At 41.7% G+C, this 136563-nt stretch overlaps 9 protein-coding genes and 1 long non-coding RNA gene across 19 annotated transcripts; 5 read left to right on the top strand and 5 right to left on the bottom strand.

Moving 5' to 3' along the window:
- Positions 1–21470: 21470 nt before the first annotated feature.
- On the bottom strand, positions 21471–26639 carry sod1 (superoxide dismutase 1, soluble). The gene is made up of 5 exons (XM_069721133.1): positions 26516–26639; positions 25305–25401; positions 25074–25143; positions 22155–22272; positions 21471–21886 (listed from the first exon to the last, which is right to left on the bottom strand). The coding sequence occupies exons 1-5, from the start codon at positions 26585–26587 to the stop codon at positions 21779–21781; spliced, it is 465 nt and encodes a 154-aa protein (XP_069577234.1). The 5' UTR covers positions 26588–26639; the 3' UTR covers positions 21471–21778.
- A 714-nt stretch (positions 26640–27353) lies between these two features.
- scaf4a (SR-related CTD-associated factor 4a) lies at positions 27354–39627 on the bottom strand. The gene is made up of 19 exons (XM_069721014.1): positions 39462–39627; positions 37091–37174; positions 36941–36985; positions 36682–36843; positions 36421–36553; positions 35970–36106; positions 35652–35837; positions 35385–35470; positions 35176–35260; positions 34682–34858; positions 34356–34429; positions 34018–34208; positions 33680–33780; positions 33262–33375; positions 32989–33145; positions 32685–32812; positions 32273–32426; positions 31663–31818; positions 27354–31370 (listed from the first exon to the last, which is right to left on the bottom strand). The coding sequence occupies exons 1-19, from the start codon at positions 39489–39491 to the stop codon at positions 30178–30180; spliced, it is 3393 nt and encodes a 1130-aa protein (XP_069577115.1). The 5' UTR covers positions 39492–39627; the 3' UTR covers positions 27354–30177.
- A 2837-nt stretch (positions 39628–42464) lies between these two features.
- hunk (hormonally up-regulated Neu-associated kinase) lies at positions 42465–52943 on the top strand. Its single transcript, XM_069721004.1, has 9 exons — positions 42465–43101; positions 45898–46190; positions 47007–47062; positions 47325–47460; positions 47575–47702; positions 48853–48979; positions 49146–49314; positions 49516–49678; positions 50604–52943. Exons 1-9 carry the CDS (start codon positions 42862–42864, stop codon positions 51350–51352), a joined length of 2061 nt encoding a protein of 686 aa, XP_069577105.1. The 5' UTR covers positions 42465–42861; the 3' UTR covers positions 51353–52943.
- Positions 52944–56184: 3241 nt separating this feature from the next.
- LOC138634229 (uncharacterized) lies at positions 56185–61576 on the top strand. Its single transcript, XR_011311956.1, has 3 exons — positions 56185–56332; positions 56468–56694; positions 61180–61576. It is a non-coding gene; the product is annotated as an uncharacterized lncRNA (long non-coding RNA).
- On the bottom strand, positions 57502–63086 carry mis18a (MIS18 kinetochore protein A). Its single transcript, XM_069720984.1, has 5 exons — positions 62806–63086; positions 62555–62621; positions 62120–62242; positions 61233–61335; positions 57502–58316 (listed from the first exon to the last, which is right to left on the bottom strand). The coding sequence occupies exons 1-5, from the start codon at positions 63047–63049 to the stop codon at positions 58230–58232; spliced, it is 624 nt and encodes a 207-aa protein (XP_069577085.1). The 5' UTR covers positions 63050–63086; the 3' UTR covers positions 57502–58229.
- A 679-nt stretch (positions 63087–63765) lies between these two features.
- haus1 (HAUS augmin-like complex, subunit 1) lies at positions 63766–66898 on the top strand. The gene is made up of 9 exons (XM_069722573.1): positions 63766–63946; positions 64040–64214; positions 64636–64771; positions 64913–65047; positions 65202–65325; positions 66166–66231; positions 66343–66414; positions 66641–66688; positions 66781–66898. The coding sequence occupies exons 1-9, from the start codon at positions 63926–63928 to the stop codon at positions 66823–66825; spliced, it is 822 nt and encodes a 273-aa protein (XP_069578674.1). The 5' UTR covers positions 63766–63925; the 3' UTR covers positions 66826–66898.
- A 1657-nt stretch (positions 66899–68555) lies between these two features.
- Positions 68556–73555, top strand: eva1c (eva-1 homolog C (C. elegans)). Of its 2 annotated transcripts, none has more exons than XM_069721108.1 (8): positions 68556–69063; positions 69903–70102; positions 70386–70509; positions 70700–70852; positions 71798–71941; positions 72596–72673; positions 72777–72869; positions 72950–73555. In XM_069721108.1, the coding sequence occupies exons 1-8, from the start codon at positions 68949–68951 to the stop codon at positions 73324–73326; spliced, it is 1284 nt and encodes a 427-aa protein (XP_069577209.1). In that variant the 5' UTR covers positions 68556–68948; the 3' UTR covers positions 73327–73555. The 2 variants fall into 2 exon arrangements, with proteins under 2 accessions (XP_069577209.1, XP_069577201.1); XM_069721100.1 differs by having other exon boundaries at positions 72765–72869.
- Positions 73556–74824: 1269 nt separating this feature from the next.
- On the bottom strand, positions 74825–77710 carry cfap298 (cilia and flagella associated protein 298). The gene is made up of 8 exons (XM_069721121.1): positions 77590–77710; positions 77125–77298; positions 76678–76845; positions 76367–76434; positions 76110–76268; positions 75717–75848; positions 75460–75555; positions 74825–75372 (listed from the first exon to the last, which is right to left on the bottom strand). The coding sequence occupies exons 2-8, from the start codon at positions 77261–77263 to the stop codon at positions 75262–75264; spliced, it is 873 nt and encodes a 290-aa protein (XP_069577222.1). The 5' UTR covers positions 77264–77298; positions 77590–77710; the 3' UTR covers positions 74825–75261.
- Positions 77711–78434: 724 nt separating this feature from the next.
- Positions 78435–105704, bottom strand: synj1 (synaptojanin 1). Of its 9 annotated transcripts, XM_069720969.1 has the most exons (33): positions 105634–105704; positions 104551–104708; positions 104222–104308; positions 103525–103792; positions 103075–103300; positions 101854–101937; positions 99078–99139; positions 97355–97451; positions 95773–95948; positions 95421–95502; positions 95163–95315; positions 93453–93618; positions 93021–93044; positions 92369–92560; positions 91966–92050; positions 91330–91470; positions 91049–91241; positions 90805–90963; positions 90563–90719; positions 90283–90409; positions 89914–90126; positions 89745–89823; positions 89335–89500; positions 88993–89175; positions 88303–88431; positions 88085–88123; positions 87534–87581; positions 86656–86697; positions 85833–85885; positions 85557–85746; positions 84514–84872; positions 84163–84186; positions 82927–83017 (listed from the first exon to the last, which is right to left on the bottom strand). In XM_069720969.1, exons 2-32 carry the CDS (start codon positions 104672–104674, stop codon positions 84166–84168), a joined length of 4125 nt encoding a protein of 1374 aa, XP_069577070.1. In that variant the 5' UTR covers positions 104675–104708; positions 105634–105704; the 3' UTR covers positions 82927–83017; positions 84163–84165. The 9 variants fall into 9 exon arrangements, with proteins under 9 accessions (XP_069576996.1, XP_069577016.1, XP_069577005.1 ...); XM_069720895.1 differs by lacking the exon at positions 84163–84186 and having other exon boundaries at positions 78435–83017; positions 105634–105703; XM_069720915.1 differs by lacking the exon at positions 84163–84186 and having other exon boundaries at positions 78435–83017; positions 84514–84857; positions 105634–105703.
- A 347-nt stretch (positions 105705–106051) lies between these two features.
- On the top strand, positions 106052–112177 carry LOC138634187 (lysosomal proton-coupled steroid conjugate and bile acid symporter SLC46A3). Its single transcript, XM_069720880.1, has 6 exons — positions 106052–106160; positions 106664–106876; positions 108242–109124; positions 109966–110049; positions 110288–110444; positions 111479–112177. The coding sequence occupies exons 2-6, from the start codon at positions 106685–106687 to the stop codon at positions 111594–111596; spliced, it is 1434 nt and encodes a 477-aa protein (XP_069576981.1). The 5' UTR covers positions 106052–106160; positions 106664–106684; the 3' UTR covers positions 111597–112177.
- The last annotated feature ends 24386 nt before the right edge of the window (positions 112178–136563 follow it).

Raw genomic sequence — 136563 nt, 5'->3', positions numbered from 1 at the left:
ACAAAGACACACAGATACAGTAGGCAAGCACGGGCATGCACAAACACATAAGAATACAGGATAGGGAGGCTGTGGCTCAGACGGTAGAGTGGGTTACGCACTAACTGGAAGGTTGATGGTTTGATCCCCAGCTCCTCCTGTCCACATGCCTAAGTGTCCTTGAGCAAGACACTGAACCCTAAGTTGCTCCCGATGGTGTACCATCAGTGTGTGAATGTACTCCTGATGGCGGCACGTTGCATGGTAACTCAGTCTCATTAGTATGGGTGAATGGAAAAAAACATGCCAAAGCGCTTTGAGACTGTAAGGTGATAAAGCGCGACACAACTACAGACCATTTACCATTTTACCAATACATGTGCAGACCCAAACACATTTGCTTGCAAGGAAATGTGGACGAACACAATAAAATGAAATGATAATAAGCCAAACCAACACACTGTGAAAAGTAAGCACGCAGGAAATGTTGTCTTAAATAAGTTTTAAGTATACAGTGAACCCTCGCTATAACGCGGTTCACCTTTCACGGTCTCGCTGCTTCACGGATTTGCATCGTGCATTGTGTTCTGCATTCTGATTGGCTAAACAGTCTCTCCGCTTCTTCTCTACCTGTTTGTCAATAACGTTGCGGTTTAATATGTACACGTACGTAAAACAGCTTGCCAAATTTAAGTTTGCAGACAACAACTACCGATAACTATGTTCTTCTCTCGAAAAACCACACCTGCACCGCGGGCTTTAGAAGAAAAAAACGCTACAGAGCGGAGTCAGGATGCAGCGGCTCAGTCAGAAGAGCAGTGAAATACTGTACACGTGAGTCACTATTTGTCCTACTGTACTTTGTATTTTTTTTTCATAATCATTTTTCATTTTCTCCCATTCTAATCCAATGACTCGGGTCGCAGTGGGGCGGTGCCGATCTCAGCAATTTGAAGCCTTCAGTTCGTATTGATGATTAAAATTATTATTTTACAGTACAGTAGTTATTTGTAAAAACAAAACATTTATACAGTACTTTTATTTGTTAAACAAATGCTTGGGCCTGTAAAAAGGTTTTGTTCTTTGGTTTCAATGTATTATGGAGTATTTCATTGTATAATAATTGTAAAAAAAAATAAAGGTTACTACTTCACGGATTTCGCCTATCACGGTTTCTATTTGGAACGTAACCCCCGCGAAAAACGAGGGTTCACTGTACTCCACAACAGAGATGGGATTTGAGGAGAAAGGTGAAAAAGGTGCACAGAGGAGCACAAGAGGAATCTCTCTCTCTCTTGGAAACCTTCCATGAGAGCTGCTGTTGCTCATTCTATGTTACTGCTTCGCTCTCATTTTTTTCTTCCGATCATCCTTCCTTTACTGTTTCATAACCCACCAGGGATTTTGTAACAAAACTTCAATCCTCGAGTTGTGTTTTTCATGCCATTTTTTGAGCATCAAAGAAATCCCCACCTGTAGGCTTGAAACATGGCTCTGAAAAGTTTCTGGCCTGCTTCTTCACAGACAGCAGTTGTAGTCAGCTTGGATTCACAACAATTGCATTGTATTCCCACAGTAACCCAGTTTGTGAAAAGAAAAACATCAAGACGTCTACAGTAAAAGCCGCTCGCTCACTCACTCATTCCATTACTCCACTGTTCATTCATATGCTCAGTATATTCCAAACACTCACAATTTGCCAAAATATGCCACAGTATGACAACATTCACAGCTTCATATTGTTAGCGGCATGTTTAATTATTTGCTTTGTGATCAATACAAGCAAACACAGGTGCATGTGATAAAGGTAAATACAAACCTTTGTGTTGGATGTGTTTGGACTTGTTTTTGTGCCAAAACTGGGACACATGTATTGTTAAACAATATATCCACGTGTTATCTTTGATAGGAATTAAATGGTTGGAGAGTAAAGTATGTCAGTATTTTCTTTTAACTTACAGGCTGGACATTTCTTTTCTAAAATTTACTGTAGTTAATAATTCAATTTGTTAAGTTCACACAGAAATTGTTAAGGTCAAAAAGACAGGAAGTGCAGAGAAATTCTCTCTTGGGCTTCACTCAGCCAAAAACGGCCTCTGCTCTCCAGGGAGCTTTATCATCCACGAAAGGAAGAAATATTCTTTCGGCTTTTTTTCTTACAAGAAACTTGTTCATGTGTCAGTTGAGGAGCACAACACGATTCAGTGGTTGAGTCTCCATCTCAAAATAGCACAGTGTATCAGTAAATCTATAAATATGAAGTCATAATTAGGTGAATTACATTCTAATAACAAACAATTTTCTCTCTGAAGATAACTTGTTTCTTTCTCAGGATCATCAAATTATTCACTGAAATGTTTGGTTGGAGGACATAGGAGCTTTTGAGAAAAACTGGGATGATTACATAATCCATTGATGACCCCTGTTGTGCAGCTACTGAAATAGCCGGTGTTTGGATATTTGACATTTATAGAGGCAAATAAGACGGGACAGAGGGGAAGGAAGGTAACAGATCTACCTTACAAAAAGACCTGCCACAGCCTCCACAGCGGTGAGAGGGGAGACGGTCACGAGCACAAAGTCGCTGTACGTGCACACTGGTGCACGGACAACACGCGCACATTCGCAGCTTTTATACCCCCGGGCGCACGATGACATTTCGGCACCGATCTTTTGTGTGAAGGTTGTGTGCACGTACGTGCACATATGCTCTCTGTCTGACTGTCTCCTAACACCTGTCTACTCATCAGACCTCATTCCCTTCCCCTCTCTTCCCCTCTCTCTCTCCCCGTTTGTTGTTTTCTGTGTTATCTAACCATATAGCTAGAGACGGTTTTGTTGTGCAGCGAGCTGGCTGAAACAGGAAATAACCAATCCAGGAAGATGAAGAGCAACCAGTTCCCACACTCCTACCCAAACATGGAATTATTGGGCTGTAATGCAATTATCCAAGGAGTGGGGAGAAATCAGTTAGCGGTTTAATGATAACTTAGAGCAATGGATGCGATGGCATGTTTGAACAAGTCGAATACAGAGGAGGTAGTAATAACAGCTGCAGGTGGAGGATGTTATGTAAGCAGAGAGGAGGGCCAGAGAAACATCAGGATGTTGGTTCTCTGTGTTTGCTTGTTTTGCTCTGCCTGCACTCATCACTTGGCGTGCGGCTTTTTGTAATATGAAACACATTGTTTGTTGTCAGCTGTGCAGCTGGCAGTTATGACTGCAAATTAAAATCAAAGCCCGTTCACCTGTTGTGTTTTCTGTTGAATAAGCATACTATTTGGTGGCAGAGCTGTAGCTGTTTTTTGTTTTTTTTTCTCCCTCCTGTCTCCCTGCACACCTGAGCTGGCCTTTCAGCACAATAGACTCCACTTTTCAGTCCTTATCAGACGTTATCCCCCTGCGTATGTGTGGGTGGGGGTGGCAATATCAGTTAAAAGCCGGCGGGATGAGATTAGTTTCCTATTTCATGCTTCTTGCCATCTCTGTTGCTAAACATATATTGAAATGCATAAGCATACTGTATTGGAAAAAGGGACAACACACAGGCAAGATGCCCATTTTCCTCCACCCAACCAACACCAACCATGCCACATTTGATAAAATCATTATCACCAGCCATGCGAGTAGAGCTAATGAATAATGTATACAGCGCTGGGCCACAGTCCTACTGGCCTGCTACTTTTCTTTTTTTAGGGCACATTAGCTACCGGTTGCTCTTTTTACTGCTTAGGGTCATATCTGATAATACTAGTGCAGCACTATTACAAATTCCATCAGCATGGAATGCCACTATATATGGACACGCACAGTAGTATGTGCATAAAGCATGTGTTGAACACGTACAGACACATGGACAGAGTCTGATGTGACTGACAGGCCTTCAAAGTGGAGAAGAGGTGAGCATCAGCTGTTAGACTGCCTCCCTTTATGATCAGAACAAAGAAGCCAGGACATGCATCATGCGTGATGCCATGATGGACAGCTTGGGTTTGGAGAGATAGGTTGAATGTTAATAATTTCAATCATCATGTGTTACAGATCATACATGGATCTGCCTTTCATGACATCTCACCCTACCCAACATTAAGCCTGGGTATTGTTAAAAAAAAAAAAATGTTGATACTAGCAGGCAGTTCCTCAACAACACTTTATAAACCCATTTTAAGGAAAATGGTAAGAAAATGACATCACACATTACAGCACAAATCATGCACGTAAGATGGGGAGGGTGTAACGCAGGTTGTTTTTGGTGGCATAATGTGCAGATCTTACCTAAACACTTCACATGTTTTGCCAGGTTTTACCAATGTTCTCTCAACACGTCACATTCTATCAGTAGACGCTTGCTACCCAAATGTGAGAAGCCTCTGGTTACTGCAGATCACGTAACTTACACAGGTATGTGGTCAAAAAAGGCGTTCCAATGTAAGATTAACTTATCTGTGTTGAAACAGAAAGATATTTTCTACATGGGCAGGCTGCCAAACAAGAGCCAACGTATTCAAAGCGCTTTGGCTTACTGACTCCTGCATACACGTTGCAAAAGTTATGCGTTTAAAAGGAAAATGTGTTCGTGTGGATGTCGGCGATCGAAATATGCTACCAAATGGCAAGACTTTTTTTTTAATACTATGTAAATACCCCTGAAGCAATTCAAAGCACTACCAAGTCTTACCCATCATATAACCACATATACATATACATACAGGCAGTGCTTTGGTGCTCATCCACCACACTTGGTGTTCAATTTGAGGTCCTGGATTTGTCTTAAGTAACTTGACAAATATCTTTGTCTCAGACGCTATTAAATGTTCATTAATTTGCTAGTTGTGCCAAAAAGCACGACAAAGCTCAACAGTGTTAGATGTGATGTGCACAAACATGCCAGTGAACATGAATTCTGGTTCACTGTTACCAGCGTCCTAATGGACCCTACTGTATAAGTACATGGACAGAAAAAGAGCAAGTATACAGCCAAGTTGATGTTAACATTCACTAATGGGGTGCAAGGTCATACAGTGCAACATCAGCCCGAAGCTATGAATATGATGAATATTCATGTCAGAGAGGTTAGCTCATTACTACCTGCAGTGTGGTTGATAAACAGGAAAACTGTATATTGTTTCATTATTGTTTCTAAACCATCGCTGCACTGATGTGGTTGTTTAGTATGCATGACGTTCAGACCTGCGCATGTGGTCTGAGTAAAAAACTATTGGAGTTGGCTGTTTAAATCATAAATGCATCTGATTCTCTGCTAATGACCACAGTTTAACTATTGTCACAGAGCAGTTAAATCTGACCATTTGAGAGAAACTGACTCACTCTTGTATTGGAAAGGCACAAACAACACACAACTAAATTATTCAAAGCATAAAAAAATGTGCTTTTTTTTTTTTTTTTTTTAAATCAGCACCAGAGCTGTTAAGAAGACTTAATTCTAATAATTCAAGAAAAGAGTAGCACTAGCATAAAGTCTGCTCACCCCCCAGTTTTACACCAGGGCTTTGTCAATTTCCACCACACAAGAAAATGGCCTAAATAAAAATGTTTTACTTATTAATACCACACACGTGTTATCAGGTATTCTGGTTGATCAGACCTCTGCTCAGGTTGAATGAAGACAGTTGTACAGACCGGAGGAGAGATATCAATTTTAAAATAAAATTAGCATGAAAATAATAGTAAAAAAAAAACTACATTTGATCCATGAAATGCTTTCTTGTCAAGATTGAGCTTGTTAAATGAGAAGATTGATTACATTCTACTTCTGAAGTTATCAGCCTATTAAATGGCCATTATCAGCATCAGGACCATACGGATGGGCCCTCCTCCACCTCCTAGTCTGCTCAGGAGATCGTTATCAACAAGATGTATGAGAGAGTACCAGTGACAGGTGTACTGAATCTTCGTTGTCACTGGAAAAATAAAAAATAAAAGATTACATTGGGAAGCGGTCGCAGTTTGGTAAGGTTTAGAAAAAAGATTAGTTTTGGGTTCAAAAAAGTACATTAGTTACGTGCAGCTAAAGTGGCTTTGTCCAATAGGAACAAAATCTTCCTATTAGAATCTCAAACAATTAACAAGTTGTATCTTCTTTGTTTCATCCAAAAACCAAATGTGTAAAAATGACAAATTGTCCATTTGTGGGTGGTTACATAACTGAATTTTTCGTGTCTGTGAGCTGCTGCCAGGAAATTAGTTTCCAACAATTTAAGTTTGGACTGAGCAAGACTAGCTGTTTCCCAATATGCATTCTTTGTGTGGATGTTGGCAGTAGAATACAAATACAGCATGAGAGGTATTAATCATTTAATCTAAATCTAAGCAAGGACGTAAACATGTTATATGGATATGTTCAAATAATTTGAACCTTTTCATTCAGATCAAATCAGCGCATGTGTCAATATCTACCCCTACTTTTGTACTATTTTAAAGTCTAGAACCAGTTTCACAATCAATCTAAGACACACATGCAGATATGAACATGGAAGCATCAATGGTCTGTCTGTGTGTGATGTGAATGTAGTGTATGTAGATCCCCCATTCTTATAGTAAATGACAGCCTTGTGTTACAGTCAGCTCGCATAGCGACTTCAATCCATACTAATAAAGCACACACTGAAACACATTGGCAACAACGTTCAGCCGTTAATCAGATAACACACTGAAATAAGTCCCTCAAACACAACACAAACACAGGAAATCCTTCACCTGGTGACACGATCAAATTAATACTACACCAAACTAACTTCCAGTATATGTCTTTTTCCAGCTGACATAAACAGAAGGATGAATAAAACAAGAAGGAGCACCACAGTCAGCACTGTTACTTTGGGATCAGATTGGTTTAAGACATTATACTGTCCAATGTGGGTTGAGATTAGTTAATAAACAATGCACATGTATTGGTGTATTTACAAAGGCGAGAAGTAATACTTAAGGTACCTTGTAAGACTCAGCAGAGATGTAGATTTATCTTTCAAGGCTTTGCTCTAAACCCTTCAACAGCCAACAAACCAAGGATTCTGACTAATTACAGCTGAGAAGTAAATTGTATTCACTTGATAATCCGTTAAAATGTCTGTCGTTCTGGGAAGAAAATAATTACATGGAGCAAACGTGGAGAAAAAAAAAAAATAAAACGTTTTAGGCAGGATAGTCAACACTTAAAAAAATGGCTAAAACCAGGTAAAAATTGTCAAGTAATATCCACACACACTTCTCTTGACAGAAATAGAGGATGTAGGCTGAGAAAGAGGCGTCACTTGGCACTTCTCATGTTTGGCAGGCCTAATGAGCGTCACTGAAAACCAAATATAATCAGCAAGCATCAGATATAAAGAGCCTGTCCTCCATACATGACGGTACCCCCCGGATCAGTGGAGTAAATGCACGGTATCATACTCGATAATCATAATCCCCTTCAATGTAAACAGGGAACAGAGATAATTAGGGTGCTGCATTCAAAGATGATTATCTAGGATAGGAGCACATGGGAGGGGAGGGAGCACTGTATATGAAGCTTTTGTTTTCACGCTGCTCTCTCTCAGCAAAGTGTGTGTGTGTGTGTGTGTGTGTGTGTGTGTGTAGCGGAAGAGTGAGAGACACGAGGCTGTAGCAGTGCTCACACGGCTGCACACACACACACACCACGTAACCTCCTGACCTTGTCACAAAACTCATGAACGCAAACTGCGCAGCCCATTTCATTATTCACACAGGCACCAACACACATCTTTCTCCCCTTTTGTCATTCACGCACACTCCAGACACATTAGCTCGAGCTCTTATGGGGCTGCAGCCTCCAACATCAGAAGACTTCACTGCTTATCCGAGACCGTTGGACAAGGATGTGAACGGATTCTGACGTGGCGTCCTGGAAACAAAAAGCTCCGATTCACACGTAACATTGGCCAGCAACAAACACACTGCTGCATGTGTTGGAGCAAGGAAGCATGTCACAGCACTGCCGTGTTAATGATTGTCATAAGTAGGTATAATTCTGGGATGCAAAACTACAAATACAAAGAGCTAGAAGTTAACTATTTTCCCTTTATTTCAGTGATGATTTTAGATAAATTAACAGCTACCCATAAAGTTTCATGGCATGCTTAACACTAAACAGTAAGCATGGCTTAGCATGAGCATTATGAGCTATTGTGAGCATGTTAGCAAGCTGACAATATAGAATCTAGCTCGAAGCACTGTTCTGCCCAACTACAGTCACTAAGATGGGCTCTCAGTACTGGTATTATAAGGGTTTAAAATTTGCTCTCCTTCAGCCTCTTACTTCCACCACTTCCTACACACAAAACACACACACACACACACACACACGCCCTTCACTGCTCATTTAAAAAATCTTCATATATGGGTTGTTTCCAGGTCAAGCAGCAGAGACAGAATTAGACCTTTTCTAGTTCGCCATTGGTGCTTGTCTCATTACATCTGTAGCACGCAGCCATCTCAAATCCACATCATCCACCTCGATTCAGCAGCTCTCATGTTGCCATTATTGGACACGGTAGTGTTAAAGCCACAAATCATCAGAAGGAATATAAAAAAGTCAAGTCTCCACATGGGGGATAATAATAATATGACATTTTCATACTGGGTGACATCTATTGTGATAAACAACATACGCCATGCATAAACACACATTATTTAATAGTTAATTAAATTATTTTCTTTAAGGAGCATGTTATTTATCATTTTAGATGATAAGCACCACCACAAAGCTGTCAGTTTCTTCCCAAAATGACAAATAACAGCAGCATGAGGTATTGAACTTGTCAGTCTGAGCTGTAACATCACAGCTTTTAACACAACCGCGACAGCATCTACTGAGTTTCAGCCACTTCAGCTGAAAGTTGACAGCTCCAGTAGAAAAAAATAGTGAGGGAGGGGTTAAGAGGTTGAGTGTGGGAAAAGGACGGGAGGAGAGGGAGGAAGGGATTAAAGGATGTGAAGGTATAGTGTTCCTCTGAAAGATGACAGGCTGATGGCTACTCCCACAGGACTGACTGGAGGAGTAATCCCACCAAATGGAAGAGTTTAACAGTAACCACCCACTGAGAGAGACGCATGGAGACAGAGACGAGATGCACGCACACACAAACATACAAGTGCACAAAAAATACGTATGTAACAGTTTCTAACTCAGACAGCTAAGTCGATGGAGGGCATTGTGACAATAGAGGAGAAAAGAATCACATAGGCTACACACATGCACGCACCAACAAGCTATTGCGAAACATTATTAATTAAAAAGATGTAAGTATGCCGACACGTCACATATTTATACGTACACATACGCATTCTTGTGGTAATATTAAATAGTAGAAAAGTAAAATATATCATTATATTGGTCATCCTGCAAAATAAAATAAAAAAATTAAAAAAAGTGTACTTCACTAAAATACAAAAGTGAAAATGTGCACATGCACATATAAAATGGGAAAACCCTTGCGACTGCAGGGGTGGAAGATATTGTGCAGTAGGGTATCAGGTGAGGACACCTGACACCCAGCTGCACCCTCCAATTCTGAAGCTTTCCGTGTGCATCAGCAAAAACAAAAACTGTTGTGGTGTGCTATGAAAAAAAAGACAAAAAAGCAGAGCTGAGTGTTTCGCTGCTGTTTGTCGGGTCTGTGGCAGATTTGGACCGGTGTGACCCTGCTAACACATCAGTGCTTTGGTAGGTTTATGCTGTGTTCGCTGGCAAGCTCAAATGATTAGAAGCACCAGCAGCCAGAGAGAGGCAGACAACAGGAGGCAGAGAAGGATGGGATTTAGTGAGGCTGAAAGATGCTGCCAAGCTAGTGAACGGTTTAAGCTCAGTGAGAAGACAACTCAGCCTTCATATGGCCACTTGACATTAGAAATAAACAGACAAGAGATATTACTGCTCGATTTGATCCTGAATAAGCACTAATTTTGTCATGTTTTTATGTAGGATTACTGACTGTGAAAATTTAAAAATTACCACGCAATCATTGTCTAAATCTTTTTAGCAAAACAGTATATTGTTTTACTTGTGATTTCTTAGATTAAATAATTTGATTGTTGTCTCGACCACATGTTTAAATTCTTAATTGATTGTTTATTTAAACACCACTGTCATTATCATTATTGGTCTTTCTGAGGATCAGTATTGACAATTGTTTTTGTAATTACTATGGCATTTGAACAGTCGATCTGATACTGTACTATTGGATTAGTGCATTGATTTACAATTAGTGGATTTAAATGGAAAACACTGGTAATATGTCTCAATTACACACCATCATATATAGAGAAGATTACTCTACACACACACACACACAGTATCCATTGTTCCCAGTCATGTGATAAGGGTGGACCTTTAGGTGTGTGAGGTGAAGCATGAGAGTCTATTCTCCATCTCATTAGACACAAACAGTTTGTTCCTCTTGATGTGCTGCTGTCGAGTGGAGATGAACACATTCAGGTCTGTTTCCTGAACGAGTGACAAACTGCCCTCATGATTCCTTTCCTGCTGTTTTCGGCTAATTAATTGAGCAAAATATTCGAACTACAGCTAAAACAAGAAAATGGCTTCAGGGTTGCAGTTAATAAGCAGCTATGGAGCCTGCTGAAGGCTATCCGAGCATAATAGAAGCATCAAGCAACCACTCTATGCACAGGTTTAAGTTTAACCCGAGCTTAATATTGTTCTTATTTTACTCTAAGTCAGTCGTTCTTTGACCAAACTATTTTCACGTTGGAGGGATCTGGGGAAAGCTAAACAATCTTCCAATACAGGTTGAAAATAGCAGATTGACACTTCAGTTTTTACTGTTGGCAAGTGAACAACTGTGAAATCAATATTGAACAAAAACACCCAATAATAGTGATTACAAATCAAAATAAAATGATTTCCCCAAACACAAGGTAAGCCAAAGGTGTTGTAAAACTGGATGCCTCCAGTAACTAAGAAACCTTTTTAATAACATTAAGACTAACTGTCATGTTGTGTCGGGAGGAAACAATTCATCACTGGTGAAAGAGCAACATTAAATTCCCATCGGAAGTACAGGACTGTAACTAATCTAGTAAACACACAGTCCACAAGAGTAAAGGTGAACACAGTAAAAATGTGTGACTGATAGCCCTAACTAACTCAACCATCAGGTTGCGCAAACAAAACATCAGAATGCGACTGAGCAAAAGAGCATTTTTCCAGTAGGAGCTGATAGCACTGTAGGGGTTACTGCCAGCAACACAGTATTCACCTGAAACCATCTGCTGGTTGCAGAATAATCACTCTCACTCTAACCTCCTGTCTGTAATTGCAGGTATTGTTGCCTCATCTCCGTCGGCAACATGAGTTCAATTAAAACAGGTTCATTGCTGTCCAGGACTAACAGGACTGGGGGCACCGCAAGTAATTAACGCGATAACTTTAAATACCAGCAGAAGCACATTTTCACCCCCACCTGCACACACACTCAGACACATGTAAGAGCAAATATGAGTAACGGTCACCAACATCTGCAGGAGGAAGCTTAGCAGGAAACATAGCCTGCACATTAAAGATAATCATACAAATACAGTATTATGGTTTACACTCACTGGCGCCAGCAGAAAATATTTAATGGGGGAGGGAAGGAGGTGTGTGTGTGTGTGTGTGTGTGTGTGTGTGTGTGTGTGTGTGTGTGTGTGTGTGTGTGTGTGTGTGTGTGTGTGTGTGTGTGTGTGTGTGTGTGTGTGTGTGTGTGTGTGCGTGTGTTAGAGGGAGACTGGGTGATTTTGTGGTGGCACACAATAAAGACTATACAGCATAGTCAAGTTTTAGGGTACGCAACTTAATACAAAGGTAAACACATCATATTACAGCGTATAATAAATTGCATTGCCTACTGTGTAATTCCTCATGATCTGATATTCACATGAGATCAGGCAAGGCATCATTAATCAACCTTTAAATTGCAGTTTTGATGCATCATTACCAATTAATCAAGAGCGCAGGCTTGTTTAAAAATGAATGTTAATTATTAGCTAATCAAACATGTATTTATGTCCAGCACATTTCCAGCATCTATAAGTATCTTCCATTTTTTTTAATCAAACTGAAATTTATTTCAGATTTCAAGATTCTAGCTAGCCAAACATTCTACATGTGGCTATAATTAAAGGAGTGTCTGTATTCTATTGAATAAAGTATTGATGCTAAAATATCTGGTCTATTGTGGGGTGGGCCAAAATTGTATCCTTCATTGGGCCACCTGTGTTAAACCAGTTAAACTGGTGCAACAAGAACATATTTAAACTGCTTGTGGTGATGTTGTTTCCAAAGTGGTATGCCGTTGGCTAATTTACATTAGATGTCCTTGGATAACGCTTAGTATACAGCGGAGGTCAAGTGCACTTCCTAATAAACAATTTGGAAGTATTAGCCACCATCGAGAGTTGGAATGAGTGTAATGAATCAATAAGTAAATGACAGAAAAGGAATCGTTAAAAAGAAAAAGTGGCAAGAATTTGCTGCGTCTCTCAACTCTCAAATGTGACGATTGGCTGATTGTTTTGTTTTTCATTATCGTAAACCAAAATACCTTTGCATTTTCAACTGTTGCTCATTTGAAACCAATACTTTGAATATGTCAGTTTATGGTCTGGGTCACTGTGAGAGGTTTTATCAGCCAGACAAGAACATAGTCTGCAAACGCGGCCCTTGTCATCTTCTTACAGTTCAGAATCCCTGAACATACTTTACTTTCCAAAAACGTTTCACAAGTAGATGAATAATTAAGCAAAACATGGGGTGAAGTGTATAATTTCGGGCTGGGTATTTCAAAAGAATGCAAAATATGCGCATATTAGCACAGTAATTTCCTCCTTCATCTCAAAGAGCGTGGGGGTCAGAGCCGAGACTCGCTCCATTATCTGCAATGGACTGAAAGGAGAACGAAAGAGCAGAAGAAAAAGCCTGTGAGGGAAGCAGTTCTCGTCTGGCTGCGGACAATGAAGAGTTCCAGTGAACCTCTCTCCCGTTTTCTTTCCCTCCTTCCTTCCAGTCTTCCTTCTTGCCCTGACTAAACAAGGAGTGTGCAGCGTTCTGCTGGGAACTGCGGAACACTTCACACCTGCGCAGCACATCTCACACACACCTATGAGAGTCTTAAATGGAGACCTCACACACACGCACACACTGTAAGCATTCAAGAAAATAATTGGAGAGGCATGAAATCTGTGCAGTGTGCTTATACAGAAAGGTCACCTTGGAGACAGCAAACATGCTTACTGTAATGTGAGTAAGCACTGATCTATCATTCTGATCAGACCGCTGAACAGAATGAAGAGTTTCTCTGGGGTGTGAAACACATTTTCCTTCCTTCCTGATTTTAGCTGACACTGTTTGGGAAACTGGCTTTTTCTCTTTCTCTTGTCCAGCACTTCCTGTTCCTGTAAATCCATACTAAATATTTGCTTCGATGACAGTTGAACAGGGAATGAATTTACATAATGGAATCCAGAGTCTGTCTGCAGGGTAAAATCTGCATGAATGGGCACATGGGAAAGAATGAGATAGGCGATAAGAGGGAGGGCACAATATAAAACTCATTCAGTTCAATTTATATATGTAAAATATGTAGATGAACACCAATCTCTCTCTATTATTTCTCTCATGACCACTTTCATACAGATGTCATGCTAACTAATCATGAGCCTCAGCTGTACGAGGGTGGATCCAAAAATGAAGAGACCGATCTTGTTGTATACACACAGAGTGCAGCACCATGACATGCAGAGAGCAGGAGCAAGCTACAACCTTCATAAGGATGTTTTCCAACTTACGTCGCCTGATCGAAAACAGCATCTGAGTTACGCACGTTTTTGTGACCACTGCGGAACGGAAAATTGTGTCAAATTTTTGGGGAATAGGACAAAGTCACCACAAACCAAATCTGGCGAGTTGGGATGGGGGGGGGAGAAACAATTGTGTTGCTGAGGACAAGAAGCTTGTGTGTCTTCAACATGCAGTGAGCAGGTGTGTTGTCATGATGGAGAACCAAAGTGCCATCGTGCCACTGTTCAGCTGGTTTTCATTGAATGTTTTCCCACAGACGCCTCAGGTTGTCACAGTAAAACTCTGAGTTGACAGTCTGACCCTGGAGGACAAATTCACAGTGGGGACAAATTCACAAGGGTCTCCATTTGCGGATTTCCCGAGTTTGACACTAAATTTGATGTGCAATATCTAGCTATCTATCTATCTAAAGTTAGCATTTAGCTCAAACAAACAGCCTGAAAGAGACACTAACCAGACTCTTAATCTGGTTTCAGATAAGCGACTCTTCAGTTGTATTTCACTATGGCCCAAAACTGTCTACATTTTCCATTTCCAAAGAAAAGTAGCAAATCAGAGGAGCACAAAACAACAACTATTTTGGATTTTATTTTTTTCCTCGATTTGCTGTTATCAAAAATATTGTGTAAAATCTCTGTAAAAATGGCCCTAAAAACAAAAAGGACATTTGGCTCATGATTTATTTTTTCAACGCGGACCATTCATTAGTTAGATACAGAAGCATCTGTGGAATGCTACACAAGGTCAGTGTCTGGAAGATACTCAGCTGCCAAATATCCAATCACTTTGACCTCCCTGTCTTCCAAATCTACCAACAGTGTTGAAGTTCCTATGTTGCAATACGTTAAATAGGCCTTTGAATTCCTCTGGAGTAATTTCCACTTAACCTGTGCAAAGTGTGGCCCAATCCTACACCTGGCTGAAGCTATTGGTCTGAAAGGCTTTCATACAGATAAAACAGAAAAAAAAAAAAGTGTACATTAGTCCTTTCCACTACCTGCCCAAACCATGCCTATTAAGAGATCGAGTCAGGAAAAGAAGCATGAGAGAATAAAATGAATGTGAGAAAAGGCAAAAAATTGCTGTCAAATTGAAAAGTGTTCAGGGGCTCCACTCTCATGATCCCATGACAAACAGCTGAGGGGTCAGAGGTTAGGTCACAGGGGCCTTGTAATTAGCCTGTCTACCAAACAACCATGTCTCATAGGACGGGCACCATTTATGGCATCTCACCCCTGATCTCTGGCTCCTGGTCTCTAAAATATCCCTACAATGTCAGTGGTAGGCAGTGTACCGGAAGGTGAACTTTCACCCCAGAGAATAGAGGAAGGTCGCAGGGGAGTGACTACCAATATCTCAATAGGAGCATTCAGGCTAGAACGTGGGTTTCTAAATTCATTTCATAACATGCATCTGTGTGCATGTTGTGTCTCGAGAGGGTAATTTGTACCCTAAATCAAACAAACCTATGTTGATATTATCTTCCTGGCTTGGCCCACTTTGCTTAATGGCACCAATTTAATTTCAAACCCTGAACGAAGAGACATTTTGCATCAATAATGTTTGGAAACCACAAATCTAAATCAGCTTTTCATTTTCTCAATTGGCTGAAATATTTCACCTCAGAGACATCACATGCACAGTTTGAGGATAGGTGGGAATATAACACCAATTACCCAAAACCTTATGACCGCTCACAAATGAAGCAAACATCTTGGTGCCAGATATGACAGGACACCTTCAGAGTGTCTTCTGGTATCGTCCATGACTCCCAGAAGAAGCTGTTGATATGTGACATGCAAAGGAGCAACAACATATTCAGCAGAAGTGGTGATAATGTTTAGGCACAACAGTGAAGTACATACAGCATGCAGCTGTTAAAACAAGTAAAGTTGGAGTGCATGGCCATACATCTACTACTGCAGCCCTGGGGGGGGGGAACAGTAAGAAGTCTCCTCCAGAAATGTGACCACACTGGTTCTTGTCAGCAGTGCTTTAGAGCGCAAAGCTGAAAGCTAAAAGAAAGAAGAAGAAAAAATGGGATCGCTCAGAAACACAGACAAACACACACACATGCCAGTAAAGTGCACTTTCTTCTGCTTATGTAACTTGGGTAAAAAAGAAGAACCTGCAGCTCTGAGTCATCTATCTGTGAACACTGGAGGGACAGCCTTAACCACCACCCTAGTGTGACTGTATCAATGTGGGTGTGGGGTATCAGTTATTCTCCCACTCTTAATATGATGCACACCCACCCACATGCATTCACAGCAACTAAATAGGCAACAAAAGAACTGAATCCAGTAAGACCGGTATTTTTTTGGGAAGAACATTGTGCCTTACAAAACCCTGAAGCAGTGGCTACTGAAGGAAGAATACACTTTGAGCATTGCCTTTCACCTGTAAGCTTGCTGTAGACATGCAGGGACAGTCATGCTCCGAGCTACAAGTAAGTATAGTAAGTATAGTTTGTCTGTTTTGCATTCTTGGATTTCACTGCCATTAAAGACCTACAGTATGCTGTAAAGGCAGACGTTACCACTTGGGTTGCATGTTTGATGTTAACGTGAGTGCTCTGTTGGAAGTCCTATGAAACATCACTTAGATATGTTTAATAGAAAATTTTAAACTTGCACGTTTAAATTAAAAGTCTAATCCAATCAAATCCATCATACAGACAGATCAGCCACAACATTAAAAGCCCTTTTATTATATTGGGTCTGTCCCCCTCGTCCCGCCAAAACAGATCTGATCCTTGGAGCCCTAGACTCCATAAGACCTCTGAAGGTGTCCTGTGGTATCAGACACCAAGACTAACCAATAGATCTTTGAAGTCCTATAAAGTGCCTCCATGTATTGGACTTGTTTTTCAAGCACGTCCCACAGATGTTCCATTGGACTGAGACCTGGAGAAGTCGAGTCAACACTTAAAACTCTTTGCAATCATTCATTGACAATTTTTCCAGTGTGGCAAGTTGCATTTTTCTGCTGAAGGAGGCCACTGCCATCAGGGAGTACCTTTACCATGAAGGGGTGTGCTAGTCTGCAGCAATTTTTAAGTAGGTGGTACATTTCAAAGTAGCATCCACATAAATCCCACGCAGGACCTAAGCTTTCCCTGTAGACATTGCCCAGAGCACCACCCTGCCTCCTTCAGCTTTCCTAATTTACATTGTGCATCCTGCTGCCATCTCTTCGCCAGATAACCGACATAAACTAACCCGTCCATCCCCGTGAGGTTAAAGAAAACGTGATGCATCAGACCAGGCAGCTTTCTACCATTGCCACATGGTCAAGTCATGCCACTCAAGTGCCTTTTGTAGGCGTTTTGGACAGTGAACAGGAGCCAACATGGGCACTCTGACCAGTCTGGAGCATCGCATCCTGATACGTACTGTGTGCTCTGACACCTTTCTATCATAGCCAGCATTAGGGGTTTTTCGTCAGAAATGAGGGATCAGACCACACGGGCCAGCAGAATATTATCCCCTTCACCTATCACGGTTTTGTGGGTGATCAGTGTACATCATATCCGAGACAGAAAATAGGGATATGCTGATGATTATTACTAAAAGGCCAATATCACACTGAAATATGACTTCCAATATGATCTTCAATCAACAGCTGTCCAAACAGTTCCCATTGTCTTTCTTATTTTAGTCTGTCCATTTTCTATTATCCTCTCTGCTTTTACACTCAGCTTTGTTGAACTCTCCTGCTGTCATGGCCCCTCTACCTCACTGTCAGCTGCATTGGTAGTCTCTATTATTCATCACCTACACTCCCAGGCTATTTATACCAGCTTTTACAGGCAGTCTGTCTTTCTGCTCCGCTGGCTGCATCTGTCTACACTAATACAGCTATTTCAACTTGCAATTTTGGGCTGTCTTTGAGTTCTTGGCCCGAAACAGCATCGCTACAGGTACCCAAGCACAGTACAAAAAACATACACATAAGGTGCATTATGTGGCCAACACATTGTGCTATCTCTGAGAAGATAGTGCATGTGCTCTACTGTAAAAGGATTCACTTTCCTTTTTTAAAAACGATGTCAAAGGCTCATTGCAAGGTTTAAACCAATGTTTTTCCACCACTAATAACATTGATGAGAAGATTAAAACCACAGCTGATTCTGAAAACATCTGATTTAAAATTTTAAATTGTATTAGTAATATAAAATGTACCAGGAATTTTCAATCCTTTTATTCATCATTGTCTTCAAAGCTGTAATTTACAAGCAGTACACAGTATACGACTGAGTAGAAAGCAGAGAAACTGAAATGTTGTTGCCACACATCAAGAGATTTCCACATGCCTTGTACATACATGATTATTTGGCTGCACATACTCAAGAGCTAAACTTTTTTTTTTGTATGAATTTCAACTACATCCACTCTGCAGCTTGCGTCTGGATTGCTCACTGGGGTATTAACTCTACTGAAGGGCCTCCAATCTCTCATTTCCCCGGGAGAAGAGCACAGTCGTGTCACTTCACATGGGAGCATCTTACATTCCCATGAAAAGGAAAAGGCTTTTAGTGTGTGCAATTTAAGCAGCCATGCACTGGCTACCTGTGGGATGAGATGTGTATATTGTTCGTGTGTGGCCATATTTGTTACTGTGTGTGCGAGTTGTCCAGCGGGGCGCAGCTGTTCAGTTTAGTGGATGGATGGATGAAAAACACATCAGGACTAACATTTCAACTCAAAATATCCAATAACAAGCTGTTATTGATATTTATACAGGTTAAATTAAGTGTCTTTGCCAGTGCTGCACACAACAGCACTATGTGTCCTATGATGAAGGGGAACCAACGGTAAACCCATTAACTTGTGGACATTCCCAGCCACTGGTATGCACGCCCACACTTCTACAATGTAAAGATATACAAATCCCCATGAGAGTGTTTTTTAATCTTGATGAGGAGGACAAAATGTGATCTGATCCATCCGTGATGGAGTATCAGACCAGTGCGTGTAACAGTTTGAGTTTATAAGAGTAGGAATGCCCTCTAGAGGAAGATAGGATGTGATGCACGTTGCAGCTAGAAGAGAACCAGAAGATTAAAGTGAGGTATGCCCTGTCTGTACATACAGCGCTTATAGATTCAGTACCATCTTAAAATGACTTTTTAAAGTTACTTTTTGTAATAATTGTTAGTCTTCTAATTATATTGTGCTCTGGTGGAACATCTAATATTAACATCAGGTCAAAATGTCCTGTTTCCCCAGGTATCAAACCAGTTTTGGGGGACTTTGAGATCTTAACAGAAAAAAAACATTTTAAACAATTATTTTTCTTACCTGTAACCTTGCATGTCTGTCTGGGGGACTGCAGAGAATATCTTGTTCAAAAGACCACTGGTGACCACATATCATCCCAGATACCTGCAATATTTTATAACGGTGTGAACATTTTTTTTACATCAAACTAAACCCTAACCCCAAATTGTAGCCCTTAATTGTGTGGCACATTCAGGAATTCTCAAAATACATGATATCACAGCTTTGTTATATTTCTTTCTTTGGTCCAATTGGGAACTCCAGATTCTCTCCAATGTCTCTGCCACTGTATTTTACATTTACGCAATTCCTTCCAAGTGCTTACTGTGCGATTCTGTGCTAGGTTATGTTTACAATAATACAACATATATGTAATGCCATATCATATTAATTATATATAGGTCGTATTATCAACTATTAATCCTAAGGGGTAGACGAAAGGCTGTGTTTGTGAATGAAGGTGTAGACGAAAGGCTGTGTTTGTGAATGAAGGTGTAGACAAAAGGCTGTGAATGAAGGTGTAGACGAAAGGCTGTGTTTGTGAATGAAGGTGTAGACAAAAGGCTGTGAATGAAGGTGTAGACAAAAGGCTGTGTTTGTGAATGAGAGTGAAAGTACTGGGCCAAACCAAAAGGTCACAGGAGGGGGTCTGCAACCTGTGGGGTCGCATACTGTGGTTCTTTGAGGCATTAACATGAACAGACGGCTGTCTGGAGGACTCCAGGGTGTGAAGGAAGACAATCACCACCTCCACCAACCAACAAAGGATACATCAATACACGTGACTTTTTGGTGTCTGGACTATAAGAAGACCGGGTGAGGGAAAGTCAGGAGGTCAGACTTCGTGAACTGACACATACTCTGTTGCGGTCAGGGAAACATAGTCTGGACCCAGAGCTCTGTAACACTGATTATTCTGCGGCTGTTAAATAAATATCTTGAAGCCTGACATCTTCTCCTATTGCCTCATTAAATAACACGCAGGACTGGGGGCTTACACATATTGGCTTTGTACTAGCAGGAGCCCGAGTCCAACATTACCAACAGACCAAGTCACATTACTAATAGCTTATTACCCTTTTATACAGTCTATGCTTATTACACCTGAAAAAAAGTAACTGGATTATTTTACTAAGCACGGGAAGTAACTTACTTTCTGTTACTCAAAAGTCCACATGCGGGACCATTGACCAGCGAGCCAACACCATGGAGCTCTTCACTCCCCATGAAGAGCAACCAAAGAAGCATGTTGACCGCGCAGGTCACAACTTCTGAACTCTACACACGTGATAATCAGAACAAGCCAACGTCTAAAGAATTAACTTAACATAAATAGGTCAAATAACAATTTGTCCTCCTGTTTTGGTTTGATGTCGCCACTTGCAACCATGTCCCGGACAGGTGACCGTTCTCCCAAATATTGACAGGTGCGTTGTTGTAAGCCCTGGCTGCATTAGTCGATTTGCATCCGAGCAAATAAAGAAATGTAATACTGCTAGATCTCTGCAGCCCCTCATCAGGTAGCGTTTAGTTCACCGGATGCGGGTTCCCTACCTGGCTGGGGTCGGTCGGCTCCCTTACAGCTGTTCAGAAGTTAAAGCTGGAGAGTTCTGAGGCATCTTCAGGGGCAGGAAAGGACAATGGGTAGTTTTTCCCGATACAACATTTTATTCATTGTTGGCAACTTCTGCCTTAAATTTGCTTTTGTAGTCAAATGCTGAATTCTGCTCCCTGTGGGCCTTTAACAGCTTTTTAAAGCTTAAAAAGATTAAAGATTAAAAAAAAATGTCCCCTCGGGGATTAATAAAGTAACTACCTAACCTAACTTAACCTAAATTAAACAATGTGAGCAGTTGAGAGGGGGGAGCTCTGTGGTGACATTGCTGCCAGTCAAGAGAGCTTAAGTGTTTTAAAGGAGAAAACAGATAATCCCAAAATACAACATGGAACCAAACCATTGGTATTGGATGTGGACACAGGGTCAGATGATGTAGGACCCACTTGTACTGTAGTGATGACGGTTAACAACGTTGGAAGTAATCAAATTAATGAAAGCAACTAAGACAAAGTGAATCCGGGACTTTTGCTGCCCCTCAGTCATTCTCCACTTTGTAGTCGAGCCGTAGTTGGATTACAATGTGGGCAACATTGGACTACAAAGTACACCACAAAATTTGACCTGTGTAAATAGGTGTCACCATTTGTAGAAAAAGACGGGTACGCTCAATGTCATCAAGTCATACCGTTAAGCAGCCATAACAAGCACTTCTAACATGGTATGCAGCTACCAAGTTATTAGTTACTCCTGTTTAACAAAATGTCCACTGCAAGAAAAGTCTGTTTTTGTTTGTCCACCAAACACACACAAAATGTTATGATAACACGATTCAGATTCAGTATTTTATTTTTTAACTTTGTAAATGGTATACATCTGTTCATTACTTGTGCGTTCGTTGCCAATTTTTTGAGACCTAATCTAATCGACAGACATATAAACCCAAAAATACAATTGTCATCAAGAAAGGACAGAGCAAAGCACAGCTCATTACTCTCCTGACGAGTTGACGCAAAGCGTCACAGGATTGAAAAGGATAAACTGTCACATCAAGTAGCTTTATTGGTCATATTAAGTGCTGTGGGGGAAAAGCTGTTTTCAGCGCTTCGTGTTCTAGCAGACAGTTTACTGAGCAATGCCAATGACTCCACAGGCCAGACGTCCACCGGCATTACCGGTCTTCAGGCTCTCTTCATTTCCTCCTTTTCCCAGGTCATCAGCCTTCTCATGGATCTAATATATAGGACAAATAAAAGGGTTATCATCCACAGCAGTTTCCAGTTAGTCACTCACACACACACACACACACACACACACACACACACACACACACACACACACACACACACACACACACACACACACACACACACACACACACACACACACACACCACCTAGGGCCTTCGTCTTAAAGTCAAGATAACTTGAGGGCTAAAACCGGACCTGCCAGGTTTTACAAAGTACTTTTAAAAAAAAAAAAAAAAAAAAACATGACTTACCACCATTGTTCTGCCAATGATGGAGAAGGGCCCTGTGAGGGTGAGCATCTTGTCAGTGATGTCAATCTTGGCAACATTATCTGCTCCTGCAGTCACATTCCCCAGATCTCCAATGTGTCTGTTAACATTTAAAAAAACGACAACAAAAAACATTCTTGCGTTTAACCCAGCTTTACAGCGAACAAAAATACTTGGGATTTGTTCCTCCAATGTTATGTTACGCACAGGGGGCACTACTGATACTGCAACATCAACCAATATAAACGATCTCACCTTTGACTGAAGTATTAGACCAGAAAATTAACTACAAACATTTTGATATTAAAAGTTTGTAATGAATAGACAACTCTCCCACTTGAGACCTGATCATATCCTCCGTGTCACGTCCACTAAAATTGAATCTGAACTTTGTCTGTGATTTATAAACAGTCACAATAAGCATAATAAAAAATAAAATAAAATTTAAAAATTTAAAAAAAAAAAATCAGTCATACTACCTACAAACAGCGTATGGTTGATATTCTTTGTGCAGTCATATATTTTCCAGTGACAGTATTTATTAAGGTCAGTCTTACCTCAAGCAGACAAGAATTTACCTCCAGTAAAAGAGTAAAAAGTAGTGCACCACATACAGTGGGTACGGAAAGTATTCAGACCCCTTTACATTTTTCACTCTGTTTCATTGCAGCCATTTGCTAAAATCAAAAAAGTTCATTTTATTTCTCATTAATGTACACTCAGCACCCCATCTTGACAGAAAAAAACAGAAATGTAGAAATTTGTGTAAATTTATTAAAAAAAAAAACTGAAATATCACATGGTCATAAGTATTCAGACCCTTTGCTGTGACACTCATATTTAACTCACATGCTGTCCATTTCTTCTGATCCTCCTTGAGATGGTTCTACTCCTTCATTGGAGTCCAGCTGTGTTTAATTAAACTGATTGGACTTGATTAGGAAAGGCACACACCTGTCTATATAAGACCTTACAGCTCACAGCGCATGTCAGAGCAAATGAGAATCATGAGGTCGAAGGAACTGCCCAAGGAGCTCAGAGACAGAATTGTGGCAAGGCACAGATCTGGCCAAGGTTACAAAATAATTTCTGCAGCACTCAAGGTTCCTAAGAGCACAGTGGCCTCCATAATCCTTAAATGGAAGAAGTTTGGGACGACCAGAACTCTTCCTAGACCTGGCCGTCCAGCCAAATTGAGCAATCGTGGGAGAAGAGCCTTGGTGAGAGAGGTAAAGAAGAACCCAAAGATCACTGTGGCTGAGCTCCAGAGATGCAGTAGGGAGATGGGAGAAAGTTCCACAAAGTCAACTATCACTGCAGCCCTCCACCGGTTGGGGCTTTATGGCAGAGTGGCCCGACGGAAGCCTCTCCTCAGTGCAAGACATATGAAAGCCCGCATAGAGTTGGCCAAAAAACACATGAAGGACTCCCAGACTATGAGAAATAAGATTCTCTGGTCTGATGAGACCAAGATTGAACTTTTTGGCGTTAATTCTAAGCGGTATGTGTGGAGAAAACCAGGCACTGCTCATCACCTGCCCAATACAATCCCAACAGTGAAACATGGTGGTGGCAGCATCATGCTATGGGGTGTTTTTCAGCTGCAGGGACAGGACGACTGGTTGCAATTGAAGGAAAGATGAATGCGGCCAAGTACAGAGATATCCTGGAAGAAAACCTCTTCCAGAGTGCTCTGGACCTCAGACTGGGCCGAAGGTTCACCTTCCAACAAGACAATGACCCTAAGCACACAGCTAAAATAACAAAGGAGTGGCTTCAGAACAACTCTGTGACCATTCTTGACTGGCCCAGCCAGAGCCCTGACCTAAACCCAATTGAGCATCTCTGGAGAGACCTGAAAATGGCTGTCCACCAACGTTCACCATCCAACCAGACGGAACTGGAGAGGATCTGCAAGGAAGAATGGCAGAGGATCCCCAAATCCAGGTGTGAAAAGCTTGTTGCATCATTCCCAAGAAGACTCATGGCTGTACTAGCTCAAAAGGCTGCTTCTACTCAATACTGAGCAAAGGGTCTGAATACTTATGACCATGTGATATTTCAGTTTTTCTTTATTAATAAATTTGCACAAATTTCTACATTTGTTTTTTTCTGTCAAGATGGGGTGCTGAGTGTACATTAATGAGAAATAAAATGAACTTTTTTGATTTTAGCAAATGGCTGCAATGAAACAAAGAGTGAAAAATGTAAAGGGGTCTGAATACTTTCCGTACCCACTGTACATGCACTCAAAGAAACCAAATCAAAGCGAAGGTCAAACCATCTGTTTCTTAAAAACAAATGTCAGCCAACATATCAAACAGACTGTATGCAAAACTGAGCAAACAAACTCCAAGTTGTTGCTAAACCAGAGTAAATATGACTTCTCTATTCAAACAAACCACTGTTTCTGCAGCCATTTGCAGTAACTGCTATAATGGGCATTGCCACGAACAAGGATTTGTTGAACAATATAATAGTTTCATTTAAGCCGATTTACTTTCTGCAAGTATGCAGCGGTTACCTTAGGTCCACGTGATGTAATGTCGTCATAAAAAGGGTTTATGCTTGGACTCTGTACAGATATTTGAGTACCTCCAATTTGTTGTACATAGTGGCTGCACAGACAAGTCCTAATGGAAGCTGAACTTGAAGAGCAGCTGTGAAGAAGTCTTTTGTTTTCCACATCTCTACAATTCATCTTTAAAAAAATAAATTTTGGGGAGATTTTCTGGGAGACCGCCCAGAGTTCAGGAACACATCATCCTGAAGACACTGATCTACTGTGTTGAATGTGTCCTCCAAGCTGACTCCATAAATTAATAAGCAGAACAACTACACATCTGCCGGGGAGTATATTCACATCCTTTGACTACTACTCTGCCTCCAGATTGGACTCACCGTTCTTCATCAGTAGGACCGGCGTGTTTCTTGTCGTGCGGATTGAAGTGAGGACCTGCACTGATGCATCCTGGAAAAGAAAAAATATATGTATATACATCTTTAAAAGTAAAATATTTGAGAGTAGGTCAGCTAACACAGGCAAAGCAGTAACGGTCTGCTGAAACCTGATGGATTCACACACACACACACACACACACACACACACACAAAGTATTGACAGATGCTCACCATTTGTGTTATCTCCAAAAGCATGGACATGGAAACCATGCCCACCAGGCACCAGGCCCTTGATTTCTCCCGTCAACTTCACAGGGTCTGATTCACCCTGGCAGATCGGGACAACACAATTTATCAGGAGAACACGGAGACAAAGAAAGAGCTGTCGAAGCCAGGTGGCCAGAAGGACTGGAAGCTACAAGAAACCTTCACATCCAATTGCATGCACCATGTGAGACAGACCACTATTTAGAAATGTAAATCCTAGAGCTGTAACCCACATACAAATTTATTTATTTTTAAAAAGGACAATGAAAAGGAGTTTTTGCAACTATACATAAATCTAAAAAAGGGAATAAACATTCTCAAATAACCATAAAAACCAAAATGACTTTACTAACAGACATTACATTTTTTTTGTACAAGATATGCAACAGAACCGTACGAATATGTATTTCCCACAATAATGGTCAGAGCTTCATGATTTATTTGGTCGTGTGGTAGGAACCTCAACTAGTCAAGTCAAACCCCTTTGGCCGTCTTTGGATGGACTCGCCCTTGTTGACACACGGTTGCCCTCATCAACAAGGCCAAATACGAAACGGAGGGCGGGCGGTGACTCAGCATAAACGTAACACAGAGGACTTAGCGATTGCTCAAGTTTTTAACCACCGCCATTAAAAGCGGACCGATTCGTTGGTTCAGCAAAACATCAGACTGACCATTGTGACGTCGAACTTAATGCAACAGGCGCATCCTTTCAGCACCGTGACGCGTTACCGAGTCTCGGGCCGCGGATGTTCAAATGGTGACGATTTTATGACAAGCCGCTGACTCCGGTCGTTATATCACCCGGACTAATGAACTCCGCGGGTCAAACCTTTTACTTTGAATACGACGTGTTGCAGTTCGTTACTGCACGTTCAGCTTCACGTGAATGCAGTGAATAAAGTGCGCACGCCGTCAAGACGGCCACGCGCGAATTTTCGCGGGTTTTGCCGAGCTGTTTATGTTTATGTTTCTGTTTATGTCTGAAAGCCCTCGTCATTCATCAACATCTACCTCGCCGGCTCGCTTACGTCACTCTCTGAAAACCGACCGAGAAGTTAGCTAGCTTAGCATTTCGAGCGCTGCGGCTCCCAAGACGATGCGGATGGAGTATCGGTCTTTAAAAACGACTCACTAAATGGTTCTCTCTCAGAAAACGAAGCAGCGCGTCTTACCCCCTGCTCGAAATAAACCGTCCCGCTGGTCTCCCCGGCTCCTTTCAACACGCACACAGCTTTCAGCACCATCTTCGCAGCAGTTTCTCGCAGGACGCTCAAGTTATCGTCGCGTGCTCCAGCGAGCGTCAACCAAGCGTCTCTACGTCATGTGGGCGTGCCTAGTTCAAAGACAGCCAATCAGAGTCCAACGCAATCCAGAAACAGATTTTGATTGGTCACTGGCCATTACGTTGCGCAGCAGCCTGCCAAAGCAGGTGCAAGTCTTCAACCACATTGTCAAATAATGTCCAAAAATATTTCCAACTGCAAAATACTGATTTGTAAAACGGAATTGCAATATAGTTTAAAAAATATTACAAAATGTAATGCTGCCACTTTTTATGCCATCACGATCTATCGATATGTATCTGTTTGCGTAACCATTTCTGTAATGTCGAGCTTCATTGCCTGAAGAAATAGGTAATGCCCCATGTGCAAAGGTGAAGGAAAATGTTTTTTTTTTAAATCATGTCAGAAGCACAACCCATGATTTACCCCATATTCACACATTTTGCAAATTAGTTAACAAGCTGAGGGGCAGAGCTAAAAATAGGTCTTAACTTATTTTACTATAAATCCAGTCAGCAGGCACAAAGAGCAGGACTAAACGATATGCTGATCAGGTCAGGCTAAATACAAAGCTCATTTAAGGTTGTATTGGATGCAAAACCAGCTATCCCATTAGCTTCCTGTTGTTGAGGTCAAAACTTACACACTAAAACAATCTTCCTTGTTTCACCCACCTTTAGTTATGCGTGGGTTTTATCACGGAATATAATTTGAACAAGAAAAAGACTTTGGTACAAAAATAGTTTATTAAAAACAATTTCCTATGGCTGAAATATTGAAGATTTATTATCCATGTCTTGTGTATTTTTTAACAAACAAACATCTTTCCAATTTTCAAACCACTAGGAGTTAAAAACGTTAAAGCAAAGGGCCTCTGTCATTCCTTCCAAGTCAATTTGTTTCTCTCAAAAAACAAATCACAGATTATTAACATCAATTACCATGACACCTTTAGAATTGTCAGTGATACAAGCATATTTACAGCAGTGTCCTAAGCAATACTCTTCATCACTTTAGTTTTACTCTCGCTGGCCCAGAGGGAAATTATTCTTGGCATGAGTTGCACTCAGTGAATCTGGGCTTCAGAGTTTAACAAATACAACGTGTCTTCAGTGAAACAGATGCCAAGATTGATAGGATTAAAAAAAAAAGAAAAGAAAAAGGGACATCAGCTACAGAGTTACATTTGTATTCGTATGTGGCCAAAACAAATTTATATCCGAGTTCGACTGACGTACAAAATTAATGGAAAACGCCAAACATATTTGTCATTTGTCTGATCCAAGAGATTTCCCCAACTTCCTTCCATACACAGGGAAAAGACCACCACGAACAGAAAGCTAATCAAATATGCTTACAAACTTGATGTTTGCACTTGTGTTTGATTTTCCTGTTAAATCTACTAAAACTTCTACTTTATTTCATTGGGAAAAAAAAAACCCATCATACACATTTAGGCAAGGGTGTGAAAATTCAGACCGCAAAAACAATCCTTAAGCATCCTCAAATTTCCATTGAAATTTTACTTTAGTATGACATTTATGACGAAAGGTGTTAGTTTAAAAAAAAAAAAAAAAAAAAAACTGACAGCCGATATATTGAAACAGAATCCAAGATAAAAAATAAACTTTATCACAGAAACATATTTTGCTTTTTGAACAGCTGTTTCTCATTAGGGTAGAAGTATCTCTTAAACAGATCATTATTTTATTTTGTTTTTTACATTTAGATCACTCCATCAAAACCCAATTACATAACATCAAATTTCTTCCTCGATATTCCAAGTTTGATGGACTCAAGACAACTTTTTCACCTTTTTGCTTTTCATTCTGAACTGTTTGCATGTTTTTTGTAATCTGAAATGTTTCTTGACCCATAAGTCAATGTCAAAGTTATGATCTTGAAGATTTTCGTTTACACAAAAATCCGTTGAGTCACTATCAATGGCTGAGTGTGTTAACACAATGGTGAGTGAGCCTGCAGCCCACTGATGAAAGCCCTTGCATTTGCAGTATTACGAGCTGACTAAGCTGGGTGTCTGTGCTGACATTCTCGGGAAAACAAATCACGAGTCTTGCAGAGCTGGTGATGTAGTGGTTGTTCAGTCAGAGAGGGTGGGCGGAGCTATCGCAACAGCTCTCAAATAACTGATGTCACACAGGTGACACTGTTTGGATCTCTAAGAAGTGAAGTCCAGAAACACAGCTACGAGTTCTTGGTTTGACCCTAAACAATGGTTTGTGTTAGCTGATATTTCTGTAACCAAACAATATCAGTTGATGCACACAAGAATTTAAAGATTTTGATCACCACTTTGCGACATGATCATAGAATGTGAAGCATTCCTGATTTTGTAAAAATATTAGAATTAGTTACTTTTGTGTGTTCAATTGCTGTCATCAGTAGAACATTAGTTAGATTCAGAGATTTTGTAAGAATAAACGCAGATTGTGAGGACTCCTATGTTGTTTTAGAAGTCACAGCACGAGTGGAAAATGTTCTTTTTTTGAAACTTAAATAAAACCATGTATTAGGAGTGCATTTTTTAGGGACACTGAGTATTGGACTGTAAAGGTGGACGTCTTCAGTTATAGCACCGAGTATGGAGACAATGCTCGTCTTTGTTCTGCCTGATGTGGTTTAAAGGGTGAAAAGTGAGGACGTAATCAAAAGGAGAGCTCAACAATCTGTGTGAGCAAAGTACCAGGCCGGATTTTTTTTTTTGGTATAATTTACCAATATCCACGAATTCCCCCATTTATACTAGTTTTAAATGGGTTTTTTTTTTGTTTTTTATCACAAGACCTTTTTTATTCAAATGCCTGCAAGGAACTTGATTTGATTTTAAGGCCACCACAGTCCTTTTCAAAACTGTGCCCTCAGAGTTGTGACATTTCAATGAGGAGTCGATACAAAACACAAGATGATTAAGAAAAAATAACAGCACCTCCATTCCTACAGAGTTACTTGAGACAATATTCAGTGTTTGACATGACATTTTGGCAAATTTAAAAACACTTTTCTAAAAGAATAAATTTACATCAATGAGAAGTTCCTGCTATCCCATACATGAGGGTGAAGTAAAAATAAGTCTGTGTCATAGAAATGATTTTTCTTCTGTCTCCAAACCAACTAGAGCCAAAACAAATAAACTGGACAGAGCTAAGTTAACATGCAAACACTCTGTTCATTCTTACAACTTCCAGGAAGCAAAACAAATTTCAGTTAACAGCCAATTTTTAACTACAGCCATTTTTTTCAAACTTATTGTCATGTATTTTGAGACACAGACTTAAGACCAAATTGTATCATAACCTATGAAGCCTGAAAACATCCATTTTCATGTGTTTGACAACATGTGTGGGAGTCCTGTTTGTTTTCAAGACATGCGCTGCGGCCCAGAAACGGTCAATTAGTGACTGACAAACTGTGACTAGTAAGGATTTCTCTGCCAAGAGCTGAAACTGACTATCATGGTGGAAACAGACTCTTTTCTTTCTTTTTTTTAAATCTTTCAGTGGTTCGCAGCAGTGTCTGGCTGAAGGCCCAGTCTATGATGCTGCTTCCTGCTTTGCTTCTGTGGGCTCACTTTGAGCTGAAGGTAAGGGCTCAGAGGACACCAGATCTCCTGCAGCACTAGTTACCTCTGGGGGCGGAGCTAAAAGTTCCGATTCTGCCTTCTCTTGAGAAGCATCCACACCCAGCTCTTTACTGATTTCCTTAGCAACCACAGGAGTCACACGAGGTGGCTCTGTGCTGTTAGAGGTCCGAAATCTGTCCATGCTTTCCAGTTCAGCCAATCGATCATCCCTGTCCCACCGTGTGGTCCTCTCCCGCCGTTCTCGCCTCGGCCTGTCCACTTTTCCTTCAGCTCCCCTGCCTCTTTCTCGACTCCCTCCTTCTCCCCTTCCTCTCTCGCCTCCTTCCCCCCTCCCTCGCTCCCTGTCCCCGTCGTCACCCCTCCCTCGATCCCGGTCGCTATCGAGGCTGCTTCGCCTCTCCCTCCAGTCCCGTCTATCTCTGTCTCTGTCCCGATCGCGGTCTCGGTCGCGATCTCTGTCTCTCTCCCATCCAACCCCGCGGTGATCGCCTCCATCTTCCTGCCAGCCTCCGAGCCTGTCCCTACCATCCATTTTATCGCCGGCCCCTACCCTCCCTCCATCGCCAAATGGACGCCTTCCACCTCCAAAACCTCGGTCCCTCTCTCTATCCCTGTCTCGATCCCAGTCTCTGTCCCTCTCTAGCTCTCTGTCCCTGAAGCCAGGCCTGTCTCCCCTGAATGGTCTGCCTTCCATTTCTTCTGGCCCCTCCAGCCCACGAGGAACCCCTGGTCTTATGAAAGGAGGAGGAGGAGGAGGAGGACCTTGAGGAGGGGGACCTTGAGGGAGAGGACCATGCCCATGAGGGAAAGGAGCCCTCATATTGGGTGGTGGGGGCATCCCAAAACCTCCTTTAGGGGGCTCATGGTGTAGCATTTGTGGGTGTGGCCCCCTGGGTATCATCTGTGGGGGCAAAGGGGGCATGCTGGGGTGAGGTGGCCTTGGCCCATGAGGTGGAGGGAAGCGCTGCAGGTGTGGTAGCGGGGGAACCGGAGGGCGCTGGAGTGGGATTATACCAGGACGTGCCCCCAGCAGACCACCAGAGGGGGGCTGGATGTTTCCAGGATGCCCACCTGGAAGAGCGCCTGGAGGACCACCTGGAAGGGCAAGTGGAGGCCCACGTGGAGGTACACCTACCTGGTTACCTGATGGAGAAACGATACAAAATACATCTTTAATTTTACCTCAATTTTTATAACAAAAAAAAACCCCATCAACATAAAATCATCATTTAAATTTCTACTACCAACTGCAGTCACTGTTCAGTACTCTACTATATCTATTTAACATTTTACCCAGAACCTCTAAAGATTTATTGGTGGCCTTGGTGGCTCTAGTTTTAATAGCCAAACTCCACTAACTGTTTTTACAGTGGGTTGGCAGAATGAGAAACAAATCCCTGACTGGTGAAAAGTCAGTAGAGTAAAACAGACTGACCCATAACTCCCATCTGGTTGTTAAAAATGTTGGGACCCTCAAGGACCTCGTCACTTTTCCTGTTGCCCAGACCTGCTGGGTCCAGAGGGGGGTCCTCAACTCCACCTTTGGAAGGAGGTGGGGGACCAAGTGGCATAGCACCTGGAGGAGGAAAACCTGGGAGAGGAGGGGGTGAAATGTGTTAGCGGTGTTTCACAACAATTTGTTAAAAAAAAAAAAACATGTAGGTCCTTTTGTGTTTGTTGGGTTCAGATTGTATGGCCTCAAGCTATCAGCGGTGCTATCGACAAGACCAATACAAACCTTGGGTTGAAAAGAGTCAGCTGATCAGAAGAGACGCTCATTGATGTCAATTCACCTCAATTCACGGACACAAAAAGCCTGTTGTTGGTAGAGTGCCGGCATAATCACCCAATGAACGAAAAAAATCACGCACCTACAAAACCTACAATCATCCCCAGTGTATAATTTGGACCAAATGATCTGAACTGCAGGTGTGAAATCCATCAAAATATCTGTGTGTAATACTGAGAAAAACATAAATCAACATGAGATACCGTGTAAGAGAGAGACTGAATGAAAGCCAGGTGACAGCTCTAGGAATTGCTACCTGGAGGCATCTGCATGGGATTGAAGCCAGGTCTGATGAAAGGAGGAGGGGGGACACCTGGAGGGAAGGAAGGCGGAGGCATGCCTATGGGGCCGGGAAAGACGGGCGGCTGGAGAGAACCAACACCAACCAATGGCTGCGGCATTGGAGGAACCTGAGGAGATTCATACAAATGTATTGTAGATGTTATAAGAGAACTTTTTTTTTTTTTTCAATATCTCTATCAATCAGGTGGCATGCCAGCTTGTCATGATTTGCATTAAAAGACAGTATTCAGTCAGGCACTTATTCATTCAAACAAGTTTCAGAATTTCATTTATCTACATTTTCTTTCATAACGGTAATAAATCAACACGTATCTCATTTTAAGAGATTAAAATACAGGTAACATCTGTGCTGAGCTGTGGTTTACCAGTGCAGGAGGAGCAGCTGCAGGTACTACAGGTAAGACTTGTGTCTCCTCAAGCTGCTGTTGCTCCGAACGGCCGTTGTGGGTGAGTTCATCTGAGTGATCAAGAGTCTTCCTCATTCCACTCCACTCTGGAAAGGACAATAAAAGCTTATTTCAAGATAATAAAGTGGAGGCAGGGTATCTAAATTCAGCATTTGGTTTGTGAGACTGGTTATAAAGAGTGCAAAAAAAAAAAAGTGCAAGAAAATCTTGCTCTGTGTGTGACTGACTGGACGTCACACAAGTATATTTTTGTATTTGTTACCTGGTGATAAGGTGTCGACATCCAATACTCCTCCTTCTTTCAGCTCCTCCAACTGGTCCTCTCTGATTTTAGACCAAGGTACATAGGTGACACCTAGCTCCACATCCCAGTACTGTTTAAACTCAGCCTTTATGCCCTTGTTCAAAGCCCAAGCAATCTGGCAAGAAAAAAAAAAAATCTCTTCATTTAATCAGAACATTATTAGTTTTGCCTTTTGTTTGATAGCATTTTGTTTAGTGCATTACTGAGCAGCAATCGGAGTTGCTCCCTCACCTTGATGGCTTTCTGGTTGACTTTGGACGATCCCCTACTGAGCTTCTGTAGAGCCCTGAAGGCATCTTGCCGATGTATCATAACTATATACGCGCAGCCACGTGGAGGGATCATCTGAACAAGAGAGGAGGACAAACAGACAAGTGAGGAAATAATAAATAAAAGGGTTGTAATTTCTATTCAATCAATTCTGCAGTTAATGAGTGATTTGAAAAAGTTTGGTCTCAAAAGTTAATATTTATAATCAGTATTTTACTAACAAACAACATACCAAAAAACAAAGCCTGTGAACTTGCCTATGCAATAATATACATGTAAAATAGTGACTGAAAGACACAGAAAATCTTTGGATGACAAATTTGTTACAGGATGAGGTCACAGTTGGATCAATGGAGCTGATCAATGCGAGTTCACTTACATTGATGGAGTCTATCTGCCCAAACTCCTCCAGTAAACAGGCGACATCCTGCTGTTGTGTTCTCTTGTCCAACTGGCCCACCCACAGAGTTGTACTGCAAACTAAAACAAAATAACACGACCAAGAACTTAGAAATTAAAAAAATATTTCAACATATACATCAAATTTAAAGGGTGGAAAACTATTTGAAAAACTATGTGATGTCATTGAAAGACAATAATCTTATGAAACTACTGGGGGAAAAAAAAAAAAACATATTGTGTACACCTGACCGATCATTTCAATCTTTCAAGTCTATATACTTAAATAAAAGTAACCATAAATAGATTTTGACTCACTGCTTAGTGTCTCGCTCTTGGGTGGCGGGAGGCCTTTCTGCCGCCGCTCCCTCTCTTTCTCTCTCTCCCTGCGCTCCTGCGAGCGAGAGCGAGGAGAGTGGTGACGCCGGTCTCTGGAGCGGGAGCGCGATCGCCTGTGCCTGGATCGTCGTGTACGGGAATTCGACCGTGACCTCCTCCGCTTTGGAGATCTAAGGGGGGGGGGGGGATGAAGAAATACGCATTGCAACGCAGATGAAAGTTATCAGAAACGGCACCCTTAGCAGATGACCTGCGTACAGCAAAATAAATGGAAAAGAAGAAATTATAGTGCGGCGAAGGAAGCTCGAGATGCCTACCTGGAGCCTGAGTGTGACCTTCGACCGTGTCTTCCATCCCTCGTAGATGACTGGTCCATATCCATTGGCAAATCCTGATAGGACATGAACAAGACATATTATGATATGTTGCAAGCTATTACACCAACAGCATGACATCTTTGATTATAACGAGCCATTTTATGTGATCATAAATCAGAGATGTTTGGCATCAGAATTCCATTTTTATTACAAAAATAAAATAACACGTGTTTTTTATATTTACTTTACTCGATTTTCTCTAAAAACTTGCATGTTTCTACTAGTTGTTTGTTTTTTTATTCCCTTTCTATTACTGTAAAGTCTACCTGTTGTTGCTGGACTGCATTGTGGGGAGGGAACACCCCTGGGAAGCCTGGAGGCACAGCAGAACCAGGGAGGGGGTGGCCTGACAGGACATGGCCCATAGGCGGCATCGAGACTGGGAAGCTTTGTCCGGGCGGTAGACCGCAGACCTGGAGCTGACCATTAGGAGGGAGAGGAACCTGAGAACGACACCTGTAATTAATATGTTGCACGTACAAAAGGACTCAGAAACAGACATATCTATTTACCTTTGACAGAAAGAAAAAATACTGCACGACATACCGTATGCAATATGTATTATGTGACCTGATCATAGCAACACAAGCTACAATGCCTGTGAAGGGAAATTCAATTTGACAGCATTTTAAACAAATTTTACAGAAGTTTTTATTATATTAATAAATAAAATAATTTAAAAAAAAAACAAGATCAGAGTCCAATAGCGGCACTTGTAAGGAAAGATGAGTTCTTCTACAACTAAAAGTTGAGTTCTTACCTGTTGTAAGAGGTCTTGCGACATGTTAATCATCTGCGGTTTAAAGTGCTCCATGTGCTGTGGGAAGGCTGAAGGCTGCTGCATACTGTGACGATAAAAATACACTGTCAGCATCACAGCTTTGATTTCATTTCTAAAAATCAATCACAGCTTCCCACTTCTTGGCATCCCAGACATTCTGGACTGTATGTAATAAATCAGGGGCTTACAAGGAGGGCTGCGAGAAGGCTTCATCCTTCTTCATTTCTTCTCCAACTTCTGGCTCATCATCATAGTCAAAACGGTCCAACAATTTCTGAGAAAGAAAAATAATGAATTGAAGAACACACAAATAAGGACTTTTTTTTTTTTTAACATGGCAGAGCATGTTACAGTCTGTTCACTGTCATATGCTCCAAGCACTGAGCTATAAAATGTCTAAACAGTGCCTGATGTCTGCCATATTCCAAAGAGTTCATACAAAAATGCACCGTCACCTTGTCAAAGGCTGCTTTCTGCTGAGGGGTTTGGGTCAGCTGGGAGGGCGGGGGAGGCTGTGGGATCACCATGCCCAGTCCGGTGGGGATGTTTTGGACCTGTGTTTGAATAGCATGGAGAGGAGGCTGGGTGTTGGTCTCAGGCTTCACTGGCTGCTGCTGAAAGTTCTGGAGCATCTGCTGAAGCTAAACGCCAGCGACGGAGAGGGTGAGAGAAGAGTTTGTGGTGAAGGTCTGAGAGACGTGCAAGCACTGACCACAATACAGGAAAGTGAATGAGGTCAAAGCTAATGCCAGTCTGCTTTAGGGCAAACCCACCTGCTGACCCTGCGAGGACTGGAAGAGCTGCGCCACAGCTGCAAAGGCATCCGAGTTGTGCAGCTGAGACGCAGATGTCATGGTGGAGTTTGCCGTTACTACAGTAACCGGCTCTTTGGCTGGAGGTGGAGTTGAACCTGGGTGAAAAGACACGGCATGAACACGTGTGCGCACCTTTCAAATGTCAGCATCATCCACTAATGCATCAGCAATATTACATTGTTTCATGAAATATACATTAAAAACACATACAAATCGCTCTATAAATAACGCTCACCGGTGAATGCCAACAACTTGTTTAAAAACTAGGATTATTCACTTTGTTAGGATAAAAAAAAAAATTAAAAAAAAGTTGAGCTGAGGAGGTTAAATGACACAATATCTTAACAAAATTTAGTATGTATTGAAAAAAACAATATCATGGCTGTGCAGTATTCTCCCTTTAACTTACCTGGCTCGTCTGTGCCTGCGTAGGGTGCAGCACCACTGCTAGAGCCAGCTGCCATGTCCAAGAGAGGCTGAATAACCTCAATCTTGAACACCCCGTTCTTCTGCCACAGGTTCAACACTCGCACGATCTTACTCTACAAAGGAAAATAAGGAAACAAGGATTCAGGTGAGAACATTCATCATTAGAAATGGGAAAATCAGGAACAATATTTGAGATAATGTGCATCCCAAATACATTTTCACCAGTTCTTTGTGCGCTTACCCTGTCCTCCACTGGGCAAAGGCAGAGGTTCTCAAAAGTTCCTGTGATGTTTTTGGTGAACCTTGGACCAAACACGTCCTTGTCTGATCCAAACTGGTGTCTGGACTGCCTAACAATGGAATCCACTACATACAAGCCGGCTACCTTATACTCAGGCTTACACTGGAGGAGGAAGAAGAAGAAGAAAACAGATTTGGGTTTATTCACGTTTGTTGAGGACAAACTGGTTCACGATTGAATTCAGACAGGTTCAGCTCACCTTTTTGATAAACTTTTCCACAATCTGGACCACATGTTTGTAGAGCTGAGGAAGGAGAGAACCAAGTGAGCATGTTAGCATCTAGATAATGGCTCAAAATATACAGAAATGAATATACTCTGAATGAAGAAAGGCCAAACTTATTCTTACTTTCATAGCTTTGATGGCTGATTTGGTGATGGAGATCATCTTTGCCCGGGATATTGGGGGCTTGGAGTCCATCAAAGAGAATAACTAAACAGGACAGATAAAGATGGGCGAGATAGAGAGTCATGACACGGGAGGAAAAAAGTAAACCGGGCACTGCCAGAGGCCTTTCAGAGTTGATCTTCGTATTTTGCTTTTGCTCTCACAACCCTCATGTCGTCTCGTGGCAACAAGTGGTGGAACAAAAGTTGATGTTATGAACTGTAACTGCAGGAGAGGCTGTAGCTCAGTCGGTAGAGTGGGTTGCACACTAATGCCTAAGTGTCCTTGAGCAAGACGCTGAACCCCAAGTTGCTCCCAATGGTGTACCATCGGTGTGTTGTAAGTCGCTTTGGATAAAAGCGTCAGCTAAATGAAATGTAATGTAAGCAGTGAATATCGTGGTTTTTACAAGCAAATCCAAATTTAACCAATAATTGATGGTGATGAGTTTTTGTTTTATTAGCCTTTCATCAACCAATCTTTTACCGATTGCTTCTTCTGATGATCTGACTGTGATTGGTTATTTGTACTGACATCGTTTTTGCCCGTCTTGCCTGGGATTGAAAGCGCTGGTATGGCAGTGAAGTGTGCCGTCACCATTTTCATTTTACAGCCATAATCCCTGTAGATGTGCACAAACCTTATGTCTCTGGGGAGATGCTATCGGTGTTGGAAATTTAAGGGGCAACTTTTGCACACATTGACTTAAAAAATGTGAGTATTTACAAAAGTTTGGGGGCACTTTTTAAAAACAGTGGCCTAAATAGTGCATAAAAAGATGCGCTTTAAAAAAAAAAAAAATGTATGTGAAATGAGCCCAGATTAAAATACATACAGTAATTACCAAGTTGTGCCAACAGGGGTAAATAAGACAAAGTAAAGTGTGCAATCATCATGATGTGTGTAGACTACATCAGTATGTGTGAGAGAAAGCAAGAGACAATTCGAACCAGTTACACTTCTACTTTGCTCTCAATAGACTTCTTATATGGATTATGCATTAAGTTAAGAGAAATTGAAAACCGTATCACTGCGGGTGTAGGATTACAATAATGTAACAAGAGTTACATACACATGCGGTGTAATGTTTATGCCAGTGCGCTTCAAACGGATCTCGCAATGAAATGAAATGAATAAAACGATGGCTTAATAAAAGGTTTTCTCTGGTTTCCAGAGGGTGTAGGTGCTGTCCCAGTGGCGGGGTGTGGTCGGCGGTTATCTATCAATGTAGTTTTGGATCATTTTTATTGCACTGTATATTTCAAAAACGTGGCCGCCTGCGATAAAAGAAGTAATCACCAAACAAACAAACAAACAAAAAAAAGTTTAAAGTGAGGCTGTAGCGGATGTTATAAAAAGGTAGGGGGGAAATCCTGATTGAATGTAGGATCGGGATACTGGCCAAAACCTGTAAATACAAAACATTTTTAACAATCGTGGGAGGGGGAGGGGGAGGGGGGAGGAGGGATTTCTTTCCCCCTCAAAGACAAGTTTTTAAATTCACGTTTTGCCTTTTGTCCCTTTCTATTTCCTACGCTTCAGTCTGAATAAGTCGAGGTGACACACAGCACTCACTCACACAAGTAGACGAGATGCAGCCTCGTTGGGAGCAGCTGAGGCAAATAACATGCTGAGAGAAAGTCATCCTCCGACAGCACGCTTGGTCTTCTCGTGTTTACTATCAGCACGGTGTATATAAGTGGACTAGTGGCGTCTACGTGATTTGCAGCAACAACAACAACAACAACAAAATACTTTCTCTACTTGTATCGGTCAGAAACAAGTATTAAATGTACCAGATGTGTTTTCGGGGGCATCATAAACAGGTCACAGCCTCACAGACCTTTGCAGGAAACTTGCCCCCCCACCCCCACCCCATACCCCCCCACCACCCCTTTGACGTCTTCTCAACAAGCGCTGGTTGTGCATTATTACGAAGCAAAACATTTAGTTTGTAGGCTCGTAGTGCGACGGTAACAGCGGGACATGGGGAGGGGGGGTTGTGTTGTGTGTTTTGCTCATGGGGTTGCCAGTAGCATGGGAGCTAACACCAGTGTCAGCAACCATTAACCCACGAGCTAACGTAACGGCGGGTGTGGGAACCGCTGTTAGCCTGCTGGACGGCAGGAAAATCCCGCCTTTTCTTGACTGTAACATTAGTTTGGCTGCAGGTCAAGCACGTAAAAAAAAAAAAAAAACCAACTCGGTTCTCCTTTAAGCCCCTGTAGGATGTCCAGCTAGCACGCCGAGCAGGCCCGCGGGTCCGACCTGCTCAGCGCAGCAGCACCGTGACCAGCACCGCCGGTCTCAGCGAGCCCTGAAGGGGACTTACCTCGTGGTTAAAGGCGTTGACGGCATCCATGATTGCCAGACGCTCCGAGCTTTTCCCCTAAAATCCCGGTTCTCCACTTGCGGCGGTGTTTATTCGCGGAGAGGTCGGTACAACATGTCCGCTCCCGGTAGCTAACGCCAGCTCGCTTCGCATTGGTAGCTTTCGGGTCGGCGGGCAAAGCATGATGGGATTCGGTGATGTCATTCTGGGTCGTGTCCACTGGGTGGCGCTGCGGAGCGGGAATTGTCGTCAGTACGTGGACAGGGCACGCACGGTGCCCAAAGAGTGCCGTTTTAGATACGCACGCTATAAATCACCTACCAAAGTTTGTTTTGATTATTCTCTGCATGTTGCACTCACCCAGTCGTCTTTAAGTGCAGTGTACACACAGTAGAGCACAAATGGAAAAGGGGAAACCACGGGTTACACCGGGGTAAGAGGGTGAAACAGGGTAAGACGCCGAGAAACCCCCGTGTAATTCCCCGGCCGACCACGAGATAGAGCCAATTTTCACGTACACCAGCATCTAACGCAATCAAATAATACTTATTTAACTGTAACAGATAGAATAAAATCAATCTAATAGGCAAAACTGCCTGATTTATATTAGTCTGCTAGTGCTTTTAATACTTTTCGCTTGTGTAGGCTAAGCGTCCCTGGTGATGTGACAAACTAACCTATGCACACGTGGGGCTGTGTGTGTGTGTGTGTGTGTGTGTGTGTGTGTGTGTGTGTGTGTGTGTGTGTGTGAGAGAGAGAGGGGTAGGGGAAGGGGGCATTTAAAATATTGATAATAAACTGAAATCAATTGAAAATAAGTTATGTAAATGTCATGTAACATAAGAACAACGTCAAAAATAGAAAAGAACGTTTTTATAAAAGGGGATTTTTTTTTTATTTTTTTTTTTCCCCAGATCATATGGAGAAATGTCTGTCATAATTTGATAACCCTCTGAATGTGTTGCATCAAGCACATTTTTGCTTGCATTTTATATTAATATTCAAATGACATGTTTTAAAAGTAAATAGACATTGTTCCAATAAGACAAGCATCTTTCCCCTTTTTACCTGTTTTTTACTGAACTTTTTTTTTACCAACCAGCACATGCCAGAGTGCTTCGTTGCATCAGATTAAACCATGAAACTAAGTAAAAGGTTGGAATTTTGCTTGCCGTTTTATTAATATGGCAAAGTTACAATTTCTCTTGCATCAGAATCAGAATCACTTTATTGGCCATGTATGTTGACACATACAAGGAATTTCACTCTGGTTATAGCTTCACTCTCAGCGTCCAAAAAAAACAAACAAAAAACAGACAGACAGACATAAATAGACATATAAAACATAAATAGGCATATTTACAGCATAGGAATTAATGAATATATAAACTAATTTACATTTCTGTGTTGAACAATGTTCCTTCCTTCAAACTTCCTTCAAACTATTCCAAGTCACAAAGTTAAAGGCTATTAGTGAAATATTATAGAACTATGAAAGTTATTATATATTTTGTGTGATGCTTCCCTAGTTTAATGATTAAAGGATATTTGCAACATTTCCAGTATAAAATCCCCCTCGAACAGATCACCTGTAAGAATGGGGTCAGGTATTTTATTTAATAGTTTAATGTTAAACCAAAAGGACTTTAAGTCATAATATTACTGACAACGGGTGGCCCTGCAATCATATGGTTGGCAGTTCTCCTGTCCGCATGCTGAAGTGTCCTTGGGCAAGACACTGAACTCCAAGTTGCCCCCGATGGCAGGCAACTTGCATGGCAGCTCTGCCACCGTTGGTATGTGAATATGAGTGGGTGAATATGAGGTAAACTGTCAAATTCAGACCATTTACCATACTATTTACTAAAGTCCAATGGACATCAATAGATGTTTTCATAGGAAGACACCACATTGTTGTAGTACAAAAATACTCCAATAGATGGAGTACTTGCCCTTTTGGTTTCGTGTCTTGGTGTCTGGTTCAGTGTCTGGAAAGCATGGTCCAATAGTCAAGCTGTATGTGTACGTATTCATCACAGTCCTTCTAGGAGTGAACAAAACAGCACAAATACAGTCACGCCACAGACTACAGCCTCATAGAACACAGTAGGGATGTGACACTTCTCTCCCACAGACTCTAGAAAACAACATGCTTTATATTTGTTAAAGGGCTGTTTAATGCTTATATTGTCAGGTGTTTGTTATTTTGTTCAGTCCTTGCGGGCTACATGTGTAAAGTAAAATATATAATAGTCATATACGGTCTGATTAATTTGAGGTGAAGACAAATAGCCTCCAGGAGGAGAAGTATGTCTCAAACTGTTGCCCCTCCCTGCAGGTGTCCTCTTTTGACTGATGAGCACCCTGTTAATTAGGCCAGTGAACACCTCAGCGAGCGACAAAGAAAATGATTCTTTGTCTGCCGCTGGTGTTTTGGAAGTACAACTTTCTATCGTTGGCAGAACTCCATGTTCAACAACAACCAATCTAAAAACGTGATTGTGTGTCCGTCTGACATGAAATTCCTCAGACAAGTCTGAAATGTGATGATTTATTGACACAAAAATTGCATATGAGCATGCCAATGTAATTAATTAGCCTGGTGCACAGCACAATGGTCTGCGCATTTTACGCACGACTCTACATAAATAAATAAAGTAGACAGCCACATCAATCATGTTAGATGAATTTAAAAACAATCTGAATATTTGTTTCGCTCTCTCTCTTCCGGCTACAAATGTATTCTTTGTTCATACCAATGTACTATCTGTGTACACCACGAAACACACACAGCGAAACGGCGAGGTGGTGGTACCGGTTCGAGTTGTCCCCCTTGTTCTCACATGTGCTCCGCCCGCCTGCGTTGATTGGATTAGAAATAACCCCCACTTCCACCACTGTATTTGTTTTGTTTTTTCAACCTCACATTAAGGAACGCCCACCAAGAGGACCGGGAAAGTCACTTCAAACTGGAAAACACGCTGCCTCCACACAGAGGCGTTCTTGTTTGGAGAAGAGACGCTGCGCGTACAGCCTACCTCTGGCTTAGCCACTGTTTTTTTAAACCCTCACAATTAGCCTATTAAGACAGGTTGCGTCACTTAGGTTTTTAACTTTCCATCACTAAGTCTGTTTTTCTGTGTCATTTTAATCTAAGCTGATACGTTAATCAAGACGCGTCTCAGAAATTGCTGAGTGAGCTCACTGGATGCTTTGGGTGAACAGGTGGAGCGAGCTCCGGTTCCCTTAATTTGTTATTAAGGGCGAGACGCAAACAGAACGGAGTTTACGCACTTTGCCGGACGTTAAGCACTTAATACCTGCCTTTAAGGTGGGTGAGAGTCGAGCTGCGTTTCTTTTCCTCCCTTGTTAAAAGGAGACTCTTGGCAAGGGAGCTGCGATGCCAGTTGCGGACAACGACATGGTAGTGGACAACAGCCACGCGTTATATGAGGGTAAAACCCCAAATAGTGCTGGGAATGAGAACATCTTCCCGGTGTCCCTATGCAGTCCTGCAGCGGACATCCTCAAGAGCTTTTACCACACCAAGCGGGTCGGGAACTATCTGATCGGGAGGAAGCTGGGAGAGGGATCGTTCGCCAAAGTTAGAGAGGGTCTCCATGCGTTGACTGGGGAAAAGGTAAGCGGACTGCAACGTGGAAATCCAACAGTGTTTAGTAAAGTTGTGTATGTTTTGTGATCCTATTACATGCCATTAGATTTAATGCAGTTAATTTAATCATCCTGATTTATTGCGGTTGTAAATTTTAAACAAGAAAAAGACAAAAATACACTTTTTGGAAAATGTGCTGACTTTGCTCTGACTGTATGTTTAGCATTAAGAAGTCTGACTGCGGTCAAAGTCTGATGTGGTTTTAAATGTAACGTCACTGGAGTGTCAGCTGTCACTTGGCTCATGCCTTTGTGGCAGTGCATTCCTTCCTGCTGCGTGCCAACTAAGAAAAACACCCTCTGGCATTAACCCTTCATTCATATTTTTATAGCGTGCCAGTCCGAGTCTCACTGATTGATCAGTTCTTCCTCAGATAAAGTGGTCAGCCCTGTTTGCAACGGGAACCGATCATGTTATTGAGCTCATGCGGCACCACGAACAGTTGAACTCAGCCCCAGTTTATAAAAATCGGGGCTGCTCTAAAAACGATATTCACTTATTGTGTGTGTGAGAGCGTCAGGGAACTGTGTCCCTGTTCAACGCCTTGGATAGCTGTGCGCCCCTCTGAGCCTCTGCTTTGTCTGCCTCTGCTGCTGGTGGTGATCTCACCGCTGTGGGTGCGCAGCACTGTGATAGGGACGGAGAGGGAAATTGTCAGGCCTATGACAGAGCAGAGCTGCTACTTTCATATGAAATCATGGCGTTGATAAATGGACCCCAGTCTCATTACGATTCCGCCAGCGCAGGGCTTTGATATTGGGCAACCATTGGCCACTGGTTGCCTTTGTCTCTACAGGCTGTTTTGAGAAGCTGCCAGGACATTTGCATATTCGAAAAACAAGCACCTCCTTTTTCCTGCGTGTTCCTGCCTGTAAAGCATGCCTCTCTGTTTGTGCTCATGTGCGGCACTAATGTGCAAATGTTGCTTAGAACTGAAAAATATGTCCGGTTAGATCATTTTGACCCCCTCTTTTATGTTGCTGCGACGGAAAAAAAAAACGCTCCTCTCCTTTCTCGCCTCCTTCCTTCACTGTCTTTGTTGAGGATGATGCAAACACTGGCAATCACATATCTCTCCCACACACACACACTCTCCCTCTCTCATTCATTTGAATACAGGCGTCCAACAAGGGCTCTGAGGGAGTGGAGGGCAGTGAGTTTATTCAAGCACAGGGTTAGTCAGGGGGTAAGGAAATACAGTAGGGCTCTCTGATCCCTTTTTATAAGCATCACTAGAAAGTCAGGATGGAGGCAGGACGCAAAGTGTGTATTTAAAGGCAGGGGGTGTGAAAGGGAGGTGAGAGATGGTGTTGTCGTGGTCAGGGGCTAGGGGAGGTCATGTGCATGTGTTTTTGATGTCTGTAACCCACTTTCCCCTCCATATTCCCCCACCCCAGACCCCCCTTTTCTGTCTGAGGGGCGCCTGATAAACAACTGAATCTCCCCCAGAAGCCCCCTGGCAGGGCGCAGCCCCCCCCCCTCGTCCATACCCCACCCCTCCTTATATAGACTAGCCTACTGTAAATACAGTGCCCCATCCCCCCATACATACCCTGCACCCCATCTCCTGTCCACGGGGGCTGGTGTAAACACAGGCCATCCATTACTGTGACAGCGCACGCACATGCATGCACAAAAGGCTACAGCCAGGTTTAATTAGCAGCAGTAAAAAGGCTCTCAGAGGTGAATTAATTATCAGAGTTGAAAGGACGAAAGTAAAAATGAAAGACAAGCTGAAGGGCAGAAGAAAGACAAGACACAGACACTCTACCACTTCGGCCCTCACCATTTCATTAATGGATATGGTGATTAGTTTCACTGGTCATGCCTTTCCATGTCTGTGGGCTCTCCTTGAGATGATTTGCTGTGTATGGTAGCCATGCTCTTGAACTCAGTCTAGACAGAATACAAGGAGACAAAACGACAAATAGATGGATATGTTATTGAATGTAATTACCGACAAAGCAAAGCAAAGTCTCGGTCATATAATTAAAGGACATGTCTGCGGCTTTTATAAGGAGATTCTGCAGGATTTTACTCCAGCAACACCACAAGAAGTAGACAAAATATGGTGGGATGAGCAATTAAAGACAAAATAAATTAACATCTGCCTGGAAATCTGTTTGAGAACATTAGCAGCCGTAATTTATCCTGCCTCAGTTTTGGTTCTGCATTCGTCACTTCTCGTGTGTGTTTAGCTGTGACTAAACTCTGAAGCAAATGGTGGGATAGTGACTCCATTTGGCTTTGGCGCCTTCTCAACATATAGGGTAACACTTGCTTTTCCACTATGATGGTTCAGTAACCCTTCTAGCTTACTGACACACACACACACACACACACACACACACACACACACACACACACACACACACACACACACACACACACACACACACACACACACACACACACACACACACACACACACACACACACACACACACACACACACACACACACACACACAACTCCCCCTCTTGCAGTCTCAGGGCCCTATACCGCCTGGGTTGTCCCACACTGCGAGCAGCTGTGAGGGTGAGGTCAGTGTCGAGTTATATACCCAGCAATGGAGATTGAGTAGCTCATCACCTGTTACACTCCAACTCCTTAAAATCCCTCGTCCGAGACACACCAATGCCCCATGTGTATTACTCACAATATCGTGCAGTGCAAGGTTTAGGAGTCAAACTTTAAGTCAGCGCTTTAACTAAAATAACCTCACCTCATCTTTCCCCTCTCTTGTCCTCTGTATTTCCCCAGGTGGCGGTGAAGGTGATTGACAAGCGGAAGGCCAAAAAGGACTCGTACGTCACCAAGAACCTGCGGCGGGAGGGCCACATCCAGCAGATGATCCGCCACCCCAACATCACGCAGCTGCTGGACATCCTGGAGACAGAGAACAGCTACTACCTGGTGATGGAGCTGTGTCCCGGCGGGAACCTCATGAACTGCATCTATGACAAGAAACGCCTGGATGAGCGAGAGACTCAGAAATACATCCGGCAGCTGGTGCTGGCCGTCGAGCACCTGCACAGGGCGGGTGTGGTGCACAGGTAAAAAAAAAAAAAAAAAAAAAGTATCTTAAAATAATTTGTGTAAATTATTGTGGATATATTGACATCTAACACTCAGAGACCTTTGTGCTGTTTGTGGGTTAAAGATGACTCAGAGTCAGAAATGATTCTCTTTCTCAAAGTGTGGGTTAAGTCTGTCTTGTGCACATTATTATTAATGTGTCTGCTTGATAACTGCAGTGTGATCATTTCAGAGGTTTTCTGGAGAGCAGCTACGGAAAAAAAACTGCTGTCTTTTCTTTGTACTGTGGAGTAATTCAAATATTAGACATTCAAGTGCATTTCTCTTACACATATTGTTACATATAATGATTCAGTTTAGGGAAAAACAACTTTTTTTTTCTTTAAAAGAAAAAGAAGAAGAAAAAATTCCCCTTGGGGATTAATAAAGTAACTATCTATCTAGCATATGTATTGCATCTTTAAATTAAATTTCAGATGTATGTTTCACAAGGCTCTTCCTGGGAATATTTTAGTCGTTGTCACCCCGAGCCTGGGAACTAAATTTCAATCATGGTCAGATGGCCTACGTAGATAAGTGTGTAACAGGATTTCTGAGACTGAGGAGGGATCAGGAGGCACACAATAGACCGTGGAAATCAATCAGCATGACCCACATTAGGAGGGTTATGTGTGTAAGTGTCGGGGTCTGTGTTTTGGGAGGGGGGGCGTGGGTTCCCATCGACCTCTTCTTTGCATTGTAATGATGACAACGACTTACTGTAGATACGTTATCTAATGCAAACTGTGACTGTGCAGGCACTGACATCTCCTTTGTCTCTCTTGGTCTTTCAGGGATCTGAAGATAGAAAACCTCCTATTGGATGAGCAGGACAACATAAAACTCATAGGTAACCCAACAGCCTCTTCAGTACCTCCCTTATTGTTCAATGCAATGTTGATTCTTTTTAAACAGAGAAAAAGAGGAATTCTATAAATTAATTCTTAAATACAAAAATCCTCATAGCAAATGACAAGAAAAATGTTCAAGCAGTCAATAATATTATAGATAATAATAACTAATGCCAGCCATGACTCCATGATGAGGCAACTCGCTGAAAAGACAGAAATAATCAGAGAAACAAAACTTACCCCACTTCCTCTCTCCCTCAGATTTTGGCCTCAGCAACTGTGCTGGCATCTTGGGATACTCCGACCCCTTCAGCACCCAGTGTGGAAGTCCAGCCTACGCTGCCCCAGAGCTGCTTTCCAGGAAGAAGTATGGGCCAAAGGTGGATGTCTGGTCCATGTGAGTCTACTTTCCTTTATGTTGCAATTTAATCAATTGTTGTCATAAATGAACAAATAGAAGCATATGAGTATATTTCGAGCCAAAACTAAATTGTACACTTTGGTCTCCCAGTGGTGTGAACATGTATGCGATGCTTACGGGGACTCTCCCGTTTACCGTGGAGCCTTTCAGCCTTCGAGCCCTGCACCAGAAGATGGTGGACAAAGAAATGAACCCTCTACCTCCCTCACTCTCAACAGGTAAATAATAATAATACACCTGTTGTGTGCAGATAAATTATAAATGACAAGGTATGCCCTTTTTATGAATATAATATGACTTCTTCAACTGACAGTCACAAAAAAAAAGGTTTTTAAAATCATTATTTAATAAACAAGATCTCTGACAGTCTGGTTTCAGAATATTGAAATTGTTTTTAAATTCCTGCTCAACAAAAAAATAGCCAAAATTTTTTTTTATAAAAAAAAAAGAAATCTTTTAAAAATAAATGCTGCCTTCAGACATCATATTCACATAAAAGTAATCAAACCACTGAGAGATTAAACAATTAGTGAGTGCAGCGATGCATGCCCATGGCCACATATAAGACAGTGCAAAAGGAAAAAAAAAATATTATTCATTCATTTGGGTCCCTATATATCAGAATCATGATAAAAGGTAGTTCATCATAAGTGTGTGTTTCGGGCTAGGTGATCTGGACAAAATCAGATATTACAATATTTTTGAATTAATACCTCCATATCGATATTTTGACAACATTGTGGGGTTTGATTATTGATGCTTTCCCAAAATATTTACACGACAAAATTTTATATAAATACTCCCAGTAATGTGAACATAATGAAGAGTTTGGTAAATTCAGACTATTACACCGCTTAACTGTAATGCATCCTTTAAAACCAGGAAAAGAGAATATTTATGCAATATTAAGATATGTAAAATCTAAGATGATATCCAGAGTCATGTCAAGATATAGATACAATATCCATATCCTCGCCAGCCTTAGTTGGGGGGATGTTCAGTCGGACAGGTAGCACGAGTCTAATTCGCTGGACGTTGTGGTGTTAATTCTGCCGTCACACCTTCACAGCGAAATCCACCAATGGTGTCGTTTCGCAATGACGATGCGTTGCGCTAATATGCAAAGTAAGAGGTGGCTTAACCTATTTTTGAAAGGACCCATCAATCAAGCTAAGACTGTCACCACATCATAAGATAATAACAGTTGAGGAAGGTTAGGAATGAGCATGAACAGGAATAGAACCAACCCGTGTGGTGTTTGGGTATAAGCCAACTTATAATAACATGTTTGAGTATTGTGAATCTTTCCACTGTTGGCAGTGCCAGTGACAGCATCTGATTATTTATTCGGCGTCTCTCTTGTCTTAGCTGCCATTTGCCTTCTGAAGAAGCTTCTCGAGCCAGATCCCAACAAGCGTCCAAATATCCATCAGGTGATGGCTGACTCCTGGCTACAGCTGGCCAATAAGAACACAGGGGCACCGTACCTCAACAGGTAGACTCAACCATATTTGAAATTCGTATTATTTTGCAACATGAGGTCATTTACAACAGCCTCTCATTGGCCATACCGTTGGCACACATAAATCATTTCCATGTTAAATCTTAAGCAAAAACAAAACATTAACTTCCTTGCTCTCTTTTCCCTTTTTTGTGTTCAGGATCCACATTGAAGAAATTAACCACACGGTGCTGCTGCATATGACGGAGAAGATGGGCTACAAGCATAGTGAGGTGCTGAGCGCCGTCCTCACCAATCGCGCCTGCCACACTTTGGCTGTCTATTTTCTTCTGAACAAGAAAATGAAGAGACTGTCCAAAGAGTACAGGGTAAGGAGATCCCAGCTAATACCTCTCCAATGTCAGCCAGCAAAGGACAAAATTTGAACTCATACACACAACATATTTTTCCTGAAAGATTCTGTGCACACTGTAGAAATGGTTACAACACTGGAGGAATTACACAGTAAAAAGTTCCACATCAGGTAAGACCTTTTTTTTTTTTTAATGTCGTTTGCTATGTCTGCTTAGGAGATGCAGTTCCAAGAGAAAAAGAAAGGAGAAAAGCAGAAAAATGAATACTTCCAGACCCAGTGGAGGAAGCATGTTGATAAGCTCACCATCCCCCCTAAACAGACGCCCGTCTACCTGGCTGTGAGCAAGGGGCCCAGCAAGGAGAAGAAACAAAGAACAGGTGAGCATTCATACAGTTCAATTAAATACAAATGTATAGTTTATACAGTTGATTTGTTTTACAAAGTATCACTTCATATGTTGTATTTTATTTACCTTTATTCATACAGGGTAGGTTGACCGAGCATGCATGTTTCATACATACATAGTTACCCAGGCATTCATTCATTCATCCATCCTTCCATCCATCATCCCTCCATCCATCGATCCATCCCTCCAATGTTTGTCTGTCCATCCCTCCTACCACCCACCCACCCATCCATCTGAGAGGAAACATCCCAGACAACTTGTCAATGAATTGTGGGGCAAAGACACAAATGTTTATTTTTAATTTACCTGTTGAAAGTGAGACCATGAGAAATCATAGTACAGAAGTAAGTATATAATTTAAACTGAACTGAATCTAGCAATACATCAGCAGCAGCAGTTAAATTAAGCGCTTTCAAACTCTGCCTATACAGTATGTGCTTTCAGCAAAAGAGTGACAGGTGGTCTGAGTTAGCCAGTTCACACTCATTGAAGAGCTTACAAGTGACTGACAAGTACCAGCGGCAAAGCCGAGACCTAAGCTCCTTTCTCTCTTCTCATATACCTGGAAGTGATATTGAGAAAGCCGATAGGCTGTTCTAGATCCAGCATGTCAGGAAGGGCTGGTTTGCATTTGGCTAAAATTAGGACAGAATATTCTTGTGCCTTTGCACCTGCTTGTTACTTCTTGTCAGATGACTATGTGGCCTTGACATGACGTACAGTATAGAATCTAGACACGCAAGCCAGAACTATGAGAATCGTCAGGTCTCAACCTTTCATTCAGTTATGTCCGCAGCAAGTTGAGCAAAAGTTTAATTTGTACATTTTTGATTCAAATTTGACAAACTAACTGCAATATTTCCAAGATGTTAAAATGCTTCTTATTTCCTCCTCAGGTCTTTTGCGTGCCATAACTGGTGGACATCGTAATTCGCCTCTGGCGCCACCCGGCACTGTTGCTTCCTCTTCCATGGAGTATCTAGAGATCCATCCTCTCTTCCCCAACACCCCACAGCAACGGAGGCGCTTGGCCACCCTCCCGCAAGTCAACACGAGCCCAGAACACAACATTCCTGCTCCACCGGCACCGTCACCTATCGGCATGCATTCCTTTGGCTCGCTCTCCAAAGCCGAACAAATTGAGGACACGCCCTCTTCGCCCTGGTACAAACTTACCAATGGGACTCTGTCACCACCCCGACACGTCTCTGCCTTCCAACCCGACTCATCTTACTTAAAAAAGGCCACAATCCCCAGCCCTCCGGTCCTTATTGTCAACCCGCAGCCCAAGAAGAGCGTCTCGTCGGAGTGGTGCGGCTCTTCAGACACCAGTGGCAGCCCCCCCAGCACTGTGGGAAGCCCCCCAGGGAGCTCAGCTTTCAGCCCTCCGAAGTCCGCCTTCAGTCCCCTTAACCCTACATCTGCATTCAGTCCTCCTTCCAACAGCAGTAGCAGCGATCCCGAGAGCCCAACGCACCGCAGCAAGTTCCCCTCTATGGGAATCGGACAGATCCTAAAGAAGAAAGTCCAGCTGCAGCCGTTTACGTTCCGGCCAGAACAAGTTGTTGAGGAAGTTGTGTCTCCACCTCCGTACCCCATGCAGACGCTCCTCTGTGCTTCAGGTGCCCTAAAGACCCTCTGCTGAGGGATACATGACGACAGTAAATGAAAGACGACAGTGAACTCAAGGCCCCTCTCAACATTATGTTTGAGTTGGAGAGGTCTTCCAGAGCGGCCTTTTGAACTGTGAACTCTTCCTTTATTGCAACTGAGCCACTGACAGACTAAATAATACAAAATTTTAAAAAAAAAGGTGACAATATAAAGTATTTTAGCTTTTGTTGCCACTCTTATTACATAATAGGAGATGGTGACGCTGAGAAGATGAGATTTGAAACAGATCCCTGAGCAATGACTAAACCTGGCTGTGTCCTAGATACAGAGTGGATATTGGACATCATGTCATATGGGCCTTGCTAACAAAATGTACGTACACACACACACACACACACACACATGCGTACACACACTGTTAACACTGTATTATAGATCAAGTTAGAGATACTCTCGTGTGTAATATCGCTGTAACTGGTTATTAATTGAGCAGCAGACTGATTCACACCAGCTAACAGACCCCAACTCTTACCCTGACCCTGATTACATGTGTAAATGTTTTGTCTTTGTGAAAACTCTGTACGATAGTCACTGACTTCCAGCCAGCTGGCACTGTATCTAAAATGCTGACTGGAGAAAAAAAATCTCACTGCACTATCGTTGAAAAACCAAAACCTATAGTAACAACGGTGTTTACCATCTCTTACCTCACTGCATTAGTCATACGTTATGTACAGCAGCTGTCAGTTGTGACATGCTTGTGTGGATTATGCCACAGCGTTGCAGTGTCTGAGCATTGCCATTTAGAATCAACACACTGAAACAGACGTAGGTACCAAGAGTAGAATCATACTCTCACTTTTTTATAGTGTTCTCGTAAAACGGTCACTCAGCTCTACTAATGACTCACAGTTACAACTTTTTATATACAAGTGTTATATCACCTCAAAGACCCACAGGGAAACTCAAACGGGAAGTCTTAGTCATAACTTTCTCACAGCAGGATATGCCTGTTCAGTCATTTTTGAAAAAGAAAGAAAAGATTAAAAAAAATAAAAAAATAGAGCATCAAAAGCCTTATGAACCTGATCAACCTTGCCAAAGGCTGAGGGCCTGAAAGTGGGAAGAATCAGCTACTAGAAACACGTAACATCCACGATAAGAATTCTCTTCCTTTTGTCTTAATGCTGTAGTTTGTGCAATAGTCTTAAGTGTTAACTGCAATGATGAGTATTTGCCAAGAGCTCTCAGAGTGATGTGAAAATCGTTCTTGTAAATAACAGTACATCTCCTGTGTTCCTGCCGCTCAGTACGAACGGACCTCTGAAATGTTTAATGAACTGATGTTTTCACAATTTATAAAAAGGCTTCCGCAGGCACACGAGGCTTCTCACTGTTAAAATACCGTAGAATCTCTTCCTATCTAAACGACAAGTTGCATGAGTCAAAGTGTACTGTCAACATTTGAAATTATGTCTTTGTAAATTGTTTTTTTCCTGGTTGATACTGAGATTGATACAGACTTGGGGGGAGGTCTTTTGTAAGATTTTGTAATGGATGGTTTTGTTTGGGTGTCAAGAGATTTCTATGCTGTATAAAGTATTTTAAATATTTATACTGAATTCTTTATATGTCTGTGTAGTCTTTAAATGCACCTGCCTGGCTTTATTCTTGCATGTCATGAGCTCTGTACACAGTACCCTGCACAATTTATGAACTGAAAACAAAATTAATATACTTGAATTACTATAATTAAGTCAGTAATTCCACTATAATCCAACATTCCTGTTAATTTATGTCTAATTTACACAGCCTGAGGTCTATAATTTATTCCTAAAGCTCTCCGCTCCTGGAAGTTTGAAAAAGGATTTGTCTCTCCGCTATGGAACGATCTTTACAACCTCAATGTGTCACATGTCTCACACACCATATACATTTCCCACGGGACACCTGTGGTGGGTAAAAAAAGAAAAAAAAACACTCCCTTGCAACAGCTGAAGGATACTTAGGACCGATACACACACATACCACGACCCTTCCCTCTTCACTAGCACACACTGTAGACACTAATCCACTCAGCTGTGGCTCCCCCCGTCCCACAGTAAACCTCTTTGGGTGACACTGCCGTGTCGAGACAAAGCAGAGGGATCACCAGAGCTCTGAGACAAACACACACATACACAGGACAACACAAACAGGGATGAAATTAAATCGGCGTGGCTAAGCTGATAAAAGCAGCGGGGCAAGGGTGGCCCGAAAATGCATTAGAGCCAGAGCCTTTTGTTTATCAAAGACGAGGCGGACAGTTAGTCAAAATCCCCGGGCGGTCTGGTGACTCGAACAGGCTGTGGCCATGAATACTCTGGCTTAACGACATCGGAAGGATATTATACACGGCACGGACAGGTAATTCCTGTACACAGTGTTCAGCACTTGTAACACCTGCGTGGTATTAAGGCGAGTTCCCAAAAAGGGGCCGCTTCTCTCTATGGATGATACGATTTTAAGGAACACATCAGTCAGCTGAGAGATAGTATAGAAAATACCAGATTGGGTAATCATTAAAGAAAATTAATGAACAGCTGTTTTTTAAATAACTGCTGGAGTCATTATCAAGCAGAAATAGCTATAATCTATATCTGCTTCCCTCCATGTGAAGATTTGCAGCTTTTCTGTTTGATATTTTCTCACATTGTTGGGTCTTGGAAAAGTAACATTTGGGTTTGAAAAATTGTAAGGGGGCTTTTAAAAAAAAAAAAAAAAAAAAACTTTTTCATCCTTTTATAGGTTAAACAATTTATAAATCAACTAGTTGAGAGATCTTTACTGAAAGTGTTTAGAAGTTAGTTGTAGCCACTTACTGCCTTTTCGGGGAGATTCTGGCAGCAGTGACAAGTCATAAATCTATGTACAAGCTCATGAAGCATTAATGCAAGAAATAATAACAATAAATTGATAATAATAATCACTTCAGGAAATATTAACAATGCGGCTCATGACACAATTTTGTTGTCTAGAAAACATGAAGCAGTTGCTGTTCTCCAAGAATTAATAGAAATAACAAATATCTTGATATATTGGATGTTGGCTTTTTTGTCCATATCACCTAGCCATACAGTATATGTGGAGACTCAGACACTCTAATATAATATAGATTTTCCTGTCAGATTCAGACAGAAAGCAGAAGAAATGCGCCTTTGCTGCATTCAGAAATTGATAACCAGGGTGGTGGCATTTACACTGCTCATCACATATGTTTATTAGCTCGCTTGGACTGGATAAAAAAAAACCACCAAATCACTTGTGTTCCCTTTCAATATGTGGCCAAACGGACAATTTACTGTCCAGCAAGACTTTATTTCTGTCAATCTGTTCAGGCTTAGATCCTGATGACACTAATCCTGTTTTCAGCCCCCTCCTCGCCACATACAGGCACACACACTCACACTCACACCAGGGTGTCACTGGCAACGGGACGAGCCTTTGTGTCTGAGAAAAACAGACGATTAACCTGCTACACAGTGGAGAACTCTGGGGATGTGTGTACACACACACACACACACACACACACACACACACACACACACACACACACACACACACACACACACACACACACACACACACACACACACACACACACACACACGGAAAAAAAAAACCCTGAGCATCCTGGTTACAGCCTCACAGACTGGTACTGCTTCCCTCAGCAGCTCTCACACCAGCAGGGAGAGTGAGAAACAGGCAGACTACCTGGCAGACACCGGCGTACACAAAGAGGCAGGGGAAAATAAACAAGCAGATGTTTCTAATGAAGCAGGAGGCTTTGAGCACTCAAAGGGGATTTGGGTTATTCCGTCAGACGATTCATCGACTGGCCGGCTATACTGTTTGATCAGACACAGATGATGGTGATTAATGAAACGAGAAGGCTGGGGCTTATCAGAGACTTGACCGCTGCAAAAAAATGTGTAAAATAAAACTGGGTTAAGTTTCACAGAGAGTCAAGATCATCTCAAGACTCCCACTGATTCCGGAGATAAATTTAAGAAGTTCACTAACTGACCTGCCATCTAGTCTGCGAGACACAAAAACAAAGATGACATCAGACTTTATGACTTTAGATGCAAAAAAGAAAAAAAGATGTATTTTGTATAATATATACATTAGCACCCTGTAAATAAATGCATATTAACTAATAAAGTTAATAAAGATAAGCGTGAAACTGATAGAGAACACAGTTGACATGCAGATTGCACAGTGCCGTGGAAAATCAAGAGTTAAACCGGGAACTGGTCATAAACCAGCAATGAGCAACTGGTGGGGTGTGGTCCTTTGTCAGAGGAAACACCAAATTATATGATGGGAAAGCAGAAAATTGGTATTAAATGAAAGAAAAATGCACTGATTCAAACTGTCAAAGATGAAATAATATTTTTCATCTTTTTAGTTGACAAATCCCTCATAAATGAATCTCAGTCGCTTTCCTTTACGGCAGTGAATTTAAGTCTCTCAAACCAATCAAACAGAAACATTTTCCTCCTGACAGAATAATAATTTGTTCACTTCACGGAGGAAAAAACAAAAAACATAATTTCTAAGTTGGCACACCGGTGATATTTTTTTTTCTCTCTCTCAAAAACAAGATCAGAAATTCAATCAAAGAGCCGAGCACAGCCAATAGGATCCCGGTGTCTGTGGCAAAAGCAGCATCAGTCTGAGCAGCCATTGGTCGGTTGTTTCACACAGGGAGGACTGTAATTGGCTACTGGCGTGCTGAGGCTTCATTGCCTCCATGGCAACATTGTTTCCTTATTGCTTAGGGAAGGTGAAAAGGAGGGAAAGAGGGGAGGTGACTTTCGCTCAGACGCTACCTCTGCATTATTCATCCTTTGTCCCGCAGCGCTTGTAGAGTTGAGTGTTGATGTACAGACTGATGTCTTGCGCGCGCGCGCGCGTGTTTCTACGTTGGTGCGGGTTTGGGTGGTGGTGATTGGTGGAGACATGAAGGGTGAGTGGAGTGAAACCGCTGCAATAATTGCACACAGCGGTGCAATGCATCCAGCAACACCGTGTCTATATATAAAACGGCTAAATGAGTTCAGAGGCCATTCAAAACGCAGCTTCGAACCTTTTTTTTTTAAAGATTTATTGCTCAGATCGGAGGGACAAGGCGGACTGGGACATATTCTCCTAAATGAGTCCGTTTTACGGGGCACAGCGGGCACATCTGGACAGGCAACTGGCCGGCTGGGTTGCGTCATCCGCTCGCAGGATTCTGGCGCCTCGTCCTTAAGAGAGAGCCGGATGGAGACAGCGACACCACCACCACCACCAGAAACAACAACAACAACAACAACAACAAAACACGCGGTTTGTTTGTTGTTGTTTTGACTCTTCTCCCCCCCACCCACCAAAAAAAAACAAAAACATTTGAGGGTGGGGAGAATTAGAGGTAGGGGGAGGGTGAAGGAGAGACGAGGGTGGGGTCAGAGAGAGAGGAAAACATCACATTGAGATTACAGGGTTGGGGGTGGTGGGGGGGGGAGAAGGGGGAGATGCTCATTGAGGACTCCTCCTCTCTGTATATCTGAGCATTGAGCGGGAGGGGGGGGGGGATCACGTCTGTTGACAGGCATGCCGGCCAGCGAGCTGGCTGGCTGTTCCTCCGGCAGTGAACACGGTGACGAGATGGCAACAGGCACTCAGCGTAGCACGTGCTCTCAGTTGCCATCGCAACCCGTCCTTGGATACAGCGTGCTGGTTGGCCGTTTCTAACTGTTGTTGTTCTGCGAGGCTGATGAAACCTCGTGGGTGAGGGAGGGCAAAGCGCTGCAGCGTGGCGCCGCTTTCCCGCCTTGGTAGAAAGTGTTGCTAGGCACATTAGAGGTCAGTTGGTAAACAAACGCCCCGTTATTAAAGATAATCAACCCTCCACCCACCCCTGAATGCTAAAGACCTTAAACTTGCTATTTAACTCTTAAATCCAAGAGATACGTTTAATTGCAAACCAGGATGAGCCACTGATCCCCAACAGTCTTACAGCAAATAAAAGAAACATTTAAAAAGATGATCCTGATTGGTTCGGTCTAATCTGTAAAGTAAAACTGACAAACAATTGTGGAAACAGTTGAACATTTTATTACACAAAAATCCTTAAAAAAAAAAAAAAATCTTCATAACTGGGAATAAAACAACAACAAAAAAAAATATAAAGAAACCAATGAGTCAAAGAACAACAATTGAACAAATGCAAACTGCTGCACATTTTGGAAGATCCAGGCAATATTTGAGATAAAAGATGAAAAACCAAAACAAATGCTTTAAATGTTGTTCAGTACACAGCAGGGCGATCAAAACAGCGTATATACAGCAAACCTGTCTGGCTTCAAGGCTCCACACTTGAAGAACCGAACAAAGAAAAAGTGTGTGTGTGTGTGTGTGTGTGTGTGTGTGTGTGTGTGTGTGTGTGTGTGTGTGTGTGTGTGTGTGTGTGTGTGTGTGTGTGTGTGGCCTCGAGTGGCCAGATCAATACAGCATTGTGCTGAGTGTGCAGCCTGCCTGATGAAATCTTGCACAAATAAACATTCTGCTCATAGCGCACATTCACTCCGCACCGAGACCAGCAAAAGAGGAGATGGGCCGAGAGCCGCGAGAGCCGAGCTGGCAACATGATTGATTACAAGTGCAGGCAGTCTTTGTTTCACTGCTGGTAATCAGGACAAAGCAGACTGGAAGCTCGGTTGGTGTGTTGGTGGGTGTGTGTGTTTGAGCACAAGGTGAGGCCTGGAAAAAAAAACACAAAAAACAAACGTGGTACCGCAGGAATGCTGCCGAGATTAAACTTAGAGGAGGGAGCGTTCACGTAAAGGTAGAGCCGAGGTGCTGGGATATGAAGTTGACATCCGTCACTTTGATGCCGCGTCACTTTCCTCCCGAAGGTCGCCCTCGATCTCGTCCAGCCTCTGAGCCATGGACATGACCAGCATTTTCATCTGGAAAGGACGGGGGTCAGGCGGGAGAGAAAGGGGAAAGGGTTTTTCGAAAGTTTGCAAGTGTTTTCCGTGAGGTGAAAATGAACAAGCAAAGGCAGAACGGCAGAGAAATGAGTGAAGATGGAAGGAGGAGTCGGGAGAGGGACGAAATGATGGGACAAAATGGACAGGTGGGAAATGAAGGGAGCAGCAGGAAGCAGCGAGGAAGAGAGAGAGAGGAGGAGGAGCAAAGATAATTGGAAAAGGGAGACAGTGAGGAAGAATGACAACACCCAGAGAGGAAGTGGTTAGGGATGGATGGGTATGTATGAGGGAGCAGGGGAGAGGGGGGGAGGGGTGTGTGTGTGTGTGTGTGTGTGTGTGGGGGGGGGGGGGGGCAGACAGGTCACCGAGTGTACAGGACGAAAAACCCAAACAAGTGTCTCCAAGTCAGGCAGACAGACAGAATACATTTAACTATGGCAGCAGGGGCGACGGGCGTCATCATCCGATATACGGTATACAGTATAGCTGATGACATAAACTATGCATGAAACACATACGAGTCGGGCGGGGTTTGATTCGAGACACCAAAAACCGGGTCTGGGTTTAACTTCTGATTGCTAAAGAATGTTTTTTGACATCCGACCTTGAAAAATACAAACGTTGTGGTGTAACACTCTTTTGGCTGCAATTCTTTTTTTTTTTGTCTCATCAATTCGTAATATTTGAGTTATTTGTCTATAAAATGTCAGTAGACAGTGAAAAGGGCCCACAGCAAGTTTTTTTTTTTCTTGATGAATGTCTAAAACTATTGAAACGATATTGATATACAAATAAAAGGAGCCAAACTTCTTCAAAGTGATAAATGAACAGTATGTTTGAGTGTCTGAATACAAACGGCACCATTTTATTTAAATCCAAAACGGTCTGATCAACAGTTTTCGATATTTGTTGCCACGGAGACGTATCAGATGGCACCGAGAAGTATTGCATTTTGATGCCGACACAAGTTTGGAAGGAACGGCTCTTTCATAGCACTTAAAAGTGTTTTGATATTGGTCAAACAAACATCTCGGTGAGCCTTAATGATTGTGTGCCGTATCGTTCATGAACACCGGTATGATTTTTTAATATGTTAAAAAAGAAAATGGTATTATGATAATGGCTTCAGCGGTTTGATTACAGAAGATCAAATGTACCACACGCCACAGTAACATGTCCGTTTTTACTGACTATCTGAAGGCAAACTGTTACGTTCAGTTGTTTTGTTTCAACTGTTTGTTCTTGAAATGAAGAACTAAAGTATCTTACTGGATTTTGTCACGTCATCATGGCTGTTGTAGAAAAACCCTGAAATATTGTTATATTATATTCGGGCCATATCGCCTCACCTTCTACTGCCAAAACACATGTGATGACAGACAGCTGGGATTTCCAAATCAAAGACCTTTTCAAATCTTGTTAAAACGCACCAACGGCGACCAATGAATAAATGAATGATTAAACCACCTACAATTAATACGATTAGCATGTAGCCATGGTCAGATTAATCTTCAGCCTATTCACACAAGGACCAAACAAAGTCAAAGACAGGGAAGGTTTAAGTCGTAACCTACATATTAACCAGAGCAAATACAAGGGAAGCCTTTTCATTTCATTGCATGAGATGAACTAAAAAACTTTTTTTTTTTTTTTGGATTTGTTTTAGTGGATGACAAAACAGGAAAAGGAGAGGAAAAAAATAGTTATATAGATAAACTATTCAAGTCCCAGACAAAATAATAACATGGTAATTAATGTGCTATTACAGACACGGAACTCTCCGTTAGGACTTAAAAGCGTATCTTATTGTTTGTTGTACAAGAGAAATGTTTTATTGTCTTCTTATCTTATGGGCAGAATTATTATTATTTATTTTTTTTAATAATACTGATGCACTGACATCTCATAATAGAATGGGTCTAGTGTCGCGTGAGGAACATTCAGAGATCACTTGCCAAGTAAAACTAAATTCCATCAATAATGGAGCTGCAGCCACAAAAACACTTCATGATCAAAACATGTTTTTCTACCAACAAAGATTCCTCCACATGCTCCCCATCACATCTATTGTCCCTGGTGCAAGAGTAGGAGTGTGCTGGCAGGTGCTCCTGCATGCTATCACCACCTACTGGACAATTTGTGCTCTCATGGACATATTTTTAAACAAAGGGTAATTTCAGAATAACTTTGGAAATTATGACATTACCCCGGTAAAAAAAAAAAAAAATGTGAGTAGAATTCCATGTTGTACTTCTATGACACTTAAAAAAAAAAAAAAAAGAGAAGAAGGAGTTCAAAGTTGGAATATGTAATATATATTATTATTTAAAAAAAAAGAAAATTTAAAAAAAAATGTGGCTGTTAACACTGAATCCTAAAGAAAATATATATTTTTTTAATTTCAGTTTATCCAAATGGTATCGACATTAAAACTATTTGCAGGAGATGACAGACATATGAGGTAATGTCTGATATAAGAGTCTGGCTGCTAAAGCAGCATGGGTTTTCCAGAACTAAGCTGATGTCATCCTCAGTACAACCTGTGCATTGGTAATCAATGAAAGAGCTCTACAATGAGCACTGCCAGCAAGACAATCCAACACAGAGCACAGCAACTCCTGCTAGAACTGCTGTAGTGTGGAGGACAAATATCTAGTTTAAAAATTATATATATTTTTTTAAATTATTATTTTTTTTACTCCGCAACAAAACAATTGTAAGGACTCAAATCAAGCTGTGTTTGGACATGTGCACATGGTTGTACTTTGCAATGAGCTTTAGAGCAGAAAATCTGTTCAGTTAATGACATTTTTTTTAATTTTTTTTTTTTTTATCTCAGAGCAAGAAAACATCAGAGAAAGCAGACAAAGAAAAGCAGCAGCAGTAATTCACCTCCATCAGCTCCTGCTCAACAATGCCTCTGTACTCCAGTGTGACCGGCTGCTCTTTGGGGCCCTCTGCTGCCAACATCTGCTTTGCAGAGCCGAGCTCATAGCTGGAAGACATTTGCAGTGGAATTCAGATGTTAAATGAACTGGTAGAGGTGGGGATGACTAACCTGAACACCTGCTCAGCAAATAAGACTTTTATACCCACAAAACACTGTGTAAAGCTTTTTCATGTAGAAGCCATATTTTGTGATAGACCTGGAATTACTGTTTTCAATTTTGGTAGATAACACACCAGCTTGTGTTGGATTCAAATTGCTGTATAAAGCCTCGGGGGCTTGACTTTTTTTTTTTATTCCTTCAGTCCTTAAACGCACCACCACTATGTTTCTTGGTAAATTCAATAACTGTTTATGTGTTAAACTGTTTTGAAGGTCGGATATATATTTCATACAACAGGAGAGGAGAGGTTTTATTTCAACTTTATCCTACTTGATCATAAGGATAAGTTTAATAAGTTATTAATTAATAACGTGTGATAATAAGTTATTCAGCTAACATTTGTTTATAAATGAGGATCCATGTTTTTAAGTTTGAGACAAAAATATATTTATGCTCACCTCCCTACATACAAGTATTAATTGAACAGTTCCTTTTCTCAGATAAAGAGCAGACCTGAATCCAGCCAAAGTGCACCTGCATACTTTTTATGTTCATTCCATTTTATGGTACAAAAAAAAAGTATAATGAAATAAGTTTACAAGTCGTGTTTTGTTCCTCTGAAATTCATCAGTCAGGCCCCAGCGGCAGAAAACTAGCGCATCACATAAAACAAAAGTAAACTCATTGCAGGTGTCATTATGCAGGAAACATTTCAAGTCCTGAACGCACCTCTCTATGTCAGCGACATTTAAGTAGAATGAACACCTCTTGTGGTCCATGTTTTTAGGGGTTGATGTGTAAAACATGCCGAGCACCGAATGGCAGCCTCTGCAGAAGAGATCCATGATCAGACTGAGGAGGGGAACAAAAAAAAACACAAAAAAAGGTGAATGGTTTAGTCCAAATCATCACAGTGAAACAGATCTAATCCAACAGCGTGTGGTGGATTGTGACGTGTACATCCTGGTACCAGCGCTTTTTTAATGTGGATGTTGTCCACTCAGTGTTGACGGTCATTGTTGTCTATTGAAGCAATAAATTCTGCAGGGCATGTTATATTGGTGGAGAAAGTGGAGTTTTTCTGCTCGCAAATGTACGTTTTTAAAGAATTGATATGTTGAATTTTGGTAGTTTTACCTTATGTGAGTTCATTCACTCGCTTACCAGAGAGACCGTTTGCTTGCTTCAAACAGACGACTTTCCTTTCCGATCAAGATGTTGCCAGTGACCCCTAAAACAAAAACAAAAACAAAAAAAAAACATCACAAACATGTCAGCTGCAGTGTCTTGGCAGTGTAACGTTCACGTGTCAAGTAAAAAAAAATAAAAATAATTTAAAAAAAAATCTCTACAACAGCACTTAAATGCATCTTCACTAGTTTGGACACCCAAAGAAATTAAAAAGCCAGACTCACGCTTCAGTTTTATTTGGTTTAAGCCGTCTTCACTTCCACTCCAGGACACTGAATCCCCAACTATCAACTTGCACTTCCCGCAGATGAAGATCGCAGGTCTGTCGTCGCTGTCCTCATCCGCCGAGGTTTGGCTAACCAACTTTTCTTCGAGCGTGGTGGTGTTGAAGTCGACACTGGATGCTTCAAACGTGATATTCACGTTTTTCTTTAGCTGCTTTCCTTCTGACCTTGTTTTGGTCGCCATTTCTGCTCGGTTCTTTCAAACTCTGGCGGGTGATTGTTCTTCTTCCTCTTCTTTGTTTTTACTGGCGGACTACAAACCACCGTTAACAGGGCAGTCGCCCCCTAGCGGAAGGAGGCTGGAACGAGAATGTGACCTGATATGTACTTCCGGTTTCGTATTTCAAACCTAATGTTATTTTTTTCTTTCTTTTGTGGCGTAATGTAATACTTTAAAAAATATTGTTGAATACATTTTTACACGTGTAAAATATTTATTAACTTAATTAATTTGATACGCGAGATGTTTACATGTTTTTTTATTCATTAACAGAAGGCATACAGACACATTTTCAGTTACTTTTTGTCACCTCAGTGAGAAATAGTGTTGGGAGGGTCACTTTTGAATTATAATAGGTTGTAGATTAACAGTTACCCTATAAAAATGTAATACGTAATGTTTCAATTTGAATTAATTCATCAAAACACTGTAACTTATTACATTTTATTACTTTTTTCTAACATTTAATGTTATAAATTGGTCATTTTAGGTGAACTGACATGAACTATCCCGACTCGATCTATATCTTTGTACGACGAGAGGAAACCGGAAACCAATGGGAAATGTGAACCGGAAATCCTTTTTTTTTTAAACCAATACTTTTTTTTCTCCTGTTTATTTAATTGATTAACTGTTTTTGTTTTAGCCAGTTTCTGTCTTTTTATTTAATTCAAAAATGTAAAATGTTATTCTTCCTAAACGAAGCTTATATTTTCTCCGTCTTCTCATTGGTTGGTAACCCGGAAGTGATTAAAATGATTTTTGGCGGCGCGAAAATTGTTGTTCTTACGGGCTTCTTGAACACTTCAAGTGTTTTGTGTTGCTGCCTCTTCAGTCCCCATGTGTGAGAAGATTAAGAAGGTAATGTTCAGTGTTTAGCTCACTTGACTTTGGGAGTGAATGTGGCGATTTCCGTTGTTGTTTCCATTCTCGTGCGTAATGTCGCTCCTGCAGGTGAACAGCTGGCTCAGCACGGTGTTTGGCGATCAGCTGGTGCCACAGTTTGAAGTCAACACGAGGACCGTGGACATGCTGTACCAGCTAGCGGAGTCCAGCGAAGCCCGATGCAGTGACGCAGCTCTCCTCGTTGAAGACCTCAGACAGAAAGCGGCAGAGTATCAGGCTGAGGGTGAGTCGCTGACGGACAGCAGAGATATGTGCTGTGAAAAAGTTAAAAAAAAAAAAATAAATAACGCCATGAATAACTTTTATTACCTTTATATAAACAAATAAAACCTAAGATAGGCCAGCTTATTTATAGAGCTCCATTCAGACACGAGGCAATTCGATAGAGACATCTAAATACACCACAAACAACATATCAAAAATACATGAAATCCCATTTAAAAGACAATAAAGGTTGAGGCAAGCAAATAAATACTCAAAGATTAAACAGATTATTATTATTATTTTGTTACAAACCCTTAATAATCATTTTGATTCACTTTTTCTATATGCCGTTTAATCAAACGTTAGACGGCACTATTGCTCAATAATTCACAGCACAAAGTATTCACAGCGTTTAACACAACTGCGTCCTCTCCATCTAGGTGCTCACCTCCAGGATGTTCTTCTACAAAGTGTTGGCCTGTCCTATGCAAGCTTGTCAAAGCCCACTGCTGACTACTTGTCTGCTTTAGTGGACAATGCTATGGTGCTTGGAGTGAGAGACACGTCACTGGGCAGGTACACGCGGTCGTTATTCTATTGTCGTCTGTGTTTTTTTTAATTTTTTTTATTGCAGTTTTCTTCTTGGTAGTTTCCCTGATTCCCCCGAATGGTATCACAAAACAGGGGATAACACGCATTTGGAAATGTCTTTTGCAGCTTTATGCCGGCAGTCAACAACCTCACCAGCGAACTTCTGGAAGCAGAGAAGTCAAGCAGAAGACTTGAAAGGGAACTCCGGGCCCTCGGGAAGAGACTCGGTGCCACTCTGGTGCTGCGGGGCAGCTTACAAGAGTAAGTACGCAGCCGCGGAGGACGACATCGCAGCTGATTTGTAACATTGGTGTTCAAACATTGTTATAATACTGCATAGCTGCACGTGTTAAAATCCAGCAACAACGGAAATGAACCATTGGGTATGTTTATAATCGGCGTTCTTCATTATCAGGGATATCAACAAAACTGCCAAATCTCAGGCGGAGGAGAGCGCTAAAGCAGAGGAGAGGCTGCTTCACATGGACTTTGTGACGGCGAAGGCTAAAGAGCTCAGTAACAGACGGGAGAGGTCAGAGGTACGTTGCAGTGTTACACCTAAATCTGTAGCAGCTTCAAAGTGGAACTTCTTAAGTCACGTATTAAGGTGTTGACACATTGTACTACAATCATATCTGAGCCAGGGTTAAAAAAACAAAACAATGAAGTGCTCGTGGTATCTTAGCATTTTAGCAGAAATGATCCAGATAATAAAAAGCCCTCCTTTTGCATATCCTCCGGTTTCTTTTTAAATATTTATATTTTAGTGGGTGGTTTGCTCCGGGAAAGAAAATGCAAGAAAATTGTACTTATGATATCTTGCTTTGCAGCCTAAAAAGATATACATTTTTTATGTGCACTCAGTTAGAGAAATTGTCAATCAACACAAGTAAAAAAAACAACAACAACCAACCAGTTAGATAAAACGTTTTTTATTTTGAAAGGATGAAAGATGCAGAGTCATCAAGAAAAACGTCCGCAGGTTTTCTAGCAGTGTGATAAAGACAAACTCCAGGGCTCTAAATATTGAGTGTGTGATCACTGATTTAAGATGATAATGAATCAATTCATAGTTGACGTTACCACAAAAATAAAACCTCAAATGTTTCTAAAAATGTTACCAAAAGTGCAGAAACTACTGGGGGGAAAAAAAAGCCACTTTTTTTTTCTTCTGCCGTATTATTGTGTTCCATAAATCACTGTTCAGTTTCAGGTGTAATTTGTGCATCATGTTACTGCCTCTGGTTTAGAGAACAGAGGTGATGCTGTGGAAAGTTCCAGAAAGAAACGCCCTTCGTATCATTGTCAGGAAGGACCGGATAGTCTTAATATCAATGGCCCGGTTGGCTGACTTTATTCGGCTCGTTTCATCCCTACAGGCTCAGCTCGATTCCAGGAACATGGACAAGTCTGTTACCCACCCGGCTATTCTGCAGCTCTCTGAGGTATCTCGGCTTTTCCACGTGCAACCCCAGTCATCATCACCGCGGGAATGAAAACGTAGCGCCGTCTCCTCTCAGGCTTTGAGACGTGTCATCTTATTTTTCTCTCTACAGGAAGTCACTGCGCTGAAAAAAGAAATAATCCCCTTGAAAAAGAAACTGGAGCCGTACATGGACCTCAGCCCGGTATGTTTGTTTTCAGTGTGCTAAAGTCACCATGAACGCCAACTAAAAGCGTTCTCACATTAGCCTGTCTTGTGCTTTCAGAAATTCTATTTATGTTTATGTTTGTAAAATTCACCTCCATAAATGAACTTGACAGAAGTGATTGGACTGAGTTCAGACATTTGGAAACAACTTCACGTTTCTGTATTTGGCTTTATGACATGCTTTCCCTTCTGAACCACAACAGAGCCCATCTCTTGCTCAAGTCAAAATAGAAGAGGCAAAACGAGATTTGGTGAGCATCTTAACACGCTAGGTGTTTCAATAATGGACGACATGTGGTCCCTTATGTTTGATTTGAATGCCATTTTGCTTCCTCCTTTACAGGCTGCACTTGATTCCCAACTTGAGATGAATGTGGATTTTAAATGAAGACGGGTGTTATGTCGCAGTCATTGTGTTTTCATTTTTCTGTGTTTGACAGATAATAAAGTAGTCACTTCCACATCTTGTAATGTGTTTTAACAGCCGCTGTCTGCCTCCTGCTGAAGGCCCTCCGGACCTTAAGAGATTTGTCAAAGGCAAAATGTACGCCAGTTAGTGAAAAACGCACTTTTTGTGCCACTCAACAAGATCTGTGCGAAGACCATTAGAGTCCCTGTGTACCATGATAAATTAAGGGACATCATTTTTTAAAGTATGTAAATAAATTACTGCAGCGAACATAAAGGCATCGTAGGCAGGTCAAATTTGAATTTAATCTGTTGCAAGCAGGACACACTTCTGATAACTTCCTGCTTTAAATCTTAATCTTTGTTTTTCTCTGTGTTTGATATTTGATATGTACACGTATAACTTATGAGATGCCGTTGCCTAAGATTAAGAACATTTTTGAAGACAAAGTTGCATCATCTGCACATTGCATTGGGAGTTTACTACCTCAAAACATCTTTTACCCGCAAGAGGTCCGTTACCCCTAATTATAATTTACTCAAGTGCAGTTGTCATTTTACTGTCTGGCCCACTTGGGCTGAATGATGTCTTAAAAACAAAGTACAGGAAACCTTTTGAGTTTGACAACAGAATTCCACAGGCTTTGGAGGGATAACAGCACATAAAAGAAGTTTTGGAGCTACTCCCTGGGTGCCTAAAGCTAAAGCACAGAGAAAAGAACCAAATTGTTCAGTTTGTATGCAAAATAACCCCCCCAACAGGTCCTCCCCCTGCCAGTCCCCCTCCCCCCATCTTCCCCCACCCCGGTGGAGCTGAGCGTGGAGACCCCGGCGGTCTCTTGTCAGTGTGACTGCTGTAGATTTGCTCTGCAGTCTGACATGGAGATCGACTGGTTACCATGGAGTGGGTCATGGATGTGGACTGGGGAGCAATATACCCAGTAGGCCCCCCAGCTTCATTGAAAGGCACCATGGGTAGGGTATCATTAGTTTATGAAAAGAAACAGAATCAACATACTGTTCACTTAAAACTTGATCTCTGTAAAAAAAAAAAAAAAAATACTTAAGATTTTTTTTTTTTTTTTTTTTTTTTTTTAATGAGATGATGAATTGCTTGATCTCTTGATCTAACTTTTTTTTTTTTTTTTTTACCATGTAGTATGCCAGTATTTCTCTGTCTCTGCTGGACGGATGCATAACAATCCCTATATCTCTTCCTGTTTAGACTTTTACATCAGCTCTATTTAGGACTACATTATCTATTCTCAGTTTTACTTTGGACAAGTTTCACATAATTTCACACTGAATGTCTATTTGCAGAAAATGCAATACATGGCATATCCATACTGATGAAAATGAATGTGTAGAGAGAGAAAATAGTATTAAACACGTTAAAAATCTATAGGTTATGATAAAAAAAAAATATATATATATAATTCAAACATTGTATTAGTTTATAGTAGTAGGAAAGAAGGAAGATAAAGAATGAAAGAGGAAATGAGCAGAATGAAAGAACTGTAGCATAATCCAAAAAGTAAACATGCGCCTCACGGTGGGAAAAAAAAATAAAGCCCTGCCAATAGCGCGTCATACCACAGAGTGCGTCGCCCCTCTTCCCTTTAAAATAGTTTTATGTGCCACGCCCACATCATGATTTCATCTCAGCTGTTACAGTAAGTCGCCTTCAGTTTCCACATGCATCCATTTACAAATGTGCGCTGATCGTACGGCAGGAAAGTGGGATCGTTGAGGCTCAGCATGCGTCGGACGGAACTCACCTCGTCTGTCAGGTTTTAACAACTTGTTGCGCAGCTGCTATTTATGAGCTCCTCTGTGGTCCATTACTGAACAGAGACAGCGGCTGCTCTTACTCAGCAGCAAACATACGCTGTTATGTGCTTCATCCGCTGTGAGGAAACAGACTGATGAAGCCTCGACCTCGACTTTCTCTCAGCGTTTTTAGTGCGTATGACCTGTAAGAGATGAAGCTGAGTGTCGCAGCCTCGTGGGGTCCTCTCACCCTCTTTCACGGATTATTATAAAGTCCTCGAAGTCATGCAGTGAATTTCTCGAGTCTCTTTAATATGATCAGAGGGACAGGGGATGCGAGTCATGAGCTGGACGCGTCCTTGCCACGGACTGGACTGGAGCCACAGCCTCTTCTGCCTCACTTTACTCCTGTGGATCAGACGCCTGAATGGACTGGCTGACTTTTCAAGTAAGATGATGATGATGACGATGGTAGTAGTGTGGTTGTACAGGAGGAAGAGGAGGGTAAATCAGGATGAGACCGTTTACAGTCCCATCGGGTTTTGGCCCAAGAACCTACAGTAAAGTTTTTCTTACAGTAAGTTTAGTATAGAACTGATAGCTGGTGTAATAATAGCTACACGCGGGAGTGGGGGTGAAAACTTATGTTTGCCATGTTAGTGTGTAGTGATATATAAATTTACACCAGAGTAAAAGATTAGCATCTATCTCTTAACACAATGTAGCTCAAGACTGGCCATTCTCAGGATTGTTTCATGCCAAGGTCTTAACTGTCCATATCTATAGCTTCTGATTATTATTATTATTTTTTTTACAATATTCCTTTTCTTTGAGAAAAATAATAAAAACTGTAAAAATGATAAAGGACTTTCAATTCGAAGTAATCACATTTACACAGTGAAACAATAATTGGTCATATTGGTTGAATAGCACTTGGTGGAATTTGCCACCCAGGAAAGAGGACAAGCAATCAAAGCAGCTCTGTGATGATGCATAAAGCAACACGAGACACCTACCAGAGCTCCAAAGAGGCCAGACAGTCTCATCCGCAACCACTGATGCAGTAGATCTGAGAAACCGTTGGTTTTAGGGCTTTTTTTTTTTTTTTTTAAAGTACTGCAGTTAAAGTAGTTTTTAATTATGCTTTAGCTGCTGCCGTGGTTTGTCTGACCCTTTGATACTACAAAGAAGTAGAATCCACGTGTCAAATTGGTGGAGTGTCCCTTTAAGCCCACCTGCACATTCCCATTATGTAATGTAGCTGAACCTGTGCCTTTTGTGTGACAGACTACCTGTCCAGGATCATCACCAGCCACTCTGCTCATGCCTGTGACGGCCAGCCGCTGCACCTTCACTGTCCCCGTCACTCCTCCATCTCCATCCAGTCTGCCTTCTACGGGAGCGGCGAGGTGCTGCTGTGCCAAGCGGACCCAGACCCTCCGCACAGAACCCACAACCACAGCTGTTCTGCTTTTACTGCTCTACAGGTGCATTTTATGTTTGGGATATGCAGCACTTTTCACTCTCACTGGGTCAGTTATTAATAGGTGGGTGTTCACCAGTTTTAGGGGATTTATCGGAGTGGTTTGGTCCCCCCATATGTGTTTTCGTTTCGTAATGACACACCAGGTAAAGATCATGTAGGCTGTCGTTTTGTTAACCAGTTAATGCATTTTCCTTTTTTTTGCATCTGATTTGGTTCTCTTTGCGTACTGTAGACTGCAACATCAGATCCTGTGTACCGACTGTCCCTCTGTGTTTGTTGTGCAGAAGCTGCTGTCGGAGTGTCAGAGCCACAGAGATTGCCAGCTGCCTGTCAATCACCTGCTGTTTGGGAAGGACCCGTGCCCCGGCACTGCCAAATACCTCCACGTGGACTACAAGTGTAAACCCAGTGAGTCCCGCGGCTCAGATATCACTTGTCTCTGATGTTTGTCATCGTCACTTTCTCTCACACATTCACAGGAGCATGAGTGTGGAATCGCTGTAGCGCTAGACACAAAATCCCCGCCCCGCAGTCTCCCACCACCATCAGACCCTCCACCTCCTCGTCTTGACTATTTTTTTTTTTTCCCCTCACTCAGCTGAACACAAAAGACATGTGGTATGTGAGGGAGAGACCCTGGTCCTGCGCTGTAAGCCTCCCAGGGTGCTGAACATCTATGCAGCTGTCTACGGCCGAAGTCTGGGTCAGACCGACACCTGCCCCTCACACCTGACGAGACCACCCCCGTTCGGTGAGTTGATGTGAGTTTCATACCACCGGGCAACTTCTGCAACTTATATACATTTATTTCACTACTTTACATGGTGAAAAAAAGGATACGACATACCAACATATACATCATTTTTTAATCATTTTCACATTGATATTCAAGCCTTGTATAATTGTTGTAAACAAACAAAACTGTCTCTTATCACTAACCGCACAGGACCCTTAAACCAAAAGTAGCCAAATGGAATTCAGCTGTCATTAATTTTGCTCACTGTACTTGTCCTACTGAGACATGTCAAAAGACCTGTGGCGGATGGCGACCTGAGGACAAGTCCTTTGGAAATATTCGCTGAAATCTCTTCATTCAAATCAGACATTTGCTTTACAACGCGCAGCAGTGGGATTTATGTGGAACGTGACCTTTATTAAAGAAAAACTAAGAAAAAAACAACAACACAGTCAGCTCCTTTTTTTATTTTACAGTATTTTAACATGTCATAGCAGGACAACAAACAGGTGTAAGTAATTGCATTGCTAATTGCTGCCTGTGAGTGAGCCCGGCCCATGTTGATGTTATTGTTATTATTAATGTGAATAAGGCCTGGATGAGCACTGAAATTCCAGTCATTTATTACAATTCTACCAAATTATTCTGATTTTACAACGCTATGACACAATGCTTTAAAAAAAAAAACACGGAAGTATCTGGTCATGTAATGTCTTAGAATTTGCAAAAAACTATTTGGAGATGACATGATTTTAGGTGCACTGAGTCATGATTTTTTTTTGTTTGTTGTTCTCTGGATTAAAAAGTTGGCTGGCAAAAAGGTAAATTTATTCAAGTGAAACTACAACCAAAAATAAAACACAGAATCAGTGGTGCAGCTATTGCAGCTTACATGTCAGTGTCCAGTGCTCCTCCTTTCAGCGTTTGGCTCTCTGAGTTTCTGTTTGCTGCTCCCTGCAGAGTGTCTGAACCACGAGGCCGTGCGCTTGGTGTCCAAGTCCTGCTACAGCAAACAGAAGTGTGCTGTTGCTGTCGGCAACCAGACCTTCAGGGACCCCTGCTTTCCAGGAACCAGGAAGTATCTCAGCGTGGTCTATTCTTGTGGTAGGACTCTTTCTGCTTCCTCATTCACAAAATATAATCACAAACCTGGTGATAGATTAGAGAGAGATTTTCCAAACAGGAACAAGCTCACGTGTTTTTTTTTTTTTTAAGGATGGCTCCCGTCACACGTGCTTTTGTTTTGGCGCCATTCATTACGTGACGGTTCCTTTGGCGAACATTTGCTGCTTCCTCCTTCGGATTGTTATCGGCTGATCGCAGCCATCGGTGGTCTCATCCCATCACACCCAAATACACAGTAGCAGGGAATAATAAACCGTGAGCTCAGATTTGCAACTTGAAGTTGGCGTCCTGATAAACTTCCTGTGATTGGCACAAATGCCAGTGAGGTCACCCGGCAACATTGTTCATCATTGTGTCACAATTTGACTTCAGCCTGATGTTGAAATAATTGCTCTGACTGGCTATGTTGGCCCCGACAAGAGGAAAATAATGTGTGTGAACCTTGTAGGCCGGTTATTGATTCAGAGTGGACAGACCGTATTCATTATATGAGTGTAATTCCATTGTGGGCCCAGTTTGGATGTGGGAAGAAGCTCGCTGACAAATGTTCTGCTGTAGATTCACAAATACACAGTTACTCTACCAGTTTGTAATCACTGTAATACAAAGGCTCTTCTGTCTTCCTTCCAATAGTACCGCACACTTTACTAAAGGAGGCAGACCCGAGCATATTAAGCTCCACCTCACCTCCTGCTGTGGATACAGGAAAAGGTAAGAGCATCATGTCATTTTCTGCAATTCCAACTTTTTTTTTTTTTTTTTTTTATTGCCTTCACATCTTACTTCAAAATTGTCTTAACAGCTTCTCCTACAGATCTGGAGGAACCTTTTTCCAAAGGGTCCATTAAGCCAGATTACTCTGGAGCTATGATGAGCAACTCTCTCCTGACCTACGCCTACATAAAAGGTAAACACGCTTCACGTGCACGCACTCATGAATTCACAACCACGTTTTCTCACATCTCCTCCCTTCGTTTGACACTCAAGAGCACCCAGAAATGGCAGCGCTGCTGTTCACCTCCAGCGTGTGTGTCGGCCTTCTCCTCACACTGCTGGCTTTATCTGTCCGGGTGACCTGCAGAGGGCGGCGGCTCAGAGATCACAGACTCACACCCAAGTCTGGTATCCAGACTGTTAACTGTCAGGAGGAGGAGAAGGGTGATGAAGAAGAGGAAGAGGAAGATGATAACGATGGTGGAACAGACAGCTCTTTAATCTCAGCCGCAGAAAGGAAGGCGATATTTGGCTGGGAGGATGCGACTTATGTGAGCGAGGCAGCCGAACGGGCAGAGAGGATTGAGCGCAGGGAGATGATCATGCAAGAGATTTGGATGAACGCCTATGTGAATGGCAGCTCGTGTTAAATGAATAATGACTTGTGGATTTTTTTTAATTTTTTAAATTTTCAGCAGTTCTTTAACATTTCTTGACAGCCCAGGACTTTTTTTTTTTTTATTTTTTTAATTTTTTTAACACTGTTAATCAGTTTGTTTTGTTTTGCCATTTTTGTGTGAAGACTGTGATATGAAACTGCAGTATAAGGATCATCCAGGTTTTACACTGCAAAAAAAAGGCTGGCCATGGGTGTTTAAAGGTTGCATTTTTTTTCACATTCACCACCAAATGAAGCTACGGAAACATTATTTACTGTTACTTTAAGGGTTAAATCACTGATCAGCAGTCGTAAAGCTGCCCCTTCATTCAAGTATATCACTACTGATTCATCATCAGTCTCATACTGTAGCAGCTGCATCAGTGATATGAACCAAAGAACATGTCAGGGAACGTGGCCTGTCATCAAAAGGAACTACAAAACGCAGTTTCAGCTCTGATCTAACAACTTACTTTTAACACTACAATGAACTCAATGAAGGTTTTTCTGAAATCACAAACACATTTTGTTTTAGTGTCAACTTTCATAACTGTGGTAAAAATAGTTTTAATGCTCATAAAATGTTTAGTTTGTAGGATTCAGGGGCCTCTACTGGCAGAAGTGGAACATAATCATTATAATTATGTTTTTATTAGGGTATAATCACCTGTAATAGAGAATCATTGTGTTTTCGTTACCTTGGAATCTTCATATCGACATAGGGAGCAGGTTCTCTTCCTCTTACACAGCCATGTTTCTACTGTAGCCCAGAAAGCACAAACCAAACGCTGGCTCGGTTCCTTTGGGAGCAATATGCGACCTCACTGCTGGATACCACTAAATCCAACACACTGCCCCTTTAAAAGAAAAGAAGTTAGCATACAGTTGATTTATTGTGACTGACATAAATAGGCCCAATACAGTGTTTTTGTCCCTATAGTATAACTACATTAGTGGTTGTTAAAATTGGCAGCTATTCATAGCAGACACCAGAGGCATATGATCCACTTTCACCTGCCACAACTGATCACCGTCTCCTTAAAGGGGCCTCAGATTTAAGTGTACAAAAGCGGTAATTATCCTTTAGGATTATCCATGTAGGATGTTTTTAAAGCATTATTCCTTGAAACTGGCCTCCGGCTCCACCAACAGTTCCACGCTGTTCAACCGTCCGGTGTGTGAAACAATCTGAAGTTTACAACTTCCTCATCCCTGCTGGGAAGGCCATCGACAAGCTTATGTGGCAACTTCCTGCCTCAGAGCAGCACCGACTTTCAGAGGCGGGTGAGTGTGTGTGTGTGTGTGTGCGTGTGTGTGTGTGTGCGTGCCAGCCACTAACAGGAGACAAAGAGAGGAAAGGTGTAGCGTCCGTGTCCCTGGACTCCCAAGGGATGCAACACCAACACCCCCTTTAAGACTTTGTTCAACATTAATGCTGATTAAAGCCAAATGTATAAACACAGTGTATCTACTGGCAACATTGAAGACAATTCGGTTTTATTTTTTATTTTGGAACACAATAAAAATGTACAGATTAAACTTTCATTTGGTTTTCACAGCTTCAATAAAAATGGGGGAAATTGTACTGAAATACAGGGATCAGATTTATGTTCAAATAAATCAGGTTTATCATGACATCAGCCTCCAGGTGACATCGTTACCTGTTGCTGTCCTCTAATTTGTCCAGATGTCTTTAAATTTATTTCTGCACAGTTACAGAATATGGTGGTTGTTAGTCTGGGAATACATCCACTTCAAATCATAGGAGGAACACAGGTGTAGATAGAATATTCTCTGGAAGACCATAAATAACAACAACAGGAAGAAGAGTTCAGGATTGTGATAAGGCATCTTAACCAGGTGCATAAGAATAAAGCCCCGGTCAGAGCAGCAGCTCCAAGGCAGGTACAGAGTGGTAGTGGGTTTTTTATCTCGGCCCCCATTTGATATTAGTAAGACCTTGAAACTGTCTCTTGAGCACCTGTCTGTCTGACCAATCTGAGTCCAGGTGGCTGTCATCGTCTGCCTCCTCCAGTTTCTGAAAATGTTATGATGGGAAGATTAGAAATGTTTAATCAGTACAAACAGGAACATGGGACATGCAGTTTTAATCTGGTCTCCTCACCTTGAGTTCCTCCTGCCTTCTGTAGTAATGCATCATCATCTGTTTCTGCTGCTCCTCAGTGACCAGAGGCTCTCTCGCTGGTGCCCCCTGTCCTTTCTGAAGTGAACAGCAACAAAGAGATCAAAATTATTCTGAAAAACCGACAAAAACATAAAACCGCAAATATCCTGCCTGTCATAAGGCCCACAAAAACAAAACAAACAACAACAACAACAAAAAAACACAACTCTTTTCAGATTGGCTGAAATGGCTCTCACCTTTTGGACTTTGACCACAAGCTTTGTCTTTTCATTTTTACCGATGAAGTCCTGCAGTTTTTTCCCTCTCTGCATCTCTTTGGCAGCCCACCACAGCTGGCACTCGTCCTCTGTGATCACCTGCAGAGATGCCTGCGGTGCGGAGGCAGACGGGGAGGGCGAAGAGGGAAAGGGGGAAAGTTGAAGTAGACAGTGAACATACTCGATGAACATTCAGATAGAAACAAGGTAAGAGAGACGCCATTTGAAAAAAAAAAAAGATGACACATTCAATGGTAGGTGTAGATGTAATGGAAACAAAATAGTAAGTTAAGTAATTTAAGCCCTTGTTGTTGACTGAAAAACAAATTTGATTTGGCCAGTAGCCAAATGAAACAGGATGCGGTGTTTCACCTGTGTTCCTGAAAGGTCCTCCTGGTCCTCAAACTCCGTCCTGATGGGGTCATGTGGCGGCAGCCCCATGGGGTACACAATCATGACCGCGCCCCTCAGCTGATCCAGTGCTTCCTTTACCATCTCCTCGGAGACGCAAATGTTAGCTTGAACCTGTTTCTGCAGAATGAGGAGGGGAAAGGAAGATTTGATTAATTTGTGTCCTCTTAGCGAGCAAAGCAAGAGGAGACGACAACGACGTGATATATGATGCTCACTTTATTGATCAGTGCCTTTGCCTCCTCCACAGTTCTCGTCAACACCGTTTTCATTTTATCATTTGGAGCTGGTGGAAGGTGAAGAACAGATGCGTTGAACTAAAAATGCCATTTTGCAACATGTGCTCATGCAAATCAAGACGAAATGTTAACATCAGCCTCTTTGCAAAACCATCAGCTGTGACATGAGCATTTTAAAGTCCAAAAGACGCCTCCAAATCGACAGACATCAATGGATCTCGGGTCTTGAGGTCCTCCTGGACAACATTTATTGCTAAATTCTGCAGTTGACAATCAAGAACCAGTCTCACCGTGTCCGTTCCTCCTCCCGATCTCATCCCTCCTGAACACCGGCCCTCCGCTGGGTGCGCACTTGTCTTCCCATTCGTCCCTCAGTTTCAGCTCCACAATCTGTTCCTCCGTCAGCCCCTGCATGTTGGGCGGCAGGGTGACGCCATGGTCCGCGAGCTCCGCGATCTCTGAGGGCGCGCAAAGGAAACAAGCGAGTCCGTGTCAACACCGAGTAAAAAACAACAACAACAACAACAACAACAACCTTTGATTCACCAGAAGAACTCGGGACACACGTCGCAGGTACAAACGAGGCCGAGCTGGTGCCGATTGTTCAAGCGAAAATCCAGCTGTACCGACACCGGTGAGAAGACCGGCGGGTCTTTTTTTTTTTTTGTCAGAAATGATTTATCCAGTTAAGATGGTAGCAAGCAGGACATGCGAATAAAGTCTAGCGTTATCTTCACCTGAGCAAATCCTGTCCACTTTGAGCCTCCCGTTGTAAATGGCTGCAACTCGCTGGATCACCGTCTCCACCGGCGCGCCAACCGTAGTGTCGAAAAGAAACTGGCTTTCATCTCCACGCTTCACGTGCAGCCGCACCATTTCTCTCGCGGGAGACCAAAAACCCGCTTCGCTTCCTGAAAGAAAAGAAAGAAAGAAAGAAGACGTTCACAGGACCGGAGGTTTACTCCTGAATAAACCCGCAACGGCACGACGATTTCGTGTGTAGAAGAGCATCAGCTCCCCCGAGTCTTTTCAAGGAAAAAAACAGTGTAACCATGGCAACGGTAACGCATGGATACAGCGAACGTTAGCTTTCGGCTCGCGAGCTTAGCCACCTAGCTGACGCGGCTGTTTTAAATTTGTCCTTGGCCCTGTCCGTCAAAAGGGTCCTCGTGCGAACAGCGACGGAGACTGGTGACACTTACTTGTGCACAACACGGTCCCTCCCAATGTTCAGGCCGAGCTCGCCCTTTGTTTACAACCTGTGTTTACAACTGGTGGCGTTACTTTAGTCAAGGTACTTCTTCTGGTAATCTTCGCACGACAGGTTACATGAGTCCGCGCGGTGTTACTGCCCCCTAACGGTGAATGATGGCAACGCTGGAAGGAAAAAGAGACTCCCTCTGTGAAAAGCTGTCTCCTTTCACGATGAAACTGACTCCCTTAATTATTTTTTTGTCTGCGTTATATATATCCACTAATTTGCAACATGAATCCTAATTTCAACATACTTGACTGGTATTTCAAGGGAATCATTAATTAATAAAGATTAAAAACTACATTTTTAATGAAGTGTTGGCACAGTTTAAGGTGTTTTTAAGTGTATACACTTAATCTGAACAAATCCTATTGAATTTATCAAGATTAAGTCCATTTTATCAAATAAAAATGTACTGAATATGTGTCTAAAATTTTGAAATAATAGCAAACACAAAATATTAGTTTGAATTCCATACATAACAATTTCAGTGAACACCTGCCATGTCAGAGATATTGAAACGTAGACATATTTGATTAATATTTGTTGTATCCTGATAGAATATGAAGTAAAAGATGAAAAAATGGATGCCAGAACAATGATACAAATGGTTTCACTGCGTGCACAACAAATGTTCCTGTCGAAACAAAAATCTGCATGAACAAACAGAATGTAAAATGTCTACACAACTGGATTTTGAGTCAAATTATGAGATCAATTGACAGGTAGGACTGTGTATTCATTTTATGTTGTTCAATCAAGTTACAGCCTGAAGTCAAGAATGACAAACAATCATGTCAACGTACATTTATTTTTGCATACATACAACATAAACTGCTTCGTACATAAATGTGCCATCTGCAGTGCACTTAAAATATGGAAAGTTGGATATTAACATGAATTACAGCTTCATGTTTTCACTTTAACACATACGGAATATGTTCCACAACACAGACTCTTATTTACTATGGATTATAGCCATAAAAAGGGACACTGACCTCACAAAAGGAGCAATTTGTTTCCTATAAAATCTCATCTTGAACTGTGACAGGACACAAAGCGCTGGCTAGTCACCTACTGTTAATGCAGACACGGTATCTACTGCACACATTTGGATAACAATAAATGCATTTTAGAGATGACACCGACATGTAAGCAAAGGCAGTCCAATACACTTGCTTACATAGATAGCGACTGCATTCATTGCAGTGAATGAAGATTATTTTTGCTTACTTTACACGTGTTTAAGTAGAAGCATTGTTAGCTGGAACTCTCTTGAGTCTGATATTTTATCCTCTGTGAACCATCAAAAATACTTTTCAGCCCGTTCTCATAATTCTGAAAGCTGTGGGGAAACAACATGTGTTCAGACTACAACTGCTGACGTGTGTTGTGTTGGAGAGGATGGTGCTCTCACTGATCCTTCAGCAAATCTGTTGCTCGTCATCACTGTCAACATTAAAAGGAGCTTATTTTTTTTTTTAATAAAGTAAATGTCAAATAGCTCTAAACTGTGGCAGACATGATAGATGTAGTGTTTGGTCGGTAACATGGTTCTCCCAGTACCTCCAGTCAGCAGTAAACAGAATCTTTTGCGAAATTGTTCCCACTTTATCCAATCAGAATTCACAGGCCTGCATTCATGGCATGGAGCAGAGTTTCTGTTTCTACTGAAAGTGGCGGTTCAGGGGAAGCTACCGGTCCAAGTGGTCCCAGGAACGGCACAAAGAAATATGCCAAAGGAATTAAGACAGTTGAAGAAAAGAAAGAACAAAAGAAAGCTGCCTGGAAAAAAAGACATGAGAGACAGGAGTTACACAAGAGCCACATTTATGAGTGTGGCCTTTTATCAGTGGAAAAAAAACCAAAGGATTTGAAGGGTTTGAAAAGCAATGTGCAGCCAGCTGTACTGTTTCTGGGCAGGTCACCTATATTTTACCGTGCAGTCGCTCGTATGGATCTTTGTTAGTTGATACATTTGGTAAGTCAATACGCCTGGCGCACTTCCGCTTGGTTGGCAGAAATTTGTGGTTAGTTCAGTCGCTAATATTAGCTGGAGTTATACTGAATCTGGCCGCTGAGCGATGCAGCAATGTCAGGGTGAAGTAGAGCAGAAGGAGGGCAGCGCAAAACGAATGGGAAGTTAGTCAAAACACCGCTAACCGCTCCTTTAAAATGTTGAACAACAGCGTGAAAGGAGTGGTACAAGTAGGTAGTACAGGACGAAATACGGACACGTCACCTCTCGCAACACCACACACATCTCGAGGATGGTTACGATATCAGCGAGGTTCAGTAACAAAAAAAAAAAAAAAAAACTCAACTGGAGGAAACGGCTACGGGGAAGGTATCACAGGTGGATCTGCAAACGCCGAGAAGAGTTTGAAATCCAACGCTCAAATCACACTTCTGTCTGGAATGTGGGCCACACTGCGGCTGAGGAGGACACGACAGTCAACTGGAAATGTTTTCTGGAGATGCATTTCGGTCCGAGCATAAAGGTGCGGTTCAGTTTATGTAGTCAGTGAAGATGGGTGAATAATCTGTTCGTTCTGCGACAGGGGAATTCTTATTCATGTGGTGGTTTGCTTGGGTGGGTCTACTGTGAACATTTTCGCTTACATTAATGCCTTTCCACAGCCGTCGGCAGGCTGGAGAGAAAATACAATTTAGAGCCGTGAGCGAGTGAACACGGTGGCTGTAAGTTCAGAACCTGCGGGGAAATACACCGCTTAAGACTTAAAAGAGACGACTTTCTAGGGGGAAAAGCTCGAGTATTCCTCTCTCGACTCTGTACACGCACTCACATCCAAACATAAACACTGTCAAACACGACAACGGACGATATGCACCTCAAACACAACACATCACTTCTCACCACAGTAACAATAGTAGATTATTTAGAGTAAATGCTATTAGAAATGATAAGCATGACTTTTTCAATAAACAAAAGTTAAAGTACAAAAAAAAGTGCCCTCTTATTAGTATACATGGAATGTGCTTGCTGCCATGTCCACCAACCCGAATCACATCCTTTCTGCACTTTTAGTAAAAGTAAACACACTCACACACACCACATTCTCTGAATTTACAATAGTATGGTTTGATGCTTTGGATAAATCAAGAAGGATCCAAACACGACCATTGAGAGGGGGGGAGGGGGAGCTCATCTGATCAATCTGCAAGCTCTCCACTTATGTCACACTGCCATCAACATGAATATAACGAGGAGAGCTCGTACAGCATGTCAGCGCTTATAAGTTACTTTGTGCAAACCACTGACATCACAAGCTCACATACAATTAGTGAGTAGTTTCTACATTGAAAACATGTACATTTATACATAATCACTATGTATAGTTTTTGATATAGAGCTACAAAATATCTTCTGAGTGTAACGGCTCATAGACAAAAAAAAAAAAAAAAAATGCTGACTGTATAGAGAGAAAACAAAATGCCTCTCTATCAGGTGAAAGAAATGATTATTACAGAGCATCAGTCCTGCGGCGCTCAACAGTTTGACTGACTCGTGACTGTTGTTTTTCACACTGTGGTGTCAGCAAGGAAGCCATGACAAGACCCAGTGCAAAATAAAGTACATTCAAGATAAAAACAAGCACGCAATGCAACTTTTTAAACTTGCAATTTGCAACAACAACAAAAAAAGAAACAGACAAAACTTACAAGTAACTTTTTGTAAGTCAAAGCAACCTGATTACCTCAGACAGCAGCAAACTTAGGGGGGTGGGGGTGGGGGTGGGGGGGGGGGAAATGTAAAACCTGCAGTGCATAGCCTTTGACTACGTGACGAAACCAAGAAGGTAGAAGATGACCGTCTACTCTAAGAACTCCACTCTGGTGACCGGATCAGTCGAAAAAGGAGGAATATGAACCGCAGTGCGCCAGCGGATGTTGCGCAGGTAAACCTCGCAGGCAAATGCAGTGCTGCACGGCCACGCAGACATGTGTTGATATTGCACAGGTGGTTACACGCACGATTCGTGCGTGTAAATATGCTTTACAGAACAACATTTTGTCGACACAGGCACACGTTTGCTGCCATAAATAAAAACGAACATCAGAGCGATTCGTACTAAAATAAGTGTAAATATCCGGGAACAAGCAAACATCTCTGTTGTGACGTTAGAACACATTTAGGCTCGTATACCTTTCATGTTACTGCTCGAGATATAAATCCTTTCCTGCCATTCAGAATGGGATTGGTCTACTCTTCTTAAATACTGTCTCTCTTGTACATACACACGCACATATACACATTTATCATAGATCTATACATATCTGAATATTCCCTTTCCGTAAAAAGGGTTATCCTATCTTTCCGTTGACTCCCTGGGGAAGAAGCAGTTGTCACTGGGTCCATCTGGGAGATTTGGGTTACTGGTTGCAGTTCTAGCTGGGACCGGAGGAGGAAGCGTAGGCAATTCTGCCGGGGCAGAAGATAACCACTCGGGCTCTGAGTCAAACACAGAGCGGGCAGACTGGGTCTGAGTTTGGGACGCGAGGGAACTGCTCGGGAAGACGGGGTTGTGTGGCGTTTTGGTTGGAGGTGGAAAATCCAAATCATCATCAAAAGTGACCCACTGCTGAGTTGGTTTCCCTGCTGGGGGAGGTGGCTGGCGGCGAGGTGCCATGGCAGGTGGAATGGAGGAGGGTGGAGCCATGGGCAAGGTGGGGGCAGGAGATGGGCGAGGGGCAAGAGAGACCAGAGGAGAAGGTGCAGGATTAAGACTGGATGACGGCCCGAGCAGGGACATGGTCCTCTGGGCCTGGGAGTCGGGTGCAGCTGTTGGACCAGGGGTGGGGATGAGTGGCTGAGTAAAAGCAGACATGGTTCTCTGAAGGTTTGCTGTTGCGGCCGGATGCTGGAAGCTAAAGTCCGGGGTGATGGGGCGCCGCTGCTGATGCTGCTGCACCAGTGGGCCCGTGAAGGGATTGGTGCTGCTGGGCCGGGCAGGAAGCGGGTCCGTCGGGAAGAGGCCGGGGGAGGCACGCAGCGTCTCCTGGGAGCGACTCCGTGACGAGACTGGAGGAGGAGGGAGCAGGGAGGAGGCGAACGGTGACGGGGTGGAGAGCGAGGAAGAAGAGGACGAATCGAAGACCTGCACGTCTGATAGAGCGGAGGACTGGTTCAGGAAGGATGAGGGCAGAGTGGCGGAGGAGAACACGGATGGAGGTACGGAAGGTGGAGCACGCAGAGAAGAGCCTCTGGTCAGTGACTGGGTGTTGTACCAGGAAGATGATGATGATGATGATGATGACGATGACGATGAGGAGGACAGAAAGTCAGATGCAAGTGTGTTGAAGGGGTCGGGTTTCCATTGTGCTTCTCTTTGGATTCCATTCAGTCCATTCACCTAAGGAGGGACACAGCACAGGAAATGCCATTCAGCTATCACAACCACTGCAGTGTGAAAATATAAATCACGGGTGTTTAACAAGCTAACTAACAACCTAACAAAATCCATCATACGTATTGAAACAAAGGTTAAAGATACCCTTTGGAGATTTCTTGTAAACAGTTATATTGTAAAATTCAGTGCAGCGTTTTTACAGTATCCTTAACACACCTACCGAACGCATCTCGTTCCTAATAAAGCATTTAAAAAGATTAAAGACCTTTAAAAGAGCGTGAAGTTTTAAAACCTTTACTGTTTGTATTTATGTATAGAACTGTGATCAATCAACTTCTCCACCAAGTCTTAGTGAATTACTACCATTAACTGTCAATCTATGAAGTATGTTGAAATCATAGAGCACCCTTTAATTTCATTTAAAATAAATAAATAAATAAAAAAAGACCAACTTTGATTTTTTTTAATTGAAATAAGCGATAGACTTGCAGGCTTTGCTAGGAGCTCATTAGACATTTACAGGACATTTATTGTCCTTTTTTTTTTTTGTTGTGATTTGTTTATCTTTGTTTTCATGTGCTACATATTGCATCGCCTCCCTCCACAGGGTACCTTTAACCTGCCAGACTTCAAATATTCACAAACAGGTATTTTGTTTAATTTGCTACACTGACTACTGCTGGCAACTGGTGTATGTATCACAGTCCACATACAATCACTAAATCTAATACAAATGAGTGAAATAATACAAATTAAACAAAATGTCAAATTAAATCATGAGGTCATTGCATACGAGCTCATTCTTAACACAGCAAGCCCATATGAAAGGACAAGTGAGGGGAATGACCAACAAACAACATCAAATTTTCATCCATGTTTTTTTTTTAGGTCTTCTATGATCTGATATGTTGACTGACAAAAAGAAGTGAAAACCGATAATGCTCGATTTGATGTGCCTAAAAGAAATGCAAGACCTTCGAGTCGACCGAAGACAGGTTAAAGTAACTTGATGTAAAAGGTAATCAAATGAAATACAAAATAAGAGAGAAGGAGGTTACTGGGTGTCATGTATGAGAGGTAACAACATCAGAGCAGAGGACTGGTGTGCTATGGAGGATGAGACAAAAAGGTGGTTTAATTTCAAGTACCTGTCACCCTGAGGGCTTCTCCAGCTTGTGAGAAAGAGACAAATGTATCAGAAAGACAAAAGCAGGAAGAATGACACAGACAACTAAGCTCATCTAATGTGAAACAAAGCAGCAGAAAAAAAAGAGAGGCTTTTTTTTCCCCTATCGTCACAGTCTCTGTCTGCTACACCTGTCGTAATTAAGCATACGGTATCTTGTCTAATCAGCAGAATTTTATCAACAATCTGTAGGACAGAATTTCACGAGGAGTCAGCACAATAATCTTACTACACGAAATAAATAATGATGTTAGTGTTCTTTGTTCAGTTGCTGAAATTCCAAAAATGTAATGAAAAGGAAGCTGGCACCAACCTGTGCAGCTGGGGCTGTCTCAGACTTGGCAGCATCAGGCGGCAGAGCGTGAGAGGAGCGGGACCGTGGAGGGGGTTTAGGAGAGGCTAGGCCCTGTTGAGACGCAGCAGGGGGGGCAGCGGCGGCTGCAGCAGATGGGGCCGCTGCATGCTGCGGCTGGAGAGGAGTTTGATGTGTGGGCTGCATCGGTGGAGGGAGTTGAGACTGAGCTGAAGGGGCGGCCTGTTGAGGCTGCATGGGTGTCTGCATGGGGGACAGAACCTGGGGTCTCACTGCCGGGGGACCTGTGGGAGGCGGTCCTGAGGGTGGAGGACCTGAGGGTGGAGGACCTGAGGGAGGGGGACCTGAGGGAGGGGGACCTGCGAAAGGAAACAAAACAGAGTTAAGGCCTAAATTCTATATTTATAGGTCTATATTTTTATTCTAGGCCCTAACTGTCACATCTGTACAGGATTTATTGGCCCTCTGTGCAGCCTGTTTCTTTAAGGTGTCCTACTTTGTTCTGACTGGCTAACATTGGGAAACTGCCCTCCTGCAGACTTCTACCGGCTACAAAAATAAACAATAGCAGCAGGATTTCACCTCTTCGCTTGTTCATTATTCAAAATATCATAAATACTATATCTGGGCTTGTTTCCACACAAAGTTATTCCAAAAATAGACAAATGGACAAAGAAATGACTGAATAACCTGTTCACTACACATTTTGGAACTTTGACTATTTATGACAGACTTGTGGCATCATAACAGTATATAAATGACAGAATATCCCAAGCAGGGTGCCTCAATAGCAGTGAAGTTAGGGTGCAAACAATATGGGTTTTATTACCCTCAACTGTTCCTGGTTTGGCTCCCGGTAAGCGGGACCATTACTGACCGTTATTCACCAGCCCTGTTTCCAACATTTTCTGTCTGTCTACTAAAAAGTGGCAAAATTCCAAATAACAAAAGAAAAAACGCAAAAAGCTTGATTATGTCACTTCAATATTATTGTACTAGCTATTATCTAGTATATTGCTCTCTGAGAAAACCTATTTCTTTACCCAGAGGCAGGTCAGTCGGTTTGGCTTGGGCGCTAGGCACAGGTCGTGGGGCTCCAGGGTGGGTGTCTGGGATGGGCCGAGGGGCCCCGGGATGCACCTCTGGGATTGGCCTGGGGGCTCCAGGGTGAGAGAGAGGAAGTGGGCGAGACTGAGGGGGCATACTGATCACCCCAGCCCGCGGAGGGATATTCTGGAGAATGAAGGGCGAATAGAGAATGAAGAAGTCGGGTAAAAATCATTACAAGAATATTTCAAACAGTTTATCATTGAACTCACCGGTCTGGAAACGCCTCCCGGTCCAGGACCTCCTGCTGCTGCCTGGCCTCGACCTGAAAGGGTGAAGACAAACAAACACACGTGTAAGACAGATTTGATACTATTCCATGTTTATCATGAGGGCTGTGCCACGTTGGCAGAGATGGAAGAGACTGCGGGAGTATTTAAGGAGATGAGCGGTTCAAAAGAACGAAAACAAACAGCACCTTGAACCGTTCTGGACTAAATCACAAACAACTCCACTGCAAACCATCCCCAGCCTGACAGAAGACATTCTCTGTGGCTGACTTCATAACCATTGATGACTCAGTCATTCCTGAGCTGCAGGAGGTCTGGAAGAGAAGCAGGCCTTGTTCTGTGAGCCAACTTCTTACCACACAGCAAGCGTACTCCTCCTTTTTCACTATTCTCTTGCCGAGCCCCGCTCAGAGCCTGCGGACATTTTCCCACGCCACTTAGATGTCTGCTTCTGTTTAATACTTCACTGTACAGTCACCAAACGTAAGGCAACCCTGCTAACCACACGCACCTTTACTCTGACAGAGGAATTCCGCTAACCAAAGACACCATACAAATAGGCCAGGTGAAGAAAGGTGGAGTCACCAATAGGCTATGCAACCGAGCCCTATCCTCCACCCGAGGACAGTTATATTTTGTGTCAGGATTACAGTAGATAGGAACAATCTCGCCACCATAACACAAATGTACAAGGAAACTCTATACAAACATGGACTTTCAGGGAACAAATACAAACCTACAGAACTGACTAACAAGTGGGTACATTCATGCTAAGTGAGGCTACGTCATGCTTTGTGGCACTCACCTGCAGCAGCATCTGGCCGAGGAAGAGCGGGGCTTTTTGGTCCTTTGCAGCACAAAGGAAACCAAACCACATTACTGTTATACACAGAGTGGAATACTAGTCACAGGAAGCAGGTGTTCCCTGCAAGAAGCGCTAGGAAAAGCATATGGTGGCAATAATGCAGCAGAGCAGTGAAGCCTGAGATGATCGAAATGTCTACCTGCCTGAGGAGGATTTCCCCTCTAATCATGATGGATTACTGAAGCCACGCTGACTTAAAGACCATTTTAAGTCTGGACCAAAGGCATTTTCCTTTAAACCACATTATCTCCCCAGTTATGAAAAGACTATAATAATCCTCAGATCAATACTAGTTCATAATGATAAAGGGGACTCGTGAGCTTTCCTGTTCCTCACTATGTGCAACCATTTGAGTCCCGTGGTCTTCTAAAGTGTGTGTACATCAAGAGTCCTCCTTTTACAGACTGATCAAAGTAGCCTTATTTTTCATATCCTCCCTCTTGTGCAAGTTGTTATATTTACTTTAGGAATCATACCTAAAAGGTTTATTGTAGTCTAACTAGGGGAAATGTATTTGACAGTATTTAGCAGGAGATACACAGATCCAGATCGAGATACACAGAGTGCATTGGGTTTCTCTAGACCTTTAACCTTTTTGGATTTGGCATTTCCTGAATAATTTGCAATCAGATAAACTTAGTATCTTTTGCAACAATCTATCAAACACATCTCTTTCACACACACACACAAAAGACAGACATGGCTCACAGTGAAGCAGAATTTGTAAACCATCAATGTCCAAGAAGCATCAACAACATTGATGACTGGGTGTAAGACTCCAGGAATCAGACTAGAAAGACAACTCCTGGCAAGTTTACCTTGACTACCTCTCCTACCAAGCAGAGGGCTGGGACATTCGCCACAGTCTTTAAGTCAAAGAGCAGCAATTTCAAAATAAAGTAGAGCAGAAAACATTACAGAAACAATAGATAAAAACAATGACTCACAGTCTTGGTGGTGTAACTGAAAAAAAATACATCACCTACCATCTACTACCACGTTAAATAAATTCAAAATATCGGTAATAATGTTTAGAACACTAAATGACAACACTTTTATAGAACTCAGAAATATCACAGAGGAGGGATAGTCGTAAATTACTATCTACAAATTTATAGCCACCGCAATCACAACTTGATGAACCACAAGCAGCATTTTGAACTTGGATCTAAATGGTCATTTACCGCCCTTTCAGTTCGTAGACCTCGTAAACACTTTGCAGTTTAACAATGACAGGTTACTAAATCAGCACTACTCACTACTCATCATGCTTCTGTGTGCGGCTCAGATGATAAAATAGCAGCTGCGAGATCAAAGTATTCAGCAATGTAAAGCACATAAACACACTGTTCTACAGCAATCACTTTACCTGCAGATTGCTTTCTAACTGGCAGAGGGCTCATGCCTCCTTCAGGGATGAGGTGAAGCAGTGGGATTAAAGGTGAGAATGTTAACACCTGTATCAAATGTCATATGCTGAAAAAAAAAATCACTATCCAGACCCCATGTGTAGGATTTTATTTAGCAGCTCTGACTAAAGTTGCAGGCTATTATCAGAAAATCCGGCTTTAATGGATGGCACTTTACCTGAAGGGGGTGGTGGGCGTTGAGGGGGTGCAGGTCTGGCTGGGGGGGCGTTGGGGCGAGGGGGAGGTGGGCGCTTGGGTTCCATGCCTTGAGCTGTCGGGGCACCCGGCTGGAAGTCAAGGGGAGGCCCTGGAAGGAAAAAAAGGAAAAGAGGTGAAATTTTATTCAGGAAAAGTGAGTGATTTCAGTGACAAGTTCTCACCATTTCAGAAAATGTGTGATTGTCCAGTTTGTACACTCAGCACGCACATTTCCCTAATACAGAATACTATTTATGCCATTTCCTGAAATGAATACTTCTGTGGTAAAGAGGGTGAAATCTGAATCATACAAACAAAACACACGGGTCAAACATGTATCAGCCCACTTATCCTGAACACCTCTCGACAGTGATATCATGCAATTTAGTCCTTGTGTGGAGCTATGATTCAGTTTTGACCCAGGAAAAGATAAAGTTGCACACAATATGGCACTAGGAAGTGGAAAAACCTAGTTTATTGTTAGACACACCATCTAATCACATTACCTGGAATTTCTTTCGTCAGTGGCGATAGATTTAAATCTGCTTTTCCACAAAATACAAATGACAAAATGACTGTTTACAGTATATTCCAGCAGGCAGAGACAGCAACCTAAGTAGATGATTCAACTGTAAATTTAGGAACCTGCTGCGCTGTGTACAGTATTTACCTTGTGATGGTCGGGTGGGCTGTGGGGTGCGACTGGCTCTTCTGGGGGCAGTTGGTTCTCCGTGGGTAGGGGAGGGACAGGGACTACTGCGGGGGGAAGGGAGAGGGGAAGATCCAGGCCCAGAGCCTGCTCCAGGCTGCAGATGCTGGGGAAGGATCTCCTCCAACTCCTCATCCACATCACCTGGCGTAGGAAGAATGAGAGGGCAGGAATTCATTCCTGGTGAGTGTAAACTCTACAACCTCTCCACTACTGGTGGCAGTAAATAACAAACGTAAAATTACATTTACAATCCACATTTTTGAGGATAATGACTGGGACAGTTTTGCCCCCACCACTCACCTTCCATATCGTAATCGTCATCACCCATGTCCGTGTCCTCAGCCAGCAGGGTGGAGCTGGCTGATGTGGGAATGCTTCCACAGATCCTCTCCACACTCATCTCCTCCTCCAGACTCCTGATCCAGCCTGGACTCTTCAGACGGACGTCAATCACTTTGCCAAGGACCTACATTGTAAAACAGGTGACGTGGAGAAGGGAGTGGTAGAGAAAGGTTACCGGGTGTATGGAAATACTGTTGCGAAAGTTATTAGTATTTGTGTTTCAGGCACATTTTTAAATGTAGCACAGGGGTGATTAAAATTATGTGACCTTCGAGGATAGAGAAGAATAGACATTATATTTTACCGATGTAAATACATGAGCATTATTTTTAGCTTTGAAGAAATTTACATTGTCAGTGAGGACTTACAGTGGATGCGCTGAGAGACAGAGCAGCCAGAGCAGAGTAACCTTCCAGGAAGGTCACCCACATCTTCTCTTCAACGAACCTGTATAAACAGGGACATATTCAATGCAGACTAACTGTCTGAAGGTGACACACATCCATTTCTCTGTCTGTGTTGGGATGTCAGACTCACCTGATGAGGATGACTTCACCGAAATGAGCAAACTTGTCCAGCAGCTCGTCTATGAGTGTGTCATCAAAGTAGTCGTCGGGGCCGGAGGAGCAGAGCGACACCAGGATGGTGCCGTCTGGAGGCCCCTGCAGGGCAATGACTTCTTTGTAAACCTGGTGGCGAGCCTCCGGGTCGACCTCCAGGATGTCCACATCTATTATTGCCACCACAGGCCTAGAGACAGACGTGAGAGGAGGCAGGTGACTTTAATGACAGTGATAATTGATTACAAATAAACACCTGTGAGTTTGAACAACTGCTATAGTTGTAATCTGTGATCACAGTTTCTAATTTGAAGTATCATTTATTCAGTGAACTCTTGTTAGTTACCTGTGGTCGGAGGTCTTAAGCTCAGCCCTGCCGTAGTACTTTAAAGTGCCAGAGCTCCAGGGGTTGTCTGGATCATCCTCATTCTCTCCAGATGTAGAAGTTGCCCCGACTACATTCATCTCCTCAGCTGTGAAACAGGCACACACATGTACAGATTGAGTATTCAATTTTGGAGTAAATTTGTTTTCTGTCATATATAAATGTAGTACAAAAAGCAGGATAGTAGCAGCACAAATTTTTGGGGTTAGTAAGACTTATCTGGAGTAGCGTGACATCTAACCTGTTTTGTCAAAGTTCCACTTCCTCCTCTTCCACAGTATGCGGTCAGTCCATGCTGGTGTGCGGCACTTCTCGCTGGTGTCATAGTCTTCGGAGAAGAGGTCATACTTATAGGTGGGGGCAAAATCTAATTTTCCCTCAGTGAAACCTCGGAAGACCTATGGAAGACATTTTCAGAGGATATTATCATCACAGAGTTTGTACACAACACAATAATATATTCATGTATGCTGTAGATCTTACCAAACCAGCATTCTTCTGGTCGAACAACTGGTCCCCAGCTGTCAAGGCCTCCCAGTTCTGCTGTTTGATGAGGTCTTTTACTTCCTCATTGGGCAGGCTGATACGATAGTTAAAGTCTCCACACCAGAACACGTAATCATGCGAGTACAGCAGACGACCCTGGAGGACAAGATAGATGTCGTTATGCATGCAACTCAGGCAGGACGGTATTTTAAAATTGATTTATTCATGTTTTAGTTATTACCATGGGGAAGGTGAGTCTGCGAGTGATCTCACTGTAATCGTCGTTCCTCTCCTTGACCTGTGATTGGCCAGCAGCAAAGTGGGAGCAGACGAAGCAGATGCTGGTGGTGTGGAAGAGCAGGCGGATGGCCACGCCTCCTTTATTACCGGTGGCCCCACCCATTCCAGTCTTTACGGTATCTACAGCTACATCCCTGGTGCATAGTGAATGACAATATTTCATTTGTTGCCACATATCTATAATAATAAAATCGTTCTAATTAGAATCTGTACAATTCATACCTGATGAAGGGTGCGTGCTGTGGGCGGATGAAAACAAACAGGCACACTCCCACCAGCTGCTCAGAAGCAAGGAGCACATACTTGTGGTCCCGCGAGATGTTTTTTTGGAGCTCAGCTGCCCACAGTTTCTGGTTAGTAGTGCTGAGACAAGAACAGAAGGATTCAAAAATTACAAAAAAATAAAAGACAGTAACATTTTATCATGGTAAAATGTTAGATGTTCCAAAATCTTCAAAAGAGTACCCATCACACATTTTACATTCAGTGTATTTCTCCCTCCTTTGTTTACATGGCCTAACAATCAATAACCTTGTCTGTTTAGACCTAAGCTATCGAGCCACTGAACTTTAGAAGCGTTATCTCAAGAGATAATTCAGTTCATGTCCACTGTTGAAACCCACTTGTTTTTCTAGGGTTTTACATGCTGTACGTTTTGTACCTGTTCTAATGTAATCAATGCCTTTTAAATATGTCATAACTTCATTTTTGAATGAATAACAACATTAGTATTCTTGGTAAGAGCTTTACCCTACTGTTTGAGCGTAGAGTAGGCTGTACAGGGCGCAGAAAAATACCTTAGGTCCTTTAGCAAAAGGCAAAATATCTTTGGTAGTTCATGATCTCTTGCACACATACCTGGCACTGACAATGTTGCCAGCGTTCAGTTCAACCATTTCCTCAAAACCGATGGCAAAGATATCTATGGGGTTGGCTTTGCTGTCTGTAAAAAAAAAAAGAGAATCACCACATTAATGTAAGTGTGTAATCAATCTAATAGTATCTTGCAACAATAGAGTTTGTGAGGAGTATCATGATTTCTATCAATGATTACCATGCTAAGATAAGATAACCAGCTCCTGGCTTTACCTGGATATTTAGCGTACAGACACAAAAGTTTGACTCATCTCCTCAATTAAAAATGAATGAGCTAATTTTCCAAAACGCCAAACTACTATAACCTACTTTAACCTAATAAATATGCCCTTTAAAAAATTCAAAAGACAGTAAAGTGATTGCAGATAAATGAGTAGCAGCATACCCTGGAACTCAGGATGCCCCGCCTTCTTTGGAGCATCCAACAGCCAGTCGTTGAGTGTCTGGTTGCGGAAAGCAATGCTGCGAAACTGTTTGCCTCCATTAACATTCCAGGTGCCAACACACACCCGGATCTGCTTAGGCCTTGTGTATTTATGGTAGCTCTGACACATTCCCAGCAAAACTCTTGGGGAGGCTGCAGAGGGGAGAAGAGTAGAATTAGTGCGTAAAATGGTAAAGCATGAATGAGTATGAAGGGTAGCTTACAGGGAAACAAAGTGGAGAAAAGCTAATTAAAATAAACAAAACCGATGGGATTGCATAATAACAACACAGAGGAAGTACACAACACGATTCTAAAACATGGGGCATGGGAGAAAGGATGTAAATCAGGACTTTTGCTGAAATACAGGAAACACTCGCATAAACAACCTTGGTAATGGTTCATCATTGCGTGCAAATTTCAAATTATCCTCTTTCTTTGAATCACTGTTGCAGAAGCCTGATGATATGCAACAGAAGGTGGATCAAACCACGACCAACATTGTCTTGCAAATGAACGAACAATAATGAGGAACAAACACGAATGATAACACAACTATGTGACAGTAGAAGAGAAAATCCATCCACTGGTGACAGTCTGTCAGTTACTATACCTGATTGTAAGACAGGCTCAGTGACTAAGATTGTGTGCAAGAGCAGGGGAGGAAGAGAAGGGAGAGAAGTGTGGGTTAACCAGTGCTTTATCAGATAAGGCTTGCAGAGCAGTAGGTCAGTATTAATCTTACTGGGACAGTGAGCTGACACATGGAGATTACCCTCCCCACTTGGCAGAGGGCACACAAACCCTACCATTGTGCAGAGTAGCTTCTGGCTAACAGGGCCACAACAGACACATGTCAAATCTCATCAAAATATTCAAACAGTTCCCCCTTGATGGAGCAGAAAGGAAGGTCAATTCTTAACCTTACAATTACAAAATATAGAAGCCGCAACATGTATTACGGAGAAAATCCTGCTTATATTTAACAATTCGTAGGATAACTTTAGACAAGATGTGACTTTTTGTCCATGTTGTAAATAATTACCATAAAGACTGGAAGTGGTGAGCAGGGCCCGAGCTTTGTCTGCCAAATCACTGTTGAGTGTGGAGCCCAGCCTCAGGATGTCTATAGCTTCCTGCTTAGAAGTGTCAAAGAAGTTGTTTTGGATGGTCCGTGTCACAGAACGAGCTCCGTCTTTTAGCTTCCCCGCCTACGATAAAGACAGATATAATAAAAAAAAAAACAATTAGACAAACGCACTGTAATTATTAGCTATACTTGCACAGTGTGAAAAAAAACAAAACAACTCTTTTCTTTCCACTCCAGCATTGGAAGAGAAGAAAAGAAGGAACACTTCAGAGAGATCCAATTCATACTGATTTTTGAACCGACAGAATCCAAATTTGAAAATTTCAAGGATGGATGCACAACATGATTTAATTTGGGGCCACAGGGTGATAATTTGGTCTGATCCAGGTTCCAGATGTTTTTCTGATAATTAAGTAAACAATTATAAATGATACTGTGGAAAGACAATGAACATTGCTGTTTTTTCTTTTGAAGTATATTTCTGTAAATCAGTAGAAAAGTCTCTATGGAGCCTTCAAGACAGAATGTACAACAGGGATACCCCAAGAGAAATAAAAACAAGTCCCCATCTATTCCATCCTCCTTCACCACCATCACCATCACCATCACCATCTAACCCACAGACACTAAAATCAATAATGCACCAGAAATAGACCCAAAGCTCAAAAAGAACATCAACTATGCTGTTGACTTACCACACAGGTAGAGAGGTCCAGAGGACAGCCGAGAGAAATAGCACACAAGAGTTAAGAAACAGAAGCACTCAGTTCTACACACAGAGAGGATCAGCTGTCCATGCAGAACTGTCACTGCATGCACAAGGCACAAAAAGCCATTAAATTTGTTTTTTATTCAACATGCAGTTCATGGGTTAATATCAAAGTAACAATCTGAGCCCTCAGTTCTGCAAACACCCAGCACAGTGTCTTTATTGTACAGTGATACCATCTGTGCCCTTTCAATTTGGAGTTATTAATGTTTCCATGACTTCATATATTAGACTGTAGTGACAAGGCCTGATCTAAGATGAACTGGTCATCAGTTCAGTGACAGTAGGTTTTCAGGGGTAAGTGAGAAACTCTTTCCTTAGTGTTCCAAACAATAAGATGTCTACAGGAGAATAACTGCTTTTGCAAAAAAGTTCTGTGTAGGAGAGCAAAACTTGAATATCTGACTATTTTCTGACATTTTGCCTAATCTCAAACTGAAATAGTTACAAGTGATTATTAAGATCGTCCATTTTCTGAGTTGCCAAACAAATCTACCCTTCACAAATGTGAAGATCAGAAAAATGCCATTGTTTAATTCCATTTAACATATAAACCAGGGAACTAAAACATAACACACATGCAATGCTGAGGATTTGATGACTTTCAAAATCCTGAATTAAATCAATAGCTATCGTTCACAGTATTTATGTGCTTAGCCAGAAGCAACAACTGGGAGGTTATTGTAACAACAAGCAGCACCACACTAGATAGGCAGTGCTATATCATACATAACCTTTGGAGCAGTATTTGGGTGATGAAATTCATAAGTCTGACTAAATCAAAAAGAAAATCCTACATTAAACACACTTCTGATTAACTGTTGTGCCTTACAATATGCATAAATGGATCCATTATTACTGTTTATTTGCGTAACTTTATTGTCCATAAAGTGTACCTTGGCCTTGCCATCCAGGGCACCGGTGCCTGCGTAGATCTTACTGACAGAATCCCCATTGGCAGACCACATGGTCCTGAAAACCTCCTGGAACCTGGCCACCAGCTGCGGCTTCTCGGTCAGACCCATTTCTTCCAACTGCTTAGGCAGCATCTAAAGGGAGGAGGGAGAGGAAGTTAGACTAAAAGCATCATCTGTAAAGACTACACACTTTGACAGATAATGACAGGAGCATTATGCACAGTGTCAGACTCCTACCTCAAGGGCAAAAAAGGCTTGTACACTGTTGGTTCTGTCCAAACAGTCCAGACAGTTTGTCCTGATGGTTCCTCCCTGAGTCCTAAAAAGACAACGTAAAGGACCATTTCAGGAGTTTTGCATTAGTTCATTAAACACTGTGTGTTTACAGCTAACGTTTCACAATTGATACAAGTGGCTTGGTGACTTTACAGACGTTAAAACGTGACTGGTATTAATAGAAGGTGTAAGTGAATGTTTTCTTGGGGAGGGTAAACATGCAAAATCTCAAGTGATGGAAATGAAACAAGGAGCAGTAATAAAAATCCCATTTATTACTCCCTCTATATACATCTTTGTATATATTTCTCACCTAGTGATGCCCGTTTCTCCAGAGTAGTAGAAGAACCCACACTCTCCTATGAATTTGCTGAGCTGGGGTTTGAGGACACTGTGGAGCTTTTCTGCCTTGCCACCCTTCACATTTTGATGGTAGTCAAAGTTCACCATTTTCACTGCTGCTATATGCTCTGATGCCTTCAGGTGACTCTGAGAGTGACAGAGAGGAAGAAGACTTATTTATTGAAATTTAAACTGTATCCAAAAATGTTGTGCATGCATGCAAGGTCTGTTGCCCTTATCCTCAAAGCAAAGTAGTTTGCGTTCATAATAAAAAAAATGACTGGCTTGAGTTCTGAGGAAATCTTCGATGGTAATCTGCAAACATGCAGGTGATGTTTGAGTAACTACAACTCAGCTGACAGCTGGTGATACTATTGACTTTGCTTCCTTTTTATTAGAAAAGATTGACATACAAAGAACTTTACCAAGTAGTTTAAATAGCTACATTAACATTTTGTGCATCTAGCTTTGTTACTGAAACACCCACAGCACACAGCAGATGTTGACAGGACCACATGGATCATGTAAAAATGTGCTGCCGTGTACTTTATGTCTTATTGCAATCAAGTCTTCATCTGAAGAGCCAAGATTTCTAGCCACGGCTAATCAGAAAATGTCTTCAAGAATAATCAATAAAATGTGGTTTTATGCTTCAGTAGTAAATTTTCCCAGTGGTTTTATGACAGTAACAAGACCTCAGAAGTTGATAAGAGGTTAAGTTACAGTAACGCACCTTTTCCACTGTCGGTACCAGCTCTACTCATCTTTGATAACATGTACTTTTCTGGATATATTTTTCAACTGCATATAGTAACCCTTCAGTGTCAGATTTTCATAGCGAACTAATGTGGAACTAATGAGGAACTAATTGTCTTCAAAATAACACACACACGGGAACAATAGAGGACATAGTTGGCAACCAAAGCGGAACTTCTGCACCGCCTCAGTTGGCCTGGTTTTGTTGGTTGCCATTAACCGAGTAGTCCAGTGAATATATGTGCAGGATGTCTCGTGCTACACACGTAGTGACGATTCAAGTGATGGTTCTCTCTGACCAATCAGCGGTCTGCAGTGTTTTAATGTCACTTATTAGTATCAGCTCAGCTCACTTGAAAGCTCCACTGAAGTGATACCAAAAAAGTACCAGGCACCAGATACTGTGCACAACTATTGCCTGATGATGAACCGAAAAAAAGTTGAGTCGAGTCGTGCCAGCGCTATGTGGTGGCTGAAATTGGATTTGCCAATCCAGAGAGCAAGAGAGAAACGGCAAAAAACACTGCTGATCAAAACTGTTCACTCGTTCCTCTGCAAGAAAATACAGTAGGAAGGTGATGCATTCAGTCTTGAGCCACAGCGTCCACACACTCGAGAGAATTTCTCACCATCATCATTGTGTGGGTTTACAATAGGAATAAAGAGAGACTGTGTTTTGACACGCTTCTTGCTGCCAGTGGATTTTGGACTTGCTGTCTTGTTATAAGCATTGGAATAATAGTGTAATCCATTGCAGTACCTATCAGTGGTAAGGGACAGAGAACGGTTCCACTCACCTGAAATGCTTTGCTGAGCATGTGTTCCCCTTCCTTACTTCCCAGCAGGTTGATGATCACCTGCTTACCATACAACATCCGCAGTGCAGTGAAGTGTCTGGAAAATACACGCACGCGCACACATGCATAATCAATGTATGGGTATAAAATAACATTTACCAACACAAGCCATTAAGACAGGGAACTTAAAAAAATGTAGGGCCATTATATCAAACATGTCCAAAAACAATACATGTGGATAGAAAAAAAAAAAAAAACACTAAACAGCGGAAAGGAACATGCAACAAACTGCTGTGTGCTTAGGACAAGATACAAAGTACATGTTGGCCTTGCACTACCAACAATATGCCACCAGAGAGTGGTAACTTACAGCAAAAAACTGGCTTGGTATTACAAAAGATGACTAATCATTGCTGATCTGAACAGATATCAGAAAGACTGGTTGCACTGCCAACCAAAACTCACTAACCTTTAACAAAATACCAGAGGCGTAAAGTCTGATATCCTTGTGTTGATATATTCATGCAAATAACATGATGCCAGTAATGAGCTCAGCCCTGCTGAGTCTATCCTTTAGAATCAGAGAACTGCTGGTGGTGTATATAGTTTTACAGCAAAATGTTGCCGTGAAGTGAGTGGACAACATGGCCACTTTAAGACTGGTGCAATGACTGCTGAGGACTGATAAGAATGGAGCCAGTAAGGTGTGACACAGTGATTAGGGTGATCATTTTCCCCCCAGATGGCCTGGGCTAAGGCCCTAGTGACAATACATCAGGCTTAAGTGTCCTGAAGCAACTAGCAGCTCTACTGTTGCTGACTCTGTAAAAAGGTTAAAAAATAAATAAATAAATAAATAAATAAATCTCCCCGGCCTTTATGTTTATGAAAACAAATGTTGTCTACTGAGCACTGCATTGTGGGCATTCCGCTTCCAATGACGTTGTTGCACTAATGAACACAAGATAGTTTTATAGCAAAACTAGACAAATAAAAACTGTGGATGATTCCACTTCAGGAAGCAAATATTTGTCACTGCCCACCTGGTCTCCTTGATATACTGCCAGATAAAATAAGATGAGTAATCCAAGATTCAACCCATTGTTGCAGCTATTTTTTAACTTCCAGAGTAGAGTTGGGAAGGCTACAACTACTAGGAAGACACAATGGGCAATGGGGACAGGATGGTCTATGGATACATAAATGAAGAATTTCAACACGTTCTATTGTTGATTGTTACAAAGCCCCGCCCCCCCTCCCTTATTAGGACCAGATTTTGGTCCACATAAGGACTACTGGTCCTGACAAGATCAGTGTTTATACTGAGGTCCCAACAAGATAACAAATACGGGAACACACCCACACACACACACGCATACTTCCAAAAGAGATGTCCAATCAGGTGGGAATAGAAACTGCCTGTAATTAATTTAAACTACAGGACTTCGGGGTCAACAACTAATCAAGGGATTCTAATGTGTCCTTTATGCTGTTTGCAGGAAGCCAGCCTCGTGGGACACACTTCAATTAACATCTCCTCCTTCATGAATCTGGAGAGTTTTTTCCTTTCTGTGGCTCAGCCAGTAAGTGCAAGAGACATGGTGCTACGGTGTCTCCTCTGCTGTTCAGAGGAGTGTTAATCTGTTGGAGGCCAGATAAAGCAGGCAGAAATGTCAACACATGCAAGCACATGCAAGCACAAGCTTTGCAGGACACTAATTACCTTTCGAATGCTGGTGCATTTGCCTCAAATCCCCTTGAGAGTTTGACACGATGAGAACCAACCTGCAGAGACACAAGTCACAATGTTCTCTTTTGGTAAAGATTCTTTTTTTTTTTTTTAGAGGAAGTTGCGAAAATACACACATGTTGCAGACGGCAGGAAAACCTGATGACAAAGAAAGGATTTTGAATTGAAAATGTAGACAACATTTGAAATGGGGAAGTGAGATCTTAACAGTGTCCAAAAAAAAAGAGAGAGAATTGCGTAGGACAACACGGGCAGTAAAGGGAGATTTGTTCATATAGAGACATTGAGCAGCAGCAGACAAAGACCTGAGCAGCAGAGAAATCTTCTTGTCCGTCTTCTGTCCAACACCCTGTCACAGATTTATTCTCACGTTTTAGCTTTTTTTTAAATTTTTATTTTATATGCACTCTCATTTTGATATCATACTGGTTAGGTAAGGTAGTTACTTTATTATTAATCCCGAGGGGAACCGAGGGTACTGACTGAATCATGAAAAACACCACCAAGTCTTATGAGCAAGCATGACCACACATGAGTACACTTTAGCCCCACACTGGCACTGTGGCTGTTACATGGAAATCTGCTCACTTTGCTCAGCAGGTCTCTACCTGTTCCTTTATTGTTCCCTCCCCATCTCTGCCCGAAGAGAAACATTCCCTCTTTTAACTTCCCTTTTTCTCTTGCTTTTCAAATCTCTTCTCTTACTGTCTATAGTAGACTGTCATTAGCTGATAAAAAGACAAACAATATCACAACCCTCTGCCCCCATTCTGCTGCTACCGCCTACTTCTTCTATTGGTCAGTTAAGGTCTCAAGCCGCGTGCATTCTAGGTCCTAAACCAGCTACTCATTACTATGACTGCATTCTCTCTGGGGATATTACTGAAATCTACTAAGCGCAGTTTGACTTTGCTTCCTTTAGACTCCCATGTTTCCCTTTCTTTTGTCAACTAATCTTTTTCTCTGCTTTGTAATTATCTGCTAAGTTTGTGTGTTTACGCCTTTTTCGGCTCAGCCTGTGTGTGATTGTGCTAAAGCATTTTCCTCCGTGCTGCTTCCGTTTGTCACTCCTTTATTTTTTTTACTGTCGTGCAGGTCGACGCTATGCATTTTTAATAACTTCCTAAGATGGCATCTGAAACTGCTCAGGTTACAGCTGTACAGCTGTACAGCTTCAACTCAACAGAGGTAGAGTAACATGTGAGGAGCTTTTTGACCAATTGCAGCTGCAGGGTAACCGGTCAAATCACCTTTTCAGCTGCAATTGTTCTCCACTAATAAAACAATTTATTGGCCACAACTTATTTCAAGGGTAAATATAGAATGTTACATACAAGCTCTGACCTCAATTAAAGGAACAGTTTTCACAGAAATTCATAAACTAATGTATTAGAAGTTTAAATGCAGTCATTCAGAAGGATTTGCTGAAATGAAATGCTTTGTAAAGACTGAAGTAGACATAAATATTATTGCAATGATCATTTTCCACAAATAACCCAAACAATGGCTCTTTTCTCAAATCAACCACAAGCATGATGATGATTTTGTTTTCAGCCAGGACTATGTTAACTATTCAACAAAGAAGGGGCTCCCCTACCACTTTACTGATTCTAGCAAGATTTTATGACATTATACTACAATTACGATTCAGACGCTCATTCATAACCATTTCTAATGTAGGCTAACTGAGGAAAAATTAATAGCTCTTCTTTTGGATAAAACCGAAATTACACCTCCTGTTCAGGGACTGTATTAGAGAGTATGGGGTGGAGCGCCTACAAGCCACAACTGGTAAAGGGGACTACAGGCTAAAACAGTGCTTTAAAAGCAGTAGGACTGCAGTTCTGTCTGAAAACAGCCCCGAGCCCACAACCCTGTGTTTTGACCAAACCAAAGACCGTGTGGTCTGAATAGGTGACTAATATGGTCTTGGCTTCCCTGAGGCCCCTAGCAGATTGAACAGCTCAGTCTTCCATATTATCATTTAACACCTATCCAGTTGCCTGGGGAATATCAGCAGATGAAAAAAAAAAAGAGGTGGTTTGGGGATGTTTTCAGACCAGGCTCTCACCTGACCAAAGAAGTTTGGGAGCTGAGGAAAACAGAAAAATGCCCTTTACCAACCACTATTACTATCATAGCCCTCCCCATCACATCTGATCTATTTCACCAGTTTGTGCATTGTCAGTACAAGGCCAAGAAAATCCCAGTGATGTTGTTTGTGGTGTGCAATAAAAGGGTCACCCTAGTTCCTGCTTCAAATATCCAAAATGGTATGTCCTAAACAGTTATGTGTACAAGATTTAAATCAAAATCCATACAGGGATTTCATTGCTTTTCCCCAACGGCCTTTGGCATTGCACAGAGGAACACCTATCTGCAGTATGAAAGCACCAGCACCAGCAGAGCCCGAAAAAAAAAAAAAGTTATACCAGGTGAGGGTTCTCATCCAGTCCATCAGGGTGTCGATTCTCATTCAGGTGCAACAAAACACCTTTAATGGACTTTTTCTGAACACAGCGACAAAGTGCATTAAAACTAGGATAGAGATATCCACTGTGATGAGAAGGAGACTTTCTTTTCCTTCACACTGTCTTAACAGACACAAATATCAAACACAATTGACATACAGAGAGCCCCATCTATAACTGCAGCATTAATTAAATGGTCAGGACTGTTTTCCCATTTTCATTTAATGTGGATTCTCAAGTCAAGGCTGGTTGCATGAGATAGATTTAACTTTCATTACCTGGATTCCTGGTTGTTCCCAGAAAAGAGGAATGGACCCACGGATCTGTATGAAGGATGAGACTCTGTCATCCAGGAAAATAACCTGTTCAAAACAAGATCGTTATTTGGTTAGGTTCATTTCTAATGTGATAAAACAAAGATGTAGTCCATAAAACACTGTTGAAGCACATTTTGTTTTTAAATAAATCACAAACTTAATATAACATTATTTGAAATGAAAAGAAAACAGATTATGAAAGCATGAATCTATGACTGCATAATGCAATACAGGGTAATTACTTAATTGTATTGGCCAACAGATACCAGTTTGTGTGTCTCTGACTGCATTTTCAGGACACAATGAAAATGTAAAAGAGAAATCGGAATGACATGCAGTGTGTCATATGTAGTCGCTGTTCTGTGCTATGCTATGCTGTGCTGTTCTGTGTGTGAGGCACAAATCATCAACTGGCATGACCAAAAGCTGTCAGCACTACAGGGGCTGAACAAACGAACTAGTACACCTGACAATTCAATACTATTGAGCACAAAAACCAATGCAATTACTACATGTCTGAAGCTTGTAATGTTCAACTCTGACATTTGATTTTGACTAAACCATGTGGTGCAGTTGCACTGAACTATAATTGCAGTAGTTCCAGTTATTGTTCCCTCTTGTAACAGTTTGGTTTCTCAAACAAGAACTATTAAAAAAAAAAGAAAAAAAAAGGAAAATGATAACTAAGTTGTTATTATTTTTTTTTTATGAAGAACTGACAAGTAAGCTTGAATAAACAAATATGAATGTGTCATTTGACAATGTGCTGACTCAGCAATACAAATATTGAAATGACATTTTACATGGATTACTGTAAAGTAAAAGAATTTAGACTGGAGCTTCACCACTGAATCAGTGTGCTGATCATCATCACCAGAATTGTTCATGTTTACATGGACCATAATAACTGAAATCATAGGACTGACAGATCACAGGATAACTGTATATGATTCATGATGTAAACATTCAACTGGCTTATGTTTTTTTTCAGTGTACGGAGGGATATATTTATCCCTGCCTCCTGCTGTGCCATCTGATAAGAGCATTACCATACACAGATCACATAATCTACAGAAACTGATCCAACTACAGCATTAAATTGACTTTTGATCCCCAACTTTTCACCATTACACCTTTCAGACGTAAAATACGTCCCACTAAAAACTGCCAGATGTGATTCACCTGTTCAGTCTCCACAAAGTTGGCCACCTGTCCGTCATCATTTGTTCCTCGCACATTGAATCGCGTGCCGGCTCGCTCTGAGCTGAGGCGGGAGAAGATGCAGGCTTTGGCCTGTTTGTGCCCTGCATAGATGGTCCTGATCTCCACACCGCCACACATCAGCCTCAGCAGCCAGTCATCACAGTTTACTCCGTAATGTTTTAGGTGCAGGTGCAGTGATTGGTTCCTATTGATTCATAAAAACCGACACAACAGTCAATACACAAACCTTGGTTGCAAATCACACCATTTCACACATTCAGAAGAAACAACAATTTCACAGATGGAAGACTGTGCAGATTGCAGAATGTGTACGAGTTGATATCTACTCCTGTAAATTCTTATTAAAGACAAATGCCTGTCTACTACTGTCTATGTAATGCTATAACAGTGGCGATTTCATGCCCCTACCAAAAGAAGCGGTTATCTGTGGTGTCTTCAAGGATCCTGCGATGTGCATTGAGACTCAAGTCCAAGCTGACTCCCGTGGAAGACCAGGCAAAGTAGAAGTGCCCTGAGTTTAAGATCTTTCGCACCTCTGCAATCCGGTCCTCATCTCCCGGATCATTCTTCAGGGATATAAAGTCTGTTTGTGTGACTCTGAAAACCTCTGAGTCCTGTACCTTGCCCACAGAGCTGCATCCTGTCACAACCACAAGACTGTGGAGCATGGAGTCACCTGCAGAAAAAAAAGGTAGAGCATAGATTTAAAAAGATTATTCTACTTGGTTTATTTTGACGTAAAAAGGAACAAAGCAAGCAGTGTGTTGAAGAATTAGGGAAAGACACAAACACATTTAGCATTAAAAGGAACGACATTAAATGGTTAAAATAAACTTTGATGATCTCCTTTATTGAAAATCAGCAGCAAGTCAAATCTCAGCCATCTAAAAGACAGAGCTTTAATCTTTTGCGTGGCTTTTTCCTCCTTGTGATAACAGGAGCCTTTCAAGGTCATATGGAGGACAGGAGAAAGCAGCTTATGAGTAAGCAGCAACAGAGCCACAAAACCAGAGGGCCTTCACACTCACTCCTGAACCTGGGGGACAAAAACCAGACTGGACCCAGTCAAGGTGCAATGAGCGGTAACAGATTTCTGTTTTCTTACCCAGATTTAGGCGAAGGACACCCAGAATTCCATAGGCATCAACAATCTTGGTGTATGTATTTTTAATGGCCTCCTTCTCTGCTGCCGCTAGAAGACAAAAAAAAAGGTAACAAATGGTGAGGAAAAGATTGGTTGAGTTTTTGCGTCTTACATTTTAAGTTAAACATAGCCAGTGACTTAATCAGAGCACTGTATCATGTCTATCACTGGATAGTCAAGGATGACTCTCGTGTAGTTGCATTTTCCTTGTAGTCACCTTGTTTGGGGCAAGGGTTTACAAACAATCAAAGTCATAACTTATTACAGAGTCATCAAACAAGACGGCTTACATAGAACTGCAACAGCCCCCGATTCAAACATGAGGCATTCCTCCCTGGTCCTAGTTTCCACGATGACACTGTAAGGTGGTGGATCCAGCTTGTGGTAAATGCGATATCCCTTGCTGAAGGCCATTGTTGATCCAAGATTAATAGACCTACGTTATGACCTGGAAACAAACAAAAAAAACCGATAAATGACAGCACATCAAATGAGAGATCCTCTCAGGAAGACTCACCATCTTAATTGTATGGCTACTAAAGTGTTAGATTCTTTGTTTATTATTGATAGAGAGGTTACCTAAAATTTGACCATAAAGCACACAGTTATTATATTCTGTGAGCTAACGTTATGATTGAACAAATGCAGAGACGTTATACTATCAATTTCTGATTAGTTGGGCACCACTACGACTGCGGATGCGAAGATATTTGTCTTTCCATTTTTAAATTTGAAGCGAATCCACTAATATATGAAAAATACTTAGGCAACATATTGCATGATCCGGAGCCATTAGAAAACCAATATTGCGAAATCAAAAGCCCAACATGCGATCCATTGCAGGGCATAGCTAAGGCCTATTACAAACTAATCTTAATTCAAAGTGAATACCGCAAGTAATTAGAGATTATGAGCTGCAGAAACACTGCAACCGATAGCGTTAGTTGACAGTTTAGGCCATCCAGACACGGACAGTCACGACTTCATCATGCAACTGCAGAGGACGAAGCTAACGCTAACCCACCATCTAGCTTCAAAGCTTGAGTTTATTATTATTTTTTTTAATTTTATGCAATAGCAGGCGAAAGAGATAACACCACGAAGCCGGCACAGCTTTCTGGGATTCACCGGTCGAAGACCAGCTGGCAACGTTAGCTAAATTAGCTAGATTAATCACAGGGGACAGCTATGAGTCGCTAGCTTGCAATATTTTGATGGTGGTGGTATCTTGCACGTCCGGGATGATAAACCTGTCAGGACGTACACGTGAAGTAACATATAAACCTGATAATACGTTTGAATTTCTGCTGCATCTTACAACTGTCGTTTATAATTAAAATGGTACTTCGGAAGGACAGTGTAGCTCGTCTTACCGTCTCCCCCCGCCGGGCTGTTACTCCGCTGTCACAACAAAATCCTTCCCGGTGTGCTGGAGAAAAAAAAAAAAAAAATGGTACAGTCCAACGCCAGGCGCACGCTTCCGGATATTACTGTAATACCCGATGAAACTGTAGTGCGGGCTTTTATCCAAGGAAACATTTAGAGTTGAATTAAACATTTTTGCAGGCTGAAGCTAGTGGACGTGGCTCGGAGATATTAAAAAAAAAAAAAAAAAAAAAAAACAACAACATTAATATGCAGTAATGAACTGCTCGACACGCAACGTAACAAAATGTTCTCGTCCAACCTTACACACGATTGACAGTTTGTAAAATCCATTGAAAGCAGCGCTGAAAAACCCACCGTCCAATCACGTGGACTTAAAGGCGGGATCTCCTCGTTTCATAATTACTTCCAACACTCGTGTTTAAAAAAAGAGTTTAAACCCAATTCGTAAACACAACGCTGTCCGGGGTTTAATGAACCGAGACGAACATCATCCAGGCGTCTATTTAAATAGGTAGGTATTAAACTGTATTCTCTTGGCAATATCTCTGTTGTCTGTTGTTTACCGGAGGGTTATCTAATGACCTTACCTCGTTCATCCTGTATTCAGGGTCGTATTTTTATTTATTTTTTTCCTATTTTCCATGTTTTGTTTAAAACTGTAAGACACTCACGGATCCATAATGTAGTGGATCGTGTCCGATCACAGAAAGACAAACGTAACCAAACAGATATTTACTGTATATCCACGTACACCATTTTTTTTTAGGATAGTGGAATAATTTCTGTCGTTTGTAAAGAGGAATGTGGTGTCATCTGTTTATTACACTGTACTTGATTGTTGGGAAGTTTTGAGGTTTGCAACAACACAGTTCCTCACTGGATCAGAAACTGGCCACCTCTTACATTGCAATATGTTTTGAAGAACCTAACAGTTCACCTGTAGGCTACTTGTGTCTAAATGTCTGTGTCCATGTTAATTTCTCAATATATTCTTTTGATCTCTTTTTTTTTTAGGGGATTTTTCGGCCCCTTCAAATGAAGGGTCTTTTCCTTGTGGAGCCTGTGGTGGCCCTCTATGCTTTTTCAAGCTTTCTTATCTATCCTCTTGTGCAGCAATATGTGTACCGGAGGCTCTGGGTGCAGCTGACAAACACCACCTATCCCATCTCCGACAACAGCTCCAGATGTGCATTAAATGGCAACAACAACCAATCAGACTATAATGAGGTCAGTCAATAATCACTGGATGTAAGAGCGCATTCATTAATGCAACTCAAAGTCAAAGAACTATTCTCAACAACCTGTGCAACAAGTTGTATTTTAGTTCCTCTTCACTGAAAGCTGAAGCTAAAAAATGTCGTACTACGCAAAAGGTTTTGGCAATAAGATAAAGTGGATATCATTTCAAAACTAATGCCATAAATAGTTTTATTTACTGAATTGCTTTTTAAAACAGGACCAGTCATTTTATGTGCACAGTTTCTCAAGGTACATTACAGGTTGCTTGTTCAAAGTATCTTGTAGAACTTGCCAAAGGTCCTCTGTAACTTTATGACGATGATGATGTTAAGGTCATTTGTGACGGAGGTCCTTGCTCTTTTTGCACCCTACATAATTAATTTGGCACTGATCAGATACCTCTCTGATTGTGTGATGGATAACAATCTAAATATCTAAAGTTACTCAAAAGTATGCACAGTGGAGTACTTAAATTAACTTTTCCAGCACTGTACAATCACATTTTCAGTATACCAAGTTCTGAAATGTTGTCATGGCATTAACATTGTCAATATCATATGAAAACATGTGACACTGTGCCAATCACTGTTGTGTTGTGGTTTCTGCATGTTGATAAAAAAGAACGTCAGGATTCTTTCAGCTCAGTCTCACTTGTATCTTAGCAACTGTTCATGTCAGTTTTTATGCTTTTCTGTTATGACTCAGCATGAAATTTTCAAATAATCCATCAAGATCCCCTTTTGCAACACAGCTTAGGAAACAGGAAAGCATTTAGCTACTGACGGCACAATATGATCATATGTAAGGGAGACTTGTGACTGAAGTTCACTTGTCTGAATTTGTAAAGATACTGACATACTGCACCAGAGTTATAATTAAATTCACTATCATGTAAGATAACTTGGCATCACTTTAATTCATTTACAGCAAGTAAGTCTGCAATACACTAAAGCATACCACATTATATTAGCAATTTAGAATAAATATTCTTCTGTAAGAATTAGCAGCGTTTTATTTCTAGCATGTACTTTTAGATTAAGAATGAAAAGTAAATGGGAAGTGAAAATAAACACAGACTGAAAAAAACCTGTCTGAGTAGCCACAGCTGCACCTGTTGCACCATATATAGCTTTGTTTCTTTTGGTCCTGAACAAGGAAACCTCACATGAAATGTCTTCAATTGTTGAAAGTTCCTTGTTGTGTTGTGTTTCATGACATTAGAGTGTTACTTTATTTTTTTTGTGCCATTTGTCAGAAAGCTACCCATTTTCAGGTAGTTATTTTGCCTTTTGTGACCTGATATAACAGTTGAATGTCAACTAAAGCATGCTCTCCCTCTTTCTGTTTTTCCAGGAGGTCCAGAGGCAGGCATCTCTCTTCTCCCTTTACTCAGAGGTCCTCTCCACAATCCCATCTTTGGTTGTCACTCTCTTGCTGGTGGCCTACAGCGACCGGGGTGGACGCAAACTTCCCATTGTATTGCCTTTGTTTGGCACCTTGATTTACACCTTGTCCTTCCTGACTGTGTCCTACTTTGAGCTAAATGTTTACTTGCTGATTGGCTCCTCACTTCTTAGTTCTCTATTTGGTGGTTTGGGCACATTTATCGGGGGCTGTTTCGCCTATATAGCAGACTTGTGTGACGATGGTCGTCAGAAGACGTTGCGCATGGCTGGACTCGACATGATGATTGGCCTTTTGTCCGGGGTGGCTGCAATATCAACAGGCTACTTCCTGAAAGCTGCCGGCTTTAACTGGCCTTTCCTAACCTCAGCATTGTTTCTGTGTTTGAATATACTCTATGTAGTTTTCATCCTAGAAGAGACTATAAAGAAACTTCCCACTGAAGGCATTGTTTTAGATGGGTCTCCTCAGCCCTCCGCCATAAAACAGATAGTCTGTGGGGTCTACTGGATGTTTGCTGGAGCCAACAGCAGAACTAAAACTGTTTTGGCCCTCCTGATACTTGTTTTTACCAGCTTTTCCTTCACCTATCTAGGTGGCCTCTCCTTGATTACACTATATGAGCTAAATAAGCCACTGTGCTGGACTGAGATCCTGATTGGCTATGGCTCAGCACTGTCCACCTTAGTGTTCCTGACTAGTTTTTTGGGAGTGATGGTTTTGACAAACTGTGGTGTACCACAGCTGCTCATCATCCTGCTGGGGATCCTGTCTGTCATGGCAGGCATGGTCCTGGTGGCGTTTGCTAAGACCACTTTATTGATGTTTATAGGTAAGACAAAACATCCACAACTATTGAGCAGCTCATACCAATAACATACAGCAGCTTTGATTCTTCTGCGCAGTGAAAAGAAATCCCCCAAACTGTCTGTCAGTTTTTAATATGTTTAAGTACACAGAGAGCAAAATGCACAGTCCCCATTCTGTGTGGAAATCTATACCAAAGTTGATCTAAATTTTATATCAGGCTTTTACAGTTTGAGTTAACTTTGGGAAACTAACTTAATTATTCTAATTCAGTCTATTGAAGACTCTCATTAGTTTCAGATACATTTTTGAAACTAACTATTTTTGCATGGAGGAAAGACTGTGGGTGTTTTCGTGTTCAGTGTAACAGCAAGTAAAACCTGTTTTACTTGATTCTTGTTTTGAAACTGGCAGGTTTAAAAACAAAGACCATATCATGTTGAAAATAAGACACATTTTAGTCGCAGAAAAATATAAAAAAGACCAAGTGGAATATGTTGTATAACAGAAACATACACATAAAAAAAAAAAACATTACAGGCTTTCGCACGGGTTACTGTACTGATTAACATAACCTACTTTTACAACAGTTTTACAAGGTTTAGAATTGCTAAGATTTTTTAAGATTACAGTATTGCTTTGTAAGCCTATAAGACAATAATTGTGATATTTTATTGCTTCTTTGTTTATTTAATTCATCTTATAGCCAATATCCAAATGAGAGGAGTTAAATCTGTTACATTTATAATGTCTGAAAATTGTTTACAACTATGATGTGTGTTTTTACAATTTGGTGTAGTTACATTAATACTGCCGCAATATTATGTATAATATGATTTCAATCTTCTTTTATTTGTTTCCCACAGTGAGAGTACCAATGCTTCTGTCTATCATGCCTTTCCCTGTTCTGCGCTCCATGATGTCAAAGATAATCTCAAAGTCTGAGCAGGGTGAGTGGGTTTAGGGCTCTATGTGAACCATGAAACCGTGTCTGAGTGTCTGTTTGTGGAGTCAGAGACCAGTGAAGAGTTTCCCTTCCCATTAACTTCAGGGTGTACTTGTAAACAAAGCACTTAAAGTTTCTGTTCCTTTTAGCAAAGGCTAAAAGTAAACAGTTTGATTTTAAGCATCATATGTTATTTATTTCTTTAAAATAATTCTCTTCTCTTTTGGGTGGGTTTTTTGCAGGAACTCTGTTTGCCTGTCTTTCCTTCCTGGACAGTTTAACGGGCAGTATCTCATCCGCAGTCTTCAACAGTGTTTATGCTGTTACAGTGGCATGGTGCCCTGGCTTTGTCTTCTTGTTGTCTGCAGGACTCTGTGCCATTCCTTTGTTTGTCCTAGGGTAAGTTAATTATATTGCCAATGTATGAAAACCTGAAAGCAGCCTACTAGAACTTTGACATGTTTTATCAAAAAGTGTATTACGAAAAATAGTTAGAAGCAAGCAATTTGCAATATTGTACCTCCGAGGCATTACTTATTTCCATTAGTTCTATATTATCATAAAAATCAACCTGTAGCTACTTGAAACCTGCATCTACTACAGGTCTCTCATTATTTTTGTCAAAGTTATGTTACAGCATGTTGCAACGCAAAAATAATCATTCTCCATTTTCAAAACTATACTCAGTGGTGCATTCAAAGCCGCTTCCAAAAATGATGCCATGCTAAAAGGCCATAAAGTACACTGTATTGTACACTGTGTTCTCTTACAGGTTTTTTTTGTCACACTGAGTTGGCAAAGTAGTGCTGCTTAGTCAGTCTGGGAGGTGTAGCGTGAAACATGAAACTCCTTGATCGAGTCCAACTCTGTCACATGGCCTGCTTCTTCTATTACATAGTGGGCAGTCAAAGAATGACAAAGTCACTGATTCAGCAATCTCATATAGCCATGAAAAGTATTTTCAGTGTGTCATGTACTAACATTCTAGATTTAGTCACTTTAATAACAAATTCTGTGTGCTCTCACAAATCATGTTATTGACGCCCACTGAAATTGACCTGTCTGTTGTAGCCATTTTTAAAACCACTATTCCATGCCATGAATTTGTTCAGTAACCCTTTGGCTGAAAAAGATTACCAGTAAGGATTCTACAAAACTGAGATGCATCTTGCACTGTAGTGTGTATGAACCAGGTGTTTACATCTTCTAATTGCGGTTTATTTCTTATTGGAGCATGGGGAATATCAGTGATTTTGATGGTTAAAAATATGTGGTTTGGAAATGTGTCCAACTCGGTAAAGCTGATGCAGGTGTGCAAAAAGATGAAACAATGACACTTCAGAGGATAATTGCCCGATTTAGCTGGAGCTATTAATCAATAGAAATTTATACCATTTTTTCTGCCTCTCTTATACCCATTTTCCACATTTCAGGGTGGTGGGTTTGATTGGAGTCGATGTCCCCAAAGAGTACGAAAATCCAGACCCTGTCTCCTCCTCAGAGGAGAAACCTGCTGATGAGCACAATGAGAACAGTCCTCTTATTAGCTGAGCCACATGGACTACCAAAACCTAACTTGCACTTTTTTTGTTGTTATGCTTGTTTGTGTTGTCAACAGACTGGTTATGATACAGCAAGTCTTTTTTTCTTTTGTACAAGAACAATGTTGGATTCGAGCTCTGTCAAGATGGGAGTGTAAATGAAATATATGAAGCTTTTCAGTGAAGGAATATTAAGAGACCCGCTGTTCATCTAATGTAACGGGTGTTTAGAAGAGAGTCGTGTGTGAAAATATTTGTTATGCCTCAAAACAGTCTGACTGTGACATTACTAACACCTTCCAAAAGATTTAATGTGGTTGTTTTTACATGTTCATTGTGTGATATGATTTTCTTTTTATAAAATATTTGAGCTCTCAGTTACAGATCAGACATACCTTTTGTCCCTTAGCCTTTCTGTTTTAGTGCAGTTTTAATTTAATTGTTTAGAAAGAGGTCCACCATCACTCGAAGAAGACATGTCATTAATATGCAGTGTGCTATAAGTCTTGTTTATTACATAATTATGTTTATTATCCAGCTCCTTCTGAATAATGTAAAAATACATCAAAATAAATAAATATAATAAAATTATTATAGCCTACATGTTTCTATTTAGGATTCAAGAAATTGTCAGGAAGACCTAAGAGAAGACCTAATTACTATTTTAATGAAAGAGCATATATCAGGGCTGGACTGGGACATTTGGCATTTTTGACCGGGTGGCCCACCACAATCGGTATCACAGGAGGATAAAAAAAAAAAGAAGAAGAAGAATTAAAATTGCAAACAGTGATATGCGGGCCCTCGCATATTGGGAATCCAGCGGGTCCGGGCCGCTGCAAGTATTATTATTATTTTTTTTTTTGCTGCTAATGAGAACACTCTCTTCATTATACGTCTGTGTATATAATTCATCCTATTGGTTGCTGAAACCATCTCAAATGGCAATGAATAAGCTGTCTCTTAACATCAATACCTCTGAAGAATTGTCAAGGAAATTCCTTGTTTACGTTACGTGTTTTTGCAGTGAAGCCTTTATCTTGATAAAAAGCCGTCTCACTAATTAGACTCGGTTACTGGAAAACCAAGACATCGGACAGTAAAAGTATGCAGACTGTTTGTTTGACAGTGAAGATTAAGAAAATGAACACCAGGATTTCATTTGTAAAACCATGCAAAAACGTTTATCAAGACCAAATTTGAGGATCTCGAGACAATAAAGATACAAGTTTTCTTCTTAGCCTATAGGTGTAGACCGATCAATGAGTGATTCAGTAATTTAAATGGACTGAAGGAAGTGAACTAAAATTGTAAATTACATCTTGCTAACAGATGTGTTCATTCAGTTACAAGTGTCACATATCTTTTCCCACAAAGGTCAATTTAAACTCTCATTTTTCTTGTCACAGACATACCTGCCAGCAGCAACACAATGTCATTATACTGTGAAGGAAATTCTGCTTTGCCTGAATATGTGTGACTAAACTGCTAATTTTCTTTGGTTGAGCCTGGAGTTGGGAGCTTGACTCTCATTTAAATCTGTGGGCAAGGTCCTACTAGCATGCTCAAATGGTGTGATCTCTTGTATATTGACCACTAGGTGTCACTCTTGGTCCAGGCTTTCAGGCACATGGGCGTGCTGGACACTTACAATATCACCCTACACTCTACTGGTAGAGTTAAAGATTGAGCATGTGCTCCTCTGCTTTGTAGCCTCTCTGTTTTTTCATAGGTTACAAAGGAACTATTGACGACTATACACTCAACCGTAACAAATGTGATTATGATATCAGTGCAGCCACAATTTAATTCCATGATCTGATAACCACTTACATAATGTCATGGTTCCAAGAACATGACATTTTTCAGCAGAATATAAATTACAAAAAAAAAGTGCAATTAATGCACCAGAAATTATGTTGATGGATAATTCCTTTTGATTCAGTGAATTATGTAGGAAATAATACTAATAATTTGATCATTTCTACCCATCCCAACACTTACATTTTTTATAATGTTCCTTATTTTTCACAAACCTCAAACTTAGTTTATTTCCCTGTGCTGAATTTTCCAAATTCCCACCTTCTTTGTTGTGTGCACATGCCTGTAAGTGAGCCTATTTTCCTTACACTTGCCCTGTCTCTGGGAGAAATGTGAGATTCAGGGAAGATGTGTAAGCATGCAAATTGTGCGTGACTTATGGATGATAAATGGACATCAGAAATCCTGGCAGGGTCCCCATCAGATTGTACGGCTGCTAAGTTACTGGATCAGTGGGTTGGTGTGGAAACAAAGAAGCGTGTAACCAATGTTGGCGACCACAAAGGATGAATGAGATAGTGGAGATGTAATATAACTCCCTCGCATGAATTTGCGCTGAATGTGTGGCATAAAATGAGATTAGACTTACACATGATGCATCACAAGGTGTACTATCAGCGCAGCTTTAAATTGGATGTTAGTTGTGATGTTTTGGCTCCAACTATGCTGAGAGATGTGATTTGCACAGAAGGATGGGAAAAGCTCAGAGAACAGAGAGAAGCTGTGAAAAAAAGTGTGACAAAACACAGTTTGAATATGTTTGGTATGAGGACCAAACTGGTTCAGTCTGAAAACATGTGGCAGACCACCTTGCACTTAAGAGAAATAAAATCTTGTTGCTTTTAAAAATTATAGAACTAAAACATGCCAGTGAAAGTGTGGGCAATTTCCGTTTCCCCCCTCTTTTTGAAAATTCTGGCAATGCATGCCACGTCAGTTTGAATTGGCTCCATTCATGGAAACCCAAAAGACGTCTGATCATAATGTGCAGTTATTTGATTTCCATCCCCAAGCCTTAAGATCCGTGAATGCAGCTTGATTGTAAGTTAATGTTGACACTGAGTTTGAATTAAGTTAGACGCCGGAGGTTACAAAGGGGATCATCAGAGGCAGGGCTTGCTTGGCATCAAACATGAGGTTTTCTGGTTAAATTAGAGACGGAGGTGTTGTGAGTTTGCAAGTTTTCCCAGGGGCAAAAAGCTAAGGGGGAGACGGCCGTGGTGGTGGCTTGTGTGTGTCTGGCTTGCATGGGGTCGTTGAGGATTAAAGGGACGTTTGACAGACTATGGTTGAGAGTGGAGGCAGGGGATCGGAGGTCTTTGGTTTCTGGTTTTCAAACTAGCTGCGTCAGCAGTGCGATCATCTGCACCACACCACATCACATCACCAATTGCCCAATCTCTGATGTTGATCCAGAAAGAAACCTCTCTTTATCTTAACCTTCTGCTCTCATGGAGGAGATAATTCACTATAATATAAAAACCCATTTGAGGTGGTTTGTGTGACTGAAGCTAAGACGCTGTCTGGAGTGATTTGATCATCTGAGGATGATTTGATCCCACCAGGATCCACTGCATATTCATTTTAACTCCCAGTTTCCATACAGTTAACATGTTTTAAAGCATAGGGAATTAAAAAGATGTTAATATGCCTGAATGTAAGTGGATTTTTCTACCCAAATAGATCATTTATGAATTTTACTGTAGAATGATTCAGTTGATAACAAAAATATAGGTGGCATTAAAAAATACAAGGAGAGCAAACACTTCAGTTGCTTTTATACATCAAAACTACCGAATACAGACACATTCATACAGTTTTCAAGTGATCAGTTTATCTGGAGAAGATGCGGCTTTAACACTAATGCAAGGCACTTGGACAGAGGTAGAGGTAGAGCAAAGCAGACCACTATCAGTACACAACTTTTTCCAGGCAAGGTATGAAATTTATGGATGCATGGTTCTATCTTGGTCTTAATAAGCCTTATGCTTGCAGTTTACAATATCACATAGGACTGTACTTGTACTCCTCTTTTTAAGTGTATGTGTGTAAAGATTAAAGAAACCACAATCCCAGATAGACACAATATTTACATGATGTTTTTGTGCTTTTGATGGAGGCACACTATTTTGATTGTGGGCATACAGTTACCAGAATGGGAGTAGAGATCAAGCCAGCACATCTTTTCCACAATTGTCATCTAAACCATTAGCTGGAGGTCATTCATCGTTTCACTTCTCCTCCTCCCCTTTTTCTTTCAACAAATGTCACACTGCTTTGTTGATATTTTCCTGCAGGCAGGGCTGCCATTAGCTGTGGATGATGTGTGTTGGTATTTTTTTCTGAATGCTCTGATCATTCAATTCTCCCTTCATGCTGTAATGTGTGTTTGCATTGCAGGTTGTGTGTGCTATGCTGGATGTTTGTTTGAATTCTGTCCTAGACCCATAATTACTGCTGTGCTTTTTATGTGAAGGGTTATAATCACTTAGAGATAAAACAATCTTCATATCACTTTTTGGGTTTTCATCTCTCCCCTCAGTCTTATTGCACGGTTGTTTATTTTTTTTTCTGATTTATCTATCCATGTCACTGAGATAATCACATGCCAACCTTTTTCTGTCCCATCTGGATCGCATGGCTTCATGCGGTTACCACTCCTTCCACAGATGTCTTTTCCCTGTCTTAACTGCCAATAATCTCTATTTCCTGTATTCCCCTACTGCTTCTATTACGTCCCTCCTTCACATCCTCCCTATTTTCTCTGCACTTCTCTACTTAAGAGAATTGACTGGCTTTTTATAACGTTTCAAATATAGGTCTTCAACCGCAGTTATTGGCATACGCCCCAACCACAGACCCCTCATCTCTCCTTTTCCTTTGCCATCTCCAGTTGCCCTGCCAACCATGCTGCAGACTCTAGAAGTGGGTTTAAAGTCAAATCCACCCTGAAAGTCTCCTGTATATGTCTCCTGCCCCTTCCACACATGCTATACAAACACAGCGTGCAGTCAAAGGCCAGTATCTTAACTCAGCTGCTTCACAGCATTGTGAAGTGCTATAAAAGAAAGGTTGGTAAAAATGCCTGGATTCTCCAATATTTTAGTATAGTATTGATCTTATCATATTTTCTATCACTTTCATTTCTATCTCTTTTTTATAAGTGTAATTTTCAAAAATACTTTAAACCTTAATTTAAACCTTAGAATCAGAATTCCTTTTATTGTCATTGCAGAAGGTATAAGGAAATTGAAGAAAACAATCCAAGTCAATGCAACACTAGGGAAATAAAAAACAAAAAGACAATATAAACCATATAGATATAAATATGCAAAGACATATGTGTACCCATCCGAGAATCACCACCTTAATGTGGTGGAGGGGTTTGAGTGGGTCAGTGATCCTGGTAACTATGTTACTAGTCCGGGGCATCAGCCCCTGCTAGGGTCTCCCGAGGCAAACTGGTCTCAGGGGAGAGCCCAGACTAAGAGCGGTTAAAAAGTCCACCGATGAATAGCAGCACACAGAGTTCAGCCACCTCGCCTGGATCAGAGAAACCAGGGCACCCTCCCGGAGCCAGACCTTGGGAGGGAAGCTCGCCGGCGAGCATCTGGTGGCTGGGCCTTCGCCTATGCCTTCGCCTCAGCCCGAAGAAACATCACGGAGCAGCCACCCTGTGGACCCACCACCCTGTGGACAAGCATCGGGGTCGGGTGCAATACAGACTGGGTCGGGGGCCCGGGCGTGCCAATCGCTGGCGGTATAGACTAGCTCTAGGAACGTGGAACGTCACCTCACTAGTGGGGAAAGAGCCGGAGCTGTTGCGGGAAATGGAGCGGTACCAGGGATATCGTCGGGAGGTGGAAAGAGCACTTTGAGGAACTCCTAACCCCGACCAGCATGGCCCCTCGAAAGGAGGCAGGGTCTGAAGACTTGGGGAGGTGGTCACACTAATATCCCTGCCGGAGGTCTCTGAGGTAGTCAAAAAGCTCCTCGGTGGCAAAGCACCGGGGTTGGATGAGATCCATCCTGAGATGATTGTTGGGCTGTCTTGGCTGACACACCTCTTTAATGTAGCATGGGGATCGGGAACAGTACAAATGGACTGGGAGACCTGGGTGGTGGTTCCCATTTTCAAAAAAGGGGACTGGCGAGTGTGCTTCAACTATCGGGGTATCACACTACTCAGCCTCCCGGGCAAAGCTTATGACAGGGTGCTGGAAAGGAGGCTCCAACCAATTGTTGAACCTTGGATTCAAGAAAAGCAGTGCAGATTCCGTCCTAGTTGTGGAACAGTGGACCAGCTCTTTACCCTCGCAAGACTACTGGAGGAGTCCTGGGAGTTTGCCCATCCAGTCTACATGTGCTTTGTGGACTTGGAGAAGGCTTTTGACTGAGTCCCTCTGGGGTTTTCGTGGGGGGTGCTGCGGGAGTACGGGGTGCCAGAGCCGTTGCAACGGCCCATCCGGTCTCTGTACAACCTCAGTAGGAGCTGTGTTCGTATTCTCGGCAATAAGTCAGACATGTTTCCAGTGGGTGTTGGCCTCCGCCAGGGCTGTCCTTTGTCACCGATCCTGTTTGTGACCTTCATGGACAGGATATCTAGGTGCAGCTAGCGGGAGAAGAACGTCAGGTTTGGGGGTCTCAGGATCACCTCTCTGCTGTTTGCAGATGATGTGGTCCTGTTGGCCTCTTCAGACCATGACCTCCAGCATTCACTAGGGCGGTTTGCAGTCGAGTGTGAAGCAGCGGGGATGAGAGTTGGCACCTCCAAATCTGAGGCCAGGGTGCTCTGTTGGAAACCGGTGGATTGCTCCCTCCAGGTGGGGACGGAGTGCAAAGGAGTTTAAGTATCTCAGGGTCTTGTTCACGAGTGAGGGTAGGATGGAGCGGGAGATCAACAGGCAGATCAGGGCGGCTGCAGCAGTAAAACAGGCACTGCACCGGACTGTTTTGGTGAAGAGGGAGCTGAGCCGAAAGGCAAAGCTTCTCATTGATCTACATTCAGACCCTCACCAATGGTCACGAGCTCTGGGTCGTGACAGAAAGAACGAGGTTGTGGCTACAAGTGGCCGAAATGAGTTTCCTCCACAGGGTGGCCGGGCTCAGCCTTAGAGATGGTAGATAGGGTAAGGAGCTTGGACATCAGAAGGGAACTCGGAGTAGAGCCACTACTCCTTCGCGTTGAAAGGAGTCAGCTGAGGTAGTTCAGGGATCTGATCAGGATGCCTCCTGGGCGCCTCCCACTAGAGGTTTTCTGGGCACTCCCTACTGGCAGGAGACCCCGGGGAAGACCCAGAATATGCTGGAGGGATTATATATCCCATCTGGCCTGGGAACACCTCGGGATCCCCCAGGTTGAGCCGGAAAATGTAGCAGGGGAGAGGGAAGTCTGGGCCAACTTGCTTGGCCTGCTGCCACTGTGACCAGATCCCGGATAAGCGGAAGAAAATAGATGGATGGATGGATATATGTGTATTTGCTTTGTTAATGGGGTTACTATCACTGTCTTCCACTATTTTTGCTTGGCAGGTGTAAATTAAATCACAGCATATAGTGATAATGTGTCACATAAAGATGATACAAAGAAATTACCAAACCACTATCAAAATTCAAGATACATTATGACATGCTCCTTTGAACATTGTGTGTTATATTGAGGATCATTCCTACTAGGAAGACCAAGCTGAAGATTGATGTATGGTGGTGCCACCCTACTGAGACCAAAATGATTACAATTTAATGTCTGAAAGCTTTAAATGTCATTCGTGCAGAGCAGTGTTCCTGTATTTTATGATGTCTCCTGCTGGTGAGCTGCAGTCTTAAAGAATAGCAACCCCCCACATCATTGGAACAGTGGCAAATGAAAGGTCACTGTGACGATCAATACACTGCCTGGTTCTGCTTCAGTGAGTCAGACTAATCAGACTTACTGCCTGGATTGGGGTAGATGTCAGGACCTGATAATCAGAGAGGAATAGAAAAAACAGGCTTGTCTACCAGTAATACATGGGGCACAGCAGTATCTGTACTTTTAAGGGATTACAGTGAGCTTTGCTGATCCTTCTGTCATTCTCTTGTTGTTGTCATTATTACCCATGCCGGGATTTTTTTTAATAATTATTTTTGCCATCATCTCCTCAATTAATGAATCTAGTCAGTCTCTTTTCTTTGGTCTCAATTTTCCACGTAAAGATTTTATTGTCTCTTTGGGTATATTAATGGCAACATGTCTCTTAAGTGGGTTCACACTAATTGCATTTGGTTGGGGCGTGCTCTTAAACACGCAGAGACAGGAGCACACAAGCTGACTGAGAGAGAGGTATCTCTGGTCAAATCAGAAGCTCTCCAGTTTCACTCTAACATTACAGAAACCACAGAGCCAGTAAACCTTCTGTTTAGCCGCACTGGAAAGCAGTTAGCCAGCATGCTTTGGACTGATGTGAGAGCACACACAGTCACATCTGTATTTATCAGATTTTCTCTAACCCAACCCAACCTCCTGTTCTTTGCAGTAAGCTAATTTTTACAGCCTGCAGTTGGCTACGTCAGCTTTTTGCTAGTCTATTAATAGGTGTTTTTCATTTAATTTTGCATTAGCATGGTTTCCACAGAGTAAAAAATGTCAGCGAAAAGTTCAAAATAAGTATAAGCAGCACAGGACACAAGTTATTTTCTTACAGCTATCTGGAAATTCAGTTGCCGAATCCAGTTTAGTTTAAGAACATATTATTAATCAATGAAAACAAAAATGGCAATCGAAATACTAAATCCAGAAATTTCTCAACAGATTTGGACTTTCCTACCCAGACAGTGGCACTCAGTCCACCCACTCTAACCAATTGGTTTTGACCACCATATGCACCAAAACTCTACCACTGTTCCATATTAATGTTAATGTGGTCTTGGCTTATGGAGTTGGTGGTACTTCGCTTCCAGCTCACTCTCATTGGCTATTGAGGGTATCTGCACAATATTTACTCTTTGGTCCCTTCATGCTATTGGCTTTCAAGATATTGAAATCAGGGAGGCTACAATCCAGTCTGTAACATTAGGATTATATCTGTAAACCCATCACACTACTAGATCATAGGGGCAGATGATTGATTCAGACCAGCTTCAAATCTGGAACACCCCTCTTGTCAGGAGAGGTGAATTAGACTCAAAACTGGATCAGTTATCCTCTGTTGTGGGGGGTGGCTTAAAAACTGTACTCATGGTAATGAAGAACATGTCACTCAATGCAACCTGTGGCTCGTTGATTTGTTTTAATGTGTTTAAGCAATAAGTGAGTTTTAATCCACAGATGAACAATGTCAAGCAACAGACACAACACCTGTTGTAAGGGATCAATTCATTGTTGATTTTGCTTTTTTTAATTCATGGGGAAAAATTAGAAAAAGAAATCTGTTCATGACAAACCGCATTAGACACCACTGCAATTCATAAGAGGCATGTTAAGAGCATTTCTGAGAATGCTGTATCCACCATAAAAGCTATGAAACCAACAATCTTTGGCTTGAAACCCCTCTGTCACTGACCCCTAAAATATTACTGTTTTGTTTTCATCTGTCTGAATTAGGAAATCCCTAGATGCTCAACAATGGAGTCAAATGATCCATCTGGACCAAGATTTAATAAAGTCAGTTATTTGAGACGACTTGTATTTTGTCTATCAGGCCTCTGCTGTGAACCCAAACACGAGAGAGGAAGTCTCAGTCCCATTCGGTACAGTAGTAGTTGATAGTATGTGTTGGAGTTGAGATGAAGGGGATACCAGCATATAATAGCAAATTTATTGTCCGTGCAACCCCAAAGGCGTCCTCCCTTTCTTCCTCTTTTCCTCTCCGACAGCGAGAGATTTCTTGGAGGGAAAACTTGCAGCCGGAGTGAGACTACTGAAACGTCCTTGAGCCTTTCTTTGTTCTGACTGTCATCTGCAGTAGGGAATGACTGGAACAGAAACCTCCTGTAGTGTGTGAAGACTTGAAGCAGGCGCATTTGCAGAAGCAGATACTCTTCCTACCAGCAGAGGAGTATCAGGACACAGTTAGTGTTCAGCCTGTATCTTCTCTTCTGCCAGCTGTTATTCCAGACTTTTTTGTATCCACCGGAACAATTCTAACATCTGTCCCGTGTCTGCTAGTGATTGATGGCAGCCATGTGAGCGATATCAGCATATCACACGATGATGATATAAGCATATATTGTAGAGTTGCCAATTTTAGATATTCTCATTGGTCCCAAAACAAAAGCCAAGACTCTCAAATTTCAAATTATTTCAAATTATTTTTATTGTTTTACTTGCCCAAACAAAGGACTAACCTCGACCCTAACCTTAAATAAATGTGCTCAAGTTGTCTAATCAAAGTCTGCCTCTGAATTATTTTACTTGCAGAGATGTAATCATAAACTAAGCCGTCACCAGCCCTTACACACTACTGTCATGACTATTCTCAGTCATGAATTCAAAAAGGTGGCGCTTATGTTAACAGTTTAGAATTCATAATCTCATATGTACAGTAACATGAGACATGAAGACATAAGGATTTTAAGTAAAGTGTATCAAACTATTTTTCTTATAAAAATCTATTTTTTCAGATAGGATTAAACAAACACAGAATTGGCCTAATTGATATTAATACCACCAATAAGGCCATATGAATTGTTCATTGTAACATCACCAAATTGTGCCCAATACCAATCCCTCAAACCTTTTTGAAGATTGTGAGTGACTGTTGGAGAGATAATCAAAGAACAGAACCAGAAAAATGACAAAAGCCGTTCTTTTAAAATGCTATTGGAAATTTCTCTGCCTGGTTTTGGCTAAACTTGATTTTCAGACAAGCTGTGTGAGGTCCCCCACCCAGTCACCATCATGTCTTTTGTGGAGGAGTTTTAAAGCTAAAAATAACCTGTGATAGTTCGAATTGGCTTTTATCTTTTCTGCAGCAGCCATAACAATTCACCATGATGCTGGTTGTTCTTTCCTCCACGATGTCCACATCGTCGCCACTTCATTCAAACCATTCAAACTGCTGTGGTGCTTCAGCTTGATGTATATACAGTGGTCAGTTTGTCTGGATTGTGCCAAGCTAAACACATGACAGCTGGCATTTCACTGAAAGGAAACCACTGGTCAAATACCAATCTGTGTCAGTCCTCCAGCTTCAAGAATACTCTCTCATATCACAGACACACTCACAGCTTCACAAACAAACCAAGACGGACACATTCACACAAGCGTGAAAAAGCTTGCATGCAAACCCATTTGCACCCTCAGTCTGCCTCACTCATTCTTGTAGCCATTAGTGGTGTGTTTGAAGACAATAGATTTTCTTCTTTAAGAAGACTTTTGACTTCCATGCACCTGTAAATACAAACTCTGCCAAGATGTTCCCTGGATTACAGCTGTTACGTGCTAACTGCCACGCTAGGGGGCAGTTAGCACGTAAACCAGATGCTTTAGGGAGGACAGAATAATCCTTTCCTCAACCACTCTCACTGATAAAATGCAAATGACCCCACTGGATCAAGTCAAGAGACCTTAATCATAAATTATATTAAAAAAAAAAAAAAAATCGGAATAAATGCATGGGATCTACCCCTTTTCGAACTAAATGTCTTTGTTTTGGTTACTTCCATTTACTATAAACTATTTTGCCTGACAAGAAGCTGGCTACTTGTCAGCTTTCGACTTTACATGTGTTGCCATTTTAAAAACTGAACTCATGTGACCCAAATTATTGGGCTTTGGACTCCTTAACACTACCAGATGCAGTTTTCGGGATACAGTGCTGACTGTGATATTTGGCAAACGAGGCAGAGAGGTGTAGTTAACCCTTATTTGACCTTATTGATTATATCTTTATCAGCCTGGCCTACCCATATCTACTGTTTAGTTTTGCTTTGCAGCAGAGAAGGGTAGCAAAACAAATGCATTTCAGCTTAACATAAAGCTCTCATCCAAGAAAAATTCCCTGTTAAATACCATGTGAAACACCGACTAGCACTTTTAATTATTTGATCTCTTTGTCGTGCTGAACTCTCAATAAGGGAAGGTCAGTTTAGCAATAGAAACAAAAAGTGTTTTATGCCGTTGGTTTTTCCACTCCTTATTCTTCACAATGGTTACAGTTTCCTAAAATCAGCATTCCTAATCTTTACAAAGAAAATTCTTAGAGCTGTGTCGTTTCTGGTCTCCAAGCCAGATCTACAGATGGTCCTCTATTGTTCTGCATGATTTATGAACAAAATGTCAACAGTCTTGATGAAATATTTCCTTCCACTTAGTGACTGAGCCCGAATGACCTCGCTCACTGGGCTCAACAAACTTCTACTAATCGATGTTAAACATGTCCTTTAACTATAAAGCTGGAGCCAGGACACATTAGCTTGGGCAAGCATAAGGGGAAACACCTGGCCCGGCTGTGTCCAAAGGTAAAAATAAAATCAGCCTACCAGCACCTCTAGAGTGCTCGTATTAACGTGGAATATTGTTTTTTTTTTCCTGTACAAAACCCCAAGAATAACATGACAAGTTGTGGATTCATCGGGGGCTTCTCCTGTTTCCCCTTTTTTATAAGCTGACTACTGGCTCAGACTTCATGTTGAACAGACAAATATGAGTGCTATGAACAGATAAGTGTATTTCCCAAGATGTTGAATAGTTTAGTTTTAATACTTAACTTTTTAATCTATCTATTAAAATGCTAAACTCAGTCTTAGCTGAATTACGACTTCACAAATCTGTATTTTACAGTCTTTAGCTTGATTTATTGCATTGTTGTGCACTGCATGTGTAACGATCACTGTGTGTGTGTGTGTGTGTGTGTGTGTGTGTGTGTGTGTGTGTGTGTGTGTGCGCGTGCGTGTGTGCGCGTATTTCTGTGTGTGTGTGTGTGTGTGTGTGTGTATAGAGGATGTTTCGTGAGTCCATATGACCTTTAAAATACTCTACAGAGTAAGTTTAGCCGACAGCAGGAGTTTTAAACAGAAGAACAGCTTTGATGAGGTCTTTTACTGCCCTCTGTATTTTAGGATGAAAAAAAACACACACATTGCCAAACAGTCAACCAGCACATGCACTGCATCAGCTCCAAACACACATCCTAAACACAGAATTTATAAATTACAGCCTGCGCTTAGAGCTCCTTAAAAACCTAACACTTTCTCTGATGTACTCTGATGAATAGCAGGCACACACTCTCCTATCCACAGGCCCACTTACTTTATTGGGGCTTTGTGTGCAGCGGACAGGGGTCAAGTGAGGTCAGCAGCGTTGGTATAGGATGTCCTGTTGATGTCACTCTAAGGTTGTGGATGGTGTTTAAGCAGGGAAGATACAGCTGGAGCAACTAAGTGCCACTTTGATCCAGATGTGAAACCATTGGCAACGCAGACGTTACATTTTACAAACATCTCTGAAGTGAAAAGACTTAAACATGATGTTTTAATGAAGCTTCGACTCACAAATGGGAAGATAAACCAAACTGTTAATTGTCAGATTTCTTCAAGGCTGTCTGCTTATTTGGTCGAAATGTCTCATTATCAGCTCACATGGAAATCCCATCAAAAACCAAAAGCTAATCACACAAAATTCTCCTTTATGCCTGAGTCAAACAAAAATTATCAAACATGAAAAGCAAACTTTTGGGAACAAAGCTTTTAATTGATCCCACATTTTTTTTTATTCATTTTTGAAGACATGCAATTCACCAGGTCCCAAAACAATTGGCTGGGGTTTAATGAGCTAAACTCAGATTAAGTGGACTAGTCTATTCTGCAAATGCGTCATCAGTTGAACAGTCTTAAAGCATTTAAAAATAAAAGTCAGTTACTTGTTCATGTAAGAATGATACATTCGGGGTCAATTGGGTGACAAAGTTCTTCAATGTGTTTTCATTTGAAAGGATTACCTGCTAAAGAGTGCTGTCTTCTTTCAGTGTAGTGTCACAGACTCCGGGGAAGAGTGAAGAAATGGAGAAAGAAAAACAACAGAAGTTTGGAGAGAGTAAGTGGGGACACAAGAGTTAGGTAACATAGAAAAAGAGGTGGGTCCGAGTGCAGGGGCCAGACAGTTGAAGAGGACAAGAATCTGAAGAGGATACTGTCACTAAAATGAAAACCACCTGCAAATTAAAACCCTTGAAGCAACCTAAAATCTTCTCTGTAGCCTGGGACTGATCACAATGTACCTGAGTTGGTCACATTTGTTCTGAGGAATCAGCTCTGAAATAGATCCTCTCTCACAAACACAGCAGAGATGAGAAACTCAGATAAACTGAAACATTTTAGCATTCACATCCACATAAAGAAAAGGCAGTGACCCATCAACAGAAAACACAAAGAGTGCAGTGTTTTTTGGTACATTTCTTAAAATATCCTTCAAGCTTTTCTGAAATGTTCTTGCTTGTTCCTCCCATCCAAGCCTCCCGTGGTGTCACACAATCTCACTCGGAGAACTCCCACATCAGAGGGCGACGGGCCTTTAGCATTATCCAGAACTGAATGATGTCAGCCATGTTCAGCAGTGTGACAGATGGACGGCATGAAAGAAAGAACAAGAGGAGCCACAAGCCATATGAGGGTTCTTGCCATATGAGGGTTCTTGTAAAAATCACAGCTCCCCATCGTTATTGAAGTGCATTCATCCCAACAAAAGAAATGACCGCCTGGTCAATTTTCACAGGGAATCTCTGGCGCTTAAGAAAGTGTTTAATATTATTCAAACTGACGGACATAATGCAAAATAAAATATTATTCTTGTTGTGTGAACAATAACTCCTGTGTTCAGTGTCTTTTTATGGTCACACTGAACACCTGGAGCTCACTGGGAGGTGCTCGAACAGTCATCAAAGCACTTTCAGTGTGTGCCCATAGCAGTGGATCTAATGGTGTACAAATGAGAGGGCCTGCTAAGCTTCCTCTCACACCTTCAACCCCACATGGCACCCATATTTAGCTTCACACACACACTCGAGCACACATACAAAGAGTGCTTAGCATAGCACAATAAGCTCATAACTATCAAAGCCGTCCGTTTTTCAAACTCTTTCCTGTCTTTCTTGCCAACTCTCTCTGATGTTCAGGAAATTAACCATTTGGAGCGCAGGTGAGTTTGTGCCGAGCTGCTTGCTGGGAAATGTGATAGAGTTAATGGCAAGACTCGTCAATCACCTAAGGCAACGATCGTAATTATTAATAACGTGTAACTTTGTATTTCATGACCAGTCGGAGAAAATTGTTGGAAGATGGTATGGGGAGATTTTGGCTTAAGTTTTCAGTGAATGTGGCCTTCGGTGTCAGAGTTCAACTACAGTTTCCAATACTTAATAAGAAAGGAACGAACTTTGTATTTCATTTGATAAAGAAATTTCTTTGTGAATCCTGGTACTAAGATTCTTTTTTCTGGAAACTGATCAGTAACAAAAACAAACTCTCTGGATGACCTCATGAGAGCAACTTAATGTATTGACTCTGCTGCTTAGATGATTCATTGTACAATGGTGTTATTCCTTCAATAATTTACGCTGCTATCATTGATAGAGACGGGGAAGATTCTTTCTATTTTGGCATGATTTACATGCCATCTGCATTCAGGCTTTGTGCGTCACCAGCACTGTGGATTCTTTGTCATAAAAAACAGATCTGACAGGTCTTTATATGAAGTTGAGAGCAAAATAGCATACTTAATATATCCATCATGTACTACAATTTCATCACAACTTAAGAAAACATTCCACGGAAAAACAGAAAAAGATGTGTCCTCTGGAATTGCTATTGTTGAAATACAACATTTTGTGCTGAGCTGTGTAGCAGCGACTGACAAAAGATGTGGCAATGTCACAAAATGCATGTTGAGGTTTCCAACTCAAATAATGTAGGCATGTTTTCATAATTTATTTTACTGAATCTTTGAAAGATAGCCCACATGCTATCTATATCTTCCCCCTCTGTGTTTGCGTATATGGCTGATGCATACTCTACGAATACGCTAATCTGTCAGCAGTCTGCCAGTGGATGGGAGTCACATTTATTAAATACAGGATTGAGTGTTTAAGAGTGGAGGGATTCTGACAGAGTTTTCATATTTTTACTCATTAAATGAGATAATTGTTGGGTCGGGTTCACTTTCATGACAGTTACAACCGCAAGGTCTGTAATGACTTCAAATCTGGGAAGACTTGGGACAAGTTTGTGGGCCTCCAACACATATGTGTGAGCTTGACGGAGTATAAACATTTATGGCTATGTCAACTTGTCATTACACCCAACTGATTAATAGGGTAGGAATAAGAAATCATAAGTTAGACATGCACAAACAGAAGTGATTCAGTGTGAGGATGAAATAAAGAAGAAAATATATTTGCTCAGTTTTCTAATGTTCTGTCCCATATAAAACCTCCTTGGTCTCCATTTTTATGCTTTTAAATCAACACACACACTTGGACATCATAGACACACACAAACAACACACTTCTCCAGCTGCCACTGCTCTCAGGCTGTCATGTCTAATCTGAATCTGGCTGTTTATTATTTCTCACAAGCGACTTCCACCCTCTCCATGGAAACGTTCACTATCCCTGGCAATTTGCTATCTAATCCATAGTCAGATTGCACTAAAATAGTCCTGCGTGCTGTGATTACAGAGCACAGAAATCAGTGGTCACTGTGATGTGGACAGCCGGTGGGTATCCTAAGCAGTGTAGCAGACTTTCTGGTTACGGTTGCACACACACCACCTTGCTTTTCCATTTAGGGCTATCTGTGTGTGCAGAGAATGATGGGAAACACAGTGACCACTACGTCCCCAAGTTAAATCCTGCACACAGCTGCCTCCACGGCACGGGCATGATGGCGTGGATGTGCATGGTGTGTTTGAGTGTGAGTGTGTGAGAACTGCAGCAGTGAAATAATAATGGCCTAATGCATGAAAAATTTGGGAATAAAACTGTGGTTGCCTGGAGGAGAAACAAGCCCCCCCCCCTTTTTTTTTTCCTCAACCTCCAATATCCACAAATCCCTGCACCCGACACACTTCACCAACATGAAACAGACTGGCTTCGTAAGGCAGTGATATTTCAGAGGAAAGTATTAAGCTGTGCCTCTGAGGTAAACGTAGAAAGAAAAGCAGCAATTAGGTTAAGAAAGGAGGGGAGTGGCATAGAGAGAAATGACGTTAAAAGAGCAAAACAAAAAGAGAAGGCTGCCAGCAGAGGCCACGTGGGTTGTATAACAAATGTCAGCACCCTTGAGCATCCAGGTTTAAAGATCTCTCTGACTGACTTTGAAAACCAGAGCATGGGTAAAATGAAGTCATGATGATGTCAACCTAGTACTCGAAGGTGCCAGGCACCTCACTGTCTGCCTGATAGGAACCATTATTGCAATACAGCGAACAGGGAAATGAAGAGAGGCTCATTATGTTTCATGGAGAGGACGGAAAAAAGGCTTGATTTCTCCCAGAGCACTCAAAATAAACAAAATGTGGTAGTTTTCTCATAAAGTAAGCAATGGAAGTCACACGCATCAAGACAAAAAAGGAAGAACAATTCTACAGGGCCTGAGAGGATTGTATTTTACAAAATTAACTCTTAAAAATTTTTACTTCGTGTTTGGTTCCAACATCAGAGCAGCAGCTTCCTCCCACTGAGGATTGTTGTCACTGTGCAATGTCATAGAGAACCCTCCAGTAATCAGTATAACTAAGTGCTAGCATGCATTGTCATGATATGAACAGATAATGGACACACAGAGGTGGAACTAAGATTACTCCTCCTGTCCTAAAACACAAATTTGATCAAAGGGCTGCCCTGTCCAGATGTCAGCGTGATATTTAAAAGCAATATTTCACATTTGCTCAACCATGAAAACACATGTATTATATTCCAGGCTCACATGGAAGTGGGCATGTTGCAAAAAGAAATGAAAAATTAGCTGCCAATGTGGGCTGCTTTCGACATTCATTGTGATTCCACTCATTTTCTGTTATTTGAAAGAAATATAAAAAAAAAGAAGAAAGCTGTTGCAGATTATGTAGATTACTGCAGTGCACACGCTGATTTGTTTTTCAGTGTGGGGTTGTCAATACATGTTTTGAAGCATTTGCAAAAGTGTGTGCTACACGTTGGTAAGCTCAGTACTTGTTGCCTGAACTTGTGGAAGTATGCTAAAACAGAAAAAAAGATGTCAATAAAAGAGAAGTACGGCTGTAAATTGGAGAATACCTCCCTTGTCGAAGATAATCACTGGTAGCTCATACAGTGGTCTTTGTAAAGCCAGAGGCCCGCTTCCAAAAAACACCTCACCATACAGTCGGCTCCAAGTGGCATACCTGGACCTCGAATCGTGCAGAAGTAATGTTTATGATTTCCTCACCAGTCAAAATGGTTTACAGAGCGCATTTAACAAATGTCATACATGCATCTAAAGGTTTTCTTGGTCTGTTTTGAATCAAAGCCATTGGGACTACACAGTTGTTGGTGGAAAATGTACACATTTTGGTTGGGACCTGTGGTGCTCTTTTTCTCTCTGTGAAAAATAAGCATAATTGAATAAATATGTCATGTAGAAAGGGTGTTTAGATGACAGACAAGGCACTGTAAATATTTGGGTCTTACAGACTGCTGATCTGCCACAGCACTCACTGGTGAAAACACAACATGAGCTGGTGCTATGGTATCTCTGTCATCATATCATAAAGTAATCAGTCTCATCTTTTATTGGAATGTTGTACAGTATTTCATATAAATGCAGAAGTACAACGACATGAAATAAAAGTAGACATTGCGCTCTGTTGATCCCTATAGGAGTGTGTGTCAATGTTCATACTTTCTTTGTTTTTTGCTGAGTAACGTTCAACATAGTTTTTGGAAGAAGCGCTAAAGTCAATAGAAACTCTGACACACACCACGTAGCTCTCCCCATTTCCAGTGCTTATCAGTTTGCAGTCTAGACTTAACCTTGTTTACCATATTTACAGGCGCCGTCAATATGTGTTTACAAAATTATGTTTATCTCTGTCTTTTCCATGAACATTAAAGGAGACTGTGGAGAATGCCGACAACACTGTCCAAGTCTGAGTCACATGATGAGGGACACACAGAGGTTACATCTCTACATTGGTAGAGATGCACTTGATGACGTGGATTTGAATGAATAACCCCCCTGTGTAGCAGCTGACATGCCTTTATTGCTCCAAAGTAGATCTAATAGAGAAGTTCTCCAGTGCTGCGGGGGGATTTCTGAACCCAAAGTAAATCAGTCTCAGCTTGTTATTTAGACTGTTGGAACGGCCTTTTGTGGATTTTTTGTTGTTGTTGCTCTTTTCCTTTGCCTCCTCACGCAAACTCTGTTGAAAGAGCAGAGTGCCATTTCTGTGACAGCAGTCCAAAAGAAATAAAATATGCTTTTGAACTACCATCATTTTTTTCTTACAATACTCATGTACACAACCTGAGATGCTCTAGTCTGTCTTGTTTTTTTCCTTAACCGTGGCCTCTACTTAACTCCAGTGTTGCTCCATCATTCTCCAAGTCTCACTACAATTTTGTCACTTTGCCAAAGTAGCCCCAACATCCTTGTGAACAAATATGAACTTTGTTGGAGTCTTTCCATCCCCTGGCCCTAATCCCTCTAAAAGCTCAGACAGCCTCCCATAATGTAAACATATTGTGGCCTGTGCTGCGTGTGGCACTTGGTTGGGAAACCAACATTACCCTATCTTGATTATTGTCAGTCTGCAGAAAGCTATTTATTGAAAAAGAAATCCAAACTCTTCCAAAAAAAACAAACAATCAAAGAAAGTCGGGACGGTGAGAGAAGACTGGACTGGACATAGATCACACTCCAGGAGAAATGAAAAAAAGAAAGAATCGCGAGCTCCTGCCCTGGCTCCAGCAACAGACAGCTGTGAGAGTTACAGAGCAGATTTTAGAGTTTTTCTTGTACATTTTCCAGACACAGAATAGTCTCAAGTTCCCGTTCTTTGATTCCAGGAAGATAGGCAAAACCATGTATATATTCTATCAACGCCATTGTGTTAAGGTAAACATTTGTACCTCAATTGTACTGAAAAAATATCAGATTGTACTTAACGGTTAGTTTTGTGCTGTGCATGTCTGTTTACGTTTATATGTTTACTACTTTATAATCTTGTCTGCATTCAATTTATAAAAAAAAAATTCAATCATAATGCTGCACTGTGATCGAATATGACGTACAAACTGTCCAAAAGTGAGGAGATGGCAGGTCACAGTGGTTATGGGATGAGGTGTGACGAGGCCCCAAACAATACAGCATCCGTCACAGGGTGTACTTCTGTTCCGGCGGGGTCAAAGGTCAATGCCTGGTTATCTTCGTAGGACAACACCTCAGTGTAGCAATAAACAGGAAGCAGCTGATAACAGGAGGCAAAATGTGAGCCCAGACGCACTTGACCTTCTCATCTTCCTCTTGCTCTGAAGTTCTCTGACACACACTTTACAGGCTAAGCCAGGGTTCAGACGACCCACAACACATACACTCCACACGTACATAGTTGTAACATAAAGCTGCAAATTTTATTTTGGGGGACAAAGACAACGGAAGGGAGTATATATGTTTCCATTTGTGAGGTTATGTGCAAGTCATGTTTGTTCTGGAGAGTATAAATCCGGTCCAGCACATTAACCTTTGCTCGCAAAAGAAACGCACACTGTAATAAATGAGCTCTGAGTCAAAAAAGCACCCCATTTAATCTCTTTTTTCAGTCACCACCGCACAGGCTTGTCGGTCATTCAAGCTAAATATGGAATCACGGTGGCACATTAACAGCAAAATGTCACTGCAGTGCAACGCGGCATCACATCTGGCTCACAACATTCTCTAAATCTGTCCCCGTCTCTGCTGTTTTATGTGTGCGGTGAGTGAGCAAGCGTGGTGTGCAGAGGTGCGTCTCACTCTTTCCCACGATGCCGTGAATCGGTAGGCCAGGGCTGGGGGGAAGGAAGCGGAGGGGATGGAATGCTGAATGGCAAGCGCACGCGCGCGCGCGCGCACACACACACACACACACACACACACACACACACACACACACACACACACACACACACACACACACACACACACACACACACACACACACACACACACACACACACACACACACACACACACACACACACACACACACACACACACACAGGCCCGTAGCTCAGAAGCTGGTCCATAGATGGGCTTATACAGGAAGTTCTCAGCTTTGGCTACTTCCTGTTTGCTAGACTCTCGTATTAGAAGCACATTGTGGGGTACAGAAGCTTTTCAGCACCTATTCACTAAGTGTAATGAAGCAGTATGAGAATATTGGGAGCAAGTATTTTATCAGCTGTAACTGGCGGTGTACTTTTTTAGTAACGACATTTCAGCTCATTTTACTCCATTGGAACGTTTCTTGACTGACAAAACTGTTTGCTGAGACCACACAACTCTGTGATATAGATATCATACACACAGTGAGGTAATGTTCATCAGAGTAGCATTGATAAAAATCTGTGGAAAAACTGTTTTGCAATTACAAAATAGGACATGTTTCTGGATTTTTATCAATATAATAAGTTCATGGTCTCCAAGATCTTAGAGCATTTCTGTCAGCCAGCAGCGAAATAGTTTCCTCACTGTCTAAACAGTTTCAGGTCTTAGATTGAGGCTGTCCTGATTTAGTGTATCTGCCTGCTTTGTGCATTTGCTTTGTAACAATAAAACATTCTGCTAGATGGAGGAAGAGGGCGGAAGGGAGGCGTCATGGAGAGATAAATTAGTGAGGAGGGGGAGACAAGAGTGCAGGAGAGGAGGATGTAGTCTGTAGGTATTGTGTTGATGTGATGTCCCAATCATGCAAAGAAGGAGATCAAGATGATGATTAGAACAGATGATAATGAGGTAAAAGGAGAACTTGTTAGTTACTAGGATGCAATTGTCTTGTGAGAGTGCCTCAGATAGATTGTGACCCATAAACTTTCTTCATTGTACAAAACCTGGAAGCTTGTCAGAGGAACTGCTCTGATATCAGCCCGCATGTGAAGCTACACAGAGTGTAAGGGGCATTACAACTGCATTATGAAACCTGAACTTCTGCTTTCCTGTTTTCACACTTTAACGCAGGATAACCGCTTGATAAGAAAAGGCTATGACCGTCATGCTTGAATGTGTGAAATAAGTTTCTCAGCAAATGTTTAGCTAATACTTTGTACTTCATTGTAGTCTGCTGGGGGAGCAGCATTGGAGCCGGCGACACCAACAGACTTAACAAACTGGTTAAGAAGGCCGGCTCCATCATTGGCTGTAACCCTGACAGTCTGGAAAAGGTGGTGGAGAGGAGGACACTGAAGAAACTGTTATCCATATTGGATAATCCTGACCACCCTCTCCACCACCTGCTGCAGGGAGAATTTTTTCCAACAGACTCCTCCAGCTCTGCTGTCACAAGGACCGATACAGGAGATCATTCCTGCCCACTGCTATCAGACTATACAATAAATTACTTCTGGTTAAATCCATCACCCAACAATAATACCGTTGTTTGTTTGTTTGCTTGCTCAAATCCTTGCACTATTGTTTAGTTAGTTGAATTTAATATTATTCTATTTTATTATATATATTGTGAATTTTCATACTTCATATTTTTTACTCTGTTATTTTTATTGCTTTACCTGTATCTATAATGCTGCTTTTGCAAAACAAATTCCCATTGTGGGATTAATAAAGTGTCTGTCTACCTGCCTGCCTGCCTACCTGCCTGCCTGCCTGCCTGCCTGCCTGCCTGCCTGCCTGCCTGCCTGCCTGCCTGCCTGCCTGCCTGCCTGCCTGCCTGCCTGCCTGCCTGCCTGCCTGCCTGCCTGCCTGCCTACCTACCTACCTACCTACCTACCTACCTACCTACCTACCTACCTATCTATCTATCTATCTATCTATCTATCTATCTATCTATCTATCTATCTATCTATCTATTTATTTATCTATCTATCTATCTAATGCAGGGAGGCCTTGTTCAGGTGAAGCCTGCCAAGAGGCCAGCCTCTGAAGCCTCTGATGTTAAAACAGTTCAGTCTGAGAAAGACAAGTTTGAACATTTCTTTCAACTCTAAGTACATTATGGAGATGACGTACTTCAAGATAAGGCTGAAATATGAAGCTTAGACTTAGAGGAAACTTTCGCTGAGTGCAAAGAGGATTTTATGATGGATTCTGGAAAGTACTGTACTGTATATAGCAGGTATTTTATGGGGTGAGCAGCTATCATGATTATATCACAATTATTTTCTAACATAATTTCATTTTGGATGTGAAACATTGAGCATGATTTTATTCGTTGAAGCTGTAGGAAAAGCACTATCACTCTAAGCTCCTTATAACAATGCCCCTTTCCTGCTCTGTCATTCCTCATTCTATTTATCCTCCCATTCTCTCCCTAAAATAGTCCAAAAGCTGCAGACGTCCTGAAAACTCCCACAAACAATGCACTAGTAGAATTATTGAAACAGCTAAAAAAAAAAAAAAAACGTCCAGAGGAAACCACACAAAGCCAACAGGAAATGTGGTGCTAGCACCTAAAAAAAGGAAAATAAAATGTCTTCTGTTGCCAGTGCAAATCACATCTCTCAGATTTTCATTCAATGCAACATATTTAACTGTTAGAGCCTCTTAGTGACATCTGCAGAAATGCACACAGTGTAGTAGCTTTGAAAGAACAGCCAAAGTCACTGGGCCGGTGTGTGGTTGTGTGGTACGCAAACTGGCCTCAGAGCAAAGTAAGCTATAAAAATCTCTAAGAATACACTGCAAGCACGGATGAGGACAAACACAACTTCATTTGTTGCCAGTGACAATGGAAGGTTGGCTACTTAAGAAAAACAAGAATGAAAAATTTGAAAGTGTCAATTGTGTGCTAATACATTTTTTACAAAGGACACCATTTTAGAGTAATTTTGTAATGTCCAGGATTTTACATAATTTGCTGACCTGACCAAATATTTTGAAAGATATGATACTAAAAGAATACAATGAAGACACTAAAGCCAAAAATGTGTCTTCTATAACTTATCTATGGCACGGAGCCCAAGCCTACTTGTTCCAAATTGTATAACTCAATTACAAGTAGTTTCATTTGTTAAAAAAGGCATCATCAAAGGAACTCAGAGAATAAAAAGAAGTGGTCCTAAAATTGCTGACTTGGGAACCCCACAAGTTAGTTTAGGTTGCTTGGAGAAAATATAATCTGTTGCTAAGAAGGAATCTGCCAGAAAAATAAAAGTCAAACAGTTTGTAGACAATCCAGTCTGATCCAAATAACACTTAGTTGTGAATATTTGGTTCAAGTTTTCTTCGCCCACAGGAGTAGCAGAGGTCTTTTTGAATAAAACCCTTGTTAAGCACATGCAGGGATAACTTGGCCATGGGAAAGGAAGGTCTGACTAATCCACTGCTCTTTCCTCTTTTGGCACAGTGTCACAGAGTGGAGCTGTGACCTCATCTCATCCTGCTGCACAGGAAAGGTGTATCAGATGGCTGAGGCCAACACCTGCATGGACACAGGGTGAGAGAGTAAAGTGGCAAAAATAAGGATGTTAACCAATTCACAGCACTGTAAATATGAACTTAGGTACCAGTAGGAAGACTGAAATAATGATTGTTGAATAAACGACAAGGTACAATTAGACATATTAATCCCTTACCTTGCACTTGCCCCCTTTTCTTTTCCTTTAAGTATGTTGTAGCTTCAAGTTTAGTAAAATCATTGTATTCCTCAATCACAGACAGTATTGGCTTGTTCCAACTCTTCATTAAAGCTATATGAGGAATACACTGAGAAAAACTGGACAAGGTTTTGATGCATAGCATTAGTTTATCATTACTAACCCACAAGTGGGGACGTTGCTCATTATGATGGCCTATAATGGGAAGGAGCTTCCAGACTATATGGTGCTGTTGGCCTGTCAAGAAAATGTTTTGGGTATATTTCCAAAGAATTATGCTTATATTCACTACTTTTTCTTCTAAGTGATGAAATTTAAAAATGAGTTTCAGTCCATTGAACATGAAAACATGCTAATTTGGCCAATTTACTGCTTTGATTCGCATCAGAGGCATCACAGTGCTGCAGTCAACTGTGTGTG

This window comes from Brachyistius frenatus, unplaced genomic scaffold (genome assembly GCF_029030835.1).
Source record: "Brachyistius frenatus isolate BFR_SWC_R1_liver_20210118 unplaced genomic scaffold, ASM2903083v1 Contig_5, whole genome shotgun sequence".
In the NCBI taxonomy this organism is placed as follows: Eukaryota; Metazoa; Chordata; class Actinopteri; family Embiotocidae; genus Brachyistius; species Brachyistius frenatus.
This window is presented reverse-complemented; position numbering and strand designations above follow the sequence as displayed.

Bases quoted from the DNA above. Each gene is read 5' to 3' on its own strand.
- sod1 (XM_069721133.1), bottom strand. From the start codon at position 26,587: ATGGTGCTGAAAGCTGTGTGCGTGTTGAAAGGAGCCGGGGAGACCAGC. The intron at 25,144-25,304 runs GTGAGCATCTGT...TTTCTTTTCCAG, and splicing joins TTTTGGAGATAACACAAATG to GATGCATCAGTGCAGGTCCT. The intron at 22,273-25,073 runs GTGAGTCCAATC...AAATGTTAACAG, and splicing joins GGTCCTACTGATGAAGAACG to ACACATTGGAGATCTGGGGA.
- scaf4a (XM_069721014.1), bottom strand. From the start codon at position 39,491: ATGGATGCCGTCAACGCCTTTAACCACGAG. The intron at 37,175-39,461 runs GTAAGTCCCCTT...TGTCCTGTTTAG, and splicing joins TCAACGCCTTTAACCACGAG to TTATTCTCTTTGATGGACTC. The intron at 34,430-34,681 runs GTAGACTTTACA...ATGTCCTATCAG, and splicing joins ATGCAGTCCAGCAACAACAG to GATTTGCCAATGGATATGGA.
- hunk (XM_069721004.1), top strand. From the start codon at position 42,862: ATGCCAGTTGCGGACAACGACATGGTAGTGGACAACAGCCACGCGTTA. The intron at 46,191-47,006 runs GTAAAAAAAAAA...TTGGTCTTTCAG, and splicing joins AGGGCGGGTGTGGTGCACAG to GGATCTGAAGATAGAAAACC. The intron at 47,063-47,324 runs GTAACCCAACAG...TCTCTCCCTCAG, and splicing joins GGACAACATAAAACTCATAG to ATTTTGGCCTCAGCAACTGT.
- mis18a (XM_069720984.1), bottom strand. From the start codon at position 63,049: ATGGCGACCAAAACAAGGTCAGAAGGAAAGCAGCTAAAGAAAAACGTG. The intron at 62,243-62,554 runs GTAAGCGAGTGA...TCCCCTCCTCAG, and splicing joins GCAAGCAAACGGTCTCTCTG to TCTGATCATGGATCTCTTCT. The intron at 61,336-62,119 runs GTGCGTTCAGGA...AATGTCTTCCAG, and splicing joins AATGTCGCTGACATAGAGAG to CTATGAGCTCGGCTCTGCAA.
- haus1 (XM_069722573.1), top strand. From the start codon at position 63,926: ATGTGTGAGAAGATTAAGAAG. The intron at 64,215-64,635 runs GTGAGTCGCTGA...CTCTCCATCTAG, and splicing joins GGCAGAGTATCAGGCTGAGG to GTGCTCACCTCCAGGATGTT. The intron at 65,048-65,201 runs GTAAGTACGCAG...CTTCATTATCAG, and splicing joins CTGCGGGGCAGCTTACAAGA to GGATATCAACAAAACTGCCA.
- eva1c (XM_069721100.1), top strand. From the start codon at position 68,949: ATGCGAGTCATGAGCTGGACGCGTCCTTGCCACGGACTGGACTGGAGC. The intron at 69,064-69,902 runs GTAAGATGATGA...TTTGTGTGACAG, and splicing joins TGGACTGGCTGACTTTTCAA to ACTACCTGTCCAGGATCATC. The intron at 72,870-72,949 runs GTAAACACGCTT...TTGACACTCAAG, and splicing joins GACCTACGCCTACATAAAAG to AGCACCCAGAAATGGCAGCG.
- cfap298 (XM_069721121.1), bottom strand. From the start codon at position 77,263: ATGGTGCGGCTGCACGTGAAGCGTGGAGATGAAAGCCAGTTTCTTTTC. The intron at 76,435-76,677 runs GTGAGACTGGTT...ACCTTCCACCAG, and splicing joins CGGGAGGAGGAACGGACACG to CTCCAAATGATAAAATGAAA. The intron at 75,556-75,716 runs GTGAGAGCCATT...TGTTCACTTCAG, and splicing joins TTGTGGTCAAAGTCCAAAAG to AAAGGACAGGGGGCACCAGC.
- synj1 (XM_069720895.1), bottom strand. From the start codon at position 104,674: ATGGCCTTCAGCAAGGGATATCGCATTTACCACAAGCTGGATCCACCA. The intron at 89,501-89,744 runs GTAAGTCCTCAC...TTTACAATGTAG, and splicing joins TGTCTCTCAGCGCATCCACT to GTCCTTGGCAAAGTGATTGA. The intron at 85,886-86,655 runs GTGAGTGCCACA...TCACCCTTTCAG, and splicing joins TCGGCCAGATGCTGCTGCAG to GTCGAGGCCAGGCAGCAGCA.
- LOC138634187 (XM_069720880.1), top strand. From the start codon at position 106,685: ATGAAGGGTCTTTTCCTTGTGGAGCCTGTGGTGGCCCTCTATGCTTTT. The intron at 110,050-110,287 runs GTGAGTGGGTTT...GGTTTTTTGCAG, and splicing joins AATCTCAAAGTCTGAGCAGG to GAACTCTGTTTGCCTGTCTT. The intron at 110,445-111,478 runs GTAAGTTAATTA...TCCACATTTCAG, and splicing joins ATTCCTTTGTTTGTCCTAGG to GGTGGTGGGTTTGATTGGAG.